At 42.0% G+C, this 144,179-nt stretch overlaps 1 protein-coding gene, 1 long non-coding RNA gene and 1 pseudogene across 8 annotated transcripts; 2 read left to right on the top strand and 1 right to left on the bottom strand.

Annotated features, from left to right (window-relative positions):
* Positions 1-40,225: 40,225 nt before the first annotated feature.
* CACUL1 (CDK2 associated cullin domain 1) lies at positions 40,226-121,227 on the bottom strand. Of its 4 annotated transcripts, XM_077877462.1 has the most exons (10): positions 111,774-112,579; positions 88,397-88,523; positions 87,185-87,287; positions 63,899-63,994; positions 61,840-61,942; positions 55,929-56,018; positions 52,414-52,552; positions 45,856-45,943; positions 45,557-45,600; positions 45,056-45,128 (listed from the first exon to the last, which is right to left on the bottom strand). In XM_077877462.1, exons 1-9 carry the CDS (start codon positions 112,138-112,140, stop codon positions 45,595-45,597), a joined length of 1,119 nt encoding a protein of 372 aa, XP_077733588.1. In that variant the 5' UTR covers positions 112,141-112,579; the 3' UTR covers positions 45,056-45,128; positions 45,557-45,594. The 4 variants fall into 4 exon arrangements, with proteins under 4 accessions (XP_077733590.1, XP_077733587.1, XP_077733589.1 ...); XM_077877463.1 differs by lacking the exon at positions 45,856-45,943 and having other exon boundaries at positions 44,954-45,128; positions 111,774-112,574; XM_077877464.1 differs by lacking the exons at positions 45,856-45,943; positions 52,414-52,552; positions 111,774-112,579 and adding an exon at positions 121,007-121,227 and having other exon boundaries at positions 40,226-45,128.
* LOC144300779 (U6 snRNA-associated Sm-like protein LSm3 pseudogene) lies at positions 69,649-70,061 on the top strand (annotated as a pseudogene).
* LOC144301035 (uncharacterized) lies at positions 111,982-139,788 on the top strand. Of its 4 annotated transcripts, none has more exons than XR_013367757.1 (5): positions 111,982-112,501; positions 126,079-126,154; positions 126,445-126,734; positions 129,556-129,614; positions 136,986-139,788. It is a non-coding gene; the product is annotated as an uncharacterized LOC144301035 (long non-coding RNA). The 4 variants fall into 4 exon arrangements; XR_013367756.1 differs by having other exon boundaries at positions 126,069-126,154; XR_013367758.1 differs by having other exon boundaries at positions 111,984-112,501; positions 126,069-126,154; positions 126,532-126,734.
* The last annotated feature ends 4,391 nt before the right edge of the window (positions 139,789-144,179 follow it).

Here is a 144,179-nt window from a genome sequence, read left to right as displayed (position 1 = left end):
TGCTCTGAAAGTTTCCTGGGGGAGATGAGGCAGGCCTGGGAGACGCATCACACTTAGGGATAAGCTTGTAGTGGTTGGAACACAAGCCCGAGGGAGGAGGCGTTGGGGTAGGTGAGTGGGAGCCCAGAGGTGGTCAACTGGAAGGCTTCGTGGAAGGAGTAGAGAGCTTTCATAGCCACTTCCTGTGGGGGTCTGTGATAGGAACAGAGTACCCCAGGGGTTGAGGACATGAGCTCAAATGTCCTAACCCCCTTTCTGACTGTAATGCTGGGTGAGTCACCCTACCTGTCTGAGCCTGTTCCCTCTTCCATAAAATCGGTTTCATAACAGCCCTGTGACTCTAGACGAGACACTGCATAACGGGCTCCATGCAGGCCCTTGCACGTGGTTAGGGCTCAGGACATGCTAGCAATCCTATCAGCTCATTATAGTGTCCTCAGTGCTCCTGGCATTCATTGTTTTGTTTCTATCCCCCAGTATCCTTAAGGAGTTAGGTAAGATTGTTGTGCTCATTTTAAAGACTTGGATGCTGAGGCTGAGAGAGATTGAATGATTTCTGAAGACCCTATGGCTGGAGGGGCAGAGCCTGGCTGCACGCTGGGTGCATCAGCCTCCTCACCCCACTGTTCCACATGAGGCTGGACAGCAGGGCAGTGGGTGCTCCTAAGAACACCAAGGAGCTTCTGACCTTGCAAAGCAGTTCATCCAGCACAAACAGAGTCCCTCATTTAATTCCTTCATAAAATAGAGAGGGCAACTGCTCTCATGCTATACAGCTTGGGGTTAAGAGAAGGGATTATGAGCCAGATTGCTAGGTTCATCTCCAGACTTCACCACAGATTAGGTAAATGGCTGTGGGCCATTACTTGAGCTCTAGGTGGCCTCAGTTTTCCTATGTCTAGAATGGACACAGTAATTTGCATCTCTAGCTCATAAGATCAAATGACTTCAGTGCTTAGAACAGCACCTGACACAGAGGTAGCTCTCAATGAACAGTAGCTGTGACGATCCACATTTTACAGATGGGAATCTGAGTGCTTAGAGGAGCAGGGGCTTGAAGCTCGGTTTGTAGGATTCTTCCCATTATCCCTTAAGGGTCTAGCCCATCTGCTCCAGACTAGATCTGCCAGCTGGAGTGTGTCAGTCCCTGCGTCAGCCGCCTGCCCAAATGAGCAACCACCTCCATCTAACTGAATCCATGCATAATGCCTCCTACTATCATGGGATTCTTTTGAAAATATTAAATAGATGTATTTTTATTTCCAGCAGCTTTGTTGCTTTTTAGCCCAAACCTAGAATTTACGTCTCAAGGGTAAAGAGCCGTGTAATTATGACAGAGATTAAATCAGTATTTAAAGGCTAATTCTGACGTGTGCCTTGAGCAAGGAAAGTCAGGAAGAAATAAGCAGGTTGAAAGCACACTTGGATCCTAGACTAGGAAGGGAAATGCTTTCAAGTTCAGGTGAAAACACTGTCTGGAAACATTATGTGCTTTTTTTCTTGTGTGACTAAATAAAAAATCGAATTAAGTCCCAGAGTTTGCCATGAGAGCTCCAATGAAAACATGATGTGATTTAATAAACAGGAGAATGTTCAAGTGCGATAGGACCACACACAAACAGATTCAAGCCATCAAGACGTGGTGTTGCCAGGATTTCCATAAAGCTGGTAGCAAGCACAGTCTACAAATTTTAGAACTGTGGCCAAACTATGGAAGAGGACCCGATGCTTCCAAAACAATTTTAAAACATCAGTAGTATAAACTCTCATTTTCAAATGATGCCAGATCTCAAATCTTTTCTTCCCACTCAAAGATAAGGGCTTGGAAAACACAGATGGAGTCTGTTATTTTTTAAGGGTCACGGGTCTAGAGTAGAGAATCTTCCCCAGGACAGAGGCAAGTCATGTGGAAAAGGAGTGAGGCAGTTACCAGGCTGTAGGCCCAGCCCTAACTTACCGTGATGGGCAGTCATTAAGAAAAAGAACACATGTTTAGACAGCATTAATGATAATAATTACAATGATGATGATGATGATGATGAACAGAAGCATAGGGTCTGAGTTTAAGGAACTGTCTGTCCCAATATTTCACTTATTTACTTATGGCTCAACCTGACTGCTCTGGAGCCAGTCAGGAAGAAAGACGCAGTCAAGCTAGTGTGTAAACGACAAGAAGTGCAAACTGATGGAAAACCTATAAGCTACATCCGGGAGGAAAGTGGAAAACACTGCAGGTTGCACCATGGTTGATTGAGTCAGAGGTGGACGGTGGACCCTGACCCAAGCGAGGCCATCAGAATTCTACTTCTCAAATTGAAATTGGGAAGGGAACAAGCCCTCCCTAAGATAGAGCCTTATTTCACCCACCAGGTGAAACAAGTCCCCACCTTCAGGGAAAGAATAGAGCTTGACTGGCAGAGAATGGAAAAGGATATGGACCAAAGAGGGGACACCTGGGTGGCTCAGCGACTGAGCATCTGCCTTTGGCTCAGGGTATGATCCCGGAGTTCCGGGATGGAGTCCCACATCGAGCTTCCTGCATAGAGCCTCTCTCTCTCTCTCTTTCTCTGTGTGTGTATATCTCTCAAGAATAAATAAATAAAATTTAAAAAAAAAAAAGAAAGAAGAGAAAAGAAACAAAAGAGGAACAGTTAACAAGACTTACGGGCAGACCCAGGAGAGATCGAGGGTTCCAGAAAATGTACACATGAGATTGTCTTGAATACAAAGTGTCCTACAAATATATTCTTCATTAGTGTACTTCTACGCATAAGAATATAGCAAGCAGAATTGTTTAAATGCAAAAATATTCTTTGTGCATATATTTTTCTTGAATATATTTTTAAATGAGTTAACTGTATTCAATGACTGTATCATCTTCAGGCTATAGTCTTAGGAAACATGTTCTTATAAATATATTCATGTCGCCTCATTTTCCCGTCTTTTCCTCTGGGACTCCCACCTCTCTGATCGTCATCATTAATCTCTGTTCTACAGCCTCTGGCGTCAGCAACAAGGAGTGAGGGCAAAGACCGATCGAACTTCCTTAAAACACTTCTATGAAGACAAATGGAAAATCAGTAAGTTAAAACTACCTAGCTTTATTTGATTTTTTTTATTTTTTTGGTTTTTAGTCAATGTGCTGAATTGACCATGGATATTCAGCTAATTGATCTTCTGTAAATTAGCCTGGCAGCAGGTTATATGGAAGAGGTGGAAAGGTGTGGGTTTTAACTGGCCACAAGTCCAGTATGAACTCACTGTGTTAGTTGGTATTAAGGTCATTAGAAATAAGTTGGCACATTGGCTAATAAGAAAGCTACAGATATTTAGATGACATTATTAATGATAATGACCCATCCCCTTGACCATGGTTGATTGAGTCAGAGGTGGACGGTGGACCCTGACCCAAGCAAGGCCATCAGAATTCTACCCTAAGACTTCTCAAATTGAAATTGGGAAGGGAACAAGCCCTCCCTAAGATAGAGCCTTATTTCACCCACCAGGTGAAACAAGTCCCCCCACCTTCAGGGAAAGAACAGAGCTCGACTGGCAGGGAATGGCAAAGGACATGGACCAAGAGAGCATCTTGACAGTGTCCCAGCACCTGATCCCACTCTTCCTAAGGCCCAGGAGGAGGTAGCTAGTTCTAGTCTGAATGAATGGGTCAGGACACACTTAGAATGAATCCTAGAAGATGAGAGAGATGAAAGAGGGGGAATAAAACCTCCAAAGACTTGGGAGGTCAGAGTAGCCCAGCCCAGAGGTGGCATGGGTGCAGGTGGCTGGCCTGTTTGGATGAGGAGAGTTAGGTGTACAGAAAAGCCCAGCAGGGGAGACAGGGCCTGGTCTGAAAGAGACCTGGAAGCCAGGCTAAGCAGCTGGAGTTTTAATCTCTAGGACCTGGGACCCACTGATGGGGGCCCTCTGTAGGGGAATGAAGCTCATTGCGGGGAGGACAAGAGGACTGAATAGGGAAAGGTGGGAGATGGAGTGCCCAAAGGGAGGCTGTCCGCTGCAGAGGTCCAGGCAGGGACCAAGGCAGGGCCCACCCTTCAGTCCTTGCCACCACTCTCTAAAAAAGGAGCTCAATAACAATTATTTCCTCCACCTGCTTTATTTTTTCCTTGTGTTGTTCTACACTAAAACGTACAGCCAGTAAAATAATTGGTTGACATAAATTCTCTTACTATGCTATATAATCCATTCCCAAACCCGTTCTTCGGCAGAGGGACACTCTCTTTATCCAGCCCAATTGCTATACCAAGGAGCTTTTTTTTTTTTTAACCACTGCAGATGGAGGGCTTTGACTTGTTTCTCTGCCCCTTTGTTCTGTGTGCCTCACAACCCCTGCCAGTTCTCACAATGGTATTTTAAGTGTCAGGCTGCCCATTGTCAAGGTAAGCTTCTTTCACGAGGAGAAAAGGCTACGTCATTTTTTGCCACTGCATTTCAGGGCCTTCTGAGATGTCAAGAGTGATGTCCTTAAATGCACCTGTTGGTCAGGGCAGGAACAGAACAACACACTGTGGGAACACTCTGGCTTGCTGGCGCCTCCAAACAGAACTCTTGCCTGTCCGTCCACTGGGGCACCTCCAGTAATCCCCCAGGTGGGAGTGCAGGGGGTGGGGGGTGACAGAGCCTGGGGCAAACAGGCCTCCAGCACCAAGGGGCTTCCAGGCAGCATGATGCACACAGGCCCATCGTGTCACCTCCTCCACAAGTCCTGTCTCCAGGGGCCACTGCTTCAGCTTCCAGTCGGGAAGCAAGATGGGCTTCCATTTCCCTGGCAAGGACTTGGGGTACAGCCTCACTTTCCTTGCCGCCATACTCAGAGCAGGGCAGGACCCAGCCCCGCATCCACTTCTGGCCCAGCCCTCCCATAACAGTCCCGGACTCTTGGTGGGGACCGTGGGGACCTGATGACACCCAGCAGCACTGTCAGCCTCAGGATCAGCCACAGGCACCGTCCACCAAATGAGCTCACAGAAAGGACCCCATTACTCAGCAACCCACCTCCTCTTACAGGGTTCATCACCCTGTTCAACATAATCCACCTTTCCCATAAGTACCGCCCATTAATCTCCCAGCTAAACAGAACTTGTGTCTAAATAACTATGCTTCTTTCCCTTGAGGCCTACAAATTTCCATTTCCTTGGGTCCTTTGGATTCTTGGCTTGGCTTTCTGGAGTTGACTTGGAAGTGCATGTAGGTATAGGCATCACCTGTCTTAGAGCATCATTTGCATACCAACAATCTGAAAAGAGAAACCCAAACCTCCCCCCAGAGAACCACCCAGGAGCCCTAAGGTACAGAGCATCCAGTGTAATTTAAAAAAACATTTCCAAGCACTTAAACAAAAGATACAACTGAAAGGGAGAAAATACAAAATATCAGCTTCTACGATTTTGTTCAAAATCCTCCTCTAATTTTCTCCACTGGAGCTCCATATTTGAATCTTTTTGAACTTAAAAAAAAAATAAGAAAGTCTCTTTCTCCCTTACTCTCATACTGGGCTTCTATCAGGTTCACAATCCTGTGACCTGATGTGCAGGCTTTTTCTTTTCCCACCCCAAGCAATTCTGCAACCCCTCAGGGTGCCCTACAATGTAACTTGGTTCTGACCTGATATACCTGGAGACAACATCAGATCCCCCAGGGTGAGGAAGGGCTCAGTCCCACAAGCTGCCCTATTATTGCTTGTGCCTTGTGCCTCTGACTGGCCATACATTGGAGGTTTATCACTACCACGACAAACCAAGACACTTGCCTGGGGTTTGGTCATTTGCCAGAGCAGCTCACAGAATTCAGGGAAACCATTTACTTAACTAGATTAGGGGTCTAGAATGAAAGGAGCATAACACGGGTATATTATAACTCAGGAACAGCCAGACAGGAGAAGTGAGTAGAGCAAGGTATGGAGAAAGGAGTGCAGAGCTACCAGGCCCTCCCCAGATGCTGTGTGTGTTCACCAAACCCGCATTTTTATGAAGGCTTCATCTCATAGGCATGATCGACTAAATCATTGGCCATTGGTGATTGAGTAGATCTCCAGCCCATCTCCCCTCCCAGGAGGTAGGGCTGAAAATTTTAACTTTCTAAGGGGAGGGAGTGGTTCCCATGGCAACCAGCCCCCTCCCTAGACAGTCATTAACTTTAAAGTCTGAAACTGAAAGAGACACACTATGAATAACAGAAGATTTTACCTTCATCACTCTGGAGCTATTTCAGGAACTGGGAACAAAAACTAAATATAATTATAACAAAAGATGCCCCTACAGCTCCTATCACTTAGGAATTTGGAAGCATTTTTAGGGTTATATTCCAGGAAACTTGGAGGAAGACCAAAATATATATTTATCTTATTATATCCCAGGATCGCAATTTTCTTTTCTCCTTTCTTTAATTTTTGTTTTCACTTTTGTTCATTTGTATTTCTCTGTCACGAGCATCTTTAGTGCAAAGCCCTATCTAGTTTCTCAGAGAACTGTGGATACCCACCTTAGTGCTGGCCCACAGTTCCTTAAATTAACCAAGACTATCAAAAGAAGAGCATCAAATTAATATCCAAAGTCATCTAAGAAATGTGCTGTGGCAGAGACTGCTCTGTGTTCATCAAACCCGATTTTCTTTTTCTCCTGGACACAAGCTGGACTACATTTCCCAGCCTCTTGTGCACTTGGGTTGATCATGTGACCAAGTCCTGGCCAATGGAACTCAGGTGGGCTTGCTGAACATCACTTCCAGGTCTGGCTCCTAAAACACCTCCTTCCTTCGTGATCTTTCTTTTCCTTTCTGCCAGCTGAATATAAAAAGGCAAGGCCATATCATGGAAGATACAGGGGATCCCTAAATGATCCTATAGAACAGATGAAACCCTCCTCCCCCTTCCCAATGACCACTGTTGAACCACAGTAGATGGTGACATGAGCAAAAAACACAGTTTTACTGTATGAAGCCATTGAGATTGACAACCTTGTTGGATCAGTCTACCCCAAATTGTACTTGGGCCTAGTAAAGTAATTCTGAAACTTCCAGGCAGGAAGTTTACAGAACAACTGCTATGTCTTATATATCTTCCACCAAATGGACTATACTGTGCTCCTCAAGATTCAACCCACAAAGGCATATACTCAGTCATCAAAGAAAATGAAATCTTGCCATTTGCAACAACACGGATGGAACTAGAGAATATTTTGCTAAGTGAAATAAGTCAATCGAAAAAGGGTAATTATCATATGATCTCACTCACATGTGGAATTTAAAAACAAAACAGAGGATCATAGAGGAAGAGGGGAAAAAACAAAACAAGATGAAATCAGAGAGGGAGACAAACCAAAAGGGACTCTTAATCATAGGAAACAAACTGAGGGTCACTGGAGGGGGGGCAGGTTGGGGTAACTGAGTGACGGGCACTAAGGAGGGCACGTGATGTAATGAGCACTGGATGTCATATAAGACTGTTGAATCACTGACTTCTACCTCTGAAACCAATAATACATTATGTGTTCATTAACTGAATTTAAATTTTTAAAATATTTTTTAAAAAGAACCCACAAAAGACTAAGATACAGATTATGATAGTTTCAATTCCACAGTGACCTTACATTTCAGTATTTCTTAACACCTTATAAATAATTACCGTGTTTTTTCTCACCTTCAGGAGTTTGGGGAGTCGCACTAAAAAATAAAACAAAACTCAGCAAGTCACCTCTATGGGAAGTTTTGGTCCAAATATCCAAATGTCTGCATGAATTAACACATGCTATGCCTACACTCACAATGTGCCTTCATTCAGCGGCCTTCTTATGGAGGGTTGCACCTCAGCTGACACCCTTCCTCCACACTGACTCAGTACTTCCCCACTCTACCCTTGTCCTTCTCCTTCCTCCAGCGACTCCGGTTCAGGAAAAGGCCGGAGACTTTTGTTCAGGGCCCCTCAGCAGTAAGAAGATTCCCGTCTACCCTTCAGGCTGCTGCACAGCTTGTCTCTGCCACCCCGCCCAGCACTCTGCTGGGGAGCCTCTCTCTCTCCCTCCCTCTTTTTCTCTTCCTTCCCCCTGGTGTGACTGTCAGTACAGGAATAAAGGCTTGAGTGATACTTCAGTTTGACTCCTTGTCCTGATGGCCGCCTCAACACCTGGCATCTCAACAGTTTTTTCTTAATAGCTCCCACCCAGACATTTCCTGGAACTCAAATGCCTCAGATTCAAAAGCACCCGGGGGCTGATGCCCAACTCTGTCTTCTTCTAGTCCCCCTGCCTTCCATCCTTTCCCCTCTCCCCCTCCAAGTCCTTCTCTCATCAAGGTCTGGCTGGACCACTGAACTTCTCCTGGTTTTATCAGTTGAGCTCCTCTTTCAACTGGCTGATGTTAATGCCTCTCTGTCATCCTGCCTCATAGCTAGCTTTCTGATCAACAGTCCTATCAATCATGTGGAGAAAATAGATTCTGGCCAAGGAGAGGGAAGGACAGGCGGCAGATTCCAGGGGCTCTGGCTTGTGTGATGGTAAGAGAAGCGCGTTTGGGGGGAAGATGATTGTTTCACTTTGGTGCATGCTGTGCTTAAGGTGTTGTCATCCAACCAGGTGGAGATGCCATATGGGTTTATGAGGAGGTTCAATGGGTGCTTTCCTGAGCAGATGGAAGGTAAAGCCATGGGCATGGACCATCTGCCAAGCATGCTGTCGCAGGGAACTCCTGAAGCCTGGGAGCAATTGGAGCATCTGAGTCATGGGGATCAGCCAGTTCTGGGGGGCGGTGAGGAAGGAATTGAAGACGTTTTTTGCCATCCAGAAAACCACCAGGGTGATCAGCACATTTTTACCAAAGAAATAAGCTCTGAATTAGCACTGCCGCTCTTTCAGTGAGAAAATGCAAACAGAAAACCTGAGGCCCCTGATCCCAGGGAACCACTTCCCCTGCCAGGTCAGAGTGGCTTTACACAGGCTCTTTTATCGCACCAAAATAAGGATTCTTTGGGGGCGTAACTGCCTTCACACAGCCAGCATGAAAATTCTGTGAAAAGCCTTAGATGGAAAAAGAATGGGAAGGTCATAAGAAAGCCAGCTGGAGGTCGGTGGGGTCTGTGCCTTCTGCTCTTCCCACAGCAAGAAGGGTAGCACTGGGAATAGGGCCATGGTTCAGAGCTGGCCTACATACCAGCTGTGCTGAATCTGGGACCAGGAAAGAGTTGGTGACAGCAACTCTGTAACTAATGGAGCTCGTCTCCCCCTTGCATCTCTCCAGGCTTTCACAGGGAGCAGTGGGAATGATTATTCTGCTAGTCCATTTCCATACTCATTTCTGAGCATGTAGCAGACATTCAGAGAAGGACAGGGCCCATGCAATGGTTGTTGGGACCTTCTGCAACCCCTCAGCCCTCCGCTTTCTGATGCTCCCCAAGAGCTAGGAGACCCTCCAAGATATTGTGGAAAGATTCCCTGAGCTAACGAGATCTGAAAGCTGATGCCATATCTGCTTGTGACTTGCTGTGTGATTATAGTAAATTACAACCCTCCTCTGTGACTACTGTCCTCAGAAGATGTGCAAAAGGCAGTTAGCATAATGAGAGGCTCGTGGAAAATGTTCCATGAATATTAGCTATTTTTATGACAATGATAATGATAATGTCGAATGGGGCATGGACTAATGGCTCGTTTCCAAGGCCTCTCTCTAACTTGTAATGGAATAAGCAAAATAGTGTTTGTAACAAGCAGGTATATTAACAATCACAAATACTGTTTATGAAGCACGTCTATGTGCCAGGCACCAGAGTCACATTTCATTTACCTCTCAGACGTACCTTGCAAGGCAGGTGATATTAGACCCTGTTTGGGAGATGACAAAACTGAAGCCCAGAAGGTGAAATAACTTGCCCAAGGTCGCCAGTTAATAAATGGCAGAGTCTGAATTGAAAACCAGGTCTCCTCATTATCCCACTGAAGCCATCTCTGTAAAAAAAAATGAAGAAGCCCCGTTGAAACAGCACAACACTCACAAAAAAATAAATATATAGACTGATAGAATAGAGAGCCCAGAAATAAATCCAAGCATCAACAGTCCACTGATCTTCAACAAAGGTGGCAAAAGCACACAATGGGGAGAGGGCAGTCTCTTCAATAAACTGTGTTAGGAAAACTGGCTATCTATGTGCAAAACAATGAAAACGGATGCTCATCTCACAACCGCATACAAAAATCAACTCAAAATCGATTTAAGACTTTTTTTTTAAGATTTTATTTATTTATTTGGGGGAGAGAGAGAGAGAGAGCATGCACAAGTGGGGAAAGAGGCAGAGAGAGAAGCAGACTCCCAGGTGAGCAAGGAGCCCCAGGCGGAGCCCCATCCCAGGACCCTGGGATCATGACCTGAGAGGAAGACAGATGCTTAACCAAGCCACCCAGGTGTCCCTAAAGACTTAAACATAATATTTGAAATTATAAAACTACTAGAAGAAAACATAGGGGAAAAGCTTCTTGATAGTGGTGTAGGCAACACATTTTTTGGATAGGATATCAAAAGATCAAGCAACAGAAACAAAAACAAAAAATAGATAAACAAGATCGTAGCAACCTAAAAAGCATCTGCATAGCAAAAATTAAGAGAACAAAAAGGCAATCTACGGAGTGAGAAAAGATATTTGCAAAGCATATGTCTGACAATGGGTTAACATCCAAAATATAATTACAATTCCATAGCAAAAAAACAACCCAATTAAAAAATGGGCAAATGACCTGCATACACATTTCTCAAAATAAGACATACAAATGGCCAATAGGTATATGGAAAGATGCTCTGCATCACTCAACATCAAGGAAATGCAAATCAAAACCACAATGAGGTATCACCTCACATGTGTCAGAATGGCTCTTAGCAAAAAGACAAAGTATCAAGTGTTGTCAAGCATGTGGAGAAAAGGGAACTTTGTACTGTCAGTGGGAATTTAATTTGTACAGCCATTATGAAAAAATATATGTTTCCTCCAAAAATTAAAAATGGAATGACTCAATGATCCAGTATCTCACTTCTGGGTATATATCCAAAAGAAATGAAATCAGGATCACAAAGAGATATCTGCATTCCCATGTTCATTGTAGCTTTATTTACAATAGCCGAGATATGGAAACAACCTATCTCTGTCCATCAACAGATTAATAGATAGAGAAAAATGAGATAAATCTCAAATGTTCTCGCTACAAAAAAAGAAAAGGTAACTCTGTGTGGTGATGAGTATGTTAATTAGCTTGATTATGGTGATAATTTCACAGTGGATACATTTATCAAAGCATCAATTCGCATACCTTAAATATATAGGATCCTCAGGCAGAGCCCCATCCCAGGACCCTGGGATCATGACCTGAGCAGAAGGCATTATCAGCCTTGACACAGTCTTGTACATCTATTTTTTTGCAATGGAAAAGAATGTGTGCTTTCCCTTATACTCATTAAAGCTGGGGAAAAGAAAGAGAGAGAAGTCCTATGCCTAAGGTGACCACATAATTTATAGTCTGGATGCAAAGATTTCATTGGGTGACCAATTGTCTTGGTTTATCCAGAACTGGGGAGTTTCTTAGGACATGCAACTTTCTGTAATAAAACTGGGAGAGCCCTGGTCAGACCATGACGTTTGATCACTCTACTTTCTGACAGTGAAAAGGAACCTGACTATCCATTCAATTTGTAATACTTTCTTATTCTCCTTCTGATTTCTTCTTGGACCAGTGGATTGTTTAAAAGTGTGTTGCTTAGGGATGCCTGGGGGGTTCAGTCCATTAAGCATCTCCCTTTGGTTCAGGTCATGATCCCAGGGTTCTGGAATGGAGCCCCACATCTGGCTCCCTGCTCAGTGGGGAGCCTGCTTCTCCCTCTGCCTCTGCTCCCCTGCTCATGCTATTTCAAATAAATAAATAAAATATTTTAAGTGTGTTGCTTAATTTCCAAAATATTTGGAGGTTTTCTAGATATTTTTTTTCAAGTGTAATTCCATTTGGTTAGAGAACATTATTTATATGATTTTACCTTTTTGAAATTTGTTTTTTTTTTTTTTTTTTTTTACCTTTTTGAAATTTGTTGAGACTTGTTTTGTGGTCCAGCATATGGTCTATCTTGAAGAATCTTCCAGTTGCAATGGAAAAGAATGTGTACTTTCCTGTTGTTGGGCAGAGAGTCTATAAATGTCAACCAGGCTGAGTAGGTTGATAGTTTTGTTCAGATCTTCCATATGCTTTATCTACTTGCTCCATTAATTATGGAGAGGGGGTAATAAAAATTCCTGCTATGATAGATTTGTCTATTTCTCCATTTAGCTCTGTCACTTTGCTTCTTGTATTTTGTATTCTATTTCTCCCTTTAGCTCTGTCATTTTTGCTTCTTGTATTTTAATAATCATACCCCTTATTGGGTACATATAGTTTAGGATTGTTATGCCTTCTCATGAATTGGCCTTTTTCATTATTATGAAAGGTCCCTCTCTGTCTTCACAATATTCGTCTTAAAGTCTAGATTAAATAATCCATAAACTCCCTCTGAGTCTAAAAAAGAAAAAGTTAAGAAAGCATGTGTGTCCCTGCAGCAGCCCTGGCTCATTTAAAGTCAAAGATATTCTGTGGGGTTTTTTCACTTCCTTTCTTGGAACATGACATATCTCAACACTCAGAACACTCGTTTATGCAAAAAGAATGTTTTGATTGGTTTAAACCTTCCCAGATGTGATTGCAACTTGACTGCAAGAGAAGCAGCTATTTCTGTCAGCTTGGCTGATAATGCCTTTTGTCTTGGGGAAAGGCAGCAATTTATCAGTTCTCTTACACCCAAATCCCTGGGATTGGGGGACAGATGCTAATGCTGCCCTTTGGAAGCCTCAGAAACACAGGCGACCTTCTCAGGTAACAGCCTCCTTCCTCGTGGCTTATCTGTCATTTCATCTGCACAGGGATACATGGGGATAGGATAGGGCCTCAGGGTCCTATGGAATAAAATCAAGCTCACTATGAAGCCAGAACTTATAGAGAAGCCATGGGAATGTTGGTGGCAGTGTTACCAAAAAAAAAAAAAAAAAAAGAGTCAAAGATGTATGTGTGGTTCCTAGTTCAGAAGACAGGAGAATGGCATTTCCGAAGACTGGAGTAGGGGTGTTGGTTGGTACCGTCTGACTTCAGCATTTTATCCCCCATGTTCAGCACAGTCATAAGCACCTAGTAGCTGCTTAATTCATATTTTCGGATGGTTCAAAAAATAAGTATATCAAACTGAAGTCAGAATGTGCTCTCAGAGAAAGAAAAGGAATAAATCAGGGGTCAAACCCTTGATCCTTCAGCCTCCCTGTGAGTCAAGGTTCAGTTGCACACAACAATCACTTTAGCTAGTTTAAGCCGAAGTGATTTTAATTCCAGGAATCAAGTGCTTACAGAGTCATCGGAAGGGACAGAAGAATAAATACCTTGAGGCTAAGAAGAGATTCCAAAAAACTTCACAGAACTGGTTCCCCAAGGAAAAGGAATTGCTACCTGTGACCAGGGAGCTACGGACGCAGGAGGCGACTGCTGGCTTCGGGTCTACACCATGGGTGGTTGGAGGCCAAGATGCTGCCTCTAGAATTACCAGCTCCAGAGCCACACTGTGCCTGATGGAAACGCTGCAGCCCAACAGGTGCTGCGAATCTCCCACTTACCTCAGTTCTGAATTCAAGTTTCAAGCAAATGCATCTGGCTCAGTGAATCTGAAAGGCTTCGGGAGCCGCACACCTGCAGGGAGTTTGGGAAACACTGATCTCAGCTTCCCAGTCTCTCTGCTCTGGAGGATGCTAACCCCAAAGGGCATTGAAACAGGCTGAGTGGACCAGCCTACATCTCCACTGCAGGTGCCAGGAGGGTAACCTCAGTATGGTTGGTGTAAGAAATTGGGGTGTCTGGGGTTCACATTCTAAATGTTTCAAGAACATCGTGCTGGCAGGTGAGAACGGTCTCAGCCACATCTGCTTCTCTCTCTGAGCTGGGAGTCCCATAAACGAAGGGTGACACAGCCTTGGATGGAGAGGTGGGGAGAGGACAAGCCTGGAAGGGAAGCAGGAAAAAAAGGGGAGGGTGTTGGGGGTGGGATCAGGAAGGTGGGTGTGGCCGGTCAGCACCCGAGAAGCGGAGAAGCCGAGGCTGGCCAGCAGCCCCTGGGTTCGACCAGAGGAAACCTGAGGGAGGTTGGAGCAGGGAGCAGCGAGGGAGAGCAAAGAGGGAATAACACGGTGGTGGCATCCAGCAGGATCTGGTAAAGCTGGAAATGCACACCCGGATCTTTTTGACAGGAACTCACACCCATGCTCAGGGAGACAGGTGCAGGCACAGGTGCCCAGAATTGGGGGAAATTACACCTGCACGTCCAGGAAGAGGAGCAGCAGAGGGTGGTCTATCAGACAGTGAATACAGAAGTTACAGTGAAGTATGTGTGTTATCTATGTGCAGAAGGGTCTACAGCAGCCTTGCCGGAGGTCACCTCAAGGGATGTAGGAGAGAAATGGAATGGGGAAGATAGCTGAAAAAACCTCAGCTCCACAGCTAATGTATACTATTTTGTTTTTTAAAGCATCAAAAGGGGCACCTGGGTGGCACAGTTGGTTAAGCATCTGACTCTTGATTTTGGCTCAGGTCATGATCTCAGGGTCAGGAAATACAGCCCCAAGTCAGGCTCTGCACTGAGCAGGGAATCTGCTTCTCACCCTCTTCCCATCTCTCTGCTCCTCCCCACCCCTGTGCTCTCTCTCTCTCTCTCTCTCTCAAAATAAATAAATAAAATCTTTTTTTCAAAAAAAAAAAAGGCACGTAAGAAAATAGGGTGTTTTAACAACTATTAAGTGCTGACAATATGGGTATTAGTCTATTCTTTCTGTGCTTGCTTTTCTGTGGAATTTAATTTCTCACAAAATAGATTTTTGCTTTTAAGAGGCGGAGGTGAGTGATTCTGAAGTGGTTTTGCATGTTTAACGCAACTCAAATTGCTGCTCGCTAACACACTTAGATCCAAAGATTGCTGTCCGGAGGGGCCCCACACATCCTGCCTCTCCTGAAGTTTAGGCAAATTTATGGGGCTTCATAGCTCATCTCTGCATATGGAGATGCAATTTTAAATCATCAGAGCTTCTGCTCCTGGCCTTGAGTCTCCCCAGGGTGGACCAGGGGGAGGGGGCAGGCTCACGATCCTGGGGGGAGGTGAACAGGTGCCAGAGCCAGAAGGAGGGACAGACCAGTATCCACGGCCCCCTCCCTGAGCTTTCTTCGCCCTCACCTCAAGGAGTCAGAAGTGAGTGAGAAAAGGATCTGAGGGGAACAGGCACACCAAGGGAGGGAAGTGGAGAGTCCTCGAAGCAGATGGAGCCCCGGCTCCCCACCTCACGTTGGGTGCTTGTCTCAGCTTATAACCTCCGTATCAATAAATTCTGCTCCTCTGAGCAGAGACTGGGAGAGAGCCCTGTCGGCTGAGTGCCCACGTACACCGAGCTCTGAGGCAGGCACATAATTATACTGGGAGACCCACTCTCTCATCCCCCAACAAACCTGCTCTTTGGTAACAAGCAAGAGAAACTAACCTTGGAAGATTTAAGCAATAAGGAATCTGCTGGAAGACTGGTTGGCTCATGAGAGTGACAAGGAGGCTAGAGAACCAGCATCAGAAGAGGACCTGGAGCCTGGCACATCCAGGGGTCTTAGGAGAAGCAGGTTCTCTCCGGGGTCTTGCCAGAGGAGGAGCACCAGTCATTCTGAGGTTGTCCCTACCTGAAGGCACTTGGATTGGCCCCTTCAGTCACACGGTCACCCTGGCAGGGGGCTGGAGGGGTTGCATGCAGACACCTTCATCTATGTCCCTCTGATCCTGCACATGGTGAGGATGGTAATCGCCCAAAAGAAAATTAAGGAGCTGTTAGCACAGGACAGAAAGGAGATATTGAACAGTAGCTAAACAACCAGTGGCCCCAGGACACACACCCATCTTACAGAGGAGAAATGCGAGGCCCAGAGAAGTGAAACCATCTTCCCAAAGCCACACACTTAGGGCAGAACTGGGATTCCAGCTCTAGTCTGCATGTTCGTGTGCTTCCCACACACTACTCCCAGGTGTCCAAAGAACACAAGCTGGCCAAGGAAACAAACAAGGCCCTGCCTGAGTCTTCCCTCTAGGCCCCGGTCGTCTGAAAGCTATGGCTTCTCAAAATTTCCGTGAGTCCTCCCCCTAGATGGAAATTAAGGCCGTGACCAAGCTCAGGACTTATTGCCATGGTGTGGGACGCTGCTGGAATAATTGTCTTATTATAGCAGACTCAGAGACATAATTTCTCAAACCGTCTGGCTAGAGTACGTGCCTGGGAAGGACAAATTAAGATGCCCTTGGAGAGACTAATCAAATAATAAATGACAGACACACTCCTGAGATTGCTGGTTCATAGAGAAGTAGCCCTGGAAGCTGTTAAGGACTCTAAGCCCCAGACAGCCGGGCCTGTGCACCTGCCTTTACAGCCTCCCCTCGGCTGAGGGCGAAGGCAGTGTGATCCCAGTTGGGGTGGGTGGGGGTGGGCAGGGAATTGGGCCCCAAATGGGAAGCTTTCCAAATGAATGAAATGAGCTCGTTTCTCTCTTGAAGAACAGCGTTGATCATACTTGGGATAAGACATTTTAGAGACAATCTCCCCGTAATCTTGTCCCCAAGGTAATGACCAATATTGGGGCTGTACTTTTCTCCTAGAGAGGCTAGGAACAAACAGGGAGGGGACGAAACATGTAGAAACATCTTCTGTCGCAGAGCTGCTTTCTGAACAAGAAGCAGGCAGCTTGCCGCTGGCCTGACTGTATTCCAGGTGGGGAGGTGGCCTCGGATGGCATTGAGGGATAATCCCCTGCTGCGTGGCTGAGTCCAGAGTGCACACACACACGTGTGTGTGTGTGCATGTGTGCACACATGTGTGCATATCCTAGCATGCACAGAACAGCCCCGAACAAAAAGGAATTGCCCAACCTGGCATACATCAGGGTTTCTCAGCCTCAGCACTACTGACATTTGGGGCCTGTTAATTCTTTGTTGTGGGGGCTGGCCCATGCGTGGGAGGACTGTTAGCAGCACACCTCCGGCCTCTGCCCCGTAGACTCAGGGACACCCCCCAGCCCCCTCTCTCTTCAGCTCCTTGGTCCTTTCCAAACCTGACCCCAGCCACCTCCCATCTCAGCAGCAGCTCTGATGGCCGAAGTCAGGAACGGATGGGCCGCAGGCCAGTTTGGGTCAGTTTGGTTTGATTTGCTAGTGTTTTAAAGGCTCTCATCAGCTACTTACCAGCAGACGAGTCAAATTTCCATCTTGTCCTGATAATTCTGAAAAATCCAGAAAACAGCTGATTTCCCTGGCTGGAGCAGGATGTGGAGGGCCTACCGACCCCAGGGCCCTGTTGCTGTCACAGCCTCCCACCAGCTCCCACCCACTCTCCCTCCCCAGCCCGCCCCCCACCCTCACCCCCTTGGGTGGACTAGCCCAGCCTTCAAGTACTCATGTTTGAGCTGCACTTGAAGAGCATCAGGGAGGGAGAGGGGGACACTCTCATTGCCCCTCCCGATGGGGTGAGGCTGATGGGTGGGGGTCCCCCAGGTTCCCAGCTCTCCTTTCTCATAAGACAACCTCCCATTTCAGGGCCCTTGACTATTTACAAGGCTCTCTCACAGCCTCACGATCATTGTCATCTTCATGACAGTTTTGGAAGGTGGGAGGCAGATATACAATTTCTCCCAAGAGCACAGGAGGGGAAACTGAGGACCGCAGAGAAGTCACATGACTCCACCTAAGTGATCCAACATGTATACAGAGGATCTGCTTGGAGCCCGGGGTCCTGCTAAGGGGCTTGCTCCTGGATATGGACTGGACGTTTGTACCCACCACCCTGAAGTCAGGTTATGTTGAAGTCTTTGCCCTCAGTGTGGCTGTGTTTGGAGACTGGGTCTCTAAAGAAGTAATTCAGGTTAAATGAGGCCATGGGAGGTGCTGCTCCAATTGGACTGGCGTCCTTATAACAAGGACCAAGAGGTACTAGAGGTACTGTCTCTCCACCCCAACGTGCGTGCCCAGGAAAGGCCACGTGAGGACAAAGCAGAAGACAGCCCTTCACCAGCCAGGAAGAGAGGCTTCAGAGGAACCGACCCTGCCAACACCTTGATCTTCCACTCCCAGCCTCCAGAATGGCAGGAAGGTAAATGTTGAAGCCACCCAACCTGTGGTCTTCTGTTATGGCAGCCTGAGCAGACTACAACAATACTCAACATTTTATATATTGCTTTTTACATTTTTTCAAAGATTTTATTTATTTGAGAGAGTGAGAGAAAACCCGAGCAGGGAAAAGGCAGAGGGAGAGGGAGAAGCAGGGAGCCCAATGCGAGGCTCGATCCTAGGACCCTGGGATCATGACCTGAGCCAAAGGCAGATGCTAAGCCGACTGAGCCGCCCAGTGCCCCTAAACTGCTTTTGAGTAATAGTGCACAGTAGACAGCTTTTAGGGTCCTTCCCTGTAAGGGCTACCTACCTCATTTTTATTGCCTACATTCAACATATACTAAATATTTCTGAAATAGAGGCTTTTTATGTGTCACAGCAATGCCTCCTGTCTTGGGGCAGGGACTCCCTGAGAGCAGTATCCTGAGCCTGAGGACCCAGGCTCCAGGCCCAGCCACCCCGCAGAGCCCACATCCCCCCCCCAGCTCTCTCGGACAGAGAGGGCAAAGCACCTGCCACACCGTTCCCTCCACCCAGCCGGGGCCTCCTTCCTGGGGGCAGGAGCTTCCCTCTCTCTGGTTGCTCAGGAGCAAGCAGTGCTGCCTCAAGCCCCCGTCCTCCCTCCCTCAAGGCTGGATCATTCTGGAGGCGCTGCCATAGGAACTTGCCAGGCAGAGGTTAGTGCATTCTCAGCGTGATTAGGGATAATGGTGCTGAGTCACACGGGAGGTCTGACTGTTTTTGAGCTGTTTTTCAGATTAGGGTTGGGAAAGTATGCCCCCCACCACCAGCCAGGCTGGCTGCCTAAAGCACTGCCCTCTCCCCTCTCCCCCATCCCATCCTCCACCCCCCCTCTCCCCACCCCAGCTACCTTTTCCCAGCACGGGGCTCTCAGAAATAGAAAAATCTCACTTCCAATTAGAGGACATGAGAAGCCCAGCTCCCATCACCAGGGCTCTTGACAAAAATTGCAGGACAGGAGGCAGGATGACAGAGTCCCCAGCCCACAAGCTTGTTAAGCCTTGGTGCCTGCACCTGGCTTGGGCTGGGAGCAAAGACCCTGAAGCCTCCAGAGCGGAGGCCCCAACACAGGAGGGCACAACTGGCCCCAAAAACCAGCTGCAGGCCCTCAGCTGCCCAGCCTGACACTGCCTTCCTCCAGCTGAGACCTTCAGTCCTCTTCCCGGGTAGTAGGGTAGTAGCGGAGACTCTAGCCCCAAGCCCTCCCCTCCCCCGGGGTGTCTCTGGGCGCCCCTCCCTCCTCATTCCCTGAGACAAGAACCATGCCCTGAACAGCTCCTGCGTGCCAGGCATTGCCTGACCATCTCACTTAATGCTCCACCTGTCTCCGTGTGACAGGTCATAATACTGTCCGCATCCACAGATCAGGAGAGGAGATACAGACCGCTTAAGGAAATTGCCTGCTTAGGGACTGGTGGTGGTGGCTGTGGCAGTGGTGACAGTGGTGGTGGTGGTGGTGATGGGCTTTGTACCCTGTGCCTGCTCTCAAGCAGGATGCAGAAAGAGCTAGAGGGCAGGAGAGGGACAGAAGGCCCCAAGTTAGGGGCATGAGCATCTCACTGGGGTGGGAATGAGCAGCCCCTCCACTGGGTGCCGCTCTGATGTCACCCACATCTGCTGCTTTGATCGGGTCAGGGTCATGGGAGGGAGAAGTCCCCACACTCGTCAGCTCAGAGGGCACAGGGCACGGGGCAGACTTGCCTGGTGTGGGTCTCTATACACCTGTTGGAGGCCTTGTGCCCAGATGGAGCACATGCCAGAGAAGTTCCAGCGTCCTCCCTGGGAGGAGGCCACGGGACCCAGTCTTCAGGAAACCTCCAACCCTGCAGGTCAGAGATCAGCCATTGGGGTACAGGCCCAACCCCATACCCCAGCAGCTGCTCCATCCCCAAAACCCCAGTCGAAGGTTCCCGGTCATTTCCATGCCTGTTTACTAGGGTTTTTTTAGCCTTTGACATCTGCTCTGTCCAGGCTGTTCCTCACTCTGCTGTCCACCAGAGACCAGGGGAGGGGAAGCGAAGGCGAGATGTGAAGGAACAGCTAGAAACGCCAATCCAGCCCCAACCCTCCACCCCAAACAAGAAGGCAAGTGACCAGGTCGAGACTCTGTGGTGAGTGGGCGATGTAGGGCCTGCAGCATCTCTCTGGCCTGGCTGTGCTGCCTTAGGCAAGTTGCTTGACGTCTCTGAGCCTCATGTATCTCAGCTGTCAGCTGCAGCATTTGGATAAAAAGATCTAGTTTTCAAACACGTTCAGCAGTAGATTCCCCAAATACAAAAGAAGTGAAGGCAGAGTTTGATAACTCTGGGGTAGGGGGTGCTCTGGGACAGTCAGGGGCTCACCCAAAGCCCTATCTGTGTGGTTTCTCTCCCCAGGTCTGTCCAAAAGACTTCTTTATGGACACCAGAGCAGCCTGTTCACCGAGAATCATTTTACCACATATGAAACCAGGCAAATAAATTGAAAATATCTCACATGGAAAATTAGCATAAATGTTAAAGATCTCTAATGAAATGCCGGTAAATGGCTCTCTGCTGATGAAATCTCCTAAGCCAAAATGAATAATAATAACCTTTAATAACCTACCAAATATTGCATTTACCAAACCAAACAGGAAATCCGATTATGCAGACAAATTGGTCATTTGGTGAACTGATTGGTGAGTTTTCTGAGAACGCAGATCCTGGGGCCCGACTCCACACTCCCCGAATCAGGGCCTGCATTTGAAACAGAGTCTCCAGGATATTCCAGCCTCTGTTCAAGGGCGAGACGTGCTCATTTACAGCAATGGCTTCCAGCCTCGGCTACACGTTAGAATCACGAAGTCAGTCTCTTGAAAAGACACAACACTCCCATGCTCATCGCTGCACTATTCACAATAGCCACGACGAGAACAATCTAAGTATCCATCAGTGGATCAGCAGATAAAGAAAATGTGGTAGAGCTAGATATCTATAAAAAAGGGAAGGAATCCTGCTGTTTTGCTACAACATGAATGGCCCTTGAGGGTATTATGCTAAATCCAAAAAAATCTGAGCTCATAGAAACTGAGAGTGTAGATGGGGGAGGGGGGTGCCAGGGACTGGGAGGTGGGGGCAGAAGGAGATGGTGGTCAAAGGCTACAAGCTTCCAGCTGTAAGGTGAGAGGAGTCGGTTCTGCCCATCTAGCCTAGAGCGTGGTGACGGTGGTTACCATACTGGATTGTACACTTGGAAGTTGCTATGAGAGTAGATCTCAAATGTTCTCACCCCCTACCCCCAACAAAAACTAGTAACCGGGGTGATGGATGTGTTAACTAACCTTATAGTGGTCATCACTTGACAACATGTACGTGCATCAAGTCATCACGCTGCACACCTTATACAGTGGTGTATGTCAATTGTATCTCAACGAAGCTGGGATGGAAAAAAGAATCATCTGAGATTTTAAAAACCATCAGCGTGCAGGTGCCAGCCCCAGAGGGTCTGCGTTCATGACCTGGGGTGAGGCCCAGGGTCCTCACTTATGAGCTCCGCAGTCGAGGCTCCGTGTGCTGTCTGGGGCCTACATTTCTCCATCTCCTCCTCCCTTCCATTCCCCTGAGGGCCTGGGAGCTCCATGCTGTGGAGCCTCAACTTGAGGCTGATAGTCACACGAAGCCATCAGCCAGAGAGATGCATCCCTTTGCAAATGGCTGAGTAGTAGCAACTCTGTCCACACCACTTTCCTTGGGGCTAATTACTGGGCAGATAACAGTGTGAGAAGCAAGCCCTGCTGCAGACAGCAGGTTCATGGTACTCGACCAAGAACTGGGCCAGCAGGAGAGGGGACAGAGGCAAGGCCAGCCCCCAGTGACCACCCACATCTTGGCCTACACTCCTGTCGATGAGGAGGGCCCCAGATGAAGGGACAAGAGGGAGACCCTGGTCGAGGGGAGAGCTGTGTGGGGCCAGCAGGGAGAGCAGGAGCTGTGAACCCCAGTCGAACTCAAAGCCAATATTCTGAAGGCCCCACAAGCGACCCTTCTCAAGCTCTGGGGCCCAGAATCAACCTGGGAGGCTTCTTAAAACACAGGTTGCTGGGCCCTACCCAGAGTTTCTGATTCTGTTGTTCTAGGGTGAGGCCCAAGAATTTACATTTCTAACACCTTTTGAGATGATGTTGATTCTCCTGGTCCATGGAGCCACTGCCTTTGGGAGCCACTGCCTTTGAGAATATACTTTGAAGCAGCCCCTCAACCACAGACTGTTTAGCATGGTGGTTCATGGAGCAGTCTCAGGAGTCAACGAAACCTGAGTCTGAAGCCCAGGCCAGCCACATCCTAGCTGTGTGACTTGAAGCAAGTTACTTAACCTCTCTGGGTCGATTTCTCTTTGTGCCTACCTGCCAAGTGGACCAAGGACAGTAGCTATGCCTAAGAATCTTAGGAGAAGAATAAGAAAATATCCATCAGGTGCTGGGAGCACTGGGACTCCTCTTGGCTCTCGTTAACTGAGCTGTGGTCAGGACGACCCAGAAAAGTCTGTACTTCCTGTGGGCCTGGGCCCTGTCGGGTTTCCAGGGTACTTTACCAAACTATCTCTTTTAATCTTCAAATGCTGAAAAGCAGATGTTAGTGAAACCCGCCCCCGCCCCATTTCACAGATTAGGAAACCTGCTTAGAGACATCAAGTAATTCATTCAAGGCTACACAGCTACAGCGTGTGTGTGTGTGTGGGGGGGGGGGGGTCTGAGATTTGAACCTTGGCTACTGATTCCACTGCCCTCCTAATATTCTGTTCAAAGTCACTGCATCAACATGGCCTCAGCTTGCACAGCCTTACTGGGCACAAACAGCTTGTGTCCAGGAGGATCTTGAAATACTGAGAATGGTTCCGAGTGTCCTGGAGCACGGGGCCCTCCGGCTGCCAGTAGTTAATGCCTCCAGAGCTGCGATGTCCAGTACAGTAGCCACCCACCACCTGTGGCTCTTGACCTTTAAATTTAAATGCACTAAAATTAAGTAAAATTTAAAATTCAGTCCTTCAGTTGCACCAACCACATTTCAAGAGCTCGAAAGACACACCTGACCGGTGGTGACCCTACAGGATGGCACAGCTCTAGAACATTCCCATCTTCCCATAAAGTTCTGTTGGACACTGCTGCTCTAGAGCTTTGATCTAACTGTTCTCTCCACTATCCTGCATTTTTTTTTAAAGATTTTATTTATTTATTCACAAAAGACACACAGAGAGAGAGGCAGAGACATAGGTAGAGGGAGAACCAGCTCCCTAATGTGATCCCAGGACTCCAGGATCACGACCTGAGCCAAAGACAGATGCTCAACCACTGAGCCACCAGGGGCCCCTATCCTGCATTTAAAAAATTTTTTTCCAATAGAAAAAAATTGGGCCTTAGTCCATTACCAGGAAGAAAACAATGCTGATTCCATGAAGCAAACAAACACAACGGCTCCTGAATATGTGACAAGATGCTCAGATCGGTCAGTATCAGAGAAATACAAATTACACTAGACTGAGCTCCCGTAGTTTGCCTGTCTGACTGAGAATAAGCCAGAAAGTTAGTAGCACCCGTAGGAGAGGCTGTGGGTAGACAGACTGCCGCAAATACACCAGCAGAAGTCGAAACTGGTTGTTACCCCTTCTAAGCAGGGAGAGGTGGCAATAGCAAGCCCACATTTAAATGCACATGCTGTTTTTCTCAGTGATTTCAATTCTGGAAATTAATCCTAGAGATAAATTTGTTCATGATCCAAACGGCAGACGTGCAGGACTTTCACTGCGGCCTCTATGTACCAGGCAAAGACAGGAAGCAACCCCAATGTTCAGCCAAATACATCAGTGCGGTGGATGCCAGGCAGCGGTGGGAAGGAATGAGGCCGAGGTCTCTGCCCTGTAGGGAAGAGGTGTCTGAGCAAGGTGGAGGGTAGTGTAGGGAGGGGGATGAATTAGAATGCACGTGCAGTGTGTATTTGCTTCTGTTTGCATATTTTCAATATAAAGGAATTACCCAAAGCTAATTAATGGGATTGGTTATCAGTGAACAAAGGCAAGGTGAGGAGATTCTGGGTACACCTTTTTTAGAAAGAGAGACAGAAGACAGAGTGCAGACATCCAGAGCTGGTGGGCAGGAGGAGAGGTGGGTGCTCTGAGAGGTGGGTGCTAGGTGCTGGCACCTGTGGTCCTCCTGAAGTTCCAGGAGGTAAGCATCTCCTCGAAAGCCCCCCTTGGCTCCAGGGGCCAAGCCTCAGCAGCGGTGCCCTAGTCCCTTGCCTCACCCCCACAGAAAGTTGGCACTCCTGGTTTCCCTTGGCCCCCAAGCCTTCCATCATTTCTCCGCCCAGGCAGTCTCCAGGCCAGCACTGTCCAAGAGACCCTCTGCAAGATGGAAGCCACCAGGTGGCATGTGGCTATTGACTGCTTGAAAGGTGGCTGGGACCACTGAGCAATGGGATGCTTCATTTAATTTAAATTTCATTTAATTAAATAGCCTCATGCACCTAGTGGCTACGTACTGGACAGCACTGCCCTCATGGCATCTGGCTCTTCAGTCTGTAATCATTTCTGTTCTGAATGGCAGCTAAGAATCGTTAAACCAAATTTATTTTTTTTAAACCAAATTTAAACTGTGCTGCACACGAGCTGGTGCACGGTGTCATGAGGCAGAGAAGTGTGCAAGGCATTCAGACAGGATGCCTAAAAAGATGGTCAAGTCAAAGGAAGAGAGGTGATGGGAGAAGGAGCAAGGAAGGGAGAGAGGAGAGAGGGAAGGGAGGAGGGTAGGAGGAAGAGGGAGGAGGGAGGGAAGAAGGGGCACAGTGCGCACACCAGTGTGCTCCGTGGAAGCTTGCCTCCTTGCACGGCCTTGCGGACCGGGCACTTCTGTGGGTCTGTGCGCCTGAGCAAAGGATAAGGCTGCCCTGGGGAGGGGTGAGCAAGAGCCAGTCTGAGACATGAGAGAGGGCCCACCTGCTGCCTGGGAGAGACTTAGAACCTCCACCAGGACAGGCGAGGAGACCATCCACCCTCCTCATCCACCCTCCTCTGCAGGAGCCAGGCCCGCCTCTGCTGTTTTTCCTGCTTGAAGGCCTGGCTCAGAGGGCAGGGGGTGCTGGGGCTGCGTGGAGCAGGGGAGGAGGGTGGTTAGCTCTTCCCTTGCAATTTCCCCACCTGAGCCTGACAGGAGGCTCTTGAAGACCATTCGTCTGCCGTGTTCCATGAGCTGAAGTGGGGGGCATTCGCCTCCACATGGTGGGTGCATGATACTGACCAAGGGACACTGTCAGCCTCCCTGGGGTCCTGGGTCAGAGGGGTGGGACGGGACCGACCCTGGAGTCCCCGACATAGGCTCAGAGGCTTTAGGCCTCCCCCTGGTTTCAAGGACAGGACACTCAACAAAGAATGGAAGGAACAACTAACTTAACGGGTTTGGGTTCTGGAGCCCGACCACAGGGGTCTGCACTGTGCCTGCCAGCTGTGCCACCTCGCACCTAACCTCTTTGAGCCTCACATGGCTCTGGGGAGGCAGAAACAGATCGGGAAGTGCTCAAGAAAGGGGGGCTGCTATGGTGAGGATGAGAAATGCACCTGACCCCGGAAGACTGATTTCCACCTGATGGGCCGTTGACATCAGTCTGGTCCCACTGCTCCTGCTGGGTCAGCGTTGTGTCTGAAGAGAGAATTCCGAGCAGCTGGTAGTGTGGCCTGGTGTCACTCAGCGCCACTTGCCAGGGATCCCCCTTCCCAGAGCTCCCAGGGTCCTGCCTGGCATATCTGCAGTCCCCAGATCCTATGCTTCTTGCCTTTGGGGTTCCTCACAATAGGGGGCCCCAAGAGTAGAGAGGATAGAAGGCAGCATGGGGAGACTCCCCATAAGGACCCTGACTGCCCAATAGAGCCCCCCATCCAGTGCCAGGCAGCCAAAAAACCTCTTGGCAGGACGCATCCTGGGTCAGTGCTCCACATCCTCGAATGTCAGAACCACGGCTGCCAGCACTCATGGCCCCTGGTGATGGGCCCACTGGCCCAGGACTCGGGGAGCCTAAAAGTCCACACAAGACCCACCTTATTTCCCTGCAGAGCCTGGCCTCATACCAAGAGGCCAGTGGAGCCCCTTGGGTGACACCCTCCTCGTGCCACCCCCTGTCCTCCCCACCCCAAACTCAGAGATTGTGAAATACAAGGACAAGAGGAGGGATCCTACCAAGCTCAATCTCCTTCCCTGGATGATAAAAGGAACCAGGCCTCGTTGCCAGAGTAACCATTCAAAATCCATTTATTTGAGGAAATCAAGAATCCTGTTTATGCCCATTAATCTATATTAATACGGCCCTTGACTGCAGAGGGCTCTGGGGGACTCTGTTCCAAATTCCAACCCCCCCCAACTCCTTCCCATCCTATCCCCAGCTAGCCGGGCTGTCACACCACCCTAAGTGGGCCAGCAGACAACAGGCTCCCCTGGGCTGAGCAGCCACTGAAACGTGGTCTGTGCACGCTGAGCGGCAGCAGGGCTCACGAGGCTTGCAGGAGAGGAGGGAACCCTGGCCAAGCCCCTGTCTGGGGAAGCTCAGAACACTTGGGAAGAAAAGCACCGCCAAGTCCAGAAAACAGGACTCGTGTACCCTACATGCTGGGCCCCCATTGGAGTGTCTGGCTCCTCCTGGCTGTGGCCAACGGCTCTGTTATGAGAACCCTACAGCGGGGGGACAGGGACCACCGTGTGCCCCGTCAGCCCCCCACCCCAGGTCCTGGCACCAGAGTGGGTATTCAGCACATGGTGACAGGTGAATGAAAAGGTCAACTAAATTGGGGATTCTAATTTTAGCCCTGGATGAGAAAAGTTGAAGGTGACTAAGAAATAGCCTTTAATTAGACCACATGGAAATTCAAATCTTAGACCCCATCAAGCCTGTGTCCCCTTCCGACATGTGGTGGGCCCCACATGCCTTCAAGGCACCTGGAGTGTGAGGCTGAAATGCAGGTGTCTGGGCCCTGCTCCAGACTTGCAGCATCAGATTCGTAGAGGGGGGAGGTCAGGGGAGTAGCAAGCCTCCTGTGTGCTAGCTGTGTGCCCCAAAGCTCAGAACCCCCTCTTCTTGCCAGGGAGAAGACAGAGGGCAGCCAGTTGGCAAGGACCCCTTGCAAGGTGATGTTAGGAGAAGGCCTGCGGCCCAGCTCTGATGAATGGGGGGCAGAGAGAGGTGGTTCCAGATCTCAGTTTGTTGGGGGGCAGGTAGACCTAAGGCTCTGGGCTTTTGCTGCAAGATAGGTCTCAGCTGCACGTGAGCGGATGGGGATCCAGCAACCCTCTTCCCAGTGGAGCAGAAGCAAGCCAGGCAGGCAGGTTCCTCCCAGTGGGGAAGAAGCACAGCTACTGGTCTGGGGTCCCCTGCCAGGTGGTGGCAGCAGAGAGGACAGTGTAGGGGACAGTTCAGGTGGGGCTCTGATTAGGGCCTGGCCATCTGGGCCAGACCTCCTTCCTGGGGTAGCTGTTGGGGGAGCCCGAGATGACCCAGGCTGCTCAGCTGTGTTTGCCTCTCAGGTCCTTTCTGGTTCCCTGCCTCCCTCTGTCATTTCTCCCTGTTTCTGTGCAAACAAGGGGGCGGAGGGCAACACAGGAGCTCCCAGACCGAACATCCCACGTCCTTCCATCACCTCCTTCCCTGGCTCCCAGCTTCCCCAGACTCCAGGCTGCCTGCCCACATGCAGTTAAGTGCTAACTCACCCTCTGTTTCATTAATCACATCTTTAACTGCCCATCAGGGCCAATTAGACTCAAATTGGACTCCCAGGGTGGCCATGAAGAGTTCATAGTGTTACAGCTGCAGAGCAAGCCAGCTCCCACAGCATTTTCGGGGCGGGGGGGTGAGGGGGAATGATTGGTTCCTATGAAGCATCCTGAAAAGCTGAGGTGGCTCAGAGCCCCATTCCCACTCTGGGGTCTGCAGTGTGGGCCAGGACTAGGCACAGGCTCTAGGGACAGACCCAGGTTGGACCACATCTCTATTCTCTGGTAGCTGAGGGACGTCAGCTGGGTTACTGAATTTCTCTGAAACCCACTTACCCCTCTGTAAAATGGGACTGAAAACGCTAGTGGGGCCCCTCATGGGACTCTTTTAGGGATCAAATCCCATCGTGTATACAAAGTGCTTGGCTCACAGCCTGACAACAGACGCAATAATTGAAAGCTACTGTTTTTACCCAAGGACTTCCATTCTGGGACCACAGCTTAGGTATGGGTCTAATAAGATGTGTAGACGCATCGATTACCATGGAGACCGCCTAATCTAATCCGTGGGGGCTGCTCGGTGGCTGCTTATTGAATTGAAGGAAAACAGGCATCTAATTTTAGCCCAAAGAAGAGAAAGTTAAAAAGCAACTTGAGGGATCCCTGGGTGGCGCAGTGGTTTGGCGCCTGCCTTTGGCCCAGGGCGCGATCCTGGAGACCCGGGATCGAATCCCACGTCGGGCTCCCGGTGCATGGAGCCTGCTTCTCCCTCTGCCTATGTCTCTGCCTCTCTCTCTTTCTCTCTCTGTGACTATCATAAATAAATAAAAATTTAAAAAAAAAAAAGCAACTTGAATAGTGGACTTTGGCTAGACAGTGTGATCCTAACTGCTCTCGCTCTCTGGCGTGTGATAATGACTTTCCATTAAAGGGAAGAAGCCACGCACACTCCCTGCTTTTCAGGGGACCACCACTAGCCCCACCTCCAGTCCGAGCCCCCGGTGCGGATGGGGGAGCAGCGGCCCCCAGCAACCCTGCCCTGCGAGGCAGCCCTGACATCCGCCTGCCTCCAAAGAGCCGAGCTGTTAACCGGCAGCCTGCACCGAGCGTCAGGAAGCGAACCCCACTGCAGCCAGCACAGCACCAGCTGCGTCCCGCCAGGGGGCAGGGGACACATGACGGGTGCCACACAGCGCTGCGACATCACCCCTCCAAGGCACCCCCTCCGCGCGGGCGCCGCCGGGCCAGGCGCAGGTGCACGGCCGGAGCAGGTGGAGGGGCGCTGGCCCGGGGCTGGTGCGGGGAGGCCTGGAGTTATGGCCCGCTGACTCCCCAGGACCGCAGCGCAACAGAAGCCCCCCTGGGCTCACACAGCCCTGCCCGGGGCCCCGGACCGAACCTCACGTGGAGAACAGCAGGGCCGAGGGTACATGACACCCTGTGAAAATGCCCGATGCACGGCTTGGGACAAGAAGACTCGCCCGCTGGGCTGTTCCCTGGAATGACCTTGTTTAGAGATGGAAACTGAGGCCTGCAGCGGGCTGCCGAGCTCCGGGGGGCTCCTTCCTGGTGCCACGTGGTGGCTAATGAGGCACCCCCCGCTGTTAGAGCCCCCTTGGCGCGTCCCCTCCCTCCAGGCCCACCTGGCTCCGGCTCTCCCAGGAGGTGCCCCGCGCCCCGAGCCCCGATGGTGGCACGTCCCCCTGGAGCTCCCGGGGCGGCGGCAGAAGGACGCCCACTGCTGCCTGGGGATTGGAAACGCGGTTTTGGCCCCGTGGGCACCAGGGCAAAAGCAATTTACAAATAATCAGCGGGAGGAGAGCAGCGGCCGGAGGTGCTTTGCGGTCGGAAAGCAGGGACCGCAGCCTGGTGACTCCCTCCTGGATGCACTATAACGGCGCCCTTTACTCCCCAGAGAGAAGATGCAGAGGAGGATATCATCGTCTCTGTATTTTAAGCGTGGTTCGGGTTTTTGTTTTTTTTTTTTTTAAGATTTGATTTATTCATGAGAGCCACAGGCAGAGGGAGAAGCAGGCTCCATGCGGGGAGCCTGATGCGGGCCTCGATCCCGGGACCCCAGGATCACGCCCTGTGATGAAGGCAGCTGCTCAACCGCTGAGCCTCCCAGGTGCCCCTTAGACGTGTTAATGTTATCTGTCCACCACCTTGTTTCAGAAAAGCTGCAAAGTGGGTAACAAAGTCCTCCCTATGGGGAAGGGATCTCGCACAAGAAATCTTCAAGGGAGGGGGGGTCTAAGCCAGGGCACCGGGGCTGCAAGCACGGTCACTGGCTGCCACCCCTTAAGATGGGGGAAGGGCACAGTGGGCACAGGGAGGGTGGTCACCAGGTGAAAGGAGTGCCGAGAGCCAAGCACTAGAGCCCCTGCCCCTGCCCCCCACCCCCGGGATCTCAGCGGCAGGACCCCCACCCAGTCCCTGCTGTCTCTGCTCTTGGCAAGGGCTGGCTCCTGCCCATTTCAGCTTCAGATTGCACCACACACCATCCCAACTCAGGGAAGAAAGCCCAAGTGGCTCGCGTTACCTGCCCACCCAGCGCTTCACCAGCAGTGCCCCCAAGACTGTGGGGAACAGGAGAAGCAATCCCCCGAAGTGAACTACAGGAAGAAGGGAAATGGAAGGGCAGAAAATCCAAACAATGATGGTCACCACCGTGGGCCAATTTTTTGTTTTATAGTTGGAGAGACTGGAGGTCAGAGTGGTTCAGCGACTTGCCTGGTGAATTACTGGTGCAGCCAAAAATCTGCTCCAGGTTCTAAGCCGGGCTCTCCCTACAACAGGGTTCAGTCTCCCCTGCGTGTGTTTGACCTTGGCTTAGATCTCTCTCCCTCCAAAGAGCAAATAATAATCAGCCGCTCAATTTTGCGATTTCTGGCTGTGCTGGCAGGGCAATCAGTTTAGCCTCGGGAGTCTTGGCTCTGCTGAGAGAGCTGACTCGTGAACCCCTGCTGGGCACCTCTGCTTCTGTGTGCCCGAAAGTCTGGTCTTCTCTGAGGCTGGGGCACTCAGCGGGGGCTCTGTCTGCAGGCCGATCGGCCACCCAGAGCTCCGAAGGCACTGGCCAGCAGAGAATGCGGCCGGCACGAGACAGCCTGCAGGCGGAGGGCACAGCACCAAAGACAGGAGGCCGAGTTCGTGCCCCTTGGACACCTCCGCCATCCGGACAGCTGAGCCATCGAGGAGCACGGCCCCCACAAGGAAGCAAGTGAGCACCTACTGCCCTTGCCTGGCTGTGTTCTGGTTACATCTTGCAGCCCTTTACACCATCCTGTGTGTGATCGTTGAGGACCAGCTGCTATGTCACCAGCGGGTGACCTTGGACAGGTCACTTCACATCTGTGAGCACCAGCTTTGTCACCAGAAAATGTGGCTGCTGTGCGCATCATTGAGATGATGCACAGGGTGCTTGACACAGTGCCCGGCACACAGCCCACACTCGGTGATAGAACAGTGGAGTAACCCCGGTGGTAGTTGTTATCCTGAGAACTGAAGGATGAGAAGCATCTGAGCCATGGCAAAAATGAAAGCTTGAGCCCTCCGGCTTTATGGCAGGAGAAACCGAGGTTCAGAGAACTGAAGTGACCTGCACAGGGACACACCAGTCATAGGCCAGGAGCTAGCGGGCCCAATGCACCTCTGTGTATATTCTTTCAACTGCACCACGCTGCCTCTCCGAGGTCCTGGTCGGAGTCCCAGCTCTGCCACTTGCTCCCCTGAGTCTCAAGCCCTGCATCCCCCACCCTGTGTCTCTGGGCCATGATGGCTCCCTGTGGGGCCCTGGCCCAGAATGGCCTGATGTGACTGGCAGTCTCAGCTCTTAAAAATGCCTTTATATCTGGGGCGCCTGGATGGCTCATCGGTTAAGCGACTGACTCTTGATTTCTGCTCAGGTCACGATCTCAGGGTCATGAGATTGAGCTCCAGGTGGGGCTCCATGCTCAACAGAGGAGTCTGCTTGAGGTTCTCTCTTCCTCCCCGCCCCACCCAGCACTGGTGCATTCTATCTCAAATAAATATTTTTTTTTAAATGCTTTTACATCCAACCTTCACTGGAGCACCTGCCTCTCACTTGAATGTTCCCATTTTTTCTCTCCAAGGCTCCCCTGTACCCCTGCTGAGATAGCGCCCCCAGTGGAAGAATCTGCTTTCCTCAATTTGATCTCCTCGCCTGTATCTGCATGAGGGGCTGGGGTCTTTAACCTTCTTGCTGAGTGTGTGCTTCTGAAGCACCTCCCCACCTCACGCTGCCACCTTGGGTCAGCTGGAGAACTCCAGGTCTGTGGGGTGTGGGGGGTATCTGACTAAACCCAGGTTATCCTTGGAAAGCCTGAAAGCAGAGGGTGTGAGTAACCCAGAAGAGAGGAACACGCCACCCCCACCCCCACCCCCAAATGCTCAGGGAAGACCTCCCAGCTACAGGAGACCTAAGCGCCAAGGACTTCGACTGCCCCTCTTTCAAAGCTTCCTCTGATGGGTTGATGGGTTACCATGTTGTTTTAGCTAAAGCTAAGCTGGTAGTACCAACATCAATCCAATTCTCCAATCCTTGATTGGGAGCCAAAACTATATTGTCGACACCAGCAAGAGGACAGGAGGAACAAAACACAACTCTTGTTAGGCTCAGACCCTTTGATTTGAAGACAAACACTGAGGTCATCTCAAAGCAGATTGTTCATGGTGGAGCTTGGAGATCAGCCATCAGGCCCCACAGCCACGTGCGCACTGGGATCATGCGGCTCCCTGCGTGGCTTCTGAAAGAGGAATTTGAAGCTCAGATTCCTTGAGAATTGTTCTTTCATATCCCTTTAGAACCCATGGGAGTTATTAAAAACTCTTTTTTGGGAAATAGTTTTTGATTTATGGAAGAGTTGCAAAGTTAGTACAGAGAGTTTCTGTAAATCCTTACCCCAGCTTCTCAGAGGGTTAAAACCTTATGTTTGGTTTATCAAAATTAGGAAATCGTTGGTACCACACTATTAACTAAGCCACAGGTTTTACTCAGAGTTCTCCCAGCTTTTCCACAAATGTCCTTTTTCATTCCCGGATCCCACATTATGTTTAGTCGCCATGCCTCCAGAGTCACCTTAATCTGTGACAGATTTTTTGGTCTTCCCTCATTTTTCATGACCTTGACACCTTTGACAAGGGAGCTGCAGAAAGCCCCTCACTTGGGATTTGTCTGGCGTTCTCGTGTGTAGACTGAGGTCATGGACTTTGGAGAAAACATCAGAGGTGTGAAGTGTCCTTCTCTGCATCCTATCAGGGGGTACAGGTTACCTAAGTGGACAGATGAAGTACCTGGAGGAGCAGGAAGTACTCAAGCAATATTCCAAGAGGCGTTCTTGGGCTTATGGACACCACAGCCCGTGAAGGAGCCCACACCTGAAATCTCTCGCTTCCCAAGAGCTCCACTGGACCTCATGCCAACTGATGGTGCTGCCTGAGTGGCTGGCCCCATTGAGAATTATGTGCTCCTGGCCTAGATGATCAGGAAAATGAGGCAGCAGCCACATGGAGAGCAACCTTGCCCACAGAGAGACACAGTCCTTGGGAAACCCAGGACTTCTGACATGGAAAACAGTGAAGCCATGACAGGTGCCCCTGTGAGGGGGCCAGGGTGGGGGGCGCTGGCTTCTGCATGGTCACTCAGGCCAGACCCTGCCTGCAGAAGCCCCAGCTTCCAGCCCTACAAGAATCCTCCCACAGCTGTGGGCTTTGACCACCTTCACGTAGGCCCTGCAGGACAAACCCACACTCCTGACCTCTTTTTATAGGATGTCCTCAGCTCCACCTAACAAAGCACCAGAGAGGCAGACACGTGCAGGGAAGGGATGTTGCAGTGGTCCAAAACTTAGTGGCTTAAAACACTGCACATATCTCATCGTTTCCATGGCTCAGGAATCTGGGCACGGCTTAGCTAAGCTCTTTGCATCAGTATCTCTCACGAGGTGGTAATCAAGGTGTTGGCTAGGGTGGAAAATCATCTCAGGGTTCAAGTGGGGCAAGATCCACTTCCAAGTTCACTCAGTAGTTGGTAGAATTTGGTTCCTTGTGGGCTCACTTCTTTGCTGTTGGCCTGATGCTACACTCAGTTCCTTGCCATGTAGGCCTTTGCAATGGAGTGCACGTTGACCTGTAAGACAGAGGTCACAGTCTTTTGTAAACTAATCACAGAGGTGGCACCCATCACTTGTTGGATTAGAAGTGAGTCATTATGAGGTCCAGCTCATACTGGGTGAATGTATACCAGGCGGTGAGGATCACTGAGGGCCATGTTAGAAGCTGTCTACCACACTTCTGTAGAATGGGGCTAATAACTCCCTCATGCTCCACGAAGCACCGGCCATACAGGCAGATAGCTGGTAAACTGCAACCATTACCATAAAGTAGGTGCTTGGTTCACATCTATTTCCTTTCCCTCTTCTACACTGAGCCATCTTTTCATTGATAAATGTGTTTACCAAACACCAGCTCAACTAACATCGCCCTACTTTTATTCCCTGATGCCATCTCACCTTTACCTTGTTAAATACCATCACCCTAACTGGCTTTGTTATGGGTGAAACCAGTCATACCCAAGAGAGAACTTTCCCCAGCCAGAGACATGGTTTTCTTGGGCCTACATTCAGCTAGCTCAAGCTCTTTTTGGCTTTTTGTTAGTTTCTGGGCTATTCCAGCCAGGGGCATGCTATATTCTTGTTGGTAATGGATTCTGGATTTGGACCATCATGACTTTGAAGCAAGAGTACATCAGTTCATTCTGAACAAGAGGTGGTACACGTTGGCACTTGTGTACTTGTGTGGAAAACAAAGTTGATGTAGAATCAGAAGGATTGCTTTTAGCATCTCCCAGAGGCTCCCGAGTAGCAGTAGTCATTGCCCTGTGCAGGACATCCCAGTACCTAACAACTGCCAGCGGCCGTTCTTCTCTTTCGCTTCCTGGCAGGGACCTGGCTCAGTTCAGGGTCCATCTTCCTTGAGGCCAGCCACAGCCCCAGAGGCGAGACCTATTTAAGTCTACTGTGGTAGTCCCAGTCTCCTTCCCAGTTATTAGTTTGGGGATGTCTATGTATCCCAATTTTTCCTATGGGAAAAAAATACCTGGAGAACAAGGTCTTCTCGAGTGGCTGGCCTCGTGTCTGGCAGCCGTAGCAGCCAAGTGAAGAAGACCCTGAGGCGTGCAATTACAGAATGAAGCTAACCTGAGGCTGGACGAGACCTGCCTCCCTGATGATGTGAATGAGGTGCTGTATTTATCAACCCCGGAGCTGTCCAATCTTAGGACTTCTGTGAGCTAATTTAACTCCCTTAATTTTAAGCTCGTGGTCTCTGAAGTAATAAGCGAGATGATCCACGGAGGTACAGGAAGATAACATGAGCTATATACATTTTTAAGAGTAAAGGAGCTTTACCCAAACTTCATAAACACAGTGCACATGTAAGTGGTTAGGGAGCACGCAGAAAACGTGAGGTCTGTTGCAAGAAGCAGCCAGAGCTCCACAATGCGGAGGCATTGACAATGGTGCCATCCTCATGGAGAACATACTAGTCTGTGTGCCTCATCAAGGCAACTGGACTCCCGGATTTTATCTTACATAAGAGCACGCTTATAGTATTTCATAATATGGGGAAATTTAAATCCTAAAAAAGGTTGCTAGTTTTCTTAAAAGTATTGTCAAACTTAAAGGTGACATATTATTTATTGAGCAAAAGACAAATGCTTGCAATTTGCCGACCTTTCTTGTGGTGACAAGTGCCTGTCAGTAATATGCAATGTAAAAGGTATTTTAAAAAAGAACAGATTTTATCTGACCCTCTAAGGTAAAAATGATACTCTGACACTGAGAAAGTAGCTATCTTTTCCAAAAGAAATTCAGTTGAAAGCATTTTGAAAATGGTTACACAGGTTTCTGGCTTCATGAAAATGTATTACCAAAAACTGCCATCTGTAAAAACTTTCATAAGGACACACTTAAAACTTGGGAAATGAAACCCAAAAATGAGTTTCAGTAAGTTTTGAACCCATTTTTTTTCTTAACCAACAATAAAAATGCCACACTTGCAACTGAGCAACAAGGTACTGACAGTGAGAAAGATGGAAATTTATTATAAAGATTTCAACAAACACTTTTGAAGACTAGTAGATGGAATTGAAAATGAGCATTGTTTCTCGGTAAGCACAGTCATTTGGATCCACAGATCTTAAATGAAGTGGCTTTGTTAGCTACAATAGCCATTAAAACCCAGCATTGAAATAAACTTACCTTAGAACCAGAAATTAAGTAATTTTTATCACAAAATGTTAAAACTAGAAGTTTCAAAAATAATGAAGCATTTTTTAATCATATAGCTCTCACTATAAGAAAAAAAGATTTAGAAAGAGCAAAAGGTATTTTTACAATACACACAAAAGAGATTTTAAAACATTTTCACCTTTTTTTCTATTTTTGTCTTATGTGTATTAGTATAGTACGTAAACATTAATTTAAAAATATACATATCTATATACACATGCTGGGGAGGTGCTCTACATGACTCGGGTGACTGGTTTGGACAGCAATGTTTCATGCCGTTGCTAACATCCTTAGAACAAACTTCTCAATCCCCCCAAATATTAACTGTATTGTCTTCTTTTAGAACGTATTCTCAGAATTTTAGTCCAACTGGAATTTGTTTTGGTGAATGGTCTGATGGGAATAAATTTAATTTTCTCTACTTAAACCAGCACCTTTTATTGAGTAAAATCCATCATGGTTGGAATTATTTCAAAAAAGCCACCTTTAATGTATTCTAAATTCTTAAAAGCATTTGAATTCATTTTTAAAACTATTTTTCGGTTGAATTGCCTAATTTTATATTAAGTGTAAAAATTTAATTGCACTTGAAAGAAAAAAAAATTTTTTGGTACAGCAAGTTCCCTTTTTTCTCCCCTTTCAATGAAGATCCTCCTATTTTCATGTTATACTTCCATATGTATGAATTTTTAATTTATATTAAAAATAAATATTCTTTGGCATTTGGATTGGCTTTGCACCGAATATACATATTAACTCAAGAACTGACATATTTACAACGGTCAAATCAAAATGTTCCTATTATCAAGTGCTTATAAGCCTATGTTCCTCTCTGCTTTCCTTCTACCCCGCCCCTAAGGAAATCATGATCTGAGGTGTTAATTTTCCTTTAGTTTTACTAATCATGAATCATTCTGATGTCCTTAACAGGATTTCTGAGATTCACCTATGATGTGCAAAGCTCTACATCATACTCACTGCTCTCCAGAATTCCATTGCACCCATAGATTTCACTTACTCATTATACCGTGGATTGGCCCTCTTCCTCCTTATTATAATCAACTGTTAAGACATTCCCATGCGTTTCCTGGGTGTATACACCCACACAGGAGTTTCTCTGAGTGTAAATCCTTGCCTGTAAGATATATCTGTGGTCAACTTAACTAGATAATACTGTTTTCCAAAATGACAGTAACTGACATGCTAACAGCAGCAGATGAAAAAAGATGTGCTGTTCTAATTCTCTCCAATTGTTGGTATTTCCTGACTTCTTTAGTGGTTGCCAATTTGGTGGCCAGGGAATGGTACTTACAGGTGCATTTCCTGATGACTGATCAAATTAGACATCTTTTCAGGATTATGGGCCATTTCTGTTCCTTCTGTGAAATACTTGCACCTTTGTACATTTTTCTTCTTTTTGTTACTGATTTGCAGATAGCTCTTTAACAAGTTAGATATATTGTGAATATCTCTATCATATTCCACCTTGGGCTTATTTTTTCACTCTGTGGAATGTTCAGTAAACAAAAGTACTATCACTGTAGCCAAATTATTCATCTTTCACTGGTTTGCACCTCCTCCTTTGTTTACAAAATCCTTCCCTTCCCCAAAGTCATAAAAATATTCTTCTACATTGTCTTCTAGAAGTTTTATAGCTTTAACTTTCCTATGTGAACCTTTAATCCACCTGGGATTGCTTTCTGTGCTTGGTGCAAAGCAGAGGTCCCATTCACTTTTTTCATTTGTGAAAAACTACTGAAGCCCCCATTTATTAAATAATCCATTCTTCCCTCAAAATCTGCCACGACTGCCCTTTTAAAAATTAAGTTCTCATACTAAGTGGATCAGTTTCTGAGCAGTTCATTTACTCGTAATCTCTTTACTGATTCCACATTGTTTTAATCACATTTTGATAGTTAACATTTTTTTTTTTTAAACTTCTTTAAGATGTCTGAGTTTTTTTGTTTCATTTTAGAGTAAGTTTTAAAGTCTGGTAATGCTAGTTCCCTCACACTTCATTCTTTTTAAATAATGTTTTGAATATCCTTGGCTGTTTCATCCACTTTACATTCTAGGATCAGCTTGCCAAGTACCACAGTGAAAATCATTGGGACTTTTTGTTGGAGTTGCATTAATCTATTAACCAATTTGGGCAAAGAGTTGAGACCAAGATGATCTTCTCCATCAGTCTCTCCATTTATTTAGGTCAATGAAGGTGTTGGATTTTTTTTTTTAATCATTTTCTCACTAAAAGGTATACATGGCTCTTAAGATTTATTCTCACATACTTTATATTGTTTTGTTCCTACTGTAAATTGTTATTTAATTACATTTAAATTTTTACGATGTTACAGCTTATAGCTGGATGCATGGAAATGTAATTGACTGCATATTGATTTTGTTCCAGCGACCTTGATAAATTTAAGTCTTTTAATTTGCCTTATAGACTCTTAGGATTTTCACAGACAATCTGATCATATTTTAATCCATTAACAGATGAGTCACACTGAATGATTTTATTTTTCTTTCTTTCTTTTTTTTTTTTTTTTTTTTGATTTTCTAATATTAACCAATTTGCTTCCTGGGATAAATCCAATATGGTCATCATCCATTATACTTTAGATACAATATGAGATTTGGTTTGCAAAAAAATGCTTATTTTCTTATTTAAAGGAGCAGGGAGCAGGGGTGTTTTATATATCTCTATCAGGTCTACTTTATTAATTGTGCTCTTTAAATCTTCCATGCCCTTCATCATCATGAATTTTGACATCTTTGTGATCTATTAATTAAATGTTTAAGATGCCTATTATATTGGTAGATTAATCTATTACTCTTTGTAGTTGTGGCCATTTCCTAAATATCTTTTGGGGTATATTACTAGTCACTTAGGTGCATAATTGAGGAGTTTAGAATTGTTCTATCCTTCTAGCCAATGAAACCCTTGCTCAAGGCAGAGGCTCTCTATGATGAGTAATCTGGGGAGAGAAAAGGGCTTAACATGGGGAGATGGAGATTGAGAAAATAACCTTACTAAAGAACAGACAACTCAGTTAAGCCATGACAGACTTTTGCTCTCAGATTACCTGTACAATATTCCTTCTACCAAACCATGTTCTTTGAAATCCAAAATGTTTCGCAATTTTAGATTATGAAGACATAAGCCAATAGAGGAAATAAATTAAACACATATCAACACACACAAAGAAAGGACTCTAGTAAAGTTTTATGCTCAGTTAAAAAAAAATCTGCTAAGAGAAGGGAGAGGATTTAAATAACTCCCTATGTGGCTGAAACAGAGAAAAAGCTGAAGGAGGAAACTGTCAAGTGATTCCAATGCAGAGAAGAAGACAAGAGAGTCACAGAATCCTGCCATGTGTGGTAATCAAAAAGAAGGTACCAGTATAACACAGCTTAGGTTTTAAAAAAGAGGAGGATGACAACTGGTATTCTGAGAACACAGTAGGAAGGGCACTCGCAAAGACAAAGCGAGACTAAAACTAAAACTAAAACTGTCAAGTGAGATTTCAAAAAACATAGGAGATAATACTAATTCCATAGCAAGAAACCACAAAGGGTTATTTTTTAAAAGCATGGTATCATCAATGCAAAAACCACAAGTCAGAAACTTTTGATAAAGGTCCACAATGTGCCTGTGTTTAAAGAAGAAAAACGACATATATATGTATATGTGTATAAATGCTACATACATACACAGACTAGGTAACTAAATGTATATAATTAAATACATACACACACACGCACACATTTTTTTTTTATCACTGGTACAGAGGTCAAGATGGACAACCACCCTGTCTCACAGAACACAGAACAGACATGTGCTGAGTGTCATTATCATTTAGGAGGCATTATGAATATACTGTAAGCAAAATCATATGTTCTGTATTATAACAAAGTTCCAGTGAACCAAGTATCAACAGAACAAGGCAAGGACATCTGTACAAGATTTATTTCATTAACCACAATGTTTTTGAGTGATGGTAATACACCCTAATACACAAGGAGTGAATCCAAATCCATCAAAAGTTAAAGGTCAGAGCCAAAGTCAGTGGCTTTAATCCCCAATCAATAAGAGTTTCATCCACCATTTTGTTTTTCTTGAATAAAAGAGTTGGTATACAGAACACCCTGTTCTAAGCTCCACCATGCTTTCCAACAAATAAGCACCACCAGGGACTAGACTTGATTGCGTCATCCTTGCTCTGGCTGGGTTGGTGGGTGGCAAGAGCCTCTTGCCTGTTTTTGACTTCCCATTTATTCATAAGCATTCCTGTTTCCGCCATAGTTCCCCACAACTTCACATTTGAATAATTTCTCCTGAATTGTATGGTTGTAATATTGACAAACAGGGCTAATGAGAGCAATTAAATTGCCATCTGTTTAACAAAACATACCCTTCTAAGTGAATATCTACAATCTTATTGCATTTAGTACATCGTTACCACATTGAAATGACATGTTAGAATCAATACAAAATATTTATTTTTTTCCAAACCACAAAATTTACCCCAGAGCCACACTATAAATTCCCTAGAATTATAAACCATTAACATTTTTCTAAACAATGCAGTCCAACCAGAAATGAAGATAATTTCCAACCAGCAGGGGTACAATGCATACTGAGGTCCTCTAAGAATGTACTTCTGATGAGTATTTTGTCGAATTCTCCCACAGCCACACCATCAACATCAGCAGAAATAATATATGTACTTGTGCCACTTGGCTCTGGAAAGAAGTTCAGAATAGGGTCTTGGCCAGGGTAGAAGGGAAAGTGTCAGTGACCTGGTTTATCAATGATGGGCACAAAACAGGAATTATTACCTTTGAAAAACAACAGGGTCTCCTTTCATCAATTCTGGTGGCCAGAAACTGGGGCAAATTTCAACAAGGTAATGAAAGTAACAAGAAAGCCCTTTCTCCAAGAACTCCTATAACTTCTATTTTAACTTCTGATAAACATGAACTTCATCTTATGCAATCTTACTGAAAACTGCAACCACAACCAAAAAGGTCCTATAAACCTATTCTAGGTGTCAGTCAAGGGATTCACATCCAGATCTTACAATCTATAGTCCCCTCAAGAGGCTTAGACCTGGACTAAAGTAAACATAATACTCTAAAGTCCAATGAGACACCATAAAAAAATACAACTCAAAACTTCCAAACTGACTAGATACCTAATATAGGTTTTTTTGTTTTGCTTTTTAGTTTTAAAATCTCAGATTAGTGTATGTTCATAAAACAATGTTCAGTTATTTTTAATAGCTGCTTATTAACTGAATTTTAGCTCAAGGGCATTGCCTCTATAATAATCATGAAAATAATTAACTGCCACAAAACAGAAAAAACAGAGACAAAAATATAGCCAGTCTCAATAAGAAAAGAAGGCAAAATCTGGAAGGGCTACTCTAGAGATTAAACAGGCTTATTTAAATACTATGATACAAATGCTCCTGCTCACTTTATTCTGCAGAAACCAATCGTGTTTGCTAGATCACCATTACCTTTGCTAGTACGTGTGCACAGACCACCACTCTGAAGTTCTCCTTTTGTGCTGAAAAACCTTCAAATCCCCTGTTCGGTCAGTACAGAATATTGCAAGGCGATGCATGTGCAAACTCTTCCTGAGGAATTCTTCATGTGTGCAAATTTGCAACCCGACAGAAAGCATGGCATATATAGCAAGGGGAGTGGCAGCTTTAGGGGCTGTAGCACTGGAGACATGCACGCAGTGTTAGTGGCCATGGACATCTATCCATTCTCTTGCAACCTCACTTAACCAATCAGTTTTCATCCTATACCCCAAAGAAAGGGAAAGGAACTGCCTCAGAATTGTGAAAGAGACAGAAAAAAAAAGTAACTTTCTCACAAAATTTAGTAATGCACAACACATGCATCCAAGTTTGTGTTTCTTCTAACTCTACCTAAGTACTAGTTGATTAAGAGTCACTATACCAGGTTTTGCTTTCTGCACCACAGAAAACAAAGTAGAAGTTCGTGTCAGGCTAGGGTGCAGCCATGACCACAGAGAACAGGAGATGACACCATTACTCAAGCGTAAGGCCAACTTTTCAAGTAAGTACCGTCTTTCAAAACAATCGTCATTTACTATGACATGTCTTTACTCTAAGGGGACTGAACTGACTTTCTTTTGGAGAGTCTAGTTTCAGGCTGCACATACACACCAATCAAGCTCGCCAAATCAACTACGTGTTGACTAATAAGGCAATCAATGCACAATTTTCTGTCCTCAATGATTTGAGCCTCACAAAAGCCAGTATTGAACTGAGGTGGAGAAACTAGATACTGTACTGGCAAAAAGAATACAAGTAAACATGAGAAGAAAATACTTTCTGGTCAACTGGGCTTAGTCAATACAAAATGGAGGGCAGATCTACTTCCTCTCATGCTACAAACTTAGAATTTTGTTTAGAAACCCAATTAAACAAGCAAGGCCAATTTCTACTTAAAGAAATAGGTTTTTCATCCTGCAATGTACCTCAAGGGGCCACGGTGAGTCACAAAAGTCTCATGCACTAGGAGGATGTGTGTATTCTTTCTATAGTGCCTTCCATTCACGGCTCTGCAGTGCCAAGCCCAGGCCCAGAGGGAGCTGCAGTCACTGTGCAAATATTTAGAGAAGCTAAATTCTGCAAACTTTGCCCACTTGTTAATACACACATAATAATAAAAAGACAGTATGAAATATTTCTCCATTAACTTAATAATGCAAAAGCATATGAAGATTTTAATGCCAATTCACAACATAATACAGTGCTTTTATAGAGAAAGTTCCATTGTTGGCCAAAGAATACTCTCCCAGAAAAAAAGCATTTGGGCACATTATTAGGATAATGAAGAATTCATCCACATTTAAAGAAACATCCCAATTTTATTCCTTTCAGAATTATTATTAAAACCACTCAGTAGAGACATTAGTCACAGGTGTTATATATAAGCCCACAGCAAGCATTCCATGGCAAAAAGTAAAATTTGGACTTCATGATAGAATGGAATTCTTCCTTAACCCCAGAATGTCGCTGGGGTAGCAAATCAACCTGTACAGGGCACAGTGAGAGCCTGTATATATTCTTACAGTAATTCAGTGTTTATTGATACAATCTAAGATGCTCATAGAGTTAATTCAAAGTCCTCCGCAAAATCCACCAACTCTGGTTGATAAGTACTTAAAAAATAAATCTGACAACCTTTATATGTTTACTTCTCTGAACGATAATTTTACAGAGACTTCTATTAGATGACTTACTTGCTCCTATCATCACACTTCAATTTCTCCCAACCAGCCTGTTCCCAAAAAAAAGACAAACTGAATTGGCAGAGGCCAACTTTAAACACCTGACAATCAGAAGTGTGACAGTGTCCCTGATAGGTCTTGTTTTGCCCCTAAGTTCTCTGAAGAGGTAAATATAGTGTGACATCACCAAATCAAGTCAAGCATATGCTCAATTTAGATTCAAACAAAATTGAGAAGAAAAATATTTTCACCTGCCACATCTATTTCTCTTTGCCTTCCAAAAACAACTAGAATAAGCTTTAAAAGAAACTAAAAGAAACTAAACAGAACTGTGGGTGTAGAAAAAAAAATACATAGCTGTGTCACAGCTGGAAGGAAGCTTGAAACAGCAGTGCTACTTCTCTATTATACTTGAAAATAATGCTAAAAAATATGCAGACTGCAGACTTTTTTAAAGTACCTATCTCACCCATTTAAAATGAAATGGATCAGGAATCCCACACCAATTATTATATTTGGATTTAACAACCATATCTGCTTCCTACAGCATCACAGTAACTAGCTGTCACCACTGGAAATTTCTCCACGATACTAAAAAGGGAGCTTTAGTGCTAAAACACAGCCCACCCCTACACTAGCATAATGCCAATACTACAGCAGTTGGTGAAATCATGTGAAGTGACAGAGGGAATGGATATGTTCTACAAGAGTTGGTCCCCAACATGAACACGAATATGCCATGGGGAGGCAGAGGGAAGTCTGACCAATGAGCAACATGCTTCTATCTCCCCACTTAGCATCCTGCTACAAAGTCAACCTGAACACTTAGTGGGGGTTAGTCTGTGATACCATAAACTTTTTCAGGAAGCATGTGTGAGTTGAACAACATGGTCACAGAGTTGCAAAGTGCACAAAGCTCAAGGCACAGAGTAGAAAAAAGTTGTGAACTGGTAAGGGGGAAGTTATAGCAGAAGGAGAGTTAGCATTTTCCTTTAACAAGACTTTCTAATGCTAAACAAAGACCAACTCTTTAAAAAGGGGGTTGTTTTGGTAATGGGTGAAAAACACTGTATCGTAATGATCTGTTTGATTTTAAAGCAAAAGAGATCCTGATGTGTAGAGCCAATATGCTGAAGTGCCAAGTCCACAAATGAACAAAACAAGTGCTTAAAAAAAAAAAAATTCTTCTGCTCTTATAATTTTGGAGGAAGCTGCTGATGTTTGGCTGCTGGATTTCCCTTAGCAATGGTCACTTTTCAAGATGCTTGTTCCTCACAGAATCTGTAGATGAACTCATTAAAAGATTGTCCCATTTCAAAATCATCCCCAAGTCTAGCAGCAACTGACTGTTTTTTGTTTTTGTTAGTTTTTTGTTTTTTAAAATTACAAACCAAAGTAAGAAGTCCAACATCCTCTTCCAAAAACAACTTCGTAACAGACTCCTGAGTGTCTGCAGGCCCCCCACTGTGCTCTGAATACAGTCTCTGCAGCTCCAGTGTGTCCTCTTTTCAAGAAGGAAAGTACATTCAATACATTCACTATCTGTACCCTCTGGAACTTGCACATGCTGATGAGCTGTCTGGGAAAAAAATTGCAACAGGAAAAAGAATGAATAGCAGATGGCATTTGATAATGGTAAGAATCTGTTTATTTAACATCTATTTCTCACCCCTCTCTCAAACCCCAAAAGGAGATTTAAAAAAAAAAAAAAAAAGACTGTAGTGAAAGGGGCTGTGTTATCAGGGACTAAGGTGGGGCCATCATCCCTTTCTAGTAGAAACTCTAGAATCTGGGAGGCTCTTGGCAGCTGCTGAAAACCATGGCCACCAACTAGACTCCAGAGCTGCCACAGCTTGTGAACAGTCTGGCCTTGGCCTTGATCACACAGAGTGCGTCATGAGGCCATCATCAAGACTATAGATTTCATTATACTCACCACACGGTCACCACCAGAAGCTGCCTTACATAACAAAACCATCAGAAATAATAAGGAACATCATTACTTACTATAAGCCAACTCATCCCCAGCTCTTTTCCGGGACTGGTCACCTCTGGGGATGAGAAAAGAAGAGGGGATCAACAGAACATATGGACATCTTCATATACCAAAACAGGAGACATGAAAAGACAGAACTGGTAACAGAAGTAAAACAGGTATTTCAATTCTAACAACTATCTTAAAGCAGACATTAAACTTAAATAGTAGTACGGTCATTTATAAGCAGAATATTCTTATCTAAAGGGTGCTGCCTTTTAAATATAGAAAGCTATTAAACGAAGGAAGGGTTATCTATAAAAAGGCTTACACTGGGTTTTAGAAGCAGGTTGAGGCTAAAAACGTCTTTGAAGATAAATCTGGATTCTGCTACCAACATCCCTAGTGACCTGCATATGCTAGAACAAATTTCAGATATGAAATACAGAATAATCCAAAATGTTCCCCCCAAACACCCTTCTCTTAAGTAGCTCCACACCCAGTGTGAAGCCCAACATGGGGCTTGAATTCACAACCTCAAGGATCAAGACCTCAGCTGAGAACATGAATCGGACGTTCAACCGACTGAACCACCCAGGTGATCCTCCTCCAAGAAAGCCTCATTATAAGACCAAATGCTACTTACAGCTTTTGAAAAATCTCAGAATCTTTATGTATATAATATATATACCTTTCCTACAGGTGGAAAAACATGAATCTTCACATGTATTAAGCAGTTCATCTTCGATAGGAAGTTCTAGTTCCACTTTACAGATAAGGAAAATAGAGGTCCTGATTAGGTCCTAGGCTGCCTGTAAATCCTAGTTTTGTCTCTCCAGTTTCTCAGACAATAATCCATGCAAATCACTAAAATGCTCAAGTAATGAGTAATAACTAATTTGCTAGCTTTTTCTTGCTCGGTCCCTTAGTAGCTTCTACACAGTTCATCTCCTCTTTCCTGAAACACTTCTGGCTACACTCAATACTGTGCTTGGCCACTGTTTCTTCTCCGTCTATTTTCCTTAGTCTAGGACAGCGATCATACCAGTCCTGTGACTTGAAATACTATCCATATGCCAATGACTTCCAGATTTCTGTCTCCAGCTCTGATTTCTTCCCTACACTTCAGACTTGTGGGTCCAACTATCTCATCACCACTGTCACTTGGAAGATTGATAAATGCTGCCAGTTTACTGTGACCAGAATGCAATCTGACTCCACTCCATCCCCATTCTTTCAGTCTTCCTCAACAAATGGCACCTCTAGCCACGAATTACTCACACCAAAATCCTACTTATTCTTGATTTCTTTCTTCCTCTCACTCTAGAGCACTCTGTAGCAAAACATAATCCAAAATCAAACACTCCCCATCAACTACATGGCTACGCTCCCAATTCACGCCGCTATCATCCCTTCCCTACACATCTCCAAGTCTTATTATTAGTCCGGACCATAGCTAGAGCAATCTTATGTAAAAGCATAAATAAGATTATTTCATGCTTCTGATTAAAGTCCTTCAGTGGCTTTCCATCACAGTTAAAAATCAATTCAAATTCATTTTCCCAGTCCTGTGAGACATGGCTTTTGCCTATCTCTCTACCCTCATTTTATACCTCTATTCACTATATGTCAGTCATGCTGGCTTTCCTTTCACCCTAGGACATGCCATCACTTTCTTACTTCCCATCTTCTCTGCCTGTAGCACTCTTACCACCAGTTAGCCATGTGGCAGTCTACTTATCACTCACTGGAATTCTCCCTCTCAGAAGACATTTCATGTTCCAGTTAGCTGGATCAGCCCATCATACATGCCCTGGTCATTCACTCACTCTTTATCCCATGCTCTGTTTCAATTTCTTCACAGCACGTTTTACTATTTGAAATAATTTATTTACATGTTTGTTATTTATCTCCCAACATTAGAACATAAGCTCCATAAAAACAGGAACTTTGCAGTCGTGTCTACCCAGTACCTAGAACAGTATCTAGCAGAAAATAAATATTTACTGATTTTACAAATCAGTGAAAAATTCATAAAAGGCCTCTAGAGACAGACTATGAAGATGCTAGCCCAAGTAATTATTTCATGCTTTGGAGTGATCTTCTAGATTAGCAAAGTTTCCCACTCCCCTTCTCTGGCTGTGTTCAAGACCATGACAGAAACCTCTTGCTGGGTGAGGTGAGGAGTCTCAATGGTCAGCAGGAAGAGAAAATACCCAATGGCCCCTGACGCGTCTTCTCTAGGCTGGGCATTTAGATAAAAACATGCACCACATTTGGTATGCACCAGCCTTAGGCAGCCTACGGAAGTCTCAACACATGTGCCTTAACACTACTTTTTAAACACCTCTCCTGTTAACGCTATGCCTACAAAACCAGCTGGTATCCTGTATTATTATTATTTACACTTACATATTATCTTATATGAGTACCATCACAGCACTATTCACCAAATATTCTGAAACAAATAAATTAATGCTGGTCAAAAAGGAAGACATAGGATTTTATTTCCAGAATCTCAACTTCTACAGAAAATCTTCATTCCCACTCCTGAAAGGTTAAATAAAAACTGAACGTGCAAAAGTAATAGGAGAAAAATACAGACGTGAAAACAACAGAAGACGGAGAGAGAGAATATAAATATGATATAGCTAGAGACTGCCAAAAATATGACCTAATGTCCCAAGTCTGGAAAGCTATGGCTGCCCTCAAAACCGGACCTGTTACTTAATGAAAAAGTGCCAATTCTAGAGTGACCCTCTAAGCTAAAAGATAACAATATCCCTATAAAGTTCTATTTTGTTCCAGAAATCCAAGTAGCAATTACCCTGCAAAATACTTGCCTTTAAAAGCTATTTGGTACAAGCTTTGAATAGGCCCATAGGCTGGTTTGAAAGAGAATGTTCCATCTGAGGGCATGCATGTTAGAAGTTCCCAAACAAGCTTTCCTCCATAATGTAATCTCAGACACCAACTTGCCCTCCCCCGCCCTCCAATAATCAATTGAATTACACATGTAACTGATAACAAAATACTGCTTTTAGCTTATATGTTAATTCTAGCTGAGAAGTAAGTATATTTCCATGTACCTAAAGATGTTGCACATAAACTTCAGTTCAAATGACAAATGCCCATTAACCGCAACTAAGGATATAATTGACAACATTCACATCATTTCAAAACACTCTGAAGACATTCGGTGCCATCTACATCAAAGCTGGGTGCTACCTTTCAGGACTATACGTAAACAGAACACAGTCTTAAATGAAAAAAACCAGTCTGCCAAGCTAAACAGGAATCATGTGACTGGTTAGACATAAACCATAAAATGCTCAATTGGGAGAGCCAATAACAGAATTCTTGTTAGATAGCCTGTACTATATTCTCATGGTTTTCTGCATCAGTGGGCACCATTTCTTCCAAAACAATCCTGGTCAAATAATCAAGACAGCATCAAGTCTGGCAGTGCCGAATACGGAAGGCCCTTACACAAGAGCTGGAAGTGCAGGCAACTTTCTCTTGGCTGCTAAGTACATGGTGTGTGCACATCCTTTCTGACAGTTCTGGGCCAGCTCAGCAGTGGAATGGACTAAGTCCTAGAATGTCAGGTAAGGCAGGACCGACAATGTGCAAAGTACCCGCCTAAATAATTTGTGCGACAGACTTTAATCCTCACAGTGAATGTATAATATGTTGTTAACTCAGAAATTCTAGAAATGGCCCATTTTGATTTATACAATAAAACAGTTTAGGGCAGCCCCGGTGGCACAGCGGTTTAGCGCCGCCTGCAGTCTGGGGTGTGATCCTGGAGACCAGGGATTAAGTCCCACATCAGGCTCCCTGCATGGAGCCTGCTTCTCCCTCTGCCTGTGTCTCTGCCTCTCTCTCTCTCTCTCTGTGTCTATGAATAAATAAATAAAATCTTTAAAAAAAAAAAAAACAGTTTAACCTTATCACCTCTAGGAATACTAATGTTTAAATTTCAGGCAGAAGTTGTATGAAAGAATTCCAGTGAGAGAATTCCAATTTACACCAAAAATCCAAGGTACTTCCCTGAATATGACCAACCTGGCCTTGGCAGAAGGGTGCCATGTATCAATGTTCCACGAGCCTATTTATGGAGTCAGTTACTCATTCATCCCAAGCAAATTTTAAGAACTACTATACACTATGCAGCCCTGCACTCTGTTCTCTTCTTCCAGTTCCAAAATTAGGGTTAGGAAAATATCTCTGGATATGTTTACACAGTTCCACACTGTTCTGGAAGGTGAATTCAAGGTGTTCAGAAAAATCCACAAGAGCTATCTTCATATATTGCCTCACAGAAATAAGTTTTCGGAAGGCTGCTTACTTTTTAAAGGCATCAATAAACCCACTTCTAAAATTAAAAGCAAACATTCAAATAAAAACATGAATAAAAGCATAAAAGACTTCATTATGGTAAGCCTAGAGAAAACCATAAAAGGTATACTCAAATTATTTTGCATTTAATTAAGAAAAAACTTTTAACTATAATTCAAAATCCTTAAGTCCTAAAGAAAAAAATCTGATAAAGTTACACAAAAATAAAAAACTTCTCCATGACTTAAAATAAAACAAAAAAACAACCATAAACAAAGTCATAGACAAACTGAGAAAATTAACTATCTTATCTTGGCCAGAGAATCAATCTCTCACCACAGACACAGCTAGAAAATTCAAGAGAAAAGGCTAGAATTCAAGAAAAAAAAAGGCTAACAAACAGAAAAGTGAGCAAAGGGCATAAACAGGCAGTTTACAGAAAAAGAAATACAAAGCTGATAATATTCTCAGCCTCATTCATAGTAAAAGAAATGCAAATTAAAACAACTCTGAGAAACTATTTTTCACCTGCCAGACCAGTGAAAATCTACAAGCGTAACATTCTCTTACAGCAAGGCCATGGAGAGGACTTCCAAACTGCTACTGGATGTGCAAATTGGCATAATGCCCTGTAGAAGAGCAATTTGGTGACATTAATCAAAGTTACAACTACATTTACTCTTGACTCAACAATCTCACTTATGGGAATTTACTCTCTAGACAGACCTGCAAGGGGTACAAAATTATGCACCTACAGGGTATTTATCCCAGCATTCTCTGTCACAGCAGGATAGGAAATAATTCAAGTTGCCAATCCACAGGGGACTGGTTAAAAAAAGTTCTATCTACACAATAGAATGAGTAAGGAAGGAGTACAAGTAAGAACATATATTGTATCTGCTTGTATCTTTCTATGAAAAAGCAGCAGTGAAAAGAATCATAATGTATACTTTCTATATCATGACTTTTGAACCACATGAATGTAACAGCACTTCAAAAATAAGTAAAATTACTATGGCATTAAACTGCCTCAGTCTGGAATGAAAGTAATTCTGCTATTAGAAATACTGCAACTAATATCAGAGAACACCTAACACTGGGCTTCAGGGAGAAAAATCAGCTGCCTACTTTCCAGTATTTTCTATGGCTTTGCCTTCCCTTAACTTGACCCAAGAAAGTCAGGCCTACTAGATGGACCTACACAGCTTCCGTGAGTCTTTCCCATGTGAGCTGCCAGTGAGTAGGTAAATGCCCGTGGACTACTCAGTGCCCCCATTCTTACAGGAATACGGATGGCACCAGGACAAAATGGGAATAAATACCAAGGCGTAAGGCTGCAGAGAAGAGATTTTCTGCTTTCTTTCTTGACCTGGGCTGAGACTAGAGACAATAAAAAACGATCTTGCTCAAGACTGATACTCTGAGATTTAGCTTGACCTCAGAACCTATAAAAGAGATTGTTCATCCACAGCCCTAGTCAGATAAGCAAGTCAATGTTCAGCCTACTATTTGTGATCACAATTTATACCTCAGGGAGAAACTCAGGTGTCTAAACTTTCCATAACTTTCTTCCTTTAATGTAAGGAATTCAAATAAGAGAAGATATGTAAAAGCGCTAAGAGTAAGGATTATGAAAATAAAAGGCCTTACTGCACCCTTCAATGATTTGGTGACACAATTGGGTGTTTTCCCATAGCATAATCTATTTCAGTTGAAAATATACACTTTGTGGGCAGCACAAGTGGCTCAGTGGTTTAGCGCCACCTTCGGCCTAGGGCGTGATCCTGGAGACCCGGGATCAAGTCCCATGTCGGGCTCCCTGCATGGAGCCTGCTTCTCCCTCTGCCTGTGTCTCTGCCTCTCTCTCTCTTTGTGTCTCTCATAAATAAATGAATAAATAAAATCTTTTTTAAAAAAAAAGAAAAGAAAATATATACTTTGCAAGATTTTCTGGGATACAGCTAGGATACCGAATTGCAAATTTTAGAAAAGTCAGCCAAATACACACACACACACACACACACACACAGTCAAAACCAAGCAAGCAAGGCAAATTTTCTGAACATATCTAAAGAGATAGTCTACTTTTTTAAGAAGAAATAAGTAGAATTTGGGGCAAAAGTAGAAATATGAAAAACAGAATCAAAAAGCTGCTTTACTAGTTTAGTCATCAACTAGTCATTTGCTAATAAGATCAGTCATAAAAGTACATTATAACTAACCATAAAATTTCACCAATCTTTTCCCAAACATTGAGAACTAATGTAGAGGATCACAACTGGAAGAGTGCTTGTAGACTTCCCAGCCTAACTAACCACCCAATGAGAACTCCTTTCTTCCAAATCCATTTTTAGTGAAGAGCAGCTTCCATTAAAACCAAATTCTAGCTTCACCATTTCCAAAGACAGGCAGCTAACCACCTCCCCCAGCAGCATCACCTTGATTGCCTGGTGGCTCTTTCCCATTCTAAGAACCCTGGCCCTAACCCCTGGACTAAGGAAATGGACATATTTTGTCAAAAAGGGGGGGGGGGGAATAAAAAGCTTGCCTCGTAAAACCATTCTGTATAAGTTCTCTTTGAAGTTTCTGATCTTCAGCAGCATATTCAGAAAGTTCAGATTCCACCGCCGGAGGGAGAATGTTTGGAATAAATTTAGAAAACAGAGTTGGAGCCATCTGAACCCACTCTGGAGGGAAGGAAAAGATTCATTAAGGAAATCATAAAGACAAAATAAATGAAAAAGGGAAAGTTTTCTTTTATTCACAGAAAGAATAAATATTAAACCAAACTTAAAATGGGGGGGGGGGAATTAGTGCAATTCCATTCTTATAAGGAATATAAACAGGTTAAATATCCTTTCTAAAAAAGAATTTATAGTACAAAGAAAGCAGATATTTTTACATTTTGCTGATTCAAAACTTTATGAAAATCCCTTGAAAATTGGTGAACGGACCTACTGAAAATTCTAAATATGGGAGGGAAAACACATGAGTGAGATAACCAAAGAATTCTGAGTCGGATGGTACTTAAGAGGCAAGGACTTAGTGGAAATACGAGCCCCAATAAGCATTAATTAAATAAAACAAACAAACAAAACGACTCTTAAATACAGAGAACTAGTAGTTGCCAGATGGGAGATCGGAGGAGGAATAAGCCAAATAGATAAAGGGGATTAAGAAGTACACACTTCCACTTCTAAAACAGTCACAGAGATGAAAAGTACAGCACAGAAAACAGTAAATAATATTGTAATAAAGTAGTATGGTGACAGATGGCAGCTACGCTGATTGTGGTGAGGACTGAGTAATACAGACAGAACTGTCTAATCAATGTTGTACACCTGAAACCAATATAACATTGCTTATCAACTTTACTTCATTACAAAAAACAAAAACAAACAGACATACACATATGTATACATGTATACTGACTCAAGAATACATAATAGTACAGGTCAATAAGCAGACATACAGAAGAAGTACCACAAAAATGGGGAATGAGGTTTGAACACGTAATAAGTGGGCTGAAAGATAACCAGTTTTTTTGAAATAAAAACCTATTTTGGCCCACATTAAATTATAGCAAATTAAATATCTACTGTATTAAAAGAGAATCAAAATGGTTATCTAACTATTAAGAAAAAGATAAAATATCAAGAGAATACTACAGAAAAATAAACATTCAGCTATCAAAACAAAAAAAGGCAAAGAGAAGATGAAGGAAAACATAGGCATCATATGTGACATAGGTGAGTCAGTACCCTTTTTATAAAGCATTTTTATAAATCAGTAAGACCACTTTATAAATGAGTGAAAGACAGGACTAATAATATATAAGAAAAAAAACCAGAATAATAGCCTTAATATTCAGAACTCAAGGTAAAATAAACACTCTCTTCCCCTTATTCCATGAACATTAAATATAAATAACACCCACCTGTATCAAGGGCATGCTAAAACTAGCACTCTACTTCCCTGTTGCTGGTCCTAATTTAGCATTGTTACCCATTTTCGATTGTTTTAATCCTACCCTTTCAAATTTTCCCTTTTGGAAAACGTCTTAGTTGTATGAATCAAAAACCATAAAATGTCAATCTAGATTTAATCCAGTGAACTCACTTTAAAATTTGAGTAAATAATTCTAAATCTGGAAAAAAAAAAAAAAACATGTTTAATGCTGTGCAATGTTGGGTCATCGGTTAAATAAAAAATGTCCAACAGAAAAGTTAGACATGACCAAAACAAAACAACAAAAAAACAAGTACCACACAAAAAAAAATACCAGAGCCAATCCACTCACGTCTTGTATAAACTCAAGGCAAACTGTTCTCAATAGTGTCCCTCCTTCCAACTCAATTCAAATGTACCTTTAGAGTCTCCATTCAGTGTCCTGGAGAACCACTGATCTGTCAGTGAGAGGTGGCAGGAGTCAAACTGATCTGCCATTTTACGAAACTCCAGGCAATCATTAAAATAAAGATGAAGAAGAAAAAAAAATAAAAAATAAAAAATAAAAAATAAAATAAAATAAAGATGAAGAAATCAAAGAAAAGTGTGTGTATTAAACAAAGAAGGGCAGGATGGGACAGCTGGCACTGTTTCTAAATTAAGCTTCTAAAGATAAGATCAGACGGAAACACACCAAAAATCCTAATAGTCATAAGAATCTCCAAGGATTAGGGCCCAGGAATTAGTTTTAAAAACTTTCCTGGGTGATTCAGATGCGTTCATTATACAAAGACCAGCACTTGAGAACCACTGCAATGAACATAACTTTTACATTTAAAATTCAACTTTTATAATATTCTAACCTTTATCTGTCAGGTGAATAAAACTACTTTAACAAACCAGGAACACAATGGGTACTAGCAAGACACGTAAATGTCAAAATATGTTTAATAGTACCTCAGAAAATGCCTAGGGCAGCAAAAGGTTAGTCTCTGATAAAATTCTCCTTTTCAAAAGGACAACTCTCAAATACAGAATTCTCACAAGTAGTAAGAATCCTATTACAAGAGCTTAAATCTGGATAAAACAGCATTTGGATAAATATGTATCTGTAAGTTTTTCTACCTTTAGTGATTAGTTTTATTCTGCAATTTTGTTATTTATGATAAAAACCAGAGCTGATAAAGCTGCCTACTTGAGCTGATAAAGCCACCTACTTGGGAGACAGAATTTAGAAATTTGTCATACTGTACTTGGATGCCTTCCAAAATTAAAAAATAAGATCATTCACAACCTAGCACTTAAAAATTCATGAGCCATTTTCATCACATTTAGTAAAATGAACGCAAAACTGTGAGAAACTAGAAACATCAGTTTATTGGACACGTGTAATAAAATATTTTTGCTATTTATATAGGTAATTACTAAGAAAAACTTGTTTATGAAGTTATGAAGAAGAGAGGAAGACCTGATGCATATTCAAGTTAACATTACATCTGGATATTCTAGAAGACCCTAACTGCTTAAAGTAGCCTGGGAAAGAAGGTACTTTCCTTTAAATTCACAATGGCTTTTTTAAATTCTAAGACAGATACATTAAGATAATTTACAAATCATGCCTTTAAATGTAGTAATCTTTGATTTTTGGCTCTGCTATTCTCCTCCTCACAATATACTTATAAAATGACTAATTTTTCCAACACTTCTCGATGCCTTGCCAGTTACAAAACAGGCCTAGGAAGATGTAGTCATGGCAATATATGTCTATGTGTATCTGGAGTGTTGGGTATAGATGAAGGAGAAACTCCACAGCAAAAAGGACAGAGATTAATTAACACTAGACATGAGATTCAATTTTATCCTAAATGTCTGCTACCAATTATTTCTTGTATTTCCTAAACTAGTTGGTTTTCAAAATACAGAAAGAATTCCGGGTGAGTCTGGAGTTTACATTTGACAATGATGAGTGTAGTATCTACTCAATTTTTTTTGTTCTAACAAATCCAATTGCCATTAGGTCTCAAAAAACACATACGGAAACACTGCCCTCTTGGATAAGCCTGGAGCTGTCATAAACAAATAAGTCCAAGCCCAAAAGAAATGATGACTGTTTACCTGGTCTGAGAGTGTACAGGCCTTTCACAATATTTGCCATAGTTGAAGGTGTGACCTGAAATGGTGTTGACTGGGCTTCTAAAAGTAAAGCTGAAAGAAGAAGAGAAAATGGGTTATAAAGTGACAGAACACACTGATTGTCAAGGTTTCTCTATTATTATTTCTTCCAAAGACAAGAGGCAAACACGTCCAAGAACAGAACAGTCCCAAAGGACTAACCAAGTCTATACCCTAAGAATTTTTTTAAAAAATCCAATGCACTAAAGCTCAATCTAACAAGCAAATATATGCAGGTCTGTTGGAGCACTAATGGAGATAATTCAATTCATGGAGGTTCTGAAAATAAGCTTTTGGAAAGCAGTGTTATACTTAGCAAGTGAGTGAAAGTGCTTCCCATTAAGTTCATGAGTCAGAAGATTTACATTTGGAAAATAAAATGTTCTCTAAATCCCCAATCATTTCTCTTTCCCCAAATCACCATATTTGAACCCCTTGGGATTTTTCTGAAACACACATTATTGGTAATTTAAGTAACTGCAATAGGTGTCAGAAACTCACATTCCCAAATGCTACAGCTACACATACTTCTTCCTTCCTAAATGTAAAGGCAAGACGTTGTCTGGCTCTTCCTCACTTTACTGACTCTCACAACCACGTGACCCCAACTGACCACACCAAGAGTCACAGCTTTCTTTTAGGTTATCCTCTCCAACAAAAATTTTATTAAAACATTTTTAAATAAATAGGAATAATTCCTCTAGATAACATCATTAACAGATATGAATGTATTTCATCATCTTAGTGGATACAACAGATAACACTAATTCCAAAGAGTTCATTTTTACTTTCTCTCTCAAAGACCACCTGCAATTTACCACCCCCCAAACCCGTAAGACTTAGCATAATTTTATTCTAAGCCAGGCTTCTTTGCCTTTTCGAAAATGAAAACGCCTCCTCACTTGGCCAGCAATGATTTTATAATTTTCAAACGTAAAATGGGAGTTACATTTGAATTTACATGATGAAAGCCAGAGGTGTATTGTTCAAGTGTATCCTTCTGATTATATCAGCAACGTAAAATGGGAGTTACATTTGAATTTATATGATGAAAGCCAGAGGTGTATTGTTCAAGTGTATCCTTCTGATTATATCAGCAGTAGACAGTAATAACTCTGAATGGCACAGATAAATTTTAAGGATGACAAATGTTAAGCACTACAGAAAATCATGTTTTAGAATGTAATGTTTAAAAATTGCAATTTTAAATTTTAGGGTATGGGAGTCTCTTCAAATCAAGGTTACCTCTAATTTCAACATGTGCCACACACGTAGGCTCTATTTCTATTAATTCATTTTTCTACTTTTTGACCAATTGTTTTGGCCTTCGTAAGCTTTATTTCCACTAAAACTTCACATTCAATCACACATTTAATATGTAATCAAATATATATTTGTAAATGAAAAAATGATGCATTCACAGATTAAATTATACATAAAATACATTAAAATTAATTTGAGATGTATTCATAAAAAGAATTACATTCAATAACAAATAACTACAGAATTGAGAAGGTCTAACAGTTCACTAAAATCTTCTCCACCTAAATTATTTTTAGGAGAATAGTGTTTAGGAGATTTTCTAGTTGGTTTCCTCTTTTAAGGAAAAAGAAGAGAATCTGGGGGTGGGGTAAGACAGCAGCTTGAGACCAGGAAGAAAATTATTTCTTGAGGATTTAATAGGTGCTATGTACTTTACAAGTATAATTCTCATAAACTTGACTTAGGATTTACTTTCTCACAAGCTTAATTATCATCTACTTTCTTTTTAACAGATAAGGAAACTGAGGCTAAAAAGAAAATTAAAAACACTGCATAATTCATCCAAAGTTACAGAGCTATCAAGTAGCAGAGAGGTCTGAGAACCTGTGTTTCACTCTAAATTCTATATTCTTTCTAGTTTACCATGCCATCACTGAAATACAGATCGTATATGTAACAGGTACCAGTAAGGTGTCATCTTAGTGTAACAGTTTTCTCCCCAAAATCACATAATTAAAAAAAAAAAAAAAAAAAAAGATCCTCCAACAATTCCACTGACTGTCAATTTTAAGTTAACAGTTTTAAAACTAGAATAGGGCTTTAGTGAACTTCCAGGACTAATCTCTTTCTTTACAGTTCATGACATTGCAGTCTAGAGAGATTAAGTGCTGTCCTAAAAGTCACACAGCTTCTTAATAGCTGAACTGGAACCAGAACCAAGTTCCTCAACTCTTTCAATTACTCCTCAGAGTTATCAACTTACCAAAGACCTTCTCTTCTGTTTTGAGAATTCTTAAAATCAAAACTAAAATTAAAAATATTTTTGACTTCCAAGAAGTTCAAACTACAAGGGTCTGAACTAAAAGGCAGAATCTAAGGATAATAACTGATAATTGCAGAAGTTTTTAAAGCCCTCTGTCAAAGTATACTATAAATCTTCTACTACAACTCAATATATTACATTTTCTCAAGAAACTTCTACCATTAACTGGCCCATTTTGTCATATTTATTCTGAATCATCAATATAGAAATACTACAGATGCCCTGGCTAATGGAGATCCTAATATTTCTGTTTTCAAAGTTTAATGCAAAGTAAAAATTACTTTCAAAGGAAAACAATTTTACTACCAGCCAAAAGTAGAAGCTGTTTTATTTTGTAAGCACATGTATACAGAAAGATGGCAGAAAACAGCTTTTATTTGCAGCAAGAAGTCACTGTCTTCATTCACAAAACAATTCTTAAAACAGGGCATTAAAAACAAAAAACAAAAAACAAAAAAAAAAAACCAGGGTATTTACCAGAGAGGGTGTTCATTTTGCTTTGTTGTAAAACCAGGTCCCTAAATTCTTTCAGAAGGCCTCCCATGGAGAGGTGTGTCCACATCCACTCACCTGGAATCTGAGCTCTAGAACTACCTGCCTAACAGAACACAGTAAAAGTGACACTGCCAGTTTCCAGGCCGAGGACTTAAAGAACTGGCTGACTCCATTTCCTCTACCTTGGGACACTTGCTCTGAGTGAAACACAAGAGAGGAAAAACTGCAGCCACTATAACTCGCTAGTCATACAAGTAAGTCATCTTCAAAGTCCCCAACCCCTGGGTGAATCACATCCACCAATGCAGAGTACAGAGGAGATAAAGTGCCCTACCTACCAAGCCCTGCCCAGATTGCAGATCTGTGAGCAAAATGAAAGACTTTATAAAAAAAAACTATGTTTTGGGGATCCCTTGGTGGGTCAGCGGTTTAGCGCCTGCCTTTGGCCCAGGGCGTGGTCCTGGAGTCCCGGGATCAAATTCCGCATCAGGCTCCCTGCATGGAGCCTGCTTCTCCCCCCTCTTCCTGTGTCTGTGTCTCTGCCTCTCTCTCTCTGTGTCTCTCATGAAAAAATAAATAAATCTTTTTAAAAAAAGAAAAGAAAACTATGTTTTGGGGTAGTTTAATAGAGTTAATAATAAAATGAAACACCAGCATTTTCAAGTGTATCTAAAGCCACAAAAGGAAATTAACTGATCAGAATTTAGAATACAGATTTGGAGTGTAGTTGTTTTGTTGGCATGAGGGAGGGACAAGTATAGGAAAATGCACAACTAGAGACAAGAAATCAATTCTTCATAAGCTGTGTTTTTCCAATTTAATTAATATTAATCTTTTGATGCCTCAACTTCTCCATCTTTAAAATGGAAGTAATGATTACTATACCTTAGAGTTATGAGAAATAAATGTTAGTATCCGTAAAGTATCTAGAACAGGTCCCACTAACATAATAAGCAGTGAATATATGCATTTTTTAAAAATCTTCTTGAAGACCATCTACATAGCATTACTAAACACTTAAGAATATCCCTTGTTACAGAGGCCAAACCAATGAAGCCAGGGGTCACTGTCTGAATCTCTTACTTTAAAGGATTGCCTGGTAATTGCTCAGTAAATATGCGATAGGCTCAGTTTTATACAATTTACAAAAGTTTTGGAGTGCCTGGGTGGCTCAGTCGTGTCCAACTCTTGATCTCAGCTCAGGTCTTGATCTTGGGGTCATGAGTTCAAGCCCTGCATTGGGCTCCATGCTGGGAGTGGAGCCTACTCCAAAAAAAAAAAAAAAAAAAAAAAAATTAAAAAGCTTAAAGAACTTAACAGTTTACATGGAAGAGAAAGGTGTATCTACCTTTAAGTATATTTTTGAGTGAAAATCAAACTATGTAATAAACAAGAAGAGGATTACTTTTTTTAAGAAAATAAAGTACAAATTAATTCAAGGTTTAAAAGGAAAAAAAAATTCATTTTTTTCCTGACTTTATGTGGAGAGGCCTTTATATGGAGACTTCACAGGGTGTGATCTCATAAAATGACCATGAATCTATGGAAAGCTCACATGGATCAGAAGAGAGATTTCTCTTGCCAGATTTGGACTACTATATTCTCTTTGAATATTCTCTTTGCATATGCCCAATAAAACTGATTTCCAAATTAATGACAAATATAAAAACATATTCACAGAGAAAATTAAAGCTTTTGTACTTTAGAGAAATTGTGTCATTCCTCTAAAGAATTTTAATAGGGAAGACTTCAAAATGCTGTGTTCTATCTTACAATGAAAGCAAAGACCATGTCAACATCAGAGATAATACTTAAGAGGTTATTAACAGCTGGAAAATCTCATGAGATTATGTTTAAAGATGTTTATAAATATCTGTCCAGCTTTTTTTAAAAAAGTCATGCTCCCAAGATTTTGGTCTCTATTCTGATTTTAAAATCCTTAATGCGGATGCCTGGGTGGCTCAGTGGTTGAATGTCTGTCTGCCTTCAGTTCAGGGTGTGATCCTGGGGTCCTGGGATCAAGTCCTGTACTGGGCTCCCTGCAGGAACCCTGCCTCTCCCTCTGTGTCTCTCATGAATAAATAAAATCTTGAAAAAAAAAATCTGTTGGGAAGATAATGATGAAATAAACATTACCTTCATCTACCACATTATTTGAAAACTTGGCCTTTTTAAAATACTGGACCAATGTTTAATAATTCCTTCTCTTAATTTAAACTCAAAAATAAAAAAAAGTTTATGGTCAAGCTTAGAACAATTCTTCTGTAAATTCTGGTAAAAGTTCACTGTGGTAGAAACTAATTATGACAATTAGAAAAGCAAAAAATAAATAAAAATATAAATTCAAGTATGTGCCAAATTCTAAAAAATAACTTCAATGATATGTCACATAAAATATGAACTTTTAAAAGATGCTTGAGTGAGACATTAGGTTGTAGGGACTTCCTAACTCCACTAGAGAGGTATACTCTTTTAGGAAAGGTAGGATAAATGAGGGGGTAGAGGGCCCAAGAATAATGGGAAAAGAAAAACTAACTGAATTTTTATCTGCTTACTTACAAATCTACGTTACTATGTTAAACCTTTTACAAATCCCAATTCATAGAAAAAAACTCCTGAGGCTGAGAAGCTTGCCTAAGACATAGTTAATAAATGATAGTCAGAAAAGAGAAGGGATTTTACACCAGAGAGTAAAAATCAGAGAGTTCTGTGCTACCATTTCAAAGATACAACATTGTACTCCTTCTAGAATTACCAGTAACAAAGTTAGGGGTGAATCCCTTAATAATATTTCCCCCATTGTCATGGAGGAAAAAAAGGAAGTATCAGGCCAGATATAAAGGCATTGTCCTATGACCTGGCTAAGTTGCTCCCAGCTCTCTGGGGGACTTCAAGTCACATTTTCAATTCCTCTGGGTTTCTAGAGAACTGGAATTCAACACCTCTTACTATATGATTCAGAAGATGTCAACACTGGACTGTACATGAATTCTCTGATCAAAAATCAAAAAGATCATTGCTAGTTATCTCATCCCCAAGGGTTGAATTACTTACGCATTAGGCTGTAAATGTGCTTTTCTGCAACATGTTCCGTAAACAGCTTTATAAGGTCATCTTTTAGGTCTCTGTTAAGCTTGGTTTCGATGTAAAACTTATTCTGAAAAAGAAAATAAATTATTTTTTAGTGCTTAAATTAGGGGGAAATGATTTAATGAGCTGAAGCACTTAAAAAATAAATTACTTTAGGAAACAATTCATAAAGGTATCAATTAAAACATAAAAACTCAGTATCAAAAAACAAAAGCTCTGCTACTATCAGTTCTGTCTTTCTGGCATGGGCTTAAAGCACATAAAGATAAAATGCTATGAACCATACACCTCCAAAAGAACAAAGGAAGACACTCAACATTAACTAAACAGAAATGTAGAGGCCAATGGACCACAGTGTGTGACAGGCACATAATACGCCGTTTAAAAAGACTACATCACCATCAAAAAGCAACAACAGGAAACGCTAATAAAAGGTACTCCATTTATCAATAATCTAGGCTGAGAGCAGGCAGTAGACATGCACTGGTTGACTCAACATACAATCCACTTCACTGATTAGTCTAAGTTATTCAGCTTATAGCATTCTTAGGAATGGTCTTTGGTTCAAAAGCAGACACATGACCCAACATAGAGCAATCAGATTGAGAGAAGCCTAAGCTTCAGTGCAAAGAATCTTAATACTCATGGCCATGAGAACAAGATAAAACTGATGTTGTGTACATCAAGGAGACAAGAAAGAACCTGAGTCCCTAGTAACACTATTGAACCATGGGATTCAACCAACACTAGAGACTGCCGTGTTTGTGGGGTTTTATTACAAGAGATTAATACTTTTCCCTATTTACTTAAATCACTTTGAATAGGGGTTCTGTTTTTTGTAGCCAAAAGCATCCCTATCAGAATGACTGGCAAGTCAAGATTTTGTTCATGTTTAAATGTTAACTCAATGTATAGATGTGGAAAATAAAAACAACGTTAACAAGTTATTCACTGATTCTCTTAATTCTTTAACACATTGTGAAAATTATAAAAATAACATGCACATAGCAACAAAATAAAACCATTCAATAAAAACCAGTCTCCCACAGCAGACCCTCTGTTGCATTCCTAAAAGTCCCATTCGGCTGGGAAAACTTTTATATCTTTCTAAAATGCTGCTGGCATGTATATGGATATGCCTTTTTTCCCCCTAATAAAGAAAAAAAAAAACACTTGCTATGAAGAAATATCACATATTGCTTTGCATTTTGCTTTTTCACCTAATGTATTTGGAGAAGATTTCTCTCTAAACATATGTACATGTCATTACCTTTAACTGCTTATTTTTCTACTGTAAATATTTCCCACAAATGATTTAAGTAACAGTCCCCTGCTGATAGTACAGATTTCTTTCAATGTTCTGTTTTGTCTTTTCAGCAAAGTTTACTTTATGGAGAATAAATCATTTTGAAGATTAGTATTCCACATATAGAAATCTTTATGCTAAAGAATGTAGGATCAACCAAACATCCCATTTCCTAATCTAATAAACAGGAATTGGGATAATGTTTGCTAAGGGCCCCTGCCTTCTTAGGAGAGAGAAGGGGCTAATCAACAAAGTGAATAGTCCATAAATTATACTCGTGGCATAATTCTCCAAATGAAAGAGATCATCATAATGGAAGAAAATTTTGTTCTATTTTTTTTATGTAATGATTTATTTGGCATTTATCATATACCATGTTTTTAGATAGACATCTTAACTCTCTACTTTCTGAGGACAAGATATCTTTCTTGTATTTTATTTTCCAAGCACAGTATCTTCCATATGGCAGAAATAAAACAAATGCTGAGTACTGATTAATAATGCCTAATTGTCTATTCAGCAGTGTTATTTATGGAATTTTTAAACAGTAAAAGGGTAAACAATTCTATGTCAACACAAACATTACTGAAATAGATTAATTTTCATTTTTAACACAATACATAGAAAAGATAAACAGAACATGCTTATTAACTGGATCTATCTGTACTTAGATCAATAAACTGAGATATTTGGAAAGGGAAAACAGCTCTAACTTACCATATATATGAAAAGAGGCACAATGCTCTGCAATGCTCCCATATACTGTCCAAGAGCTATATTAAATCTTTCAATATAAAGATCTGGAGGGCTGGCCTGTGAGAAAGAACATAAATGTAATCATTCTGGGAAACCAAGGTAAAGACCTTCCATTCACCACAATCTAAAATGCAAACAGACTCAGAAGTCTGAGTTAAAATTCTTATTGAAATTCACAATAAAGAAAAGGAGAAAGCTTATATTCTGAAAGTCATTTAACACTTCTATCTTTGTTCCAAATTCTGCTATGCAAAACTAAGGTTTGGTTTAGCGGTCTTTAAAAACTGTAACTTGGGATGCCTGGGTGGCTCAGTGGTTGAGCATCTGCCTTCGGCTCAGGGCATGATTCAGGGTCCTGAGATCAAGTCCCACATCAGGCTCCCTGCAGGGAGCCTGCTTCTCCCTCTACCTATTCCTCTGACTCTCTCTGTGTCTCTCATGAATAAATAAATAAAATCTTTAAAAAAAAATTTTTTTTTAATTAAAAACTGTGTAACTTTACCATGTTAGTTAAAAGGCTTGCTTGGTTAATTGGTAAAAAGTTCACAAGTTGTATTTACTAAGATAAATGAGTTTAAAAATTATCACTTAACTATGGACATTTCCTATAGGAACCAAACTAGATTTGGGCCAAGAAGAAGAAGAAAAAGAAAGAAAAAAAAAAACCTCCAGGAAATGGTATAGGCTTAATATACTATTAGAATGGATGTTGAATTTTTATAATTACCTTAGGCACAGTAATGTTCTGAGTTCTCTATCAACTTAGTTGTAAGCCACTTCTATAGCTAACCAATTAGCCAGAAAGTAGGGACTTAAATGGTTCACATACATCTGTAGCTCTGGAGAACAATAAAATAAACATAATACATGTCCGGCTTTTAACTCATTGTTACCAAAAATTCAAATCATAAAGCCATCAAAAGAACACTTCCAGTTTTACTGTGTGTTATAGGCTAAATTAGGTGTCCCCCTTTCCAAATTCACATGCTGAAGCCCAAACCAGTGTGGCTGTCTTTGGAGTAAGGAAGCAATTAAGGCTAAATAAATGAAGTCGTAAGAGTGAAGCCCTGATCCTTTGCAACTAGTGTCATAAAAATTGAGACCAGGCAGTTCACTATCCCTCCTCTTCTCTTCTCTCTTTCCCTCCATCCTAACTCACCCCCTAGCACACTCAGAGGAAAGGCCATGTGAGTAGACGGCAAGCCCGTAGCTGTCTACAAGCCAGGAAGAGTTCTCATCAGAGACCAAATCAGCTGCTACCTTAATCATAGACTCCCCAGCCCTTGAGAACAGGGAGAAGTAAATTTCTGTTGTTTAAACTACCCAGAGTCTGTGGCACTTTGTTATGGCAGCCCCAGCAGACTAAGGCACTGTGTTTTATGAAAGCACATCCATCTACTACTTCATTTTATTCTCTAAAGCTAAATTAATTAGGCACTACTTTAATACTGAAGAAACACACAACTGGACAAGTCATATGTCTAAGATTAGAGTTAAAGAGGATAGATTCAAGTCTTCCAGGTAAGAATTCATTCCAGGGCCACAGAATTTGGGAGATGGGCATGGCACAAACCATCATGCAAATGAAAGTGATTCCAACCCATGGCAGTCTCATTACCTGATAACCATACCCTGTACAGAAAGTCTTACTTTCAAACAAGGAAACCAAGGAAATGTCACACTGAGAGATTCCTAACAATGAAATTATAAAACCACTTCAGCTAACCTGTTTTAGAAATGTCCAAATGTCCCAATATTATTTTTAAAATAAGATTTAATTTATATTTTTTTCAGTTCTACTTAGATATTAGAATATGTGTAGTGAACTGTCCTTCTAATTCATCTTCCATTATTACATATTGAGAAATTTGCACATACTAAGTCCTTTACCTTTATTTTTCATAGTTCTCCTAATTACCTGCAAATTGAATGTAATTTCCATTCTACATATGAGGCTATTAGGGCTCAAAAGAGTCTACAGTGCCACAGCATATAAGCCCAAGAACTAAGACTCAAACCTTGGTCAATCTGAGTCCTTCCATCTATTTACAGTACATTCCATTTTAGCACCCTGTAACCTTTAGAAAAATTTAGGTCATGCTGTCTGTTTTCATATCCTGTTCTTCTCACATGCAGCCCAGCATAGCACACCCATGGCACTATGAACAGTTTGGTGTGCTGTTTTAGATCCCCTCAACTCTTTTCTTCCGAATGCCTTTATCATCACCCCCTAATCAGTCACCCTGGCTAACTTCTATTCACTCTTCAAAATTATGTGTCACTTCCTCAAAACTGTGTATGAGATATACGGCCCTCAGCTAGGGCACCATTCCACTTCTTCACTTTTCGCACTAGGTGGTCTCTGCCACTAAACTTCAAGCCCTGGAGAGCAAGACTTGTATCTTATCTTTATACCTCCAGAGCAGACCGCAGAACCTGGAACACAGCATGTACACATAAATGCATTTCTTTGCAAGGAAAAGTCTTGCTTAAATCTAAATTTGCTTAAATCTAAATCTAACCTAACCTAGCCTTGTTTCGATCTAAACGGCTTTCAAATTATATAACAAGCTTGTATTGACATTAGGCAATTCATTTAACCCTCTGAATTTCAATTTCCATAAATATAAAATAGGAAAATTGTACTACTTCCAAGATGTGCCAACAATCAAAGAAAATAATATGCATATGCTTTGACAAATGTCAAACATTATAAATGCACATGCAACTACTGAGGGTAAGTAAACTTATGAATTAACTATTTGTCTAGTACTTTGGAAAAACCTATTAACATCATTAAAGTCATTCTTTGTTAACGAAAGAAATTGGGGAAAATGGTTCTACATTGTGGGCAAACTTTTAACTATAACTAATGGACAGAATCACATGTAGTATCTTTTTCTAAACTGCTGCAAAGAACTCTGGAAATGATATTTCAGCATTCAAAGAAATAAATTTTAGAAGTATTATATGAGAAAAAGAAAATCTGAAGAATTTTTGCATTAAAATAATTTTCCCTCTTCATAAAAGGACACTTTATTCAAAAGTTAAAAGTATGAACATTGATCAAAAGGCACACTTAATGGAAGAGAGAATAAATAAAATTAAATTCCTTAGTTATTCTTTTCAAGAATTCCCAAAGCCTCAAAGGTTATGAGTATTAAAAAGCACTTTTTGTACTAAATCAAATGTCAGAACATTTACTTAGCTTTTTAGTTCTACATTTCATGCAGCACTTACTCAAAACCTTTTAAATGACAGGACTATAAATTATAACAGTCTTTTAAAATAAATCCAATCTCTTTACGAGGAACTAGAAATAACTGCCATTAAAAAAAATAACAAATTGTTCCTCCTTAAAACTTAAGTTCAGTATACCCTGGGCCCCATTGGGGAAATTGCTACGTATTTGATTTATATTATTTCAACATGAATGTATTTGGCTTGGACATTAAATGAATTTTTTTACGTTAAAATAAGCAAGCTTCATTTCCTTCTTGAAAGAAAGAAAAAGAAAAAGAAAAAGTGCCAGAAAAATACCCATTGCTCTAAACTTGCTCCAACTTTTCATAACAGAGCTAGATTCCCTGAAATTTGTAACATAGCTGGTGGAAATGCTTCAATTTCTTGTTTTTGTTTAAATGAGTAATACATTCATCTGGTTTAAAATTCAAATGCATTCAAAAGGAAGTAAAAAGTTTACCTTTATTCCTTCCTCGCTGAACCAACACTTAATTCCTTTATATCCTTCCAGAAGAATTTTACATACATACATGAAGATAAGTCTCCCCATTTATATCCCTTTACACACAAATGCTAGCATAAAACCACACCAATCTATACTTTTCCTATCAATAGATCTTGGAGACTTTTATTCTAGTGGTTCTCAAACATTTTGGTCTCAGGAGCTCTTTATAACTCTTAAAGATTATTGATTCCAAAAAGCTTTTGTTTATTATATGGGTTATATCTAATAACATTTACTATATTAGAAATCCAAACTGAGTTTTAAAAATATGTATTAATTTATTCTAAAATGACAATAAAATGTGCATTTTAACATTTTAATGTTAAAATTCTTACATATTTTATAAGCTAGTTATATGTAAATAACTATCTTCTCAAAAAGGTAAGAAAAATAGCATCTGCCTTAATAGAAGACTGCTACATTCTCGTATCTGCTACTGTATGGAATGAGTTGTGGTATGTTGTTTTAGTTGAAGTAAATGAAGAAAATCTAGCCTCACACAGTTATATAGGCAGAAAAAGAAGGTGTATTTTAATATCCTCTTCAGATAATTGTGGATATTTTTCTTTGAAACATAACAAGTTTCTTAAAGGTTAGTTGCAACAAGAAGTCTGAAACTATCAATGAGAGCTCTGTACTCACTACATTAAAACCTATTGGTCTATCTTCTACTTTGAATGGATCCTTTAATACATTTTATAACATCAGAAATTGGTCATTGTAAAATACTGAGTTGCATACATTTTCCATATGTTGACATATTTCACCACACATCAAGAAGAAAAAATTATATTTGTTACTATCACCACCTATTTCATCCGAAGAGTCTTTTTAAGTACTGGGAAGCCATTGAGGTCATGGTAATAGATACAGGCTTTCCAAATTCTAATTTTCACTTCAAGGCTTGAATTTTATCATTGGCAACAAATACTGTCAGTTGCTTTCCTTGAAGTGATAGGCTTCATTTCTGAGAAAATATCAAATACCAAAGTCTAGTTAAATAACCATAATTTGTCAGCAGTCAGCCATTCTTCCAAATAAAAACCCAGTGAGGACTTCTCACTTTCCTACACACTTCACCTCCTTTATATGTTCTATAGGGGAAAAGAAAACCCAGGTAGTTTAATTCAAAACTCATACAACCACACAAGTGCTATATCATAAAACAATCACTGTACTTTGGTATATAGCTTCCAATTTCTTCACACAGATTATTTTTTAAAGTATACTCAAAGTCACAATAAAATGGTGAAATAAAAATAAAAATTTTCACTGTTTCATCTAGGATATTCTTAAGTAAAATGATTTTGTTTTCTACTGCAAATATGTGGAAGTGAAGATCTGTGGAAAGGCATTAACAGTCTGCCTACCATTCCTTGTGAACAGTCAGAACAAATATCAACACACAGAAAAGGGTAAATAACATCTTAGTAGTACAAGAAAGTTTCAATTTTGCAAACCCCCTGAATGGATTTCAGTGATCCTGGTGGTCCTCAAACCACATTTTAAGAAGTCTGTTCCTGGGCAGCCCAGATAGCTCAGCGGTTTAGTGCCGCCTTCAGCCCAGGGCCTGATCCTGGAGATCTGGGATCGAGTCCTGCATCGGGCTCCCTGCACGGAGCCTGCTTCTCCCTCTGCCTGTGTCTCTGCCTCTCTATCTCTCATTAATAAATAAATAAAATATTAAAAAAAAAAAAAAAGAAGTCTGTTCCTATGGAACACCTGGGTGGTTCAGTGTTGAGTGTTCGCCTTTGGCTCAGGGCCTGATCTCAGAGTCCTGGGATCGAACCCCATATCTGGCTCCCTGCATGGAGATTCTTCCTCTGCCTGTATCTCTGCCTCTTTCTGTGTCTCTCATGAATAAATAAATAAAATCTTTAAAAAAGAAGAAAGAAAGAAATCTGTTCCTCTAAGTCCAAAGTTTGAAATGTACTATTTAGGGAAAGGGCGCAGGGTTTGAAAAATGGCAGATGAAGTGGACCAGCAACAAACTATCAACACTGTAGAAGAGCCCCTGGATCTCATCAGGCTTAGCCTGGATGAATGAATTTATGTGAAATGAGAAATGACTGAGAGCTTCGAGGCAGATTACATGCTTATGATCAGCATTTATATATGATATTGGGAGATGTGGAAGAAACTGTGACTACTATAGAAATTGATGAAGAAACATATGAAGAGATACATAAATCAACAAAATGGAATATTCCGATGCTTTTTGTCTGGAGAGATGGTAGGGTACTCATTGCTTCTCCATTAAGAGTTCGCTGAAACAATGAATTTATTGTGTATGGAATATAGGAGATTTTGTATGATTGCCTCTTTAAATGTAGAAGACATCCAAAAGAGAAACTTGCATATATTTTGATATTAAGAAATGACCAAGGGGGATCCCTGTGTGGCTCAGAGGTTTATTTTTATTTTTTCTTTTTTTAAAGGTTTTATTTATTTATTCATGAGACACAGAGAGAGAGAGAGAGAGAGAGAGAGAGAGAAAGCAGGCTCCACACAGGGAGCCCGACGTGGGACTCGATCCCGGGTCTCCAGGATCATGCCCTGGGCCGAAGGCGGCACCAAACCGCTGAGTCACCTGGGCTGCCCCCGGCTCAGCGGTTTAGCGCCGCCTTTGGCCCAGGGCCTGATCCTGGAGTCCTGGGATTGAGTCCTGCATCGGGCTCCTGGCATGGAGCCTGCTTCTCCCTCTGCTGGTGTCTCTGCCTCTCTCTCTCTCTCTATCATGAATGAATAAATAATATCTTTAAAAGAAAATGACCAAGGATTCTTCCACTCCTGAAATGAGTTGATTTGCAGATAATTCAAAAATTCTTAAGCTAAAGGGCATTTAAATTTTTTTCCAACTCTTTCAATAAATGTGATCACCAGGATGTAGAACTCTTTCCTCAGGAATTCATTTGCTCTGCTGTTTTCTCAGACAATTTCTGATATTTTTTTTCCTTTAAATTAAATTTTTTAATTTAAAAAAATGAAATTTACTATTTAACCAAGCTTGTTAATTGATAGCTTGTTGCTAATCCTCTGTTATCATAATGCTGCAATTAATAACTTCATACAGATGTTATTTTGTAGACAGTGCTTTTTAAAAAATTTTTTAAGTGAAATGAACTAGATGATAACCTTATGGATCATTGCATAGAAACAAAATAATTTGACACCTAATTTTGAAGACCTACCCTGCTTAATATGACTAGCATTATATATATATATATAATATGTAATATATATATTATATATATTTAGTTATTAAGTATATTCCTTAGAGCAAGGAGGTAAGGATCAGATTTGATATACCACGCCAAGCTTTCATAGAATGGAAGGATAACAAATTTGTTATCCTTAATTCTGAAAGCTAGATAAGAAGATTGGGCAGTTATTCTGATTAGATGCATATTTAATTTTATAACAACATGATTTATTTAAATAATTTTCTAGCCATAGACTTGAAAATACTATGATCTGGGTCAATACTGCCCAACAGAACTTTCTGCACTCTAACTGTCCTCTATCTGCACTGTCCAATATGGTAGCCACTAACCATGTAGGTCTACTTAGCACTTAAAATGTATTTAATGAAACTAAGGAACTGAGTTTATTTCATTTTCATTTGAATACGTACATGTGGTTAGGGGCTACCAGAATGAATACAAAAGATGTAAAATACAAACAAGTTCCTCAACTTCAGATTTATATACCTCCTCTTCTACCTCTGCCTCCAGCCCCATCCTACCAAAATGAAACATGAAAAAATTTTAGGAATATGTGCTTTTTTGTTCACAAAAACATCCTAATTGTCTTCAAATAAATGACTTTTGCATGTTAAAATGAAACAGGGCAGAAGGAAGGATGAGAAGGAAGAGTAAAAAACATAACAAGGCTACTAACCTGTATCTTTACAAAAGTAATACATGTTTACTGATATTTTTAAAAGATCAAAAATACTATTATAGAAAAGCATCATCAGTAAATAACTACCAACATCAGTAAATAACTACCAACATCAGTAAATAACTACCATTAACATTTTCTTCGGTTCTTGTGTATGTGTATCTTAGCAAATACAGGATTACATTATTTTATAATCTGCTTTTATCATTCAGCTATAATATCATCAACATCTGCCAAGTCAAGTATATTTCTACAACATAATAAAAATCTGGACACACCACTGTCTATTTCTGCCCCTCCTCATGAGATACTTAAACTATGCTTAACTTGCACAGTTTTTACTTTCCGGGTCTGCATGGATACTTCTAATCCAGATTAGAACTTCAGTGGTGCAAACGTGTTGAGTGGCAAAATGTGCTGAATGGCTTTAGCAACAACACAATCTTATATTTAAACATAAGATGACGCCACTCCTTGCTTAAGAGAGACCAGGTTCAGGAACCATGTGCATTTCCACAATCTCAAAGAATGTTGTTCTCCTAATCATCTGAAGGGCTTGTTAATGATACAGAGTCCTTTGCCACACCCCAAAATCTTGACTCAGAAACTTTCCAGAAGGGTATATTTTGAATGAGAACTGCAGGGGACTCTTTAAACAGCCATTTCAGCAGCCATTAAACATTTAGAAAACTCAAGTTTAGACCATTTCAAAGGAAAAGAAGTTTTATGGGAAGGATATCTAGAGGATTGGAGAGAGGGCTGAGCAGTAATTATCCATGCAACATAAGGCATTTATTGCAGGACAATAGCGACAATTTAGATGCAAACTATACTGAAATTAGTAAAAATATGATACAACATATTTAACATTAGTGATAAGACCCTACATGAATCTTTCTTTTAAATTTAACAGCTTCTTGACTGCTGTCAAATTCAGTGCTTATAAAGTTATTAAAAAGTGAAGTGCCACATCCACATCAAATGCAGAAAGCTTGGAGAGTACATCAGTCCCACTCTGATGATAACAAAAGAACTTAGCTAAACTACATAGTTTTCCAAGCTCAATCAGAGACTTCAGGTCTCTATGTTTTATAACAGTACTGTCCAACCAGATGAAATGAATTCTAAAGAGTGACCAGGTCTGGGGCTCCTAGCTGGCTCAGTTAGTAAAGCATGAGACTCTGGAGCTATGTGTCCAAGCCCCATGTTTGGGGACAGAGATTACTTAAAAAAATAAAATCTTTTAAAAAAATAAAAAGTGTACATCTCTTCTAAGGAAAGAATGGATAGTTTCTCCATCGGTTGGCTACCATAAAGCTGGTTAAGAAAATAGAAGCTATAATGAATCATTAAATGCCAAGTGTAAACTAACAGTACAGAATCCCCATGAGCCTCAACACAAGGGCTCGTTTGCAGTAGGTCTTTAAGAGAAAACTGAATTAAAAGTCCAGACTCTGTGATCCTGGATTCCTTTAGCTTATCCATACAACAATGACTAAGCTAGGTGACACAGCAGTTACAAAAGGTCCAAGGATTATTTAATAGACGAAAATATCTAAAGAAGTCAGATGGACTAGGACGACTTCTCACTTTCCTACACACCTCACCTCCTTTAACACTTGGCAAAAATTACCACTAACCCCTAATGTGCTTATATTTTAAAGGAAACTTTTTTATCTTTTCTTTTTTTTTTTTTAAGATTTTATTTATTTATTCATGAGAGACACAGAGAGAGAGAGGCAGAGACACAGGCAGAGGGAGAAGCAGGTTCTATGCAGGGAGCCCAACGACATGGGACTCGATCCCGGGTCTCCAGAATCACACCCCGGACTGAAGGTGGCACTAAACCACTGAGCCACCAGGGCAGCCCTCTTTATCTTTCCTAATTTAAGTACAAAACTCTATCTCAAAACAAAGTTTATTTTGAAAAGAATACAACTCATAGTGCACTCTGTGCACATGATATAAAAAACCGCAAATAACTACTCTTTAAGTGATTTCATTCTCTTGCTCATCACAAATTCCATTTCCAAGATGCTGCTTTAACTTGAGTAAGTAGATGGTTCTAGTAATCTCAGCTGGTTCTAATACGCTCTTTATCAATAAGTATCTTATTGGATCTCTCTTGGATCTGGCACTATGTTAAGCCCAATGAAGACATAAGAAGAAAACACAGTCTCTATCTTGAAAAATTATAGTGAACTTATTAAAATTGTGGTCTACTAAGTTTCTCATTGGCAAATTCTATGAGACAAGTACAACTATAACTGCTTAAACTTTTAGTTTGGATTAAAAAACGATATCCAAATAAGTTATCCAGAAAAAAAAAATCAGTAAAATACACATATGAAGAGCTACTGACCAGCTGGCAATATTTATTTTATATTGAAATCTACATAAAGATAACAGGCAATTTTCTTATTATCTAAAGTAATCCTCAATTGGTGAGGAGTGAGTAACGTATTTGGGGGAATGAAAGTTTTTCTAAAAACACACTTTGTAGATTCAACATATACAGAAATTATAGCCTTGAAAAAATATATAAATATCAAATGACCACATGCAAGACAACCAGCTGAATTATGCTGCCACCCACTGGACAGAACACAAACAGCAAAGCAAACCTTGCTCTGATTTTTAACACCAAAAGAACCTGGCTTAGTTTGTTGGCAGTTTGGCAGTAAAGCTTTTATGCACATCAGGGAAATACAAATCAAAACCACAATGAGATACTGCTGTCAAATTCAGTGCTTATAAAGTTATTAAAAAGTGAAGTGCCACATCCACATCAAATGCAGAAAGCTTGGAGAATACATCAGTACCACCCTGATGATAACAAAAGAACTTAGCTAAACTACATAGTTTTCCAAGCTTAATCAGAGACTCTTATACCTCAGTATACTCTTATACTCTTATACTCTTATAAGAGACTCTTATAGAATGGTGAAAATAAACAAGACAGGAAACAACAGTCACACCAGTCAGAATGGTGAAAATAAACAAGACAGGAAACAACAAATGTTGAAGAGGATGTGGATAAAGAGGAACCCTCTTGTACTGTTGGGAATGTGAACTGGTGCAGCCACTCTGGAAAACAGTGTGGAGGTTCCTCAAGAAATTAAAAATAGAGCTACCCTACGACCCAACAATTGCACTACTGGGTATTTACCCCAAAAAAACAGATGCAGTGGAACATTGGGACACCTGAACCCCAATGGTTATAGCAGCAAGGTCCACAATAGCCAAACTGTAGAAGAAGCCTCAATGTCCTTCAACAGATGAATGGATACAGAAGATGTGGTCTATATGTACAATGGAATATTACACAGCCATCAAAAAGGACAAATACCCACACCTGCTTAGACGTGGATGGAACTGGAGGGTATTATGTTAAGTGAAGTAGGTCAATCCGAGAAGGACAATCATCATATGGTTTCATTCATATGGGGAATATAAGAAATAGTAAAAGGGATTATAAGGGAAAAGAGGGCAAATGAATGGGAAATAATAGAGAGGGAGACAAACCATGAGAGACTCCTAACTCTGGGAAGCAAACAAAGGGTAGTGGAAGGAGAGGCAGGCAGGGGGATGGGGTAACCGAGTGACGGGCACTGAGGAGGGCATTTAAGGGGATGAGTACTGGGTGTTATACTATATGTTGGCAAATCGAACTTCAATAATAAAAAAAAAAAAGTAAAGCTTTTATGTGTAATCTGGTGTCTGGGAAGAGCAAAACAAAGTTAATGTTGACTAATTATGGCTTAGTTTCTATTCATTTCCATTACTACTACTAAGTTTGGGAGTCAAATTATATGTACCTCAACCAAGACATCAAAACTACTCTAATCTTATTAAAATAAATGGTTAAAATGTAATTAGTTGACAAATACTCATTTAAATCGCTCCAAATTCAGTCCTATTGGGAGAATAAAACTTGCACATTTTTCTTCCACCTGTGTTTGTGGTCTCTTCTGGGGACCTGAACTCAGGTTAGTATTAGTGGTGGTATTCCTAACGCTTTAATGTTACTGGCCTGGTACGGGAACCAAGTCTGTTTCAACACTCTGTACATGTACATAATGTATAATGTAAGTTACAAATCACTGACAAACTGCTGAAAGGAACACACTTGTTAATGGGTTGATGGCTGTAAAGCTAGCAGATCAAAACATCAAAATAGTTTTTATGCAGTGAAAGTGAAAATATACTCTCAACAGGATAAAGCACATTAATACATAAATTTATCAACCTACATGGGAGAAAAATGCCTTCTGATTGCTCTAAAGGGTTCTGGATTCAGACATACATAAGAATAACCAAAATATGGAAGTGTCACTTAAGACAGTTTAAAGAGTAAAGAATGTTATATCCATTAAATTCAATTATCCAAATGGTGAGGCAAACAGGATATTCTAAATATTGTCAATTCACATACTTATCATACCAGTCAAAAAAACAATGCCTAAAGTCTCAGTGACTTAACAAAGTTTGGATAAATAAAATGTAGTACAACACAATGTTATTCATAAAAAGAAATGAAGAAAATCATGATATAAATGTGAATGAACCTTGAAAACACTGTAATTAAGCCAGACACTAAAGGTCACATATTGCTTAATTTCATTTCTATGAAATGTCCAGAATAGCCAAATCCACAGAGACAAAAAGTAGATTGGTGGTTGCCAGTGGCTGAGAGAAGGGGAAGGACAGGGAATCACTGCCAATGATGACTGGGTTTTCTACGGTAACTCAAATGTTCTGAAATTAGCAGTGATGGCTGCACAACTTCATGACTACAGTAAAAACCAGTAAGTTTGTACATTTTAAAAAGGCGAATGTTAGGGTATGTGATTGTATCTCAAAAAAAATTTTTCTAATGGATTAAAAACCAAGAAAAAAAATACATAGCAATACTTTCTTTCTTGGGTTACAGGCTCATCTTGAAAGTCTGCCCCATGTCATACTTACCCTTGGGATCCAAGATAAGGGAGCCTCTACCATCTGAAACACTTGGCAGACAAAAGAAAACAGAAAATTGGAGAGCTGATCTTTAAGAGCTTCAGATCTTTGGGTACACACTTCACCATACACACCTCACTTTATTTCACAATTCACAGGCCAAAGTCAGTTACTTGGCTAAGTCTAATTTCAATGGAACATAGACATATACTCTTTCCATGCATTCAAAAGTAAGAGAAATGCAAACATTTGGTCAATAGTAATATGATCAGCATATTTACTTAATGAGTACTTAACTAGTTCGAGATTACAATAGGCCAAAAGAAACCAACACTAGTACATCGGGATTCTGGCTCTCAAACAGTTCACAATGCTGCAAAGATGGCATCCTAAACAAGTGCCAAAGTGCTAAACTAAGGACAACAGTAGTAACACAAAGGGCTACAGAAGCAAGGAAGAGAAAGTGACTCATTAAAAGCATGCCAGAACACTGAAGTTAAAAGCTCAGCAAACCCTAACTAAGACAAGGAGAATGCCCCCTTTGCAGAAAGAGGGGAGTTGACCCTCAAACAACATGGTCAGTTTGAACTACATGGGTCCACTTATTCATGGATTTTTTTTCATACAGTATGGTATGTAAATATATTTTCTCTTTATGATTTTCTTAACATATTCTTTTCTCTAGCTTACTTTATTGTAAGAATACAGTATATAACACATGCAACATACAAAATCTGTGTTAATCGACTGTTTCTGTTGTAAGGCTTCCATCAACAGTAGGCTATTAGTAAAGTTTCGGAGGAGTGAAAAGTTACACTCTGATTTTGAACTACATGGGGGTTGGTGCCCCAAGCCCCCGCATTGTTCAAAGGTCAACTATACTGGCAAAAGAAACCAAATGAGAAAATACATAAATATGAAAACACACAGCCTGTTTAAATCTTAATAGCAAAATAATGTTAGATTATCTTGCTGAGTTCAGTGTGAAGAGCCCTGAAATCCTTGCTTAGGAGTATGGTCTTTTGCTCATTAGCTAAATAGAGATTCAAAGGTTAAGAAAACAGAGGATGTGAGGGGGTGCCTGGGTGGCTCAGGTCAGGTCATGATCTTAGGTCGTGGAATGGAGCCCTTATATCAGGCTCCCTGTCAGTGACTCTGCTTGAGATTCTCTCTCCCTCTCCTTCTTCCCCTCCCTCCTCAAATAAATAAATCTTTTAAAAAAATGATGTAAGTCTGAAAAAAAAAAAACAAAATGAACTGAGGCAAGGTGCACAGTCAAGGTACAAACTAGAAACCTTTCTCTATTTTTCAGCTCAGTACCAATGAGGACCTAAACTAGGCATGTGGCATGGGATAAATTTGAGATTCTTTTTAAGGGGGAAAATTATCAAGACTTGTGATTCCTTTCCAATCTCTATCCTATTACTCATCACATTCCAGTGTATTAAAATGATCATTATACCTTTCTCCTAAGCAGAATAAACTCACATCTTAATTATCGCTGCAGCCTAAGCATCTAGCACATGTGCTCGCACATGGACATTGTGTTTGCTGACCTGAACATTCTCAAACCACTGTCATCCTCCTTCTCTACACCTCAAGTCCCCTTTAGCAACAGCCAACATTTCTATGGAAACCAAATCGATCTCTCAATCCTCTCACCCTGCCTCTCTTCCAACTGGCCATGGTTTTAGCTACATACTGTTTCTCTGATCCCTGCAATGTATCCTAGAAACTTCTTTCTCCTTTCTCATTACCACCAAGTCCACAATTTCTCATCCAAGATTCCTGGGGCCAGATATGTGCCATAATTCAGAACTTTTCTGATTTAGAAGGTAATCTAGAGACTGGGAATATCAATGCATTGGTATTTCTAGGAGAAAATATAAAACACATCAAAATACCTGGAAAAGAAATATATGAATGCTCCCCTCAAGTTCCTCACGGGTTTAGACCAAGTTTTACTACCATGTGAGTTTTGACACCAAACCTACAAAAAGAAAAATCCATTTGCAAAACTTTTTTTTGGAATTGCAGATAAAGAACCACAGACCTGTAATTCACCTCGTCTACTGCAACCACTATTTTCCTACATCTCATTCCTTCCTATTCCAACCCATCTTGTAGTCTCTCGTATTTCACATCAATCTTTCTAAGAAACAACTCCTGGCATTCAAGGGTTTCTACAATTTAGCTCCAACCTGCCTTTTTTCAGCCTTATCTCCTCCCAATCTCTCTCAAATGTCACACTCTATCTTCACAGGACCACTCCTTACTACCCAAGCCTATCCAAAAACTGCCTTTACTTATGAAGTGCCCTCAGCCTAAATAGACTCCTCCCCAAACATCTACCCATTCTTCATAGCATTTCATTTTTTAAAATTTATTCATGAAAGACAGAGAGAGAGAGGTAGAGACATAGGCAGAGGGAAAAGCAGGCTCCCCATGGGGAGTCTGATGCAGGACTTGATCCCAGGACCCCAGGATCACACTTTGAGCCAAAGGCAGACACTCAACCACTGAGTCACACCCAGGTGCCCCCTCATGGTGTTTTTTTGTTTGTTTGTTTGTTTGTTTTTTTAAGATTTTATTTATTTATTCATGGGAGACACAGAGAGAGAAAGAGACACAGACACAGGCAAAGGGAGAAGCAGGCTCCATGCAGGGAGCCGGACATGGAACTCAATCCCGGGTCTCCAGGATCACACTCTAGGCCAAAGGCAACGCTAATCCACTGGGCCACCGGGGCTACCCAGGCGTTTCACTTTTAATGCCACTTCTTCTTTATTCCTCCATCTGGCTGTGATTATTACACCTTTTCTCAGACAGGGCACTTTTCTTATTGTGCTTTGTACCACCATTCCTTGAATACTTATCATTCCAAAGGCCTACTAGCAAAGATTGTGACCTAATTCTTTGAGTTTCCTTTGCATTCGTTTTCTAATTTCTCTTTTTTTTTTTTTTTTTTTTATGATAGTCACACAGAGAGAGAGAGAGAGGCAGAGACACAGGCAGAAAGAGAAGCAGGCTCCATGCACTGGGAGCCTGACGTGGGATTCGATCCCGGGTCTCCAGGATCACGCCCTGGGCCAAAGGCAGGCGCCAAACCGCTGTGCCACCCAGGGATCCCCCCGTTTTCTAATTTCTTGAGATAAATGCTACTAATGTCATTGATGCACTAACTTCTCATTATGATTGTGGACTTGTCCGTTCTTTGCACCTGTAATTTTTGTGGCTGTATTATTGGGTGCATACACATTTAGAAATGTTAACTTCCAGGAACTGGAACTTTTTATAAAAAGTTTTCTTTATATCCAATAATACCTCTTGCTCTGAATCTACTACTTTTTTTTTTTTTTTTTTTTTAATCAATGTAGTTATATCATCTTTCTTTCTGGCTAATGTCTGTACATCTTCCATCATTTATTGGCAATCCTTCTGCCTAAAATTATCTAAGTACACTGCCTCATATTAGCAGCACTGAATAAGGTTGCACAATTTCATTCAGTTTGATAATCTGCTTACTTCTTTCAGTACAGTAGTCTTTGACATTTCACATAATTGATATATGAAGCTTAAATTTATTATCTTACTATTCGTTTTCTATGTTTCCCATCTGTTCTCTGTACCTTATTTTTTCTTGACTTTATTATTTTATAAATTATTCCATTTTCTCCATTATCCTATTAATTACATTTTCTTTTATCATTCTTTTAGTGGTTGCCCTAAAATTATAGACTGCATCCCTGTTCTATCAGTCTAAACTAAATTAGTACTTTTACCTCTTCCTATACAATCTAAGGACCTTAGGACATTTTAAATCCATTTACTCCCTTCCATCTTATATCCAATTATCATGTGTTTTGATTATATGTATTTTATGCCCTATAAGACATTATCATTATTATTCTACACCTGCATATGTATCTTCTCCATTGTTCTTCATTCCTACCTGATTCTCCCAAGTTTTCATCTAGGAACACCTTCTTTCTATCTGAAGAATAGTCTTAATTTCTTTAAGGTGAGAGACTACTGGTGATGGATTCTCTCAATTCTTATCTAAAAATATATTTTACCATTTCTCTTACTTTTATGCTCATCTCCTAATATGACTAGTTATTTCTTTTTTTTTTTTTAAGATTTATTTATTTATGATAGACATAGAGACAGAGAGAGGCAGAGACACAGGAGGAGGGAGAAGCAGGCCCATGCTGGGAGCCCGACGTGGGACTCGATCCCGGGACTCCAGGATCGTGCCCTGGGCCAAAGGCAGATGCCAAACTGTTGAGCCACCCAGGGATCCCCTGACTAGTTATTTCTGATTGAAGGCCAGATATTGTTTATGAAAAATCAGACAACGAATTTGATGCCTAGGATAATGTTATCTTTCTCTGGAGACAATTTACTTTTGCTTCTGGTAAGCAACTAGAAGTACCAGTAAATCCAGACCATTTTAATGCAGTCAGGAATCAGGCTCCGGGGACAATGGTCTATAACTTATTATTCTTACTACTCCTGGGATGTGATCCTTCAGGTTTAATGGACCCTAAACTCTCAATTTTGATCATCCTATTCCCATAAGCCCATCAAAACGCTATTAAATTGCTCAGCCTATTAGCCTCTTTTTCCAGAATAAACAGGTGCTCCTTGTGGAGAAATGGTTCAAATGCTAGACTGCCCTCTCTGGGTTTCCTTCTTCTCAGATCCTGGTCCTTTAATTCTTTGCTTTTTATAGCAACCTTAATCATTTTTAAAATCATTAATCAGTAGGAGGGTTAGTCCAAATTATCTAGTCTTACCAATCACATATCTGCTGCTATACCTAATAGAGTTCCTTGCACACCTGAATGGAAGGCACTGGCTACATCAGGTTTCCCTCTAGTAGCCCCTGCAATAAATCAACCAGCTCAGTTCTTTATACTAACTACAAAATCAACTGTGACTGAGAAAGGCAATAGGGAGTATTTAAGGTTTTTGAACAAGAAAGTATGCCCATCAAATTAGTGTTTTTAGTTTACTCAGCCAAAAACAAAGAGTGGAGAAAAACAAACCAATTAGGAGATTACTGCAGACACGTGCCAATAATGATGTGAAGAAGGAAAAGAGACAGAGGTAAGTGAAACAACAGTGTTCTATCAACCTTAACAATTACCTGGGAACAAGAGGTAAAGGAGAAAAAAGGAGTCAAAGATAAACATGAAATCTCAAGTCTAAGAGTGAAAATGACTTGGGTGAAGAGGAATTCAGAGTTAGACATAAATATGAAGTATCCACAAGAAGAAATCCAAGTTGAAATTTCAATAGACATTTAGAGACCCTGGTCTGAGCCCTTACCAGAAGCATGATGATTGCTAAAAATTTCAACAGAATTTTCCAAAAACTAACAATATTATTCACTAAACTAGGAAACCAGTCATCTATTTCCATTCACTGGTATGTTAAAAAAAATCAGGACTGGCAATGAACGTCTGAGGCTTTGGAGACGTGAAAAAAGGAAAATATATTAACAGAGAATTTATCACATTTAAAGAAAAAGAGAAGTGCAAGGGACAGGGTCGGGGAAGAATGGTTTAAAAAAAACACTAAGGCAAAATACACTGCTTACAGTTCAAACAATCTAATCTGGTAACAGATTTTTTAAAAAGTATAGATTTACATACAACATAATAGTAAGAAGAATTCTAAGTGGGGTTAGCTATTTAAGTGATTTTAGTAACTTAATAAACTTAATAACAAAAAAGCTTTTTAAAGTTACTGAGGTGGGGATGCCTGGGTGGCTTAGCAGGTGGGCGCCTGCCTTTGGTTCAGGGCCTGATCACAGGAGCTAGGATCGAGTCCCACATTGGGCTCCCTGTGAGGAGCCTGCTTCTCCCTTTGCCTGTGTCTCTGCCTCTCAACTCTGTGTCTCTTGTGAATAAATAAATGAATCTTTAAAAAAATAAGAAAAATAAAGTTACTAAGGTGGAAAAGTCATTGTTTCTTTTAAAATGAAAGAAACAGGGATCCCTGGGTGGCGCAGCGGTTTGGCGTCTGCCTTTGGCCCAGGGCGCGATCCTGGAGACCCGGGATCAAATCCCACATCGGGCTCCCTGCATGGAGCCTGCTTCTCCCTCTGCCTATGTCTCTGCCTCTCTCTCTCTCTCTCTGTGTGACTATCATGAATAAATAAATAAAATCTTTTAAAAAAATAAATAAATAAAATAAAATAAAATGAAAGAAACAAAATTTTTATGAGGTGGCATGTTAGATTACACTCTTACACAAGAACATTTAGATTTAACAAATTAAAATCTTTTGAAATCTCTGAAAATAGTATTATCAAGCTCTTAAGTCAATAACTGGAGAATATGGAACATTATTTCATATACTCTTCACTCAGTCTCACCAACAGGATATGCCTTTTGATGGAGATGAATAAATCACTCTGACATGTAAACTATACAAACCAGCAGCTATTTTAAGATGTCCTTGAAAGATAAAGGCCCATGCCCTGAAGGTCCAACTTATTGATTATCAACACCAGCACTACATTTCTGATTATCTGCCAAATGCGACTCATCCCACTCTTGTTTTAGCTCATAACAACAGTATTTTGTTTCTAAAATCAGAGCAGCAAACAAAACATTCCAACCAAAATACAACTTTTCTGGCTAATGGATCCCATTCTGTTCCATATGAAAAGTGCTCTTAAGGTCTCTATAAAAGTAGAGATCATGTGAAGATTATGCCACATATTTGTGACACTGAATAAATTAATAAATCGAATTAACTGAACTCTAAATAAATAAAATGCCCAAATGCCTAGAGAACATAAAGATTAGTAATCCTGTGAAGCTAATTATGCTACTCTTTCCGTGGTAAAGGTCAAATTTAGTTGCTGAGCAATTTACTCAACAATCATTTGCTGAGCTGTAATGGTGCCAGACATGAAGCATAAAAAGACACACATGACAGAGTCCCTGCGTTCAATGGAGGACCTGTAAGGTGGCCAGACATGTATGCAGACCTGTATACAACACAATCACTGCTAACAGGGTTGTTACTGCCAAGATGCTATAAGTCCATGAAAGAAGAAATTCCAATGGTCTGTTTTGTTTTGAGGACAGCACGAGGACTCCAGAACACTCCACGTAGGTGGACGCTAATGAGTTTAAGTCTGGGAAAACAACAGAGGATTGGCCAAGCAGGAAGTAGGAGACAAAGTATCTCAGAACTCTGCTTAAAGAAACCAGATATTTCAGTAAAGCCATTTCATTTCAGTGTTGAGAAAATTTATAAGAATATTAGCATGTTTAATCAAAAGGCACACAGCAGCTGCATAGCAGAATTAAGATGAAAACCAAGGTCCCCATGTTTTTATCCACTTCACTAGGCCATTTAACAATGGTCAGACTTTATAATCTTACAAAAGATACCATTCTGAAGTAAGATTTTTTTTTATAGCCCATATTGCTAAATTCTAAGTAGAACATGTGTTGATTCTAAAAATCAACTAAATTCCCTGGTTTTACATCATAGGTTACCTTTACATTTATCAGGATAGTTTCCAAAATACTAACATCAAAAGAGAGAGCACTCTTATGTTTTAGTTTTTAATAAAAATTCCTACTGTGTAATGTAAAAACTATTTACTCTTATAATATAGCTGTATTAGCAAGGATATGGGAAAATAGGCACTTCACTGATAAATACATAACTGGTTGGAATGCTACTTTGGTACTACTTTTGCGAACTACGATATGGTCAGATGTAGTCAATGCTGCAACATTGTTAGTAAGTAATAGCCAAAGACTAGAAGGAATGTAAATATTCCTCAATCAAAAAACAGTTAAATAAATGAAGGTACATCAATAAAGAAAGGTGCAACAGAACAATCAGACATTCATGATAAAGAATAAAGGAACTCTAGGCACAATGACAGGGCTCATTCTCCAAAATATCCAAAACTTACTCTCTGAACCTCAGTGACTCCAAAGTACTAGTACCCCAGACAGCCCAGCTGGGCAAATTACAAGTTACCTTCATTACTGACAACTGGGCAAACAAACTCATGGCAAAAATGTAGCCAAGGGGCCTTCCAAAACTATCAGTTAGACTGAGCTATCACTGATAACACCATATTATAGTGTCCCTCGCAAAATATTTTAAAACAACATTCTAACTGTAAGAATGAAAAGAGGTCTTACAGTGCTTAGTAAAACTAAATACGAGAAAAATTCACCCAAAAACTCTAATATGATAAATTAATTTAGCAAATCACAATTCTGTTGGTCAAATTCATGATCTAATAAGAAATCAGAGCCCAAAAGTATAATAAACAGTATAAAATTTCCAATTCACATTTCATAGATACAAATAAGACAAGTTACATATTTTGTCCTGATAATTTTTTTTTTAATTTTTTTTTATTTATGATAGTCACACACAGAGAGAGAGAGAGAGAGAGAGAGAGAGAGGCAGAGACATAGGCAGAGGGAGAAACAGGCTCCATGCACCGGGAGCCTGACGTGGGATTCGATCCCGGGTCTCCAGGATTGCGCCCTGGGCCAAAGGCAGGCGCTAAACCGCTGCGCCACCCAGGGATCCCTGTCCTGATAATTTGAAGCAAAATGATTTGCTTTCTGTTTTAGAAGATTATTTAGTATTACTTCAATAATACCAAGTCAGTGTTCATAAAACAACCCTTTTTGAGGATACTGAGTTCCTTGTTGATCTAAGGAAAGCTCTGATACTCCCTAAACCCCAAAGCCCACCTAATATTTGATGTTAAAAAACATGATCACATTCAGATTTCTACTAGAAAAATTTTATTCAAACAAGCAGTAAATTATTTATGGTAAACATGTGATATACATTTCATTCAAAAGGTATTTAATGCCTCATATGTATCAGATACTAGGCTAGGTACTAACAACACAGTAACAAAGAAGTCAGACATGTTTCTTGCCCTCTCAGAAAATACTGGGGACAGAGGGAGGTACAGACACAGCTAAATAAGAAATTATAATACACAAACGAACTACAATAATATACGAGGTGTTACAGAGGCACAGATAAATGGTCAGCCAAAATTGTAAATTCACACTGACCAAAAAAATAAGAGGGCAGAGAAAAACAAAGAATGTTTTAGGCGGTGAAGTTAACATGGTAAAAGCCAAGAAGTGAGAGAGAGTGCTAAATAACTGTTCAAGGAGCTGAAATAAATTCAGTATGCAGGAGCAGAGACGTAATATAAGAGGTCACAGAAATAAGCGGGAATCAGATCATGAAAGGCTTCCTAAAGCATATTAAAAAGTTTAAACTTCAATCTAAGAGAAAAAAGATAATCAGATTATGCTTTAGAAACAGCCACTTTGACAGAAATGTAGAATAAGCAAGAGACGTGAAGACCAGAGGCAGAGCAACCAGCGAGGATTAGCATTTCAGTAAAACACGAGAGGATGGATGGTAGCCTGGACTGCCAGTGGCAAGTGAACAGAAGCAGACAAGAGCCAAGGGAGAAATGAGGAGCAAATAAGATTCGGTAATGAACTGGATGTGAGAAATAAGGGCAAAGGGAGAGGCAAGAATTAGTAAGCAAATTAACTCAAAGCTATAATGCACAGATCTTGGGTTTCAATTACAACTTAAATACAAGCCTAGGTACTAAATATATTTGTTAAATGAGCAAAGACTGCGTATTTAAGTGGAAAAAAGATTAATAAAACAGTTTACACTCTAACAATAGGAAAAGTATACTTTTGGCTATGATAAACATAGCTCTCACTATATTTTTTTTTTCCTCTCACTATAATTTAAAAAAAAAAAAAAAAAGCTGCATTAGTATAACAACTGTTTCGGGTAAACAAGACCAAGATACCTCAGAGCACAAGGTAAGTGAGGAACAATATCCAAGGCCAAAGCAGGCCCCAACAGTTGCTAGAAACTGGGTATTTCAGAATTGCTGGAACACTTCCTAAGTGTGATATGGACCCTGGTCATCTATTGCTGAATGACTTTTCTACACAACATATTATTTCTACACCAGAACTAAAATATTATCTGGCCCTGGCATAAAGACAGTCCCAGATCTTCAAGCACTGGAAATTTTACCAAGGCAGGGAGGGGCAGGGAGCAGAAGCCAAGTGCTTCCTTAAACAGAATGTTTCTACAGCTTGCCCCATCCAGATTTTACAGCTGGGATGATGTTCATCTAAAGAGGGCTTATCAACAAAATGCTGACTTCAACTGTTTTTATATTAGCAAATATCAGAAACTAGCAGGCAAACACCACTTTCCACAGAGAATACCAAAAAATGTTACAATAAAAACTTAAAATATACATATGTTTACATTATAAAAGTCATCAAAATCTGAAGTTAGCAGAAATAACAAAGTTTTAAATAAAAGAAACATTGACATGGTAATAAATGGAATCAGTTAACATCTATTCAATTTAAAAAGCTCCACAATTTATTTCTAATTTTCTACCAATTTATTCTAAAGGATAGACAGTTTGGTCAATACTCATCTAGAAAATATTTATAAATTTATACTATAATCAAATTAACAAGCCTCCAAATATGTATTCTACAGACTAATTCCAAACAGTCCAAAAATCTCAAGGAAGCAAAAATCAGTAACAATCAGTTCTTTACCTGCAGCTCCTTGGAGACTCGCTCTAGGTGATTAGTTATCTTTTTAATCAGATCACTGTACATCTGTTCTGAGTGCTGCTGGCAGACACATTTATACACACAACTGTGGGGGGAAAACCAAAACAGAAAAACCAAGTTAACGGTGAAGCATTCAACCTAAGATGAATGCATACTTCGGATACACAGTCACGGGGCAAATAATTCAGGCCTAATAAAAGTAACCAATCACAACTTTTTAATCGAAAGAGAGAAAGAGAGCAAGGAAGTGTGGTTTTTTTCTGAGAGGAGGAGGAGCAGAGGGAGAGGATCTTAAGCAGACTCTGCATTGAGCAGGGAGCCCAACGTAGGGCTCAATCTCATGACCCTAAGATCATGACCTGAGCAGAAATTAAGAATTGAACACTTAACTGACTGAGCCACACAGGCACCCCGACCAATCACAACTTTTAAACAGAAATTTACCTTGCCCCAATCAGTGTTCAGATAAAAGAGCTACTACCACTATCTGCAAATCTTTCTGAGTACTGTGTTACACATTTTGGCAGTACTAGGTAATTTAGTATTGGGTGATAATCTGAAACTGGGACTATGATAACTACTTATAAACCAGTTTCACTCTCTCATTTCAATGCATGTCAAAATAAAGGAGAGAGAGTGATAATTCACACCAAGCTTCTAACTCATAAAAATTAGGTTTGTAATGTAACCTCTTTATGCATCACTTGTGTAGAACAACACAACTATCATCACCTCCTCCTCTGTGACTGCGCTGAACTCAGGTCCCACCCCAAGTCCTCACTGCTTCCACTTACAAGGACCTGGGAAACAAAGTAACCAAAGACAGAACTGTGTGTCAATAAACATCAACAAACTAAGCTAGGGTCTCTCTGTGAGATCAAAAAATACAGATTTTTACACCAGGTACTTGTCATTCTTTTTTGCTAACCTACAAAGTTTCTTCATTATGTATAGCAGGGGTAGCAGGCTGAGATGGGAGGAAGTCTAAGTGAGTTAGGGTTAACTCTACCTTGATTTGAAAGCCAATTCTGAAGCAGAAAGTATAAACCAAACCTCTAGCCTCTAAGTGTGAAATATACAAATAACCTACAAAGTCACCTTATGAATATTATATGTATATATACTGCCATATTTCAAGGTGTCATGAACCCTATTGTACCCTCTCAAACCCAGGTAAATGAAATCTTGACTTACCTGTATATCTGTTCATAGGATATGGGGATATAGTCACCAGGACTCTGAGTTAAAAGCTGATCTATGGCACCATCCAATTTTGGCCAGTATGTGCTCTTATAATCTTCAATAGTTATAACATTCATTACTAAAAGTAAAACATAAAATAAATATTACTATATACCACATGTAAAGTAAGCACAAATCACAGCAATTCTGTGCTCTCAAATTCCTTTCACTTAATCTAATTTGACACTCTATCACCTAAATACTACTAAATTACTAACCTATTTCAAAAAAATGAATACAGCAATCTTGTCAGGGATATTAAAGCAGCCATTAATTATGATGTAAAAAGGAATGACCATGGGTCCATCTTTAAAAATAAAAACAAAACAAGCAAGTATCATTGGTTTCCTTTTCCAGTTATCTGTTAACAGTGGCTGAGTCTCAAACACACACTCACCCTCCAAAATACATTGTCAATGATGTGACAAGATGGCCTATCCATGAGCCACAATAAAGTCCTAGGAAACTATGAACTCCAACAATCAATCTTCAGAGGCATCCCTGAACAAATTTACCTAACAATAGGACTATGGGGATTAAAGTCCAAATGCTACAGTAACAAAAGAAGTTGTCAGAAACTTGCAGGGATCTTTGGACCTCCAGTACTTCCTAGATACTACTACAGCTCTGACTCAGATTCCACCTATCTTACACTTGATAAGCCCAACAGAAAAAACATAAACGAACTGGAGACTTACAATGAGGCTTACCTCATTCCTACTGTCTGGCTCTTATTCCTTTAATCAAGGTTTCATAAAGCTTTATAACAGCTGGTCCTAACAATCCAGGGTGTCAGCTGCTTCACAACAATGAAATGCTAACGTTAAAAAGAGCTACTACCCCCGCCTCCCATGGATAAAAGAGCTATCCAAAGAACCTAAAATTTCAAGACATTTTTTTTTTAGATTTTACTTATTTATTCATGAGAGACACACAGAGAAAGAGAGAGAGAGAGAGAGGGGCAGAGACACAGGCAGAGGGAGAGGGAGAGGGAGAAGCAGGCTCCATGCAGGGAGCCCGTCGCGGGACCTGATCCCGGGACTCCAGGATCAGGCCTTGGGCCGAAGGCAGGCGCTAAACCGCTAAGCCACCCAGGGATCCCCCGTTAGTTTAAGATTTTATGTTTATTTAAGAGACAGGTGAGGGACAAGCAGACTCTGTGCTAAGCACACAGCCCAACGCCAGGCTTGATCCCACAACCCTGGTATCACACTCCACGCCAAAATCAGGAGTCTGAGGCTTGGGGCACTTCGGTGGCTCAGTGGTTGAATGTTTGCCCTTGGCTCAGGTTGTTATTCCGGGGGTCCTGGGATCAAGTCCCGCAGGGAGTCTGCTTCTCCCTCTGCCTATGTCTCAGCCTCTCTTTCTGTGTCTCTCATGAATAAATAAAATCTTTAAAAAACAAACAAACAAAAAAGGTCTGAGGCTTAACTGACTGAGCCACCCAGGCATCCAAAATACTCTGTGTCTTATGAAACACCACTATCTCAGGAGACAGGAGCTAACAACTACTACATCAGGTATTTTATCAAAAACTGGAAAACAAAGAGTTGATTTCCCCAAAAGTACATGGTTAATTACTGCCAGGAGTACCAGATAAAGAAAGCCTTATCTAGCACCTGTCCATCACATTACTGATTTCCAGATTCAGGTTCAAAATGTTTCTCACATGTATATGCCATCTCTGTCATTGTTGTTCAGTATTTTCTTTAAATCAATTCACTTTTTCTTGCTTAAATTTGTTCTAAAGGACACTTGAGGAATGAACTATTGATTCATACAACACAGAATAATCTTAAATGCTTTTCTGCCAACTGAAAGAATCAGACCACATATTATAAGATTATATTATATAAGACTACATATTATAAGATTCTCACTTATATGATACTAATAAAGTCAAAACTATAAAAAGGGAAAACAGACTGGAGGCTCTAAGGTAGGGAGGACTATCTACAAAGGGCAGCATGGGATGAACTCTTATGTAGAATCATCCTAGTGAACACAGCACTCCAGGCATTTGTCAAAACCAACATACCATAAAAACTTACTGTATGAATCTTAAAAAAAAAAAAAAAAAAATTTAACCAGGATGTACTAGTAAAGATGGAATGAAAATCTTGACAAATGAATTCCTACACTGAAAGGAATGAAGAAACAAATGTTTTGACTACGTATAAGGCTAAAAACCAAAGGAACTGTATATTCATGTGCAAAGAAAGACACACAAGGATGGAGACGGCCAGAGCACAGACAGCCTTAGAAGCAATTTTATTTTTTTTACTTTTTCAAAAATTTTATTTATTTATTCATGAGAAACAGAGGGAGAGAGAGAGAGAGGCACAGACACAGGCATAGGGAGAAGCAGGCTCCATGCAAGGAGCCCGACGCGGGACTTGTTCCTGGGTCTCCAGGATCACACCCTGGGCTGAAGTTGGCACTAAACCTCTGAGCCACCTGGGCGGCCCTTTAGAAGCACTTTTAAAGACTGGCTTTTACTCTGAGTAAGATGGGGACATCTGGAGGGTTTTAGATGAAGTGACGTGATCTGACTTAGGTTTTCTATGGCTCATCCAGCTGCTAAGGCATAACTGGGCAAAGTCAGGAGGTTGTGTGATGATGTAGGTTGAACCAGGTAGCAGCAGGGATGAGGAAAGTCAGATTTGGAATATATTTTAAAAGCTGAGCCAACCAGATTTGCTGATGGTTTACATGGAGGAAGTAACAGAAGGGTAAAGGATGACTCCAAAGTTTGTGGCCTGAGCACCAAAGGATGGGGCTGTTGTTCACCAGGACAAAGAGGACGAAAGAGAAGCTGAGCATACTTGAGAGGACAGCAGAAATTATTGGTGTCCCATCCATGCACTCTGTCCACAGAGGCCACTGTCAACACCAATGCGGTGTTGTCAGAGGTGCTCTGACTGAATGAAGGAGGGGCAGCTTGGAAGTTCTAAAGAATTAACCACCCTAGGCGGCTTCAATAACAACTACCAAGAATGGGTATATATTTGCCAGTATCTCCCTTTACTCTGGAGTATGACAAGGCTAAGGTGCCATGTCCTAGGCTGACTCCCAGAGCTCCCCACTGGGCTTACCCTCCTGTTGTCCACAGTGGTGACCTCTTTACTGGCTTCCTTACTTTTTCTGTCTCATGTCTCCACTCCCCTGCAGGTGCAGGGGAATCACCTCTTGTGCTTAAAACTATTTGTGCTTAAAAAAAGAGAGAAAAAAAAGCAATCTATCAAAAATAGAAAAGCAGTGTTGTTTTCCATTAAACAAAAGGTGATATAAAAATAAATACAGTGTTATTAAATTCTAGCCATGTCCTATTGCCTGCTAAAAGGAGCTTCTGAGCCTGGAGCTTGCTTTCTCTGTGAAAAATGGAGATGGACCAATGTTGAGAAGTGTTACACACTAGCTCCAAAATACCACTTTTCTGCTTTCTGAAGGACTCAAAGAAAACTGAAAACAAAAACTGGAAAGAACATCACTTTCTAACTATGGGATTCTAGGCTACTCAATCTCCAATCAATATATCACCTAAATCGTATCACATACCAGCTCTACACCAAAAATTGAAGCTTGAAGAAGGTAGGTGACATGCTCAAAAAGAAAACTTCAAGTACAGAAGCCAAGAATTAACATAATCTCATGGGCACTCTGAGTGCTGCATTCAATGACTCCACCCTTGGCCAAGGATGGGGAGTAATCCTACTTCTCAAGCATGGGCTTTACACTTCATGAGGACTTACATGAAATAAAAATAGGATTAGTGTTACAAAGTCAAAGATACAAAGGAGGAAGAAGAATCTAAAATGTAAAGTCCTGCAGCTGTAAGTACAGAACAGAGTCCCACTAAAGGAGGAGTCCCACTAAAGAAGTGGTAATTGCTGATGCCTCTCAGGTATCTTTCATGTGGTGTGGTTGTTTCTCTTTTTTATGTTCTGCTTTTAAGTATCTCTGAAAAGAGACTTTAACACCAAAATGAAAAAGATATGATCAGGGTAAAAATCTTAAAGCCTATTTCCACATCAAAAAAAGTCATATCTATTTCTACTCTACATTTCCATATAATATGTAATAAAAAATCTATTTCTACATAGATTTTGCTTGAAAAATAAATAAATAGGTAGCCAGTTCAGTTCACCTTAAATGCTAGCTGTAGTAGACTGAGTATTTGTATCCCTTCCCCAAAATTCATATGGTAAAATTTTAACCTCCTCTATGATGGTACTGAGTGGGGCCTTTGGGAGGTGATTAGGTTTTGGGAGTAAGGTCCTCACAAATGGAATTACTGCCTGCAGAGAGCTTCCTCACTCCCAACACCCTGTAAGGACAAGCAAGACTAGTCTACTATGAACCAGGACACAGGCCTTCACCAGATTTGAATTTGCCAGCACCTTCATCTTGGACTTCCCAACCTTCAGAACTGTGAAAAATAAGTTTCTGCTGTTTACAAGCCACTCAGTCTCTGATACGGTTATATAAGCTTGAATGGACGAGCTAATAACTTTCTTCTATGAAACCAGCCAATCTTCATCACAGTAGCAAAAGAATAGGAAAATAAAGATGTAGTTTGAAGAATGAACACCTGCTGGTATATATTCTTAGCCAAAGATTAGGAAGGTTTTTCATACCAATCTGCAGTCAGCACTTAAAATAACAGTCCAAAAAACTTTAAGGTATTTGTTATTTCCTTGCTAATCTCAACCCACCCCTGATTTAAAAATATATACAAATATATACAAAGCATGTATGTAAATGTGTGTGGTGTGTAGTCTTGAATTTTAAAACTAGTTCTTGTTAGAGAAATGTGTGTAGTCAATCACTTCCAACTCTGTCCACAAAAAAGTTCAGATTGACCAAAAGAAACACAAAGCATGGAAACGAAACAAAAATGAAATTATCACTAAATTACTAAATTGTATCTAGGTTAGATTTTCCAGCTTGAAAATAATGAACTGGGCAGCCCCGGTGGCTCGGCGGTTTAGCACCGCCTTCAGCCCAGGGCGTGATCCTGGAGACCCAGGATCGAGTCCCACATCAGGCTCCCTGCATGGAGCCTGCTTCTTCCTCTGCCTGCGTCTGTGCCTCTCTCTCTCTCTCTCTCTCTCTCTCTCTCTCTCTGTCTTTCTCTCTCTCACTTGCTGTGTCTCTCATGAATAAATAAAAATAAAATCTTAAAAAAAAATAATGAACTTCTTTTCAAACAGTTTAAAGAAGATATCATAAACTCAAAAGCCAACAAGGTCCAGACCAGGAACATAGATGAGTAAAGGAAGCCTCATGTAAAGATAAAAATAAAATGAGCACCTCGAAGAACTGAACAGTGTACTGCCCTCTGGAGAGAGTTAAGTTCAAACTACGTAAAAACCCTAGTGGCAGCCTCAAAACATCATACCACAAAACCTAAACCTAGTAACACAGAAGATAAGTTCATGCAGCCTAAAACTTCCTCAGAAAGTTGTTTAATTGACCTTTACTGTGATGAAATAAAGTTTAAAACACATGGAATAGCTGAAATCTAAGGTTCAGGGATTTATTAGCAGGTTACTAAGAAACCACTAAAAATATATAATTTATACCATGCAGGAGTAAATATGTTCATACTTTTTTATCTGAGTAATTTATTAAAACTTTACATTTATTACCAATCTCCCTCAAACGACACATACACCCCCTAGAGAAGAAACTTTCTGCTAGAGCCCCAACTCCAAACAGCATCTAGCTTATGATAAGTACTCAATAACATATGTCAATAACATATGTAAATTAATTTAATGAAAGTCAAAATAATGCTTACTATAAAAACAATTGGTGGCCTACCACTAGTCATTCTGAAATTAAAGCTTAAAGTATATTTTATTTCACACAGGCTGAAGCAAATCAAGGAAGCTCTCCTATTTCTTTTGAATTTCTTTGTTACTTGTTTATAAAAGGAAAATATATTCAGAAATTATATCAGGTATTATTTTTTTAAATAACTTTTCTTTTTTTATTTTAAAGATTTTGTTTATTCTGTATCTCTCAATACAGAAAGAGAGAGACAGAGACATAGGTAGAGGGAGAAGCAGGCTCCATGCAGGGAGCCTGATGTGGGACTTGATCCCGGTACTCCAGGATCATGGCCTGAGCCGAAGGCAGACACACCCAACCACTGAGCCACCCAGGCATCCCTATATTATTAATTTACAATTGGTGTACTGCAAAGACCTCTCATAACCTTGTATCAGTGGTTCTTAAAGTGTGAGGATACCCAGAACAGCATCAGTATCCCTTGGAAACTTGCTGTAAATGCCAAAAGCCAGGCCCTAACCCAAAACTACTAAATCAGAAACTTGGGGAGGAATGGGGAGTGACTCACAATACAGAAATCTGTTTACCAAGCCCTCCAGGTGATTCTTACACCTGCTCAAGTTTGAGAGCCACTGGACAGTCAGGGTCACAGGTGTGTTCTGTTCTCAATTGCCAGCACATGGTTAGTCTGTTCTGAACAACTTGGGAGTCAAATAAAGGTGTAAATGTATCAAAAATTTTAGGGATGCCTGGGTGGCTCAATGGTTGTCTGCCTTCAGTTCAGGGCATGATCCCAGGATCCAGATCTTATCCCTTATCGGGCTTCTTGCATGGAGCCTGCTTCTCCCTCTGCCTATGTCTCGGCCTCTCTGTCTCTCATGAATAAATAAATAAAATCTTTAAAAAAAAGAAAAATGTAAAAGAACAGCTAGGAACTGTTTTCATATCAGAGTCCTTAATGTTCTACTCTTCGACATCCCTTTTCTCCCCACCAAGAACACTGCCCTTATTCAGAATTGACTCCTAAAAAATACAGCAAAGGCAATTATGAATTATTAAGCCAAATTTAAGAGGCCAAACTATGTCTCAAATGCAATGACTTTAGATTAACTGTAATCAATTACAACTAGGTAAGATGAAAGAATGAACCAGGACAAAAAGCTCTAGGTTTCTATTTAACTTTGCCTAGTATTATGTGATCTCAGGAAAAAAAAAAAAATTATGACTTCTTGTTGCCGCAGCGTGTCCATCCATCTAACAATCTGGTAAGCTTATGTTGTCCAAAACATTACCACCTGGTACAATGATCTATTCTCTGCAGCACAAGGAGATGACTGAACTTTCAAGTAATGGACAGAGAGAAGCTGAAGGCCAAGAACAAAGCCTGGGCAATGAGAGGAAGCCTTTGGAATGAAGAAAAGGAATAGAGTAAAACAGGAGAATCAGAACAAGATAGTATATTCCAATACATACACAGAAACTGGAAAAAAAAAAATCCAATTATTTCTTTCTCTCCAAAGGAAATAACTCGATACTGACAAAAGAGATAGTAATACTTTGGTGTTTCTAAAAGAACTAGCAATTAAAAAAAAAAAGTATGGGATCCCTGGGTGGCGCAGCGGTTTAGCGCCTGCCTTTGGCCCAGGGCGCGATCCTGGAGACCCGGGATCGAATCCCACGTCGGGCTCCCGGTGCATGGAGCCTGCTTCTCCCTCTGCCTGTGTCTCTGCCTCTCTCTCTCTCTCTCTCTGTGACTATCATAAATAAATAAAAAATTAAAAAAAAAAAAAAAACCTTCATTAAAAAAAAAATAAAAATAAAATAAAATAAAAAGTAAACAGAACTAGTAATTAAAAAAAAAGTAAAAAAAAAAAAAAAAAAAAAAAAACAGGAATTACCAAATACTTTAAATATCCTTTTCTTTATTAGAAGGAGAAAAAAAAAAACTCACCCTACTACTCAGGTATATTTCAATTTGCCAATAAAGGAAGGGGGCTAATGTTAAGTCCTAATGAAGCAACTGTTTCTAAAGCAGGCAAAAAACCTTTTCAAAGTTGCGGATTTCAGGTATTTGTTTAGGAAGTTTCTAAGTCTTAGAGTTTGTGGTTTAAGTCAATTAAATACTATGGACAATATAAAATGTCTACTGAGATCATTAAGAAATCATTCCAGGTTAAAATGAAGTTACATTCACATAAACAATTAGATAACACTAATCTTATTCTTATTTCATGTAAGTCCTCATTAACTCATTGTTTACGGGTTCTGTTCTTCCCACTCCATCCTATCCTATCCTCCCCAAACGGAATACATTTTAGTCTACAAAAGGCTTGTTAACATACTAACTATATGAAACGATATCATCTGCTTTGCCTTACTTCAAATAACATGTTTCTATCCTCAAAACACTATAGAAGTTGTATAGGAAATACATTTTATTATTGTTTTTACTGCTTAAAAATCCACACATTTCTCAGTTTCACAAAATGTAATGGTACAAACATCCTTCATCACTATCTCAGAAAACCAGCTACAGTGGCCTAGAGCAAGACTGAAATCTACAGACCTTCAGGAAAGTTACTACACAACATTATTCTACAATTACATCACACCTGAGACTGTGACAGACTTCCTAAAATGAACAGGTTATGATAGTACATATGAAAACATCAAGGGCGGGCAGCCCTGGTGGCTCAGCGGTTTAGCGCCGCCTTCAGCCCAGGATGTGATCCTGGAGACCCGGATCGAGTCCCAGCATGGAGCCTGTTTCTCCCTCTGCTTGTGTCTCTGCCTCTCTCCCTCTCTCTGATGAATAAATAAATAAAATCTTTAAAAAAAAAAAAAAAGAAAAGAAAAGAAAACATCAAGGGCTATCATCTATTATAGTTCTAACCCCAAGTAATCCAAAATCTCCTAAATTCATATAGAAAGTATCTGCTCAACTGAATACATACTTGTGTAAATCATGCTAAGTGCAGGTCTACCATAGTTTTAAAAGTCTGTTGCTTTCTTACAAGATTTAAAGAAGTCAATCTGTCGGTGGCGTTAAAACCAGGAAAATTTAACTCTGAAGTAGTAGCAATAGCACAAGGCAGTTTGTGCTGACGTGGAAACACCAGTAAGCAAGTTAATCTTGCCCTGCAGGATCCTGAGAAGTACAGGGCCTGAAGACAGGATACAATGAATGTGGGTTAGAGGCAGAGAATAAGGGGTAGGGAAGGGAGAGGTGAAGACTGGTTGCAAATCTGTAGACAAAACAGTGATAAGAGAAGGATTAATCTGTGCAGAAACTTAAAGATACAAATCTGGGATTCCCCTTCAGATACATGGGGGGGGGGGGGGGGAGGAGGCACATGCACAAGCATATGTGTATGAAGCACAGGGCTGGTGGGTTAAGTAAGAGCCAAAAGTCAACATGAAAAATACTCAACATCTAATTCTGTTCCTCTCGTAAATTGTAGAATATCATGGACCAAGAGAAATGTACTTAACTTCCTGTTCCACTTAAACTAACCCAACCATTCTCCCAGAATGGAAGATCCTCCCCTAGAGAAAGTAAACAGTGCCAGAGAAGAGACATTCACATAATATGTGGCAGTTCCCCAACAAAACAGCAGCTCTGCATCTAACTAGCCAAAAGTGAAGGCCAATACTTATACTTGGTAAGGTCCCTTATAAACACAGAACTACCACAATTAGCCTTTTTCAGTTTTACATATGACTAGAAGGTATGGATCAAGATAATTAAGAAAAATTTTAAGACTTGAAAAAAAACCCTGTAATTACCATCCTTGGAGAGGCAGATAAAAATTAAAGACACTGCCATGAAAAAGAAGCAATCCAAATATTCTGAAAATAAAAATACAGCAGCTGTTAAAAAAAAAAAAAACAGAATATCAAGAAATTCTTCTAAAACATTAAGAGAATATAGCGATAATTGATAGAAGTCAAAAACAGGGGGGATCCCTGGGTGGCTCAGCGGTTTCGCGCCTGCCTTTGGCCCAGGGCGCAATCCTGGAGTCCCGGGATCAAGTCCCGCGTCGGGCTTCCGGCATGGAGCCAGTTTCTCCCTCTGCCTGTGTCTCTGCCTCTCTCTCTCTCTCTCATAAATAAATAAAAATAAATCTTAAAAAAAAAAAAAAAAGAAGTCAAAAACAGGAAATTCAACATCTAACTACCAATAGTTCTAGAAAAAATGTAAAGGGAGAAAAATATTGACATATTTTATGAGAAAACAGCCCAGAAACCTTTTCAAAGGGAAAAAAGGTCACATACAAAAGAACCAAAATTAAAATGGCACCTGAATTCTCCAGTGTAATACTACAAGCTTAAAGTCAATGAAGCAACACTTGAAAAATTCTGAGGAAAAGTTACTTTCAGTTAATAATTCTATACTCAAACTGTCAAGAGTGAAGGCAGAATTTTCAGACACAGAAGATGTGAAACTTTATTATATACACACATTTTCTCAGGAAGCTACAAGAACATATGTTCTACACACACACACACACACACACACACCCCTACCTATACCCATCCCAGATCTGTATCCTTCCTTTCACCCCCAAATTTTGTAGAATCTAGTCCCCAAATATTTCCAAAATCTGAAACATGATCTCTTCCAATGCTTTATTTGTTCAAGTCATCATCTCTTATCTAGACTACAATTACAACCCCCTAACTCATCTCAAGGCCCCTATTCACTCTGCTTTCTAATCTAAATTAACACAGTAAAACAAATTTTGCCAAGTTAACTCTCTGAATATCCTTCAGTGGCTCCTATCCTACAAAAGAAAATCCTACTTTAAATATTTCATGTCCCTCACTATCTAGACACCATTCTATTTAGATTTAATTTGCACCACTCCGTTCCAAAAATGTCAACTCTGGGTTTTAGGCACAGAATGCCTCCTTTGCAAAGGAAGTCTCTTTTAGCCAATCTCGCCTCCTCAAAAAAAAATTTTTTTAAAGATTTGTTTATTTATTTGAGAAAGAGAGAGAGAGTGTGTGTGTGTGTGTGTGAGAGAGAGAGAGAGAGAGAGAGAGAGAGAACAGGGAGGGGCAAAGGGAGAAAAAACCCTGCAGATTCCTCACGGAGCTGGATGCAGAGCCTGATCCCACCACCCAGAGATCGTAACAGGAGCTGAAACCAAGAGCCCAACGCCCAAACCACTGTGCCACCCAGAGGACCCTCTCTTGACAAACTTTGATTTTTTTAAAGATTCTTTTTCCTCTACCATGTATTTACATAACTTTACTACAGTGCTTAATTGTAACACATAATTATCTGTCATCTCCCACACTAAACTCTATCTCATCACTAGGGGTGAAAATATTACCCTGCTATACAGAAAATCCTAAATAAGCATTTGTTGAATAAAATGCCATTCAGATGGTCAGCACGAATGCGACTACAAATTATAGATCCATAACTCTATCTATAGAGATTAGCAGCCAAATGACTACACAAGTAGAAAGAAAAATGGAAGACCATTTTTTAGTAGTTGTCCTACTAAGACACACTATCAAACAGTAATGGTGTCTAACAGTTTACCATGTGATTACATATGGTCTACAGCTTACAGAGCTACAGTTTAAAGGGCAAGTAAGCAGCATTCAATTCCTTTAGGGATTTGGGACTGAGCCTTTTATAAGCATTACAATGCCTTTCTCTTAAAGCTTCACCAATGTCACTTTGTGCAATACATGTCAAAAAAAATGGCAAGACAAGATTCCCAATGAGACCCTGAAATTCAGCCCATCAATCAATATCGTAGTGCCACTTATTGCAGCACAATTCCACTAAGCCGGAAGGCAAGAAGATACCAAATTAACCACCACAGATGCTATAAACAATGCATATTTTAAGACCTGACTGCATTAACTGACATACTGTAAAAGGATCAACCCATCTGGAAACTGGCAGATGTAAAGGGCAGGATTTATCAAAATCAGTTAAGACTTTCACTTAATTCAAAAGCCAACTTTAATACATCTTTTAATCATTATTTAAAAAAAAACAATAATTTCACTAAATGCAATTTAAAATACTGTGAAGCTTTTGTTCATCTGAGGAAGAGAAACTTTTGATGCACTGGGTTAATAATTTTCCTGAGCCCCTGGCACCCATGCAGGATCCCTCCACCCTCCTTGTCTCTATCCACTCCTTGCCTATCACCCTCATAACCCAGTCCCACATGCATCCCCAACACATCATCACAGGGAACTATTCTATTCTATTTAGTACATTTGCAATACGAGCAGATGTAACACATGTTACATCTGAGCAAAAGCTTTAAAAACCATTTAGTGCTTCTGTCCACATTCTTCTGTCTGCCTCTGCCAAGGACAGGACCCAAAAAAGAGCTGCTCTAGTGAATGTGGACATGTGAAAAGCCACAGCTAACTGTCAGCCACAAATAAAACATGAGCAAGAAAAAAATCTGTGTTGTTCCATAAGCTCCTGAGATTGAGGCAGTGAGGGGTGTTATTATCATAAAAAGCTAACCAATGGAGAATGGAAAGCTGAACTAAATAATTACACTTCTCAAATCAGATTCCACCAGAGACACATTTGAGGGAAATTTGGAAGGCCAAAGTGAGGCAAAGGACGTATTATTGCTGCTGGTGATTCTGGCAAGTAAAGTTAGAGATATGAGAGTCTGTGACATCCAAATTCCAAGTTCTGGTATCTGGTGATCCGCTTCAGGGAGGAGAGAGGCAGCTATGATGACATAAAGATGGTTGTGGCGCAGCAGCGGTGGGAGCCTGGTCTCAGCTGAGGTGCAGAGGTCCCACTGACTCCTACACCTCCAACCTTTTTAACAATTTTGAAAGGACCTGATTTCCAGTATTAAGTCTCTTCTTGCTTTGGATATCAAGAGTGATTTCTTGCACTGAACTATAATCGATGAACTACTGGAGTAGTGAAGGACACATTCTCAAAAGCCAGGAAGCTGGCTTTGGTTTTCCAATCTAGTTGGATTTAACGGCAATGATGACAGTGCCAACATCAGATAACATAATGCAATAGTACATGGCAGGCAGCAGCAAAGAGTTATTCAAATTGTCACCTGTACATACCCAGAATAAAGTTCTTCTTGAGGAAATAACATGGCAGACTATTCTGGCAGTTACGATGGAAATGAGAAAGACTGTGAAGTGGACTGATTCTGTTAACAGGTGAAAACTTTAAGAAAATGATTAGCTCAATGAACAAAGACCAAAAGAGCATTACCACAGAAAAATAAAGCCTTACACAAATCTCTTAAGTGAAAGGGTAATGACTGTGGAACAGCAGCATCTTGAGACCTGAAACGGGACCAGTTTGGTGGAATCTGATCAATCTGGGAACCCTGACCTCACAAAAGTCATTGTGCTTTCCCTAAGCCCCCTCCTCCACAACATGAGACTAATCTTTACCCAACTAAGACTGTCATGACAGTACCTGAAACCGACAAGGGAATGCAGATCCTCTTCATGCCTTCCATGCAAGCAGCCCACTGCCCCTAAGCATCCAATTAAGTCAGATTCCCCAGGAGAACAAGTACCAAATTTAAACCAACAGGAGTCAGCTTACATTCCAAAAAAACTAGACTTCGGAAAACTTCAAGACGGCCAAAGACTTAAAAAATTAAAAAAAAAAAAAAAAAAAAAAAAAGACTTCCAAAGACTTTAATACCTTATGTTGACAGCAACTTAGAGAACTGCATGTGGGATCAGATTCTAGAGTTACCAAGTAAGAAAGAAAACAACTTCAGATAAGATTTAAGTTATCAAAAGGAATACACTTACCAAAGATTATTTATTGTACTACCTCAAGCAACTAGATATGATTATAACAGTTTGCTCAGTTAACTGACTTGAAATCTGGGCTCAATGACAGCTTACATTAAAAACAGCTGGAACTCCTGCTGAATAAAAGCAGGATTAACAGCAAATTAGATACCTAGGAAGACAGAGCAATGGAAACTATCTGAACTGAGGCATGAGGCCAGGGACTGAAAAAGGTAATGAACAGAACCTTACTGACTTTGGGTACAGTAACAACTAGTCTAACATATGTGTAAGGGGTGAATGATTTAAAACAAAATTTTTTAAATTATATATAATTATAATTAATATGTAATTAATTATATATATAATTTATGTTCCAAATTTGACAAACTCTAAAACCTTACAAATCCAAGCAGCTCAGTGAACAATAAAAAGAATAAACATCAAGAAAACCCTAACCCAAGGAACCTAACAATTAAGTTGCTGAAAACTTAAGCCATAAATGAAAATCCTAAGAGCAGCCAGAAAAAAAGGACAAGTTGGAGAGAGGAACAAAGATAAGACTACACAGGCATTTCTTAGAGAAACAAGGCAGGCCGGAAGACAATGGAAAAACATCTTGAAAGTGTTGAAAAACAAAAACAAAGATTGTCCATCTAGAATTCTATATCCAGCAAAAATATCCTTTTTTTTTTAATTTTTTTTATTTTTTTATGATAGTCACAGAGAGAGAGAGAGAGAGGCAGAGACATAGGCAGAGGGAGAAGCAGGCTCCAAGCACCGGAAGCCCAACGTGGGATTCGATCCCGGGTCTACCAGGATCACGCCCTGGGCCAAAGGCAGGCGCTAAACCGCTGCGCCACCCAGGGATCCCCAAAAATATCCTTAGTAAATGAAAGTAAAATAGTTTTGCAAAGAAAAGCTGAACAAATTCAAGGCCAAAAGAACTGTGCTATAAGAAATATTAATATAAGCTCTCAAAGTAGAAGAAAAGCGGCGGAAACTTGTGTCAAAATAAAGGAATAAAAAGAGTGACAGAGACAGTAACTATCTGACTAAACAAAGAAGAATTATTTTTCAGTTTTTTATTATTTAAGACATATTTCATATATGATGATACCATTCATCTGAGATGTCCAGAACGAGTGTATCCATAGACAGAAAGTTGGTGGATGCCAGAGGCTTGGGGAGGCAGGAAAAGAGAAGTAACTGCTAAACAGGTACCAGACATTACTTGATGGCAATAAAAATGTTTTGGAACCAGGGACGCCTGGATGGCTCAGTGGCTGAGCATCTGCCTTTGGCTCAGGGCATGATCCCAGGGTCCTGGGATTAAGTCCCACAGCAGGCTCCCTGCAGGTAGCCTGCTTTTCCCTCTGCCTGTCTCTCTGTGTCTCTCATGAATAAATAAATATTGTTTTTAATTGTTTTGGAACCAGATAAAGGGATAACTGCAAAACAGTGTAAATGTACTAGATGCCACTGAATGGGTCACTTTAAAAAGCTTCATTCATTTTATGCTACATGAATTTCACCTCAATTTTTTTAAAAGATAAATGGATGTTTTAAGCAAAGTTAATAACTGTATATTTGACGCGTGTTTTATGTAGATGATCATGGCAATGGCAATACAGAATAAAGGATGGGAGGGAGAAATGAAGTATATTGATATAATATTGTTACATTATATGTGAAGTGGTCTGATATTTGAAGGTATATGTTTATTTTTCATATTATAAATACTAAAATAAGCACTAAAAAAAGGCAAAGAAAAGCATGATAATAAGCCAAACTGAACACAAACATTAATCATAAAAAATAAGCAAAAAGACAGGAAAAGAAAATATGAAAAACAAAGGAACAGAGGGAACAAAGAAATCAAAAGATGGTGGCTTTAAACACTACCATGTTAATTACATTATATATAAATGGTCTAAATGCTCCAATTAAAAGGCAGAGGCTGGGGCACCTGGGTGGTTTAGCTGATTAAGCATCTAACTCTTGATTTTACCTCAGGTCATGATCTAAGAGTCCTGGGATCGAACACCACATCAGGCTCCATACTCGGTGGGAAGCCCGCTTGAGATTTTCTCTCTCCCTCTGCCTCTGTCCCTCTCCTGACTTGCACTTTCTCTCAAAACACAGAAGACCTTTTTTTTAAAGAAGGCAGAAAGGTTGTCATACTAGATTTAAAAAAGCAAAACAAAACCATATGCTGTATACAAGAAATGCACTTTAAATACACAGGTTAAAATAAAATAGGAAAAGACATATTGGGTAAATGATCAAAAAATAAAATAATTGGCACGGCTATCAAAAAAAAAAAAAAAAAAGCAGCCTTCACAGTAAGGAATATTACAAAAGATAAAGACAGATATTCTATAATGATCAAACAACCACTCGATTAAGAAGACTCAACAATACTAAATATGATACACCAAAGAACAGATTAATGGAATTTAAACCCATACATATATGGTCAGTTATTTTTCAACAAAGTAACTCAGAGAGGAAAGGATAATCTTTTTAATAAATGGTGCTGAAACTGGATATCCATACCAAAAAAAGAAAAAAGGAACTTCAATCCTTATCTCATACGACATACCAGGTATCAACTTATAATTTAGATCACAGATCTAAACATAAAAGCTAAAATCATAAAACATCTAAAATAAAATACAGGAAAAAAATCTCCCTGTGAGGTAAGCAAGTATTTCTTAGGATAAAAAAAGTACAACCATAGAAGAAAAATTGATGTCGGACTTCATCAAAACTTAAAACTTCTGTTCTTCACAGACTGTTGTCAAGAATAAAAAGACAAGGGATGCCTGGGCGGCTCAGCAGTTGTGCATCTGCCTTTGGCTCAGGTCATGATCCTAGGGTCCTGGGATCAAGTCCCGAATCAGGTTCCCCACAGGGAGCCTGCTTCTCCCTCTGCCTGTATCTCTGCCTCACTCTGTCTCTCTCATGTATAAATAAACAAAAATTTTTAAAACAGAAAAGCCAGAGATAACATTCTCAATACATATTACCTCACAAAAATATATATCCAAAATTAATGATGAATTATTGCAATAAAACAACCCAAGAAAAACTTAAAGAGATTCCCAAACAAAATTACATTTAAGGGCAATAAGCACATGAAAAAGACAATGGCATGTATAAAAGAGAAATGCAAAACAAAACCACAATATTACTATTCTCCCTCTAAAAAGACTAAAATTAAAATACACAATGCTTACAATACCAAGGATGTGAAATGTACCCAATATAAATAAGTATGTGGAGCAACTGGAACTTTTACACATTCCTTATTTTTTTTAAGTTTTTTTTTATTTGACAGAGAAAGAGCAAGTAAGCAGCTTCTCATAAAGTTAAATACACAGCTAATACCAAGCAATTCGACTTACAGGTATTTGTATGAAAACATAGGTCTATACCAAACCTACATGATGGTTCATAACAGCTTTATTCATAATGACCCAAATTGGAGAAATACAAATGATCACCAGCATATGAACAGATCAACGATTTGTGTTATACCCTTGCCAAAACAGAACTTAGTCCTAAAAAGTAACATGCAAGAATGTTTATGAATCTCAAAAACAGGGTGAAGGAAACTAGCCAAGCATAAAATAATATAGATTGTAAGATACCATTTATAAGAAAACTCAGTAACAGAAAGCAGAAGGGTAGGGGCAGGAGTACTGAAAGTAAAGAGCATAAAAAGGATTTTAGTGATGAAAATGATCTATTGATTGTTTTAGTGGTTACCGTTGGAGAGATAGTCTTCCTTGGGCTTCTTGCACTCCTGTATGTTTTCCTGAGTGTGCTAAGATTGTAAAGCCCAGACCAACTGCTCTTGAACTTGAGTCATTCTATAGCTGGTAACCTTGAAAGATGAGGTAATGTCTTCCCCTGAACAAAGAGCAAGATCGCTTACTGCTTTCGATAAAAGCAGTGGATTCCCCAAGTTCAATATTCTTCAGCTGCAACACAAACCCAATGAGGGAGCATCCACCTTGGTCATACTGTATTGCCTCTGGGAGATTTGGGGGCAGGGGAACCTATGCAAATATGCAGATTTTCACACTATTTGCTGGCCATGAATAACATATTTCTTTCTCTGGTTCAGAAGTCTCCTGGCAAAAAAAAAAAAAAAAAGTCTCCTGGCTTATTCCAGCATTCAGTAGTAACAGTAACAGGCTTTTAGCTTGCTTATATCCTAGATAAAATTTTATGCCTCAAATGAGTACAATTTATTGGATGTAAATGGACAAAGGAGAAAAGGTGTATAAGAAAGGAGGAAATGGACAAAGGAAAAAGAGGAGGAAGTGAAGGAGAATGAGGAAGAGGAAAGAAGAGGTTGGAACACCAGATATTCCTCAGTATGTAGAATGAATCAATCCAGACTTACAAAGACAATAATGTGTATTTTTATCATATTCAACACACACGTACACACACACACACACACACTTAAATGTCCTCCAAGAAGACCCTTCATCAAGGAATTAATAAATATACTGGTGAAGGATGTAGTGAAAACTGCTGTGGTGGCTGTCCTTTGTAGTTCTAGGTTATAGATGGGCAATAGTGCCATTAAAAGGGCTCCCTGATTTCAACAGGATAGTGGGATTCCCAGAGTGACAAAGAATAAGGAGAAGCACTTAATCCTGAGATTTATAAAGTAGGCCTGGTTATAATAGGCAAGAGGACCAAAACTGTAATCAGAATGGTTTGGATCTCTGGCGGTACCTAACCATGGTGATCTAAAGAAAAACACATGGGCAATATTCTTGATGGGAAGGTACCACCTGATGAGAAGAAAAAAAAGAAAAGAAAACCAAAAAACTCGGGATGCCCAGGTAGCTCTGTGGTTGAGCATCTGCCTTTGGCTCTGGGCATAATCCCAGGGTCCTGGGATGGAGTCCCACATCAGGCTCCCCGCAGGTAGCCTGCTTCTCCCTCTGCCTATGTCTCTGCCTCTCTCTCTGTGTCTCATGAATAAATAAATAAAATCTTAAAAAAAAAAAAAAAAACCCTAGATATATCAAACTGAGGCCTGACTTAAGTGGCTACAATGTAAGAATTATAGCATGCCACCTAATATACAGGCTGAGTTTGTTCAAAGACACAGAGCCCTTGGAGAAAAGGAGACAATGGGTTCCACTAAGGAAGGACCCTACAAAATTTGCATAAAGGAGCATACTTGAAGTCTTCCTCCTAGAGGAATGGAGGTTCCAATAGAATATGGAAGTTTTCATCAAGGAGACAGTGCATGTGGGAAACAAAATCACTTGGGCTTTTTAGGGGTTACTCAACACTGGCTCTAAGCCCAAACTAACTCTTAGGGACCAGATCGTCACTGTGGTAAACCAGTCAGATCAGAAGCTGTGATGTCATATCAAGAAAGACTGTTCTGGCTTCAATCCATCTTACAGTAGGCCCAGTGAATCCATGGACCCACCCTATAATTTCCCCAGTCCTTGAACACACAGTTAAAGGCTCCCTAAACTATGGAGTAAGGGTTATCATCAGTGTCAGAAGGGCCAAGTAAAATCCCCTAGCTGCGCCCCTTCCTAACAAAATAATAAACCCAAAGCCAAAGTACATCTCTGAAACTGGAGAGGACAATATCAACTTCAAAGGCTTAAAAAGATGGTGGGATGGGGATTGTCTGAACCTTGTTTCACTAACCTACTGAGCCAGTGCAGAGGACATGGATCTTAGAGAACGACTGTGGATTATAGTAAACCAAATGAAGTGGTGACTACAATCATAGTCGTTCCAGATATGGTCTCTACTAGGACAAATAAACACAATCCCTGGCACCTAGTTTGCATCCATCAAGCTAAAAAATGCTTTCTCTTTACCTATTCCAAAAACAGATCACCAGAAGCTGTTTTCATCTTACAATCCAGAAATTCACTTTGACTGTCATAGCTCAGGGCTTCATCAACACTCCAGCTTTCATTATTTGGTCCACAGAGACTGTGGGCATCTCGACACCTCACAGGGCCACTACACTGTTAGTTCAGCCAGCAAATCCTGTATCCCCACCCACACTTGGTGCCATCCAGCTCTCTACTCTTTGCCAACCTAACAGGTAGGAAGGCACTATTACTCGTTTAATTTGCAGGTCTCTGATTACTTAATAATTCCAAACATCTATGCATGTTAACATTTGCTATTCTGTAACCTACTTATTAATACCCTTTGCCTATTTTCCTACAGAAGTTGCTGCCCTCTTTTTACTGATGTGTACTTCCCTGTCTGGTCTACATATTAACTCCTTATCGAGTTTGGGCACTGCAAATACCTTCTCTCATTCTTTCTTGTCTTTCACTGAGTGAAAAATCTTTAATTTGTATATAATCAGTCATTATTTTTTTACCTTTATAAATTTTTGAAGTTTTAAGAGTCGTCCTAAGAAGTCCTCCAAAGAGCCTCTTCAACAATGTCTCCCATTAATTTTATAATTTCTCTCACGTTTAAAATTTATCCATAACCAATCCTGTCTGTAGTGTAAGATTTTTTCTCTCCATATAGTGAGCCACTCTTCCTAACATGACTCCTTTCTCCAATGATTTATGCTACCCTTATCTTAAGTTCCTGAACACATATGGGTAAGGCTCTGCTAATTTGTTCTCCAAGACTATTTTTTCTGTTCATACGCTTGCACTACAGTTTTTATTACCACAGCCTTCAAACAGTATCTTAATTTCTGATAAGGGAAGCCCCACCAAAACAAATCTTTAGGATTGCTTTAGCTCTTCACAAACTTTATTCCATCTGCCGTACGGATTTGAGATTTAGGTTACAAACCAGTTTAGACACACCGACTGGAATTCTGATGGCAGTGTTAATCGAACTTTACAGATTAAAATGAAGAAAACTGACTCTCATAATAATAAACAAACATATCCCAAAACATGGGAAGTTTTTCCTTATTTAGATCCTCTTCTAGTTCCTTATTAAAGCTGTTAAAATTTTCTTCTTAAAGTTCTTACATACTCTTGTGTTAATTCCTAGACACTTTATAATTTTGATGCTTTTACTGTATACAATATTTACTTCTGACTACCTTTACTAGTTGGTTATTGTTAGTGCAGTGAATGCTACAAATTTTTGTAGTTTGCCTTTCAATCCAGTAACCCTGCTAAACTCTTACTAGTTCTAATAGTTTCTCTGAATTCTAATGGTCCTTCTAGTTAAGTATTAAAATTCACAAATAGGGGATCCCTGGGTGGCTCAGCGGTTTGGCGCCTGCCATTGGCGGAGGGCATGATCCTGGAGTCCTGGGATCAAGTCCCACGTCGGGCTGCCGGCATGAAGCCTGCTTCTCCCTCCTCCTGTGTCTCTGCCTCTCTCCCTCTCTCCCTCCCTCTCTCTCTTTCTGTGTCTACCATGAATAAATAAATAAATAAACCTTTGAAAAAATAAAATAAAATTCACAAATAATGAGTTTTTATGCTTCCCTTCCTATCCTTCTATTTATTTTTCCCCTTTGTAATAGTAGCTAGGCGTTTTCTTACCATGTTAAACAATAATAGTGAGAGAGGACATCCTTGTTACTGATCTCAAAATGAATGTTATCTATATAATTTCTCCATTAAGTATTATTATTTGCTGTAGATTTTTGGTAATGACCTTGATCTATTTATCTCATATTCCAAGCTTGCTAAGAGTTTTTATCACATACAGTTGTTGGATCTTATCTAATGTTTTTTATGATATCCATGATTTTTCTCAAGTTTATTAATGAGATACAATAACAGTAAAGAGATACTCATATCTACATTCTTAAAACTCCACGGATCATGATTCCTTTAACATACTGTTAAACATGACATATGGTTTTCATATCTATGCTAATAACCGAAGCAGATCTATAATTTTCTCATATTGTCCTTACCTAGTTTTAAAATCAAGATTTCGCTAACCTTGTAAACTGAGCTAGGCATCTTTTTATTTCCCTATTTCCTAGAAGGACTTGTAAAAAGGAATTGTTACTTAACATTCAATGCAACTCGCTGACCTCTGTCCAGTTTTTGAAAGGGGAGGTCTTTACCATTTCAGTTTGCTAAATATTTATTAGTTCAAGCTATCCACTCCTTCTGATACCAACTTTCAGTTTGTATTTTTCTAAGAATTTACACTTTTCATCTAGGCTCTCACATTTATTAACCTATAGGAGTTCATTAAGTTTTTCTGAAAAATTCTCATGCTCGTAGTTATTCCCCATTTTTTATATTTGCATCTTTTCTTGATCCATCTTATCAGAAGTCTATCTAGCTTATTAATCTCCAAAGAACAATCCTTTGATTTAGCAAATCTTTCTTTTGTTCCTAATTTCATTGGTTTCTGCTCTCAACTTGATGGTGTTTTCTGAACTCTTTAACTGAACCCTTTAAGCACTAAAACAAGCTTCCGTCAGCATTTAGATAAGTCACCAGGCCACTTAAGGCCTGGTTTCACTTATATAGACTTCAATACACAAGCTATGTATTATTCTCACATATGCATAATACAAAAAAAAAAAAAAGCCTATCCGAATCTTACCAACCATACGTCCACACAAATGTCTTTGACCAAAGCTTTATCCTGAAGGCAAATAAATTAGGTTATGTGCTGTTCCCACCAAAAAAACTAAAAGTGTAAAGCTGTAATTGTATATCTGAATCAAGGCAGATATTTTCTCTGCACAGCTAATTGGACAATTACTGGTACCGCTTGATAAAATTAGTAACTAGAAATGAAATCTCCAGTTGCTTTACCAGATGCCATTCAAAACCTGCAGTTATTAATAGGAGAGTAAAAATCTGGCTGCCATGGTCACTCTTCACCACTACCAGCACCTCCAGAAAACCCACTCAAAGCAAAAAAAGAAAAGAAAAAAAAAAGGCACTTTTTCCCCCTAGCTATAGAAGCCTACCTCTCAGGGGCAGTTTCGGATTACAAAACAAGATTTTGGTCTTCAATCTTCCTGCTGGCAACTGAACAGCTAAGACAGCTCACTAACATAAAGTTCAACCCTCAACATGATCCTGGACTTGGGACACACGCTAAAAATGGCTTTTTCTTAGGAGTGTAGGCTTTCAAGACTGATTTTATACGTTATTGGCTTCAAAACGGATGTCGCTCCCAACCACACTGGTGTGTCCCCCCCACCCCCAAGAAGCACCTCCTACATTTTTTCCCCTATCAGGACACAGAAGGGGCACACCGAAGAAGGAAAAAGAACGAGGTGTAGACATTGCTCAGGTCTCCGATTCCCGAGTTGTTTAACGCAGACTGGCTAAAAGCACAAGAATACAATTGCCAGATTTCTCTCCGGCTACCACAAAAAAAAAAAAAAAAAAAAGGACTCTTGCTAACGAAGCTCAGAGGGCCTGGTTTTCCCCCTTACGTTCAGGGCGAAACTTTCAAGGGGGAACGGAGAAGAAAAGAGCTCCTTAATGTTCGCGAACTAGCCAGCTGTGCTAAGGCTCGCATTTGCGGGAGAGCTTGGGGCTGCGTGCGCACCAGGCCGCCTCTCTAGGCCAGGTAACACAAGGAGCCAGGGCCGCTCCGGCGCTGGCCGCAGACACCCGGGGGGGGGGGGGGGGGGAGGGGAGGGGGGGGGAGGGGAGGGGAGGGGAGGAGAGACCCAGGCCTGAAACAAAGGAAGCAGGAGGGCTGGCCGACAAGGGTGGATTCGGCGTCCGGGCGGGGAGAAGAAAAGCCAAGGCTGCTGGGGAGAGGCTGGACTCACAGAACTTGGAGGTGGAGGTGTTGATGTTGATGGTGGAGCTGGGGGTGGGGGCGGGGGCCGCCTTGGCCACGGCGGCGGCCGTGTCGCAGCTCTTCAACATCATGATCACCCCGTTGGCCTCGGGCGGGGGCGGCGGCCCCATCGAGAGCCCCTCCTTGGGGCCTTTCCTGTCCACCGAGGCCGCGGGCACCGCCAGCAGCGGCCCCCCCGGCGGCTCTCGCGCGGGGGCCGAGATGGACGAGGGGGGCGGCGGGGGCGGCGGGGGCTGCCGGAAGCCGTCCACCGCGGCCTCCCAGTTGTTGTGGTTCTGGTCGTCCATCATCGCCACGTAGCTGCCCCACTCCTCCTCTTCCATGCTTTCCTCCATCCTGCAGGCCCCCAGCACCCGCCCGCCGCACAGGCACCTGCCGCCCGTCGCAACCCCGGGCCAGGGGGCACCGCGGCCTCCGCGAGCTCACATCGCCGGCGGCCGGCGCGGGCGCGGCGGGGCAGGCAGCGGCGCGCCGGGGCTCCCCGCGTCCGCCGGGCCGACTCTACAGAGACACGGCTGACGGCGGTGGGCGCTCCCGGGCTCTAGCCTGGGAGAGGCAGCCGTAAAGCGCAGCGCCCCTCACGACATTTTACAGCAACGTCCAACAGGCAGTTGGAAAGGGCAGCTGGGGGCGCGGCCAGGAGGGCACGTGGTGCGAGGCCCGAGCCAGGAGAAAGCAGAAAAGGGGCAGGAGCTTGTGAGTCACCCCCACGCAAAAGGGCAGAGGTTTGGCCCGCCTCGGCTGGCCCCGCGCTGAGAGGGGAGGGGCCCCGGGTCCGGAGGCGCCGACGTCGATCCCCCGCCCAGGCCGGACCCACGTGACAAGAGAGTTTGCGCACGCGCGTTCTCTGCCCGGTTGCCAGGACGACCGGAGTCTGGTCTGCAGCTGAAGATGCGCCCGAACCCGCTGGCGTTCGCGGCGGCGCCGGCCCCCGTCTCGGTGGGGTTTTTCTTACCGCCCGCCGGGTTTACCGGGTCTTCGCACACCACATGCGCGAAGGGTCTCGCCGGCCGGGCCTTTGGTTGGCGACGGGGCTCCCGAGAGGCCTGGGTCCGCACATGACAAATGGGAGGGATGCTCTGGGTGGCCCTTGATGCTCTAGCTCGTGGGCTTCAGCCCACACTACCGAAACTCTCAAAACCAAGAATAAAAACCGAAACATAGCAAGGTGACTAAAAAAAAAAAAAAAGGCGTTAGAGCTATTTGTGGATTTTTTTTTTTTTAAGTTCCTTAACTTCTCCATACACTGAGGCCAGGAATTTTGAATTTTTAAATGCCAAGCTTCACACAGTGTTCAACAAATGTGACTACAAATTTGAGATTACGTATGAGAGTCCTGAGGGGCAAAAAAGGAGAGGTTATGTAACTATAATTTCTTGAATTTCTCTGCATTCCTGAGCTATAGCAATAGCAGTATATTATATGAGGTTAAACGTTATAATTGTTTATTGCGGAGCTCGTCCTGGCTACTGGCTGATAAAGTTGTCAGAAAAGCCTGTTGTTACGTTTTTCTCTAGCAGGTGATGAATCTGTATTTCCACAGATGTGTAATGAGTGTGAAGAATCACTTCAGCCACTGAGAAATCATGGTCTCGGATGTATTTCAATGTCCACATTTATTTCGGCTTCTCTGCATATGTTTTCCCACTATATTCTGTGCTATACTTAGTGGAACTGTTTACCAATCACTTAACGATGATTTAATTTTAGACAGTGCTTCCCACATACTAATGGCACATATTTTTTTTGAAGCAGTGCCTGTTTTTAATTCCCTGGGCCTGGAACTATACTGATTTTCTGGCCCTGGGAAATTTGGAGAATATTTTTTTTAAGTGAAAGATAATTGAGTAAAATGCTAAGGGTGGGAAAAAATGTAACCCTAGAATTCTGTGCACAGCAAAAAAGAGGATGGAAAAAGGCAAACATAATCTTTTGCAGACAAACAGCAACTGATCATTTATCATCAAGAGACTTTCTATTTAGGGGAGTGGCTTAGTGGACTGGAGATAGAGGTCTCTACGTAATATTCAATACACAAGGAAAATACAAATCATAAATATATCTCTAATAAGACAGTCACAAAATATATGAAGCAAAAGTTGACAGGAGCACAAGAAGAAAAAAATCTACCATCACGGTAGGTTATTTTCACATCTCTTTGGATTGCAGTGGTTTGGTTTGAATAGCACCCCAAAAGATATGTCCCTGTCCTTATCCCTAGAGCCCGTGAATTTTACCGTATTTTAGAAACAGGGTCTTTGAGGATGAAATTAAAGCTCTTGAGATGAGATCTTCCTGGATTAGCAAAGTAGGCCATAAAACCAATGACAAGTGTCCTAAGAGAAAGGCAGTGGGAGATGTGAGAAGACAAAACAGGAGATAATGTGACCCTAGAAGCAGAGATTGGAGTGATAGAGCCACATTCCCACTCAAATGTCAACAGCCACCCCAATCTGGAGGAGGCAAAGAATGGATTCTCCCTCTAGAGTTTCCAGAGAATTCCATCCTACCAACGCCTTGATTCCAGACTTCTAGCTTCCAGAACTGTGAGAGAGTACATTTCTGTTGTTTACCATACCACTTGTGGTAATTTGTTACAGTACCGCAGGAAACTAATAGGTAGATCAAGGGGACAAAAAGTCTTTAAGGAGCTAGAAGAGCTGAATAACACAATTACCAAGCTTGATTTAATGAGTACAAACAGAACATTGCACTCAACAACCGTAGAACAGAAATACACAAGAATATGTGAAAAGTTGACAAAAATTGAACATACTGGGTCATAAAGCAGGTCTCTCTACAACGTCTAAGGATTGGTATCATAGCAACCACATTCTCTGACCAGTATGTATTTAAAGTAGAAATCAATAACCAACGGGCAGCTAGTAAACCTTCATATTTCTACTCTTTCTTCCAATCAACTCATGGGTCAGAAAAATCATAACGGAAATTGGAAAACATTTAGAATTTAAGGGATTGGTACTCTCTTAGGAAAGTAGCTTCCATCATAGCAAGGCCCTACTCCAGAGGTTTTTACCCAGCACACTGTTGAACACTGAACCCTTTGTATGTATACTGCCAAAATGACCAGTATAAGACATTCATTTTAGTTGTAATTAAATGCACCATTGGGGGAAAATCTAATGATGATTGGAGCTAAGCAATCACTAACAGGGTGCAATTTGCCATAAATAAGAAGAAATACCGCCTACCAAAGAGAAACCAAATGAATATATTGATAACTGGTTGTTTTTATGGACATTATGAGACATTATTAAATTACACATAAAAGCATATTGTATTTTAATAGTTATTAACTTAAAATCTTAGATAATTTGTTCTAGGATATGAAGATAGGGAATAACATTACTAGCAGCCACTGACCCAACAATGGACAGTTATAACACAGGTTAATAATTACTACAAGCTCCCATAGTTGCAGGTATTAATCTATTTGTTTGGCTTTTAGGTTGGTTGATTTTTTTTTTAGATTTTATTTATTTTTTCATGAGAGAAAGAGAGGCAGAGACACAGGAAGAGGGAGAAGCAGGCTCCATGCAGGAAGCCTGATGTGAGACTCGATCCCGGGTCTCAGGATCACACCCTGGGCTGAAAGCAGGCACTAAACTGCTGAGCCACCCAGGGATTCCTGGTTGGTTGATTTCTATTTCCCACTAGGTTATCAGTTTCATTAAACCAGGATATGTATATATCCTGATGTGATATATATAATTTTATATATATATATGTATATATATGGGACCTCATGGAAAAAAGCCAATATATGTATTCATATATATAAATAAAAATATATTAATTATATATATACATATATATGTATGTACATTTATAAATATATACATAAAAGGACCCCATGGGAAAAAAAGCCGTCTTTTTCTTCGCTCCTTTTCCTGCTTCTATTCTTGCTAGGGCCTGTACCCCTGCCTTATACAAGCCTTAATGTAGGTCCTTCTTGTAAAGGTCAAGGAGTTAATGATTTCTTTGGAATCTTCACCACAATACATAACATCTAAGGGGTAACAGGGCAGGGTTATAAACTTCTCCAAGACCACTGACTCCAAACACCTTTAATGCCAAGACCCCTGGTTCCAGGGCATAAGTGATTTATAGAGGACACCTGAGTACTCATCCTTGATCTACCAGTTCCTGTTCTGGATGCCTAGGAGCACATGTACACCACATCACCAGCCTTAATAAAAACTCCAGAACCCTGAGCAAAGACAAGACTCCTGCTCCCTTTACTTTCTAAGTCTTCTGAACACTCTGTGTCTGTTCTATGTCTTCAATAAACTCTGCTTTTCTTCTTGGCTTGCACTTGATTTCCATCCTGTGCAAAGCCAAGGACCCCTTGGCTGGTCATGTGGGACCTGCTCTGGGTCCTCTGACCTGGCCAACCTACATCATAAGTTTGTATACACAAAGAGAAGGCTGATTCAAAATACTAATAGCAGTTATCTAGGATAATGGGTTTATGGGTGGATTTAATCTTCTTTGTATCTTTCAATGTTTTCTACATTCTCTATAATGAATGTGTATTTTTATAATCAGAAAAAAATTCTAAACCTTTAAGTTTAAAAAATAAACACAACAGGAGCACCTATGTGGCTTAGTCAGTTAAGCATCTGCCTTCAGCTCAAGTCACGATCCCAGGGGCCTGGGATTGAGCCCTGCATCAGGCTCTCCACTCAGCAGGGATTCTGCTTCTCCCTCTCCCCATGCCCCTTCCCCTGCTTGTGCTTTCACTCTCTCAAAAAAGTAAATTATTTTAGAAAATAAATAGTAAATACACAACATTTTAAAAGTATATATTGGGGGGGGGTGTATAAATCGGGATTCTATACATTAAAATGTACCTTTTGGCTCCCAGAAACACAATTCTCAAGTAAAAATTGTGTAAAAATCAAGGCTATTATTCATTGACTACCAGACTGACAAGGTCTAAGCAGGGCAAAGGAAAAGTGTAGTTCAGCCAGGGCTCCAGCTCCATTTTCTGCCATGGTCTTTGTCTTGCTCTCCTCTTTCATTAGTTCCATCCTCAGGCTATTGGTAAAATGACCGTCACAGCCCCGGGCCTCTTCAACATGGATAAAATGCCAAGAAGAAGAGGGCCTGGAGCACGTGGGTAGATCAGTCAGTTGAGCGACTGGCTCGTGATTTTGGCCCTGAGTCCAGCTCTGCGCTCCCACTTGTAGTCTGCTTGAGATTTTCTCTCTCCCTCTGCCCCACCCCCCACTTGCACTCTATCTCTTTCTCTCTCAAAATAAATGAATAAATATATAAGATCTTTTAAAAAAATAAGAGGACCCATAACTTCTGTTAGCGGTCTATTCTGAGCAAGCAAGTTCTTCCCCAGAAGCCCCCTGCAAACGTCCTCTAGTGCTGAACTGGCTCCTCTTCCACAACTGATTCACATGACATGTAGACATATTCCAGAGCCATTTACTGGAAAGGGTATGGATTTATTCCTAGAAAACAAGGCCCACACCTGGATCCTAGAGTGGAATCGGCTTCTCCTTAAGTACATTGGCTGAGAAATGAAGAATGGATACCAGAACAAAATTTGGGGCCAAGTGGAGAGGTTTAAATAGATGCTGGGTATGCAACAGTGCCCATTAGAGGCCCAAGTACCTGAGCTCCTGGAGCCTATCCACTACATAACCTCATCCAAGCCTCTCCACTCTGCCCCCTCCATTAGTACCTCCCTAATCAATATATGTATGCAAACTTGTGTACAAACTAATTAGATAAAAATATGGCTAATTGTCTAAAATAGTTAAAACTTGGAGAGGGTGGAGCACAGAGACTTTGTCATTAAGAATTAGTCTTTGTTCGGTTTTAAATACATTCATGTCACTTTTCTCGTGGAATAGTTCATTGTGATTGTTCAGTACTTTTGAATAAATACATGCGTGACTAGCTGAAGTTACCTGAAATCCTATTCATATTAACAGTTCTTCTTTCTTTAGTCAGTCTTAAAATATTATCTGTAAGGTAAGATATATTTTCCCTAAGAGAAAGCAAAGTTTATTATTGCCATTTTTACATCTTTTTATCTATTCTACCCTCCTAATTCTTGCATTGTTAGTGGAGGAAGACATTGCTCAGAGGTGAACAAGAAGAGGAAAGAAGACAAGAAAAAATATGTGAAAAAATCCAAAGACATGCCTCATCTAGGTAGCCAAGAACTAATTGAATCAAAGAAGATGTAGTAGACAACACAGAGCATATAAATGAGTTCTTTTAATTGCTGTTTTACTTTAAATTTACTATTAATTTCATGAAAACATTAGCATGGAAAACTTAAAAACATGACTTTGATAGAGATAACCTATATCAGGATAAAGAAGAATGCTCTTTTTAATCCCTAGGAGATTATAATGGACCAATACAGCATTTGACAAAGAAATGACTTGTGATGTATAATGCAATTGGAAGTCTAAATGTATAAAGCTATTGGAATGATCTTGATTAGAAGGCAAGAGGATTAGAGACATAGAAAATAACTCAAGCCTTAATAGTTTCACTGAGATTACTGCTTACAGTGAAAATGTGTAGCCACTCGGGGGAGTATTCACTATTCAGTATTTCTTTCCATGTTGAATTTTGTTCCTTCCTTTTACATCTTAGCATCTGAATCCTAAATTTCATCTTGGCAGGGAAACAGATAGTGATACAGATTCTCCCTGTAAACATGGTGAATTTAGAAGCTGAAGAAAATGGCTTAGGCTGAAGGAGGCTGCAGAATTAAAGTCCTTCATATCAGCACCTTGTTGCAGGCCTCTGCCTTTCACTCAGTCATTCACAAATCTTTCCATGTCCAGGCACATGCTGGGGCTAGGAGAGTAAACAGGCAAAAAGTGTGTCTGCCTCCCATGGAGTTTTCATTCCACCAAGATGTCAAGTATTAAACAATTAACCACATGACCCAAAGCATGACAAGGAAAATACTAGATGCAATGAGAAGACATAACAAAATTATTTTACTTTGATCAGGAGAATTTTTCTGAGAAAGCATATTTCTGCTAAGATGACAGGAGGGTGGAAGTTCATAAATCAGCAATTTAGGGAAAGAACATTCCAGATAGAAGAATCAATGTGAGAAAAGGCATTTGTCATCATCTAGGAACTTAAAGTAATGAGACTCAAGTGGAGTGAGGGAGAGGGAAGGGGATATGGCATATGGAGAAAAGGTAAAGGAGAGGATGTAATAGCTAGGAAATACAAGTCCTATTGAGGATTTTGTGTTTCTGCTTGAGTGGAAAAGGGGTAGGGAAGTGCTGTGATGTGTTTTACATTTTATAAGGATGATGGGGAGTGGGCTTATAGGAAAGGAAAGAGTGAACAGAGAGACCAATTACAGAGTTATGGCAATACTTCAGGCAAGTCATGATGCTGTCTTGGACCAGGGGGATATCAATGGGCATGGAGAGAGGTGGTGGACGGCAGATTGATTTTGGAGTTAGGCTGGACAGAACTCGATGCATTAAATGCTGAAGGGAGGGAAGGAAAGGTTTTAAGGAAGATTCAGCCACTCTGATACAGACCTTGGTAGGTGATCATGCTCATCCATAGCTGGGGTTTTATCAGATGCATGCAATGGAAGGAGAATTGAGTGAGTGATAGAAATGATGAATCAGCCAGAGACTTCAAGCTGGATGAGAAAATAAAGACCAGATGGGGCAGATGGCTAGAGAGAAGGTAAAGTTTTTTATGGATGAGAAGTCTCTGTGAGGTTGAAGAGCTACTGCAAGGATGTCTGTCCTTAATTAAGAAACCAGCAGGATAGGTCATAACCAAAAGGTAGAATGTTTGAATTAGCAATTTGGTATTGCTTCTCTACACCCTATGTCCTCAAAACAAGTGACCACTCCTGGATGCCTGCGGCTTTTGGGTGATGTCCACCACTTACATACAAGACAGAGATATATCAGGATGCAGGGAGGATTTGAGCAACAGAAGCACTTAACTGAAAGAGAAGACAAATTAATTAACTTCTGAAATCCTTTCCACTTGGCATTAATACAATGGATTCTTGCATAACGAAGTAACATTTCCCAGTTGTGCCAACTGTCCATTTTCATGCTCTTATTCACGGTCTTAGAGCTATTCGCTGTGTTAAAGAAATTTGATGTAATTTAGACAAGATATTTAAGATGCACATGAAGAGTTAAGTGAAACAGAAGATCCTTATCTATGAGTGAAGTATAGTCTTCAGTAGAAAATGTGTTTGTAGAAAGTATATTTGCACTACCCACTGCTATCTGTTCTGCGCTGTTGCTTACAAAAGAAAACCAGAGTTAAGTTTGTCTATTTCACTTTTTAAAGCATTAATTTTTAAAATTTTTATGGAAACAAAGAAGTTGACATGATTATGAAGGAAATTCATACAAAACTTCCCCCAAGCGAATTTCTTTTGAGACTATTTTGGGCCATTACAGTTCTAACTGTAATCTGGAGAAAAATTTTAACACATTAAAAACATGGTGCTGTTGGCAGTCCTGAAGAATTCATAAGGAAAATACTTTAAAATACTGTATGGACCTTGATATTTCTTTCAAGAGACAATGAATCTTGTGATATTGGTGGTTAGTGATTTATATAATGAGATCAAAATATTTTGTACTATTATCAGTGACAATAATTGCTCATATACAAATTAACCCCACCAAAAATGTTATATATATCAAATTCATGATATATCATGATCATACAAGTGTAATATATTAAACTCATGGTCCCCTGCCAACCCGAGTATTGCCTTAAGAATTTAATTGACAATTCTAGCTGCTTCAACCTCAGCCAAACATAGTTTCTCCACTTTGAAATCAATGAAAAACACCCTAAGAACCACAATGTCCTCAGAAAGTTGTCTAATTAGTCATTACTCTCAATAGAACACAAATTATGTGAAACTCTTTATTATAACATAATTAGTAATTTACTTAAATGAAGGCAAGAAAATTAACTTTTATGGAATAAATATAATCTATGAATTATGTATGACTTTATTTTATCACTTATCCAAATTATAAGCTCCTCAAAAGAGTGCCCAGACATATACAAATGCAGCTCAATTCAGTCATCTTTGATATTTTATCATAACTTTACATGTATCTTTTTTTGTATCAAGAAAGGGAAAAGGATATGTGTTAAAAAAAAGAAAAACACACAGTTGGTTACCTGGATATATATCGTTTAAATATTGGGACATACAGATGAGCCTCCATTTGTACTCCTGCTGCAAATATTAGAATCCAGCCTGGTTGGGGGGCTAGGGATGTAAAAGTTCAGAAGACTGGAAGAGCCACCCGCATGTGTGTTGAAGTTTCCCTCATGGGAATGATGGCAGGAGTTGACGTGGAGATAAAGGTCATCCAGAAACAACAGTGAGGGATGCTAATAACCAGGAGATGGTCGCCATGCAGGAGCAGAGTGGGAAACTCCAATGCTATGTGCCTTACCAGGTGAGCTCACAAAGGGGGATAGAAGGAAGAAGAAGAGTGCTAGCACCACCTCACCATCAGAGAAATACAAAGTATGAGAAACCTGTCTCCTTAAGAGGTCGCAGAGAAGCTGCACTCCGAAAACAGCTATGTTGGTTTAAAGCAGAGACTTGAAGGGAACAGTTGAAGAAAAAAAATATATAAGAGAATGTGCTAACCATGTAGCAGTGAAAGAGGTTTGTGAAGGAGAAGTGAGGTAAAGGACTGTGTGAGGGGAGCAGGTTAAAGGGAACTTTGGAGATGAAAATTCAGAAGTTTATTAAAAGTCATGGTTTGCGCATTGAGTGATGAAACAGCTTTGAAAGATCCAGTGCATCCAACCCCAGTGGAGCCCTGGGGGAAGGGAACACCTGGGCCCAACATAGTTCAGCTGTGGCCTGGAAGTGAGACCCTTCCTGTGGTTGACATTCAGGACTGGCCCTCCGCCATCAGCCAGCACTGGCAGGTGCCGTGGGCATGTCTGTGGTTGGCAGCAATGAGCACGAAACACCTGGTTCTTCATGGCCAGTCAATCTGGGCAATTCTCATTGGCATTCCAGGTGGTTGGACCAAGATGCATCATGATCATGGGGCCAGCATCCTCAGTGGATTAGCTATGGGCAAAGGCCAGGGCCTTTTAGAGACCATGCTGATCATCTGGTAGGAGTTAATAGCTATCTTGTCATATTTAAGAAGGGGCAGATACAAATGGGTCTCGACTCCATTTTTTTCACACATAATCTGCACTTTCATACATTATACCCCAAACTGCCTTTCATACTCAACCCAAACATTTCCAGCTTTGGCAAGATTGGTGCATCCTGCCAGCCATCCAGGTCAGTTTTGGCAGGTCCCTTTCATTATCTGGTCAACGGTATATGTTTATGAAAATTGCATGTTTTTGCCTTATTGTTTTGTAAAAATGGGAAAATGGAAAACTGGATGAACTGATACCAGTGATTTTTAAAAAGCTGTAAAGTTAATCCCGTTTAGACACAGATGGAAACCATTAGGAGTGCTGCAGAGACTCTAATCTCTATTGGCCATTCACTGGACTTCAGCCAGTTACTCGTGTGTTTAATTGCAAAATAAAAGAACAAAATTCATTTCAGAAGGCAACAAAATACCATTAAGGACAGTCGAAAAAGACAGTTATGATCGAGGATTTTATATTTCTACCTTTCTGAGAATGGAACAACCTTTTACAACTATGGCGATCCATTGTTCAACTTTGATGTATTCAAATGCCCCCAACATTTTGAGGAACACGATTTTTTGAAAAATGGAAGTTGCCTGAGCAGTCATTAGAGATTCAAAATGGAAACCTCTCTCCTGGAGCACATTGTCTCCAAGGCGACTGTTTAAGCATCACTCTGGAGGCTTGACAGGAGAGAATGGGAAGGCCATTGAGCTGTTTGTATAATTTTAAGACAGAAACAGCAACTAATGGTTATTGTGTACCTACTATGTGCCAGGCCCATATCAAGGGCTTTTTCCATCCACATGGGCTGCCTTTTCTCTGTGCTCAGAACTCCCCTTAACACCAAATCTGAAAAGGATTATGGGGGTCATGATGGTGAGAGCATTAACCATCTTTTCCACATGGCCCAGAATTCCATGAATAACAATAAGAGTAATATTAAGGCTACTAATAGCAGTAATAAAAATAGCAAATATTCATTGCCCATTAACTAGGTGCCAGACTCTGTGCTAAGGCATTTTCTATGTATTACCTCATTTAATCCTCACAAGAACAAACCCTATTGAGTTTTTACAGATGAAGAAGCTGAGGCTAAGAGAGCTTAAACTCCCAAGGTTAGGGATGAGAGGAACTGGAATGTGAGCGCAAGGAGTCTGACTCTAGGACCTATCCATATGTCCTCCACACTCCATTGTCCACGAGCGGGCCATGCATGGCAGCAGAGGGAAGTAGGAGCTTCAGGTGACCCACCAGCAAGAGGATGGTCACTTCTGGAGGCAGCCTGGTACAACAGAACAGTAGAGTCTGGGTCAGATAATACCTCAGAGGACTGCTGAGAGCATTACCTGAGGTGTTGAAGGTCAAACCCATTCTCCCTGATGCTGTCTTTCCAAGGCAGAGCTCTCCATGTTCCCCAGAGACAACTGGGACAATTTGGCCACTCCCACAATGATGTGCACTTCTCTTTCATCTTCTAGTTGGCTTGCAGCATCTTCTAAAATATCCTCTCTCTTTCATCTTTATTCTTGCTTAACTACACCTCGTACTGCCAAAACCACCTACAAGCGATGCCAAAGCTTAGCCCTCAGGAATGGAGAGAAAGCAAATATCTGATGGAGAGTCAAGAACCCACGCTGAGTTCTGTCAGATCTGCCTAGGGTGTGGCCACACAGGCTTCCGGCAAGGACCATTGGTAGCCCAGCCAACAGCCACTCCCTGTCCCACAGCCTCTACTAATTCGCTGGGAGGCATCAGGAACCATGGACTCCAGGAAAAGCTCTACAGAATGAATCTGGATTTGCCCGTGCCTGTCAGGATGACTCCTCAGGAATGATGGTTAACCTTGGGATGGATCTGTGCTGGAGTCCTGGCCAAGGAGCCATGAGAGGGCTGCTGGAGTCTCAAGGGATGCAAGGAAGGAATGTCCCCTTCTGAGGCCATGGGAAATTTTTGCTTGGGGCTGTAGCAACCATCACATAGCCACTTAGCGACAAGCCTGAGAACAGAAGCCAGCATGCTGAAGTTGGTAGAGCAGGGACGTGAAATGAGCCTGAGTCCTCAAGGATGTTTTGAAAGCAAATTAACCAACCCTGGACCTGCAGGCCTCCATATGTCTTATCGTGTGAGACTGTAAGTCCCCTGGAGGTGTGAGCTTTTCCAGTTGGACCCTGTATTATAGGCAGCCGAAAGCACCCTGATACAGCAGCCCAGTAGCAGCTGGTGGTCCTTGCCACCAATGGGTAGCTACCAGGTCCAAATCTTCACCAGGCTGGGGTGTCCTGGGAACTTTAGTCCAGTTAATACCACCCCAGACCTGTGGACAAAAGGCAAGTGAATGAGTGGGAAGTTATATAATGAACTTTCCATGAGGCCAGGAAAAGTGTCAAAGCACTTTACAATCAAACCTAATTGAAAACAACAGCTCTTTAATCTAAATTTACAACATAATCAGCCTTCTGGTTACCTAATTATAATTAAATTAGATTGGCAGTGTATTTCATATATGCTAATTAAAAGCACCAAAAGAAAAAGCTGCGTTCGGAAACTGCTGTGTCTATTCACTCCCTGTGTGAACCAAGCAAGAGAGGGGGCTTCCCGGGCTGTACATTTGGAGACCTGGGTTCTTGTCCCACCTCTGCTCAAACTGGCTGTGTGACTTTAGGCAAACCACTCAGCCCCTCTGAGTCTTCCTGTCCCTGAGATTCCAATCAAACACAAGGTGGATTCGTTTTGCCTGTCTGGAACATCGTACAACGCAATGTACTTTTTCTGTGTCTGGTAAGAAGCCTGCTACAATTTTTATATGTTTTATTGCCAAAGAATTGACGAGGCCAAACCAGCAAATATTTTGACCATTCAAGCACTAAACAACCCCTGGGGCCCTGAGATTGCACAGGCAGGAAGTCGGCTTGTGCAAGCTGCACAGTTGCAAAGTAGGGCAAACTCTCCAACATTCACTTCAGTTGTGGCCCAGGAGATAATGATCAAGGCAAAATCTCCCAGAGGATGGAGTCAGGGCCACAAAGAACAATGGCCCAGAGAGCTCCTCCCAGGAATTAGAATAGGGTCTAATCAGGGAAATCCTCCACCCACGGTCCCTCCCACCGGCCTAGCCTCCCCAGTCCTGCAGTGCCAGGGGCCAGGGGCTGCTCTGCCAGTCTTCCCCTTTCTGCGTCTGTTTGTATCGTAGTCTGTTCTTCCTGCTCCGCATATTGGCTGTGAAGGTAGGGGATTCAGACTCCTTGTCCTTTTAGTCTATATGTCACCAAAGCAAGGGAAGCCGCACCTAAACTCAAGAGAGGACTGGACTTCCTCAGCTTGAAGCTGGAGATGGTGACCTGGGAGGTCTTGGGTAGGAGATGGGTCCTAGGGGAGGGATGGAGAAAGATGCACACAGATGCTTAGCCCGTCAGCAAGGACACCGACACCCTTCGTGGGTGTGGAGCTGTCCCTGGGATGACATTTCCCAGCCCCTTTGCATTTTTTTAAATTGAAGTGAAAATCACATTAACATGAAATTAATATGTTGAAATGTACCATTCAGCAGGGCTTCAAACACTCACGGTGTTGTACACCCACCTCCTAGACCAAGTTCCAAAACATTTCATCGTCTCAAAAGAAAACTCCATACCTATTAAGCAATTACTCCTCAAGGATGTAACCTCTCCTCAACCTCTTGAAACCACTTATTTGCTTTCTTTATAGATTTACCTATTCTGGATATTTCTTATAACAAGAGGAATTGTCCAGTATGCTTGGCTTCCTTCACCTAACCTAAGTTTTCCAGGTTCCCCATGTTGTATAGCGTATAACCATTTCATCCCTTTTTGTGACTGAATAATATTCTGTTGTTTGGATATCTGTACAATTTGCTGATCCATTCATCTGTTGATGGACACATGGGCTGTTTTCCACCTTTGGGCTATTGCCAAGTTCACAGTGCTGCTGTGAACACTCATGTATAAGCATTTGTGTGAACATTTGTGTTCAGTTCTTCTGGGTACATACCCAGGAGTGGAATTGCTGGGTCATTTGGTAATTCTGTGTTTGACTTTTTGAGGAACTGCCAGACCGTCTTCCACAGCATCAGCCCCCTTGCACTTTGGTGAGATGGTGTAACTGATGACTCATTTTCACCAATGGCAAGTGAGTAGAAGGGATCATCATCATGTCTGGGCAGGGGTGCTTCCCACAGGCTGGGCGCAGTCCTGGCTGAGCACTGGAGACTCCAGTGTTGTACGGGAGGGAGGAGTCACAGCAGGGAGGAATCTGGGTCCCTGGACAAAGCCTGCCTGACCAGGAACATGCACACACAATGGTGTAAGTAAAGCAATAAACTTCTATCGTGTTAAGCCACTAAGGTTTCAGGGTTTGTCTGTCACAGCAGCAGGCACTATCTTCAATATATTGCTCAAATTCCATCTCTTGATCTCCAGCTTCCTAATAGAGGTCGCCCTGCATGATCCCTCCCCAACATCTCAACTGGCCTGTACCGGACACCAGATTCATCATTTCTATTCTAGACAAGAATATGTTGATGGCCGGGATCAGAAACCACTCAAACTAGCAGAAGCATTTGTCAAGAGACTACTGGGATCTCATGGACTCTGGGAACAGAAAAAGTATATCCAAGCATCATGCAGACAATCAGAGGCATGGCAGGGAAGGAGGGCAGAAGGACACAGATTCCTGAGTGCCAGTCAGTGAGAGAGTTACAAAGACACAGGTAGACAACTTTTCCTGTTTCAGTTTTATTCTGAGTTATTATTTTTACATATATTGAACATGAAACCTCTAGTTTTACACTATTTGATATTTGTTTTCAGCAAACTCTGGCCCTTAGGCTCCATTTATCTCCTTCTAAGCTGGGTTGAGGGTCCAAATTGCCATAAATCACCAAGGCCAGTACTATCTCCACTTCCCATCCAGGGCCCATGTAGTGTCTCTCCTTTCTCTGGGCAATGTCCATGCTCTGCACTGCAGACACTGCTTTCTGCTTGTTTCCCTTCTCCCAGACTTAGCTCCCCACTGGGGACAGTCCAGCCCTTATTCCTCCAAATCCAGACCTCACTGGCTTCTTTGTCACCTTCAAAGTTTTAATGGTCCATTTCTATCAGTCTCTTGGAATTACCACCTTGTGTGGCTGGGTCCTGTTTTAGTGTTTATCTCATCTCTGCAGAGAGAAGGCATTACCACAGTTTCAAGCCAGGGTCACAAGCTGGCACCCCCACGTGCCATCTTGTGATCTCAAGCAAGTGACTTAACATCAATGAGCCTCAGTTTCCCCATCTGCAAAATGGGTAGAATGATAGTACCTACCTCCGAGTTCTTGCAAATATTATATCTATATCTACATAGATATATACATATAAAAGATACTACAAGCCAAGTGCTTAGCGGGGTTCCTGAGACACAGTGAGAGCTCTCAATTCTTATGGTTCCAGCTGCCTCCTCAACCCCACAGGTACATGGTGAGCAGCTGATGTGATCATTGAGTTCATCTGGTTCTCAGACCTTCGGATGATCAGAATCAGATGAGAAGCTTTCAGGACAGTTCTGGCCCATCTCCAATGTCACCAGCTTTGACACCCTTGGGGAGACCCCACCAGGCTGGCTAGACTTTCTCCAGTAGAAAACGGGGAGAAAAATTCAGATCTCAACCCCCAACAGTCACAGGTGTTCCTCCATTGCTCATTCAAGCCCTTGCTCAAGATTGCCTCCAAAGAGGCTGCTACCTCCCTCTATCTCCTTCCAAAGTCCCCCATAGCCCAGCAGTGTGGCTTTATCTTCCATCACCTGTCTTCCACAACCCCTGGTGAGTGCAAGGACCTATGCACCTGGCAATGGCTAGCAGATAGTAAATAGGTGGTAAGTACATAAGGCAGATAAAAGAATGAACTAGCCTCTGCTGAGTGCCCCTTCCCCATCCCTTAATGAGATCTTGGGCATATTTCAGAGCTTTCAGATCCCTTTCCTTATTAAAACAGCCCAGTCTGAGCAAAAAAAATTTAAATTAAATTAAAAAATAAAACAGCCCAGTCTGATTTAGAATGCTATTTTCTTGTGTGATTCCAAGGCCACCCCTTCCCTGGTCAAAACTGGGCTTGGGATCTGGGGACGAGAGTGAAGACAGGCAGTCTATTTTCTCCTCCTCCCCACACCTAGGAGTGAAGGGGAACTTGATGTGCCTTTGAAAAAACCCTTCCCTTTTCCAGCTTGTCTGGGCCTGGGGGCTGGGACTCGGTAATTCAGGGGAGAGGACAGAGGCCTCCTGCTGTCGCTGGCACATTGCAGTCTTCTCTGGATCAGTAGGTGCTGCTTGCCTGGCTAATCCTTACTGGGGGAAGCTTGTAGATGCTAGTGCGTGGGTGTAGGCTTGAGTTCTCCTGGATCCAGTGGGGTCGTCTGCTTTGGCAGTTCTCTAAGTGATTCAGTTCCACTCCACCACGCACCTAAGCTGCCCCCACTGGCATTTATACCCACAGCCTTTTACTTCTGGAGTCCTTTTTCCCAGAGGCAGCCACCTCCCACCACGTCCCCTGGACTCCTGAGAAATTCATACACGTGGGTGTTCAGAGCACACATTGGTAGACAGGTGTCTCTTTAGCCCTCTTCCCCCTTGTTCAATGAGGCTCATCTGGAGATCAGCATGTCCAGGGCCTGAGCACAATCTGATCGGGAGGCAGTGCCAGGCTCCCCCTCCCGCAGGCACCCTAGTCCCCATAATGGATTCTTTTGAAACCTTTCCCCTTCATTGGGCTCAGTAGCACAATGAGGGGAGCAACACAGTGGAACAGCTCCCCGCCCCCCGCACCCACATAGACCTTGGGAAGGAAAGGAAATCGCCCCTCACAGCCCTCCCTCACACAGCCCCATACAGATCGGCTCCCTGTCCTCACCAGTCTTGGGCGCAGAGCCATGGAGCAAGTCCTACTTTAGAGCCTGTCCAACAACAGAGCACTTCTTGATCCCCTTATCAAAGCTTGGAGGCTCTGCCAAAGGTGATGAGCCCCTGGACCTTGTGAAAGCCAGGCTCCTCACATAGCACCAGAAATAAAATTCTTCGGTAGCCAAGGAATAAAAAAATGAATTGTTGCACATGACTTCCAGGAATTTGGCCCTTAATGGATGGGGCAGGATCTTCCCATCCTTCTGATGGCTAGAAGGTGAACGTGATGGCTGGAGCCACAGCAACTACTTTAGACTATAAAGTATACTATACGTGATAAAAGTGCCAGAACCACAGAGTAGAGATCTGCGTTCCTGACAATCATAGAACCACCTTTCCCACTCTGGGCTACTTGCCTATGGTTCATTTACGTGAAAGAGAAACATACCTTATTTGTTCAATCTTTTCAAACTTTCTGCTTCTCACAGCCAAACAGCATGCTGATAGTCTGGCTCTAAGCTTGGGGTCTGCTCTTTTTTTTGGAAAAATTATCTGAGATAATCAGGATTGAAAAATACATGGAAAGGAAATGAATTTCACATTATGACTCAATATCATTTAAATGTGTTTGGGCACTAAAGTCTTTCTCCTACCACAGGTGGTACCTGCCTCATGTTTCAGAGAAACCTCACAGGCTTCAAAGTCAGGCAAGCCCAGGTTAGAATTTGGTTTATAAGATTCATTATTGTGTAATCTCAATCAAGTTACTCAGCATTTCTGAGCTTTAGTCTTCGGTTTTATTTAATAAGAATAATGTCTGTATTAAAAAAAAAAAAAGAATAATGTCTGTCTTGAAGAGCCCACCCAACACATTTTTATTGTGCATCTGCTACCTATGTGCCATTATGCTGGAGATGCCATGGAGAAAAAGACAAGGCCTCAACCTTCATGGGGCTTCATATCCAACAAGGAAGAATAGATTTAAAAAGCAAATGAATAAGCAAACAAAATAATCATAGTAAACAGTTCATCGTGATGGAGAATAACACGGTGCAGGGGCGCAGGAATCTGGGAAATCATCCCCTGTAAGGACTAAAAGAATAACCTCATGTTAAAGCTCTGACCACACTTTCCAGTTACTATCACAGCCCTTGCCCAGGAGCTGCCCTACTCCCTTTAAAGGGACAACCGCCATTCACAGAGCCCAAGTGCCTCCACCCTCCCACCATGCAGCTTGTGCACAGCTCCAACCAGAGTAACTCAATCTGTGCTTTGTCCATCTGAGGATGGATGGCAAGAGGATGGACAGACAGAAGGCCTCACACAGACCACCAGTAGGGAAAGCTGTTGGCTGCAGACCCTGCCTGGCACAGACCTTCCACCAAGCTGGCTTTGTCTCTTTGCATAATGGGTACCACCTGGGTCCCAGGGAAGGCAGTTGGCATCAATTAGTTTTCAGTGAGCCCAAGCTGCAGGGGCACCCTGGCTCTCCTCCCAGGTAGTGGTGCTGGAACCTGCCAGCTCCTGGGCTGTGTGTCATCTCCCCCTACAACCTCCATTGGTGACCTCTTCTCAATCAGGCAGGGCCCACCAGGCCCACAGCTGCACCGTCATGAGAAACGGGGTTCTCGGAGCTAAGTGATCAGACCCCATCCACCACTGTATGCCTGCAGGGGCAGGATGTGTGTAGTGAACACAACATAAGCAACAGAGGGACTCTGAAACTTCTGTTTCTAGCTTTCATCAGAATTCACCCAGTGTACAAGGATAGGCAGTTTAGAATCTGCAGTGTTGCATGGGACCGAAGTGGGTACTGTGAAGGCAGACATATGGGAGAGATCGTATCCCAATGTGGCTGCTTTCAATGGTCTGGTCTTGGGCAAGTTATTTAACCTCCCTAAGCCTTGGTTGCCCCATCTTAAAATGAGTGTGGTAATCATAGTACCTACTGCATATTTGGGGTGAAGGATTAAGTAAAATCATCCATGTAAGCATCTTTAGGAAATGCTTGATGCGTGTTTGCTAAGATCCATCTTCACTCAACAACTGTTGTTGAGCATCTAATATGTGCTCAATATGCGCTAACATCTGCAGAGACAAATAACAAAGCTGGAAAGACTTAGAAATGATCCCATCCGGTGACCATCCATATTTTGGACTGCAATTCTTCTAAACTGGGTGAAGACCCTATAATCTATAGGGTCTACCTACCTTATGTATCACGTAGCTTTTGCCATGTGACAAACCACCCTAAAACGTAGTGACTTCTAATGACAAACCTCTTTTTCATGACTCTGTGGGTTCTCTGGGCAGTTCTTCTGATAAGGTCCAGCTGGTCAGAACTGGGGTAGTCCAGGGTGGCCCCATGCACAGTCTCCAGGCCTCGGCAGGGATGTCCACAGCCACCCTCCTCGTGGTCTCTCAGGCTCCTGAGACTACAGAAGGCTTGTTCACTAAGTGGTGGAAGGTCCCACGTAAGAGAGGAAGCAAGCTCCAATTCACAAGCATTTTCCAAGCCTCTCCTTATGACATATTACGTATCGTTGTATTGGCCAGAGGAAGTCACAAGGCCAAGGCCAAAGTCTGTATGGGAGGGGACCATCCACAGGTAATGAACAAAGGAAACAAGATCAAACAGGAGCCATCACTGCCACTGTCAACCTTTCTAAGCCATTTCCACTTTCCAGAGGGAAAAGAATTTGGGAAGAATTAGAGAAGGAATATATAGGAACCCCATATTGTGTACTTCAGGAGTCCCCAGATATTTCTGATAACACATCCCCATGTTAGTGAGCTTAGGCCACTGTAAGAATACCATAGACGGGGAAGCTTCCACAACAGAAACTTATTTCTCATAGTTCTAGAGGCTGGAAGTCTAAGATTAGGGTGTCAACGTGATCAGGTTCTGGTGAGGCTCTCCTCCTGGGTTATAGACAGTTGCCTTCTCAATGTAGGCTTACAAGAGATCCATCTCTCTCTTCATATATGGCCATCAATTCTATGAGATTAGGACCCCATGCTCATGACCTCATTTAACATTTATTACCTCTTTAAAGGTCTTATCTCCAAATATAATCACATTCGGGGTTAGGGCTTCAATATAAAAGACTGGGAAGGTATAATTGCTTTCTTTTTTCTTTGACCTAAAGTTCTATTTTTCCTGCAACCCAGTGGATTGTGCTGAACTCCCCGACTTGGAGACCACTGATTTGCTTTGTCAAAAACCAACATGAGAATCTCATGTTCATGTGGGTTCCCCATAGACACATATTTAAACTTGATTTTAAAAATGTACATGTGAGGGGGGCCTGGGTGGTCCAGTTGGTTGAGCATCTGATGCAGGTCATAATCTCAAGGCTGTGAGATGGAGCCCTCTGTCGGGCTCCACGCTCAGCGGGAAGTCTGGTCGGGATTCTTCTCTCCCTCTGCCCCTTCCCCGTCTCTCTAAAATAAATAAATAAATCTTTTTAAAAATGTACATCTGAAATTTTTCACATGATGTTCAAATTTAAAACAATGCCTTATAACCAATATTTGTAACAACTGAATAGCTCATATAAAGTATCTGGTTAAGAAGGGCTTGGTCTTAGATAAAATTGGAAGTCTGTGGGATCATAGGCCATTTGCTCCTAAGAAACCAAGAAAGGCTTCCTATTAGCATCAGTGTGTGGCCCTCTTGGAGGACTTCCTTAACTCCAGCCCACCAGGCTTACCTCCAGCCTTAACTCCATGCACCAGGCTTTAGGACTCTAGTCCTATGTTGTATTAGTTTCCAGCAGCTATCATAACAAAGACCATAAGCTTGATGGCTTAAAACAACAGAAACTTAGTCTCTCACAGTTCTGGAGGCTAAAAGTCAGAAATCATGGTGTCTGCAGGGCCACGCCTCCTCTGGGGGCCCCTTGGAGAGAATCCCCCACCTTGACTCTGCCCAGCCTGTGGTGGCAGCAGCATTCCTGGGCTTGTGTCACCTGGCTCTGCCTTCACATTGCCTTTTCCTCCACGGGTCTCTCTTCTCCTCTCTGTCTTCTTGATCAGGACATTTGTCGTTGGATTTGGGGTCTACCCCGATAATTCAGGATGATCTTCTCATCTCAAAATCCTTAACTTAGTTACATCTGCAAACACCCCATTGCCAAATAAGGTCACATTTGCAGGTTTTGAGGGTCACCGTTCAACCCACTGTGCACATCCTCCCCACAATTTTTACAGATAAAGTGGATCCCGGAACGAGAGTCAAAGGTACAGTGTGGACCAGCTTCTGCCTTTTCCTCTCTCAGGACCAGGCAGGGCTCCTCTGAACACCAATCTTCACCACAGAAGACTTCCCCATGCAAAGAAATACTTCCTCATCATTGTTCAGGATTAATGCCTCTGTTTTCCCACGTGAAGGAAATGTGAAGCGATTTCTTGCCCTTTAAGGATCATAAGGCTCCTTCCTCCTGTCTTTCCACTACCATTTCCATGCATTTCTTCTCCTCTAGGAATCGTCAAAGCATTTTCCAGAAAACTAGCAGCCTGGCTTCTGATCTCTGGGGAAGGAGCCAGCCATTTGGGGCTTTATCAGTGGGCACAATAGGAGCACAGCCTGGCCAACCCCAGGGGCAGAGTTCTGGTCCCACAGGGAAGGGAAGAGTTGGACTGGGGAGATTTCCTCTTGGCCTCAAAGTCAAACCATTTTGAAGTTTAACTAGACATTTGCCCTGTGGTCAGGGCTGCTATATTTAGCAAATAAGAAAGCAGGATGCCCAGTTGAATTTGTGTTTCCGATAAGCAATGAGTAGGTTTTTTTAGTATAAGTATGCCCCCATCCATTTTTTTCGATCAACATATAATGCCATATTTTTTTTTAATTTTTAAAGATTTTATTTATTTATTCATGAGAAACACAAAGAGAGAGGCAGAGACATAGGGAGAGGAAGAAACAGGCTCCCTGTGGGGAACCCAATGTGAGACTCAATCCCAGGACCCCGGGATCACAACCTGAGCCAAAGGCTGACACTCATCCACTGAGCCACCAAGGCACCCCAAATTTTTATTAAAGATTGTATTTGTTTGAGAGAGAGAGAGAGAGTACATGTGCCCATGAGCAGGGGCAAGGGCAGAGGGAGACAGAAGCAGACTCCCCATTGAGCAGGGAGCCTCCTGTGGGGCTAGATCCCAGGACCTTGGGATCATGACCTGAGCCAAAAGCAGACACTTGGCCAACTGAGCCACCCAAGTGCCCCATAATACAATATTTGGAACATATATTTTTAAAATTGTTTATCTGAACTTCAAATTTAACTGAGCATCCTGCATTTTATCTGTCAACTCTCTCTATGGCCTTCTCTCCTACCCTTCCTTCCAAAAAAACTTTGTTTTGAGTCTACTCACTGGAAAGTCCTTTACTAGACACAAATAAAACTGGACACTCTCTTCCAAGGTATTCTTCACAGCATAGGGAAGGAGACAAACTGTTACACAAATGCCTTTCACACAGTGTGATCCATCCCCGTTCTAATAAATGTTCCCACAAACTGTTTGGGTGACACAAAAGCAGAACAATTCATTCTTTCTTGGGGGGGAAAGAGGAAAAAAGCTTTGGAGAGGTGCAGGGGTCAGGCTCTTCAGCACAACCTGAATGGACAGACGTAAAGCGGTCATGGTATGGAGAACATACTGTACTCTGGGACCATGGAGCTGCCCCTGTGGCCAGGTAGGAGAGGTGCAAGCTGTGCATATCTCTGGGGGTGCTGATTGGTGCCGACGTCCGAAGGCAGCACAGAAAAAGTCTGGAGTCTGGAGTGAAGGACTCTTTTCACCATGCTGAGGCGCTGGGGCTATCTCCCATCATTGGTCCCAAGAAACTAATATACAGCTAGACGATGGCCAGACCATGACCTCTGCAGCAACCTGCCCAGGAAGCCAGAGCACAGCCTCTGCAGCAATCCAGCCAGGAAGGCCAGTGGCTCAGTCGATGCCTGCCAGCTTCCCTATTTTTTTTTTTTTTTGCCAATGCTTCCAGCTCAGGATCAATGGCACAAAAGACCTCATTTCCAGCTACCGACCTCCAGCTCCCTGAACAATCTCCAACTGGGGGCACTCTGAGCCTTCCTTCTTCCTCACTATAAAGCTTTCCCATTCCCCTGCCTGCTTTTGCATGTCTGCTCTAAGTACAGGCTTGTTTGCTCTCATATATGTGGTCTGCATTTATTTCCTCAGTATAGGCCATAGGTACTGCTTTTTTTTTTCTTTAAGATTTTATTTATTCAGGGAAGACACAGAGAGAGAGAGGCAGAGACACAGGCAGAGGGAGAAGCAGGCTCCCTGGGATCGTGACCTGAGCCGAAGGCAGATGCTCAAGCACTGAGCCACCCAGGTGTCCCTAGGTACTACTTAAGAGAAGGATGGGGCAATGAGAGTAGTTAGCTCTGAGGAAACTAGTACTCTCAGATATGATGTTAATACAACCACAGATGCTGGTGATATTCAGAGCTAGAAAAATCTGCTTTTTGAGACTCTTTGCTATCTACACACACATAATTTTTTTAACGTTTACATTCACTTGAATATCCTTAAATTCCTTTATATTCTGAAAAGAAAACTTTGAATCTTTAAAGTGTAGTTTAGGGGCACCTGGGTGGCTTAGTTGGTTAAGCTTCTGCCTTCAGGTTAGGTCATGATCCCAGGGTTCTGGGATCCAGCCCCACGTCAGGATCCCTGCTCAGTGGGAAGCCTGCTTCTCCTCCTCTTCTCCCCCAGTTTGTCCACTCACATCTCTCTGTCAAAAAAATAAATAAAATCTTAAAAATAAAGTGCAGTTTAAAAGCAAAAATATTGTTAAAGTTACCCTTTGTTTCCTTTTTGATTTAATATTTTATTTCCCCATTAGAGATCGCATCATTGGGATCCCTGGGTGGCGCAGCGGTTTAGTGCCTGCCTTTGGCCCAGGGTGTGATCCTGGAGACCCGGGATCGAATCCCACGTCGGGCTCCCGGTGCATGGAGCCTGCTTCTCCCTCTGCCTGTGTCTCTGCCTCTCTCTCATCTCTCTCTGTGTGACTATCATAAATAAATAAAATTTTTTTAAAAAAATCTTTAAAAAAGGGATCCCTGGGTGGCGCAGTGGTTTGGCGCCTGCCTTTGGCCCAGGGCGCGATCCTGGAGACCCGGGATCGAATCCCACGTCGGGCTCCCAGTGCATGGAGCCTGCTTCTCCCTCTGCCTGTGTCTCTGCCTCTCTCTCTCTCTCACTGTGTGCCTATCATAAAAAAAAAAAAAAAAAAAAAAAAAATCTTAAAAAAAAAAAGATCGCATTGACTCCAATTTGTCCCCTTGTATGCATCCCAGCCCTCAGCCATCTGACTCTGAAGCACCTCCCACTAAGCAACCCCCCTTGAGGTTGCACTTGGCCAAGTGACCCGCTTTGCCCAATGGGACATTAGCTGGCATGATGCAAGTAGAGGTTTGAAACAGGCTTACACACTGGGGCTTGGGCTCTCATACCCCTGCCACCTCCATGAGAAGAATGTGCTCAAGCTAGTCACTGGTCACAGGAGGAAGGTAAGTGTCAGGTATAGAGGAGCCACCCTAGCCAAACACAGGCTAGATTCGACAACAGACCAGTGAGTTAAATAAATGGTTATTTTCTGATAGCATCTGGAATTTTGTGGTTATACAGCACATTTGTATCAGTAGTTGAGTATCACATCCCTTGTCAGAATTTCAAGAAATGTTTCATTGCCATGAATGAGTGATTAGCAAATCCTATTGATTGCCCACCCAAGTCCATGACCCCTGCTATTCTTTCCTCCTGGTAGAGCTTTGGGTTGTTTTGTTTTGTTTTGTTTTGTTTTTCTCCAAGATCTCACCCTTGCCCAGCCCAGACAAGTGATCAGAGAAAGTGTTCTGTGCATTCCCAGGGGATAAATCTCCACTTATCAAAGCCAATTGTAGTTTGCTGGTGATTGGTTTAAGAAAGAGCATATAACACAGTTATGGCCGGTGAAATGTTAGAAGCCTGATGAGAGGTTTTCTAGAAAGGCTTCAATCCTTTTTAAAACAAACCCATAAAGTGATGTTTCCTTTTTTTCTTTTTTATCACTAGATTTTTGGAACCACTGCTACCATCTTGGAACCATGAGGGAAGCCACAAGAGAACAAACCAATATTCTGAGGCAGACATTGGGAAGAGCCTGAGGCTAGGGTATTGTTGAGAAGCCATCCCATTGCAAGCCCTTGGAGCAGCCCTAATTTGGAGCTACTTGTCACAACCCTTTACTGTTTAGACCACATTTCCTTGCAGTTTCTGTGCCTTACAGCTCAATTCTTCCTGATTCAGTTACTTCTTTAGAAGAAAATCCAAGTTAAGAAAAGGATGTGTTGATTATCTTTTCTTTCTTTTGGTTTTGCCAAGTGATTCACCACTGGAGCAAAGACTAACAAAATCGTTAAAGGTGGGCTTTAAAATGTTCATTCCAATGGATGCCTCTGAGATTTGATTTTGAGGGTTTTCACCATGCTACAATCCATTATGAAATGACTTCTGGCCTCACCACTGTAACTCTATGATGCTTCGCCCAGGGATGTGGGGACCCCTTGAGGAGAACTTCAGAACCTTGGGCAGATAGAGCAAAAACAGGGAGTATTCCAACAAGCCTGGCATTCCTGGGTGATGATTCCTCACCCAAGGAGAGACTCCTGGGCCTGTGACCCTGGTGATGCTTTACCTGGTTATAGTGAAGTTGACCCTTTTTAAGGAGTAGCAGCTAAATTATAAAAAGCAAATTCAGTCCACAAGCTCGTTCTCCAGCACAGTGAGCATGATACATTTGCTCACTATGATGCAGTTCACCTCAGTAAATAGCATCTTCAGAAAACACATTAAAATGTCATTAGACTTTATTGAAACTTGCTGATAATTTAGGTAACTTGACTGTCTCCCCCTCCTCCCATGCTGTGCTCAGCAGAAACCAGCTCTTGCCAAATTATCATTCATTTTATTAAAACAAAACTTCAGGCTGCTCTTTGGATTTGCCAGACTCTCTCCTGGCCCTGGACCACTGCCCTTGCTCTTGTCTTCCCCTGGAATGGCTGTCTCCCATCATGGCAAACTGGCAAACTGCCCGCCAAACTCCTCATCATCTGGCAATGCAAAATTCTAATGTCTAATGCCTCTCTGAAGCATCACTCGGACCCCAGAGGCAACGCAGCATGAAGGGTAGTTGAAGTCAGGCCCACATAATCTGGGATCCAGCTCTGTCCCCAATTAGCTAGGTGACCTCAGCAGAAAAGCTCAGCTTTCTTGAGCCAGGCCTCAGCTCCCTCTCCTGCAATATAGCAGTTTGATTGCCCCTGCTTTGAGCTTGTGTGGAAATGAGATGGAATCTTGGGAGAGGCCCTGGCACAGAGGAAAAGGCTCCATGTATTTTGGCTGGTGTTACTGGATGCCTTCCCACAGAATCATAAAGCTTTATAGCCAGAAGGGGCTTCAGAGTTTCTTCTCAACCTTCGATGTACAAATGAATCACCTGGGAATCCTGTCAAAACACAGGTTTTGATTCAGTAGTTCTAGGGTAATGCCTGAGCTTTGGGTGCGTTTCTTACAAGTTCCATGGTGTTGCAGAGGCTGCTGGTCCCAGAATTACACTTCGAATAGCAAGGCTATAGGAAACGTTGAGTTCCTGGAGCTTGCTTTACAGAAGAGGACAAAACCAGGTCAAGAGTAGAGAAAATCTAGAAGCAAAACTGGCAAGTCAGCTGTGTGGGCCATGAGAGGGTGGTTAGCTTTATTAAGGGACAAGAAGGAACAGATAGTGTTAGTCAGACATTAAAAGTCACATCTTCACATAAAGTAAGATGATGAGACTTTACGGAATGCACACAGCCTAACAATGGCAAGTGTGAGCCATGTGCCAGCCCTACGCTCCAGGATACATGGGACACAGAGGTGAGTTCTAGAGTGCAAGCTTCACAAAACAGAGAATCTGCTCATCTTTTGCATTCCTATTTTCCTAGCTCCAAATAATACTAGCTCACTCTTATTTAGTGCTTGATATGTGCCAGGAAGACATTTGTCTTTGATATGTGTCTTGCTGGAAGACATTTGAAAGCAGCTTTATTGAGATATGACTCACATACCATATAAGTCACCCATTTAAAGCATAAAATTCAGTGGCTTATAGTATATTCCCAGTGTTGTGCAACCATCACCATGGTCAATTTTAGAACATTTTAATTACCCTTAAAGAAAAAGCTGTAACCCCACTAGCAATCACTCCCCATTCTCCTCTACCTCTTCCCAGGCAACTACTGATCTCCTCTCTGTCTATATAGGTTTCCCTACTCTGGACATTTCATATAAATGGAATCACAGAATATGTGGCTCTTTTTGACTGGCTGCTTTCACTTAGCATAAAGTGCTCGAGGCTCCTCCTTACTGTAGCATTTGTCAGTACTTCATTCCTTTTTATTGCTGAATAATCTACTGTATGGACCTACCAGATTTTGTCCCAGTTATTGACTGATGGACATTTGGGTTATTTCTACTTTTTGGCTGTTAGGAACATTTGGGTACAAGCTTTGTGTGGATATACATTCCCATTTCATGTTCTCAGAAATATATATATTTCTTATATATGAAGAGGTTGAATGTGGCTGATGCCCACTGTATAAAGGAACATCTTAACCCGGGGCTGAGGCTGCAGGTGCCTCATGGGGAGAAGAGCCAGCCCTAGGGCCTAAAAGATTTGAGAAGTTGCAACTTCCTCTTCACTGAAGCAAACCGGAAATCTGCTTTTTTGGTTTGTTTTGTTTTTTGTTTTTTTTAGTGAGTAAAGTTGAAGCTTGTTTGTGTAGCTGGTAACATCTCTGCCTGAGGTCTTGGACTTTCTTTTTCATGTTCCCTGTGACAGAATGACCAGGCGTGCTAATTTGGGGGAGGGTGGCTAGACGGAGTCATCCAGAACAGCACCCACAGTGGGCAAGCATCAGAGGTGGAAATCCTCATCTCAGCTTCAGGTGAGCAGGGAGCTGATTCGCAGAAACAAAGGCCACAGCAGACCACCCCAGCTGACCACACTGCGCAGAGCCCAGCTTGGATGCCTGGCTGCATCCTCTGCAAAGCCAGTGTCAAAGGCACTGCTCAGCCCACTCTTCCCTGTCCTCTGTGCTAGCACCTACTCCATAGAGACTCTGATGTCTTGGGGAGGTGACAATGACTTTTATAAACCAGACGGTCACCAACATAAGTCTCAAACACAGTCCTGACCCTGGCTTTGTCTCATGTTCTCAGAAGTCCTGACTCTTTCGTCTCCCACCCTTAATCTTGGACTTGACAGTGCATCGGAACTTTAGGTCTCAGGGACAGGCTCTGGGCCACCACCCCGGATGGGAAGGTGCCAGTGAAATGGGGCAATCTCATTCTCGGGGCATTGCCAAGATTCCAAGAGCATCAGTTCTTGGAATATGGAATTCACCAGAGGGTTATCCAATGTGGAGGCAACTAAAGACAAGACCTCATCACCAACCACCCCCCACCCCCCGCCCCACCCCGGCCTCCACTACAGGAGCCATACCTGGGCTCACATAGCCAGGTGACCCAAAAGCTGCATTCCTGGAGAGAGTCCAGGGAATAGGGAAAGCAGGTATTTTTTCTGGGGTAACAAGGTACTGTCTCCAGCCCCATCCAACCTCACTTTCCATTCAGGGTGACCAACTCATCCTAGCTTACCAGGAACTTTCTCAGTTTTAAACCTCAAAGTCCCACCTCCTGGCACCCCCTTGGTCCCAGGCAAATTTAACCTGCTGGTCACTCAAGGAGTGGGGGGATTTCTCCCACCACAGTGCTTCCTGGGAGTCAATGACCCCTTCTCTTCCTCCTTCCTCCTCCTCCTCCTCCTCCTCCTCCATCCCCTTCTTTTTCCTCCTGCTCCTCCTCCTTCCCCTCTTCCTTCTCTTATTCCTCCTCCTCCCCTCCTGGTAACAGCCAGGGAGGACACTGTAATGCTGGCAACAGGCTAAAGACAGAAGGCCAGAGCCAGCACTTGGGTCACATGAGACTGGGGGGGGGCTCCCCTCTCACCCCTGGGAAGAAGGAAGTGGGTAAGTAGAGGAACTGCGGACAGCCCACGGTGCCTCTGCCTCATTGGCTCCCTGGTCCGGACAGGGGGAGCTGGCTGGCTTCCAGGAAGGAAGTGAAGAGGAAAAAGCGAGAGGGCCAGAGTGACAACTGCATTCCACCAGACGGGCATGCTAGAGCCTCTGTCCTCGCCGAAGCCCCAAGCCAGCTCCCAACCTCACTGCAACTGCCACCTTTGCCCTTGTGACCCACAGTCTGTGCCTCTGCATCGCACACCTGCCTGAGTGACAGCAGCCATCTATCTTCCCATGCAGGTGGCCAGCAGTCATTAGGCGGAATGAAGCTGGTGGAACAGAGATAGGCAGCCACAGCTGCAGGCAGAGGCCAGCACGGTCACCCCCCAACACGGCCGCCCCCCAGCACGGCTGACCCCAGCACTGGGGTTTGGGAATAATAAACACCACATGTGAGAGCCACTGAGGAGTGGCCCCCCTCATCTCTCCCCATGGCTTTTTTTGTGGCTGGCCTCTCCATTTGGGACAGCCAGATCACAGTGTCAGAATTCACAATAGGCCAGGACCATAGGACAAGCACCAAGGAGGTGATGAGGGTTCCCGACCCCAGGGAGCAGGGTGGCCTACCTACATGGGTCACTTTGTACTATCAGGTGGGGCCTTTGCCTCTTCCAAAGAAGGAGCAGTCAGCTGGGAGGAAGAGGAGTCTTCCTGGATCCCAAAGGACCACACAGTCTTCATCACTTCCTCCTCTGTCCCTCCTACCCCACAGAGGTCCAGGAGGGGAGGCTGGACATGTTGGGTGCAGCTGATTTGCATCATGGACCAAAGATGAGACATCTCTTGCTGGTCCTTCCAACACAGGTTTGGGGTAGGGAGCAAATACCAGAAGTCACATCCCAGGTAAGGTGCCAGAGACAAAATGTGGGACTGGTTCTCACTGTGATTAAGTGAGAGACAGGGAAGAACGAGAACATAGAGGGTCATAAGAGGAGTGAGAAAGGGAAATTCAAGGACCTAGAACATCTGTAAAGAGCAGAGAATAGGGCTGTGGAAGGAGAAAGGTAGCCTTTCATTAGGCTACTGGTATATATGGCATCCCCCAGCTCAGTCAACACCACCACTCCTACATCATACCGACAAGGGGCCTCTTTGAGATCCTCAGTTTTTTAAAATAAGTAAGTAAATAAATAAATAGTTTTAAAAAATAAGTAGTCATCAACACTTTCGTATAAGTTCTACAATCAGATTCTCAGGTCCTTTGCTCCTAAGTCCTACGTGACACCAATCCTAAGGGTCCTTGGAGAGCAAACCCTGGGGGTCTGAGGACTCTGAACCCTGTGCACTCAGGATCCTATGGTAGGAGAGATGGGGTGCAGAGAGGTTCCACCTTTACCTCTTCTCACCTGATTTTCTCTGCCGACCCCCTGAGCTGGAATGCCCGTGCCCACCTGCAGACCCAGCACTACCCAGGTCTGCGATCACCCTAACAGGCAGCAAATGTCTCAACAGTCTTAGTAATACCAGCCTCTGGGGCTGGGATGAAGACCTACTACTGCCCATAGGCCTAAGGCTTCATGGCCCAGTCATGCTGGGAGTCAGCACCTGTATGTAGACCCCTGGGTTGGCCCAGCATGGAGGCCTCAGTTTCCCTGCCCAGCACTGTGTTGCCCCACAGACAGGGAGCCCAGCTCTGCTTAGCTGGGAACCTAACACTGCTTGAATTTTTCTATCCTTTTCTCTCGAGGTAGGAGCCTGCTTTCCAGGCTGCCCAAAGCTTGCTATGGGACCCTGGACAATGACCATTCAGTTGGCTTTGCCAGGACCACACCTGCCCCATTCCTGGAGCCTTTTCCCATGAGCCTACCAACCAGTGGCCCAAGTCAGTCTCACACTTGAGCTTGTCTCCTTCCTTTCTCTTCTCTTTCCACGTTCATCCAGTGAACTGGAAGGTGTGGTCCAGGGGCCAGACAAATGGCCATGGGCTAACTGAAGGTGTAAAGAATCCAAAAGGGGGCAGAGGCAAGAAGTACCCAGTCCCTACCTACCCAGGGAGGCAGGCACAGCTGCTCTGAGGAGCCAGAGGGGAAAGAGGGGTAGGAAGGGCTGTTGGGAAGAGGCCTGATGCAAATACAAACACAAATAGGACACAAAAAAGTATTTCGTGGGGGTTCAATGCCCAAGCTCTGGTATCACACTTCCCAGGTTCAAAGAGCCTCTATGGTCTTGGGTGAGTTACTTAACTTCTCTGCATCTCATCTGACCTCCTCATCTGAAAAATGGGGATAATGAAACCTTGAAGGGCTATGATAAGAATCAAGTAAGACGGCATACAGAGCATGACACAGAGCAGATCCTCTAGAAATAGGGGCCATTGTTTTATTGGAAAATAGATATCCTGCTTTGGGTATAGGAATATCACCTCCAGGAGGCCCTCTAGGCTTTCTTTCAGGTTTCTGGAATACTTTTCAGGGAAAGAAAGGACAGAAGAGGGTATACTGGGGAGCAGGGGGGCCAAACAGGCAAGGCCAGGAGGAAGCATGCATTTTGCCCCCTCCTTGGGTCCAGGCCCCTTGCAAAATCCTTGATATACTATATACTTCATCCTAACCAGCCAGCAGCAAAAAAAAAAAAAAAAAAGACATTCTGATTAATCCAATAAAACAATAACCCAGCCTCAGTCACTGACCAGTGAATGGCTCCTGAGGGTTTGAGGTGGGGACCTACAAGGCCCCAAAGGGAAATCGGCTCAGGACGGTGGGCATCACTCAGCAACAGCTCCAATGCAAGGACTCAGTCTCATCAGCCGGAAGCGTTGCTGTGCTTTTCTAAGGCTGAGAGGTTGTGAGCATCTGAACATTGCACCGTCTTCCCCCAGAACTGGGGGGTGAGAGGAAAGCAACCTCGGAGTCCAGAGCAGGAGCGTGGGCATGTGCCTCTCCGAGGTGAGGCCAAACACCCAGCTCACACTCAGGTTAGAGACCTCACATCTTCCAAGCATAGCCCATTCACTGTGCTGGGTCACAAGGTAGGGGGGAAGGGGGGGCTCTGGAATGATCCGCTTGGCTCTCGGTAATGGCTGTTTGCCATGGCAACAGGCACTGCAGAGGCTCTGAGCCTGCTCAGATGGGAATATCCCTCCGGAGACATTGCAGCCCTCCGTCTCCTCGTCGTGCAGGAGCAGGCTAGCCACTGGCTGCATCCCGGG

The sequence above is a fragment of the Canis aureus genome, chromosome 29 (genome assembly GCF_053574225.1).
Source record: "Canis aureus isolate CA01 chromosome 29, VMU_Caureus_v.1.0, whole genome shotgun sequence".
Taxonomy (NCBI): Eukaryota; Metazoa; Chordata; class Mammalia; order Carnivora; family Canidae; genus Canis; species Canis aureus.
This window is presented reverse-complemented; position numbering and strand designations above follow the sequence as displayed.

Excerpts from the sequence above, each read along its gene's own strand:
- CACUL1 (XM_077877461.1), bottom strand. The coding sequence starts at position 112,140 with ATGGAGGAAAGCATGGAAGAGGAGGAGTGGGGCAGCTACGTGGCGATG. Across the intron at positions 63,995-87,184 it reads GAGTCTCCAAGGAGCTGCAG|GCCAGCCCTCCAGATCTTTA; the intron begins GTAAAGAACTGA and ends TCTTTCTCACAG. Across the intron at positions 45,129-45,556 it reads TGGGGATGAGTTGGCTTATA|ACAGCTCATCAGCATGTGCA; the intron begins GTAAGTAATGAT and ends TTTTTTTCCCAG.